Raw genomic sequence first — 120,821 nt, 5'->3', positions numbered from 1 at the left:
AATTCAAAGTATACTAACTACTGCAGTTTATAAAGGCCATAAAATTACACACAATTTGGGGCACAAATCAAAGTGAAACACACTATAAATGACTATAGTGAGAAGAAAACCCCTACAGTAGCAACCTTTCTGAAGAGTAAAGTTCACATAAGGGGAGAATTTTGGTCCTGCCGCTCAGAGCTCCCTTTCCGCCCTTTGGGGGTCCCTGATCAGGCCTTTAGACAAAGCATGGCTTGAACCCAGCAGATACCCGGGACTACATAGTGACTTTAGGTTGGAGCATACAGGAGTGCCTAACAACATCAGACTTCCAATGCCTCTGAACCAGGAATACTAAACAAGGAATTTCCTACCCCAAATAAGAGAGGGTTCCTTTGAGAAGGCAGGAGCGAGTCCTCTGAGTCTCCTGATGGTCCCACAGGGCCCTTACCGGGTTATGTAGTACCAGCTCCTTAAGTGCTTGCACATCCTCATTAAAAGTAGCTGACATCAGAAAAGCCTGGTAAATCCGGGGCAAGTGACTAAAATGAAACAGAGCCCCATCAGACTCCAATTCTAAGGCCTCTAATGGGGGCAGCTGAACTGGCCCCCTCGCTCCAGGCCCTACAGTGCATTCACCACCCCTTCTCCTTACCAGAGAAGACTCTTAAGTTCCTCCTCAAAGCCAAAGGAGAAAAGAAGATCAGCCTCATCGACCACCAGCAGCTCCATGGAGTCTCGAAGCTTCAAGTTGTCTTGCTGCAAGTGGTTTAATATGCGGGATGGGGTCCCCACCACCACATCAGGCTTCTCCATCAGCACAGCTCTATAGACAAGCGATACCTCAGCATGAAGTAGAAGGTAGCAGCTGGGACCTCACCCCAAATCAGCCCTTGTTTCTGCTGCACACAAACCCCATCCCACATCCCAGTGCAGAGTCATTCCCTCACAACCCTGCTGCTCTAACCCACCTCTGAGAGGCTGAGTCTTCAGCGGCGGAGACGTTGGCCACACGGATGTCTCGAGCACAGTAGGCAGCCAGCTGCTGAACCATGGACTGGGCCTGCCTTGCCAGCTCCTTTGTCGGCACAAGGACAAGGGCTCTCACAGACTGCTCTACAGCGGGGCCTGTCTGCAAGACACGGATTAAAGACTTCAGCCAGTCAGTTACGATCATGGCCACTGGATGCTCTTCCCTACCTCTTCCAGGCAATCTGATCATGCACTACGACTTCAACACAACAATCGAGCTGTGTTTTGATCACCCCTTCACTTACTTTACCCACCTCTGAATGTAGATCAGAAGGCCCTTTCCCCAGGCACTGAACTCAAAAAGGATAACTTACTTTACCATTATAAAGTTACTTACAATGTGCCAGTTACTGGTGAACCACCAGTTATTTCTCTGGTGGTCCAGTAGCTAAGACTCTGTGCTCCCAATAGGCTCAGGTTCAATCCCTGGTCAGGGAACTAGGCCCTGCCTGCCACAACTAAGAGTTCACATGGCGCTACTAAGGATTCCCACATGCCGTAAGGAAGAAGGAAGATGCCTCAGCTAGGATCTGGAGCAGCCAGATAGGAGATTAAACTAGTCAATCCTAAAGGAAATCACTCCTGAATGTTCATTGGAAGGACTGATGCTGAAGCTGTAACTCCAATACTTCGGCCACCTGATGTGAAGAACTGACTCACTGGAAAAGACCCTGATGCCAGGAAAGATTGAAGGTGGGAGAATGGGATGACAGAGAATGAGATGGTTGAATGGCATCAACCACATGTCCGACTCCATGGACATGTGTTCGAGTAAGCTCCGGGAGTTGGTGATGGACAGGGAAGCCTGGCTTGCTGTAGTCCATGCGGTCGCAAAGAGTCAGACACGACTGATCGACTGAACTGAACTGAGTACAAAGAATAATGGTTGCAAGGCCTGGACTAGAACCCAAGTAACCTGAATCCCAGCCCAGAGCGTTTACCAGAAAATCATCAGGTTCTCTTAGACCAGCCTTCATGTGTAAGAGATCCAAAGAAAACCCGGTTCTTCGGAAAGACTTGGGTGCGTAAGGGTGGCCAGCACAGCTTTCCAAGAGGGCACAACGCAACTCAAACTCCTGTATCTCCCTTTCTCGGCCTTTGGGGCCCCTCCCCGACTCACCGCCTTCCTGTCGAGCAGCAGCTGTAGCATCGGAATGGCATAAGCAGCGGTCTTCCCGGAACCGGTGCGGGCGCGAGCCAGGAGATCCTTCCCCTCCAGCGCCAGTGGGATGGCCTTTTCCTGGATCAACGTGGGTCGCGACCAGCCCAGATCGGTGACGGCCTAGAAGAGAAAAGGGACGGCTCAGGCGGCGCGCTGCCCTGCCACCGCTCCCATCCACCGTCGGTTGGGCTCCTCAGCCCACCCCGGTACCTGTAGGAGCCGGTGGTCCAAGCCCATGTGTTCGAAGCCCAACGATTCTGGATCCTCCATGCTGCTGCTCTGTGTGACAGCGCGCAGGCGCGACAGGAAGAGCACGACACGGCGCGTGAGCCGGTCAAAGCAGCAGCCAATCAGTTTCAAAGGGGTTGGCCGTGGCTTCCGGTGTTCCGGCTGGGCTCTGCGGCTGCCGCTGCGCTCTCGCTGTGGGGTCTCCGGGGAGAGGCGACGGGCGGGGGAGAGCCCACGGATTCTTGCCCGTCCCCTGACACTACCTCTAAATGGCGTTTTGGGTTAGGGTTACCTGCGGCAGAGGCGGGGCTCCGTGGAGGTGGGTGAGGTCCCTTCCGGACTCGCCTCCGCCCACCGACACCGGCCACGCAATCCTCAAGTTTCTCCATCAGGCTGCATGTTTATGGCTTTACCTTCATCTAGCGCTGGATTTTTAACAACCTCTCCCTAGCAATTATGCCAGTATTAATTGTAGTTATATTGGCAAATACATCAATGTTTAGAATGCTCGTCTGTGTACTACCTAAGAAAAGGGATGCCGCGGGTGGTACCTTACCATGTTTGGGAAATACTGGTGAGTCCTGCGCCCTTTCCTGCCATTATGCATCTGGGGGATCTCTGTCAGGTTTATGTGCAAGCATTAATTGCTCTGCCACCGACTCTGCTTAGGAAAAGTGCACCAGCATATGTGTTCCAGGGTTGTTTGCCTGTAGCAGTAGTGGGAACGTGGGAATCTGAAACGCGGCAATGGCTTTCAGAGTAAAGAGCAAGTGACACTGGGTGTACCAGCATATAATAGAGGCCACTGGGGCTGGGCTAAGGTTTAGGGTCACAGGCAGAACAAGGACAGGCTGTAACAATTGAACAGTCCAAGAATGAAGTTTGGAAGAATGAGTAGCATAAGCAAAGAGGAAGGTAGGTTGCTCTGGGGTTCCCAAAGGTAGCAACCTGTGTTGCCTGCACAGCTTGGTTAAAAATAATAATTCTTAGGTGTTCCCTGCAGGTCTGGTGGTTAGGATTCCAGTCTTTCACTGCTGTGGCCTGGATTCATTTCCTTTTTGGGGACTGAGATTTCCCAAGCAGTAAGACTCAACCAAAAAAAAAAAAGGGGATTTTTGGTCCCTACTTTTATCAGTTTGCTATTCTCCTGTAACAAATCATCATAAATTTGGTGGCTTAACACAGACTTACTATCTTACAGTTCTGTAGGTCATAAGTGTGACAAGGCCTCTCTAAGCTTAAATCAGGAGGTTGGTGGGGCTGCATTCCCTTCTGGAGGTTCTAAAGGAATTATTTTTATGCCTTTCGCAGCTTCACTTGTGGCCCCCTTGGTCTATCTTCAAAGCTGTTATTGGTGGGTTGAGTCCTTGTGTCACATCATTACAACCTTCTTTTGCCTCCCTCTTGCATTCTTCAAGAACCTTTGTTATGACATTGGGCCCTCCCAGATAATCCAGGATAGTCTCCCTATCTTAAAGGCAGATGATAGCAACCTTAATTTCTCTTTGCCATGTTTGGTAACATATTCACAGGTTTCAGAGTACATCTAGTTGGACATTATTGGGAAGTTATTAGTCTGTCTACCATGTGTGTTAGGGGATGCAGGATGTCCATCTCTGTGACTGCATAGACTGTAGCCTGCCAGGCTCCTCTGTCCATGGATTCTCCAGGCAAGAATACTGGCATGGGTTGCCATTCTCCTCTCCAGGGGATCTTCCTGACCCAGGGATTGAACTTGGGTCTCCTGCATTGCTGGCAGATTCTTTACCATCTGAGCCACCAGGGATGCCCATTCTGCCTACCACACCACACCAAACATAGTCAGACTGGACATAAATGTTGCTCAGGAATCTATATGGATGAGTTTCTCAGGTGACCCTATGCCTCTATTCTGATATGGGCCCAGCATGAGATCCAGAAGTCAGGCTCTTGGTGTTATTAGGGTGAGAACTGAGAGCACCACAGGTAAAGTGAGGCTGGAACCAAAACATGGAGATGGGGACTGGGCCAGGGATAATGGGATGAGGAGAAAGACTCCTGTGCCCCCACAGCCTTTTGGTATAAGGATAGAAGGCTATTCGGTAAGAATGTTTTATAACCTAAGAAAGCAAGAACTTCAGAATGGAATCAGGGTAGTATTGGGGAAAAAGGTCCCCAGAATTCCTTGGATGTAGCCCAACTATTAAAAAAAATTTTTCCTAGGCTTTATGGTGTCTCTGAATACCACACATGTGGAAACTCTTCCTTACATCTACCACCGATTAGCCTATCCTCTGGCAATCAAGATTCCAACTGTCCCATCAGTGTAAAGGTGTGATATACTCCCACCTCTGTCTTCACTCCATTCCCTTATCAAAAATTCACAAGAGGAGAAACTGAGTACCTACTGACCCAACAGCATAATTGAGATGCACAGATGGACAGACGATTTCCTATATTCTTACAGCCTAGACACCAGTGTGCTTTGCTAGGTAGATTCCTAGTAACAGCCACAGAGCAGACATGTGTTCCCTTCCTGACATGTCCCATGCTCCTAAAGAGCCTCAAGCCAGAGGTCTACACATGAACTAGTTTCAAGGCCACCTCATTTTCCGTTAATTCTAACATGAAGAATATCATGGTAAATATCCAAATAGTTTTGGATGAGTCATTTATGGCATTTCACCACACTGAACCATTAACATGGTCACCCCAAATTGGAATTTCTTAAATATTTACAAAAATATTAAGTGAAAACGCTAGAAAACTAAATTGCTTATACTTTTATAAGTAAAAATAGATACATATGTAGAATAGTATGGAAGATAAAAACAAGGGAAGAATTTAGTTTTGTATGTCAGATAATGTATTTTAAATAAAACCATGAAATAAAATGTCAAGAATGGGCAACTAATGGTATTAAGTTTTATATGGCAGAAAGGCATGAGGGAAGTATGCTAAGATGTGTTTACACTTATGATTCCAGGGAGCTAAGAAACAGACACTTAACCTCTTCACACTGGATTCCTTGCGGACAGGCCTACGTGGTTGCCCTCTGTGCATGGCTGAGCCACCACCCTGTCTGTTCCCGCACCCTACCTCACAAGCCCATATGCCGAAGTCTACTCCCGGTCAGCTGCAGAAACACCCAGACCAAAAGCTTTTCTTCCATCTCCATTTGTGCCTCCCCTCTGCCCACGGCTTTTTTATTTCATTTCAGACACAGCTACTACAACACGTTTTATTTCACTGGAAAAATCTGTATAAAGAACCAAATCTGGTTCCCGCGAGGAAAACATTTACCACAGCTTAAATAAAAGTTAAGGGAGGGTAAGAGTGTCCTGCCTTGTGTGAGCTGTCACTGCCTCACTCTTGAATTCAGGCCCTGTGTGATGGAAACCACAGGTGTCCTGGAGAATTCTCTGCCTGGCCCTCTGATTAGGCCTTGAGAGCATCTGTGACATCTGCTCTCTGGCCCTGAGAGCTGAAGTCCTGGGAGCTGCCATGGTAGTTAGTTATCAAGGATGTGTGCATAAACAATGCAGAAGGGACTGCACTGGTGTTTTCAGCTAGTCACACAAAGGCAGTAACACTTCAACTAGGAAGGAAAATATATAATTTTATCAAAAAATAGTTCTAATATATAGAAAAACTTTTCAATCCTCTGGGGCCTTTGCCCCTATTTACATTCACAAAGCTGCTGAGTGAACCCAGGACTGACAGCAGAGCAGTGAGGCAGGCCTCCTCGGTGGAGCATTTTGGTCGCCTACTTCGTAAGTAGACCAAGGGAAAGGTTAAAGGAGCAGGAGAGTTTTTCATTTGCTCATTTTATGAGAAAGGGGAATCACTGGAGGCAAAAGAAGCAAGACTTAGTCCTGGGTCAGTTCCAACTCTGCACAAACCCCAAGACGGATCTTTGAAAGCCTGGACCAGTGTCCTGTGTCCTTGAAAACCAGTGTTAACAAGCGGCTGATCTGAATGCTTTGTTGCCATGGAACCAATGTGGCTTTCTTTTTTCACTCTTTTTCCCTCAGAATCCAGGTGGATAAGATATTGGATGGGGAAAGTACCAAATAATTGAGGTGACAGAAAAGGGTCACGTGGTGAGGACACTACACCAGCTTCTTGGCCTCAAAGAAGCTCTTGAGGTGACGCATCTGCCAGATGCCAGTGAGGATGAGGATGACAGTCTGAGCGATGGACCACCACAGGACCCTCTGGTTGGTGCTCTCACTGATCAGACGGAAGCGCTCTTCACGATACTGCATAGGACAATGGACCCAGGATTAAATGTGCAGGAGAGACAGTCTCAGCTGTTGTGAGGTCCTTCCCTCCCATGCCACTGCTCAACTATGGGACCAAGCACCTTTTGAAATACTGCCTGATTCCCCTGGGAGTGCCCCAAGGAGGTAACATGCTGCCCTTCCATGAGCTTCTCTGCTAGGACAGAAATCACACTCTTAAACCATCTCAAGCAAGATCCCAAGACAAGGAAGCAGGCAATGGCTACTGCTAGAGTGTGAACTGTCCTCTCTACACTTTATTCTACAGAGCTTAAAAATGGCTATCTGCACTATATCCTCCATTCCAGTCTTTGAACAGCCTGCTTCCAAAGTAGGGAAAGCCCCAAGAAGAAACTCCAGGAGGTATAATGGGTATAAAGGTCAACTGCCATGGCCAAGTACAGTGACATGCCCTTACCCTTTGGTAATCCTGCTCCTTTTGGATCTGCTCCACCTGATCAAGCAGCTGGCGGGCTCGGAGCTGCAGCTCCGTCAGCTTATCCTTGGCAGCAATCTCAGGGTAGTTGTTGGCATGCTCCCCAACCTGGATGTCTAGGTGCACACGCTAGGAGGAAATAAGGTTGGACCCCAAAGTCAGAGCCATTCTGAGGTTACGATGTCTAAGTGATGCAACCGCTGATGGTCTGTTCCAGGCTATGGAACATACTCTTACTCTTGTCTCTGTGGCAACGTCTATTTCTCACTTGTAACTGTGCCACAGAGAGTTACAAATGATGTGCATTCTTGCTAAGTCGCTTCAGTTATGTCCCACTCTTTGTAACCTGTGGACCGCAGCCAGCTAGGCTTCTCTGTCCATGGGTTCTCCAGGCAAGAACACTGGAGTGGGTTGCCGTGCCCTTCTCCACAGGATCTTCCCGACTCAGGGATGGATCCTGCATCTCTTGGTCTCCTGCATTGGCAGACAGGTTCTTTAATAAATCAAAACTTTGGAACCCAGTGACAGATTCTGAGCTATGGCCAAAAGAAAACCGTTACCAGTCTGCCGCCAGCAAAGAGAGCCATCCTGGTAGAGTTGGAGTGCAGGCAGATCTGATGGTCACCAGGAGTGTGGGAGGTGAAGGTGAAGCGGCCCTCTGAGCCGTACTGCCGCGAGAGCACCACCTGCAACAGAACAGTCAGTGAAAGCACACACCTTTACCCTAACCTCGCCAAGCGCAAGCTCGTGTCTCAGGAGCTCTGCCCACCCCAAGAGCTCGAGTGAAGATCGCCCTACCTTGCCTTCAGGGTCCTTCACCTCCACATGCATGCCCAGGCCGGGGGTCGAGGGCAGGAAGACCTCCTTCTGCTTATCCCACATTTGAGTGCGGTAGTTCCCTGCGGAACAGACAGAGCAGTCACAACCCGCCTAGTCCGTCCGGCTCCCACACTCCGCGGCTCCCGGGACGCCAGGCGGGGGCACTGCTCGCCCGGTCACCGTCCGGCGTCCTCAGAGTGCCACTGCGAGCGGAGAGCCCGACTGCGTCTTAGGGACAACTCAGGGCCCGATCCACCCTCGCCCCGCCTGACCGATGACCATGGTCTCGTCGGGGATTTCTTCGATGAAGCAGCGCTTTTCGGTCTCGCCGATGTGGAAATAAAGCCCCCGCGCGCTTGCCGCGCACAGCGCAAGGAGCAGCAACGCCGGCAACCCCATTGCCCGCCGACGCCCAGCCCAGACACCTGCCACCGCGCGCCCTGTGCCCAGTGCGCATGCGTGCACCTGCGCCCCGCTCCCTGACGGCGCAGAAAGACCAGGCGCAGGACGCGCTTGCGCGATGACGCCCGCTCTGCGTCCGCTCCGCCCCTCCCCGCCCCGCCCGCGTCTTTGGGGCCGAGTTACAGGGCCGAGGGGAGAGTGCGCACACGCAGGACTCCCGGAGACTGGCTGGTCCCTCCCGCTCTCTGGAGGCGCGGTGGGCTCCGTCAACTGCCAAGCGGCCTCTGCTCAGTGCGCATGCGCGCGCTTGCGCCCTGCTCCCAGCAAACGCGGCGTGGCAGAGCAAGAGTACGGAAACGTTGACACCTCCTTCGCCCCTGCTGCTTACCCGTCAGCCGGCGCCGAGGCTTGGGTCCCGTATCCGGAAGATTAGGTCGACGTAGGCTTCCGAACTCGGGGTCTACCGAGGAAAGGAAAGTCGGAGTCCGGGGACCGACAGACCGTTCCCAAGACCCCGACTAGGCGGATACCGGTGTGAGAAATCGTGTAGGAGCCTCAGGCGCATTCGGTGCCGCCTGGAGTAGCGGCCCACCGAGACTTTGGGAGCCATGACCCCGGGGTGGAGGCCCCACCTGGGTGGGGCTCCAAACAGACCTACGGGAAACGGTATTCCAAGCCCTGGGGCGCCAGCAGGTTTAGGTGGTCCAGATTTTAGGAGTTTATCAGTTTTGTTGCTTGAGATGACGGTGTGGCAATGATTATTTTCTGACACTCCTCTGCTAGGGGTATACACCAAAGTGCTCACAGATAGTCACCCGGGGATGCTTTCCAGGAAGAGAAAAGTGGAGATTGGGCTAAAGGTGAGAGATGTGTGGGAGGAGGGACGAATAGAGACGGTCCAGTGGTCACTAGACTGCACCCAAAGGGCGAGGCTTGGAGGCGTCTCCGCCTGTGTTTTCAGCCCTTATTGTTCTCTCTCAACTTCTCCATTGTCTTCTTGCTCATTGTCTTCTAGGTGAAGATTTGGAACATGCAGTCCCTTGGGCTGTGGGTCTGCTTCACTGTTTCACAGTGGTTTAGGGCTCAGTGGAAAGACATGTGAAGCAGAACAAAATCCAGCCTCATGGGTCTGATGGGCCCGTGACAATTGCAAGTGGGGGCCCAGAGCTTGTTCTGCTGCTTCCCATCCTTCCTAAATAGAAACCGTGTAAAAATCATTCTTATCGTGTTTAGTGTTGTGGTGGTTTAGTCACTAAGTCGTGTCCGGCTCTTGCGACCTCATGGACTGTAGCCTGCCAGGCTCTGTCCATGGGATTCTCCAGGCAAAAATACTGGAGTGGGTTGCCATTTCCTTCTCCAGGGGTCTTCCCCACCCAGGAATCTGCATAGTGTTGTATATGTTTTTGTTTATCTCTTCAAAAGTGGGATTGAACCAAGGCAAATACCCTAGTGGCATTAAAGAAGTTTTACAAGGAACCCCTTCCTGAGCAGCAGCAATTGTGCGGTGAGGACGGAAAAGAAGATCTTTTTGGAAGCTGGAAATTTAAATATGAAATCTGATTTTTAAATGTTAGCAAATGGCTCAGCTTTAATGAAATGGACAAGAAGTCACAGTCTGCCCACATTCAGCAGTCGGCTGTGCAGACAACTTGTGATCTCATCCAAATTCAGGAGGGGACAGTCTTGTTTAAGTGACGACCTCTGCAGGTTCCTCCCTTTGCCAAGGTTCTGTGTTCTTCACCTTCTTTTCTTTGAACAAAGTGGTGCAACTTGAGAATGAGTATCTGGGCTAAGAAAATTGAGGAAAAGTCTTGAGGAAAACTTAGAATGAGGCGGTCTATAGGCATGTTTACATCGCCTAATGAGAGCATTCCTCTTGTGGGACAGAGGAAGGCAAAAAAGAAGCCAGAAAGGTCCTTACTGGGTGTGGAACTAGAGCAAAGGAAGGTTGAAAATTTGTCTTAAAATTAAGAGAATTTCCAAACATACAGAATAGTTACAATGAGCTTTCATATACTAGCAACCAGTTTCAACAGCAATCAAAATTTTGCCTTATCTATTTCTTCATTTTTTTCCTGAAGTGTGTTAAAGATTCCCTGGACATAATTTTACCTATAAATATTTCAGTGTATTTCTAGCCAATAAGGACTGTTAAAAAACATTATCACACCCAAAACAAAAATAATTCTTTAATAATTCTCAGTTCAGTTCAGTTCATTTCAGTTCAGTCGCTCAGTCGTGTCTGACTCTCCGCGACCCCATGAATCACAGCATGCCAGGCCTCCCTGTCCATCACCAACTCCCGGAGTACACTCAAACTCATGTCCACAGAATCGGTGACGCCATCCAGCCATCTCATTCTCCGTCGTCCCCTTCTCCCGCCCCCAACCTTTCCCAGCATCAGAGTCTTTTCCAGTGAGTCAACTCGTCGCATGAGGTGGCCAAAGTATTGCAGTTTCAGCTTTAGCATCAGTCCCTCCAATGAACATCCAGGATTCCCCCCACCCCATCTCAATAAACTTTGGATTGTTAAAAAGTTTACTATTTACTACATTCATTGATACATCTTTTAAACCTCTTTTGATACATAGCAGGGCTTCCCTGGTGGCTCAGATGGTAAAGTGCCTGCCTGCAATGCGGGAGACCAAGGTTCGATCCCTGGGTCAGAAAGATCCCCTGGAGAAGGAAATGGCAACCCACACCAGTACTCTTGCCTGGAAAATCCCATGAACTGAGGAGCCTGGTAGGCTACAGTCCATGGGATTGCAGAGTCGGACATGACTGAGCGACTTAACTTTTACTTTCAGTCACACCTTATCTAAGGGGGATAAGGTCCAGGACTTCCAGTGAATGCCTGAAACCAGATAGTGCCAAAATCTCTCTCTTCCTCCCTCCCTTTCTCCCTCCCGTGTGTTTTATTCTATACATACCCATGGTAATGTTTATAAGTTAGGCACAGATGGCTGGATGGCATCCCCGACTCGATGGACATGAGTTTAAGTGAACTCCAGGAGTTGGTGATGGACAGGAAGGCCTGGCGTCCTGTGATTCACCGGGTCGCAAAGAGTCGGTCACGACTGAGTGACTGAACTGAACTGAATGCTACTCCAATTGAAACTCCAATACTTTGGCCACCTCATGCGAAGAATTGACTCACTGGAAAAGATTCTGATGCTAGGAGGGATTGGGGGCAGGAGGAGAAGGACGACAGAGAATGAGATGGCTGGATGGCATCACCGACTCGATGGACATGAGTTTGAGTGAACTCTGGGAGTTGGTGATGGACAGGGAGGCCTGGCATGCTGTGATTCATGGGGTCGCAAAGAGTCGGACACGACTGAGTGACTGAACAGCAAAATAGAACATTATACTGTAATAAGAGTTATGTGAATATGGTATCAGAATGTTTTGTTGTACAAATTTAATGCCTTTTCCATCTTAACTAAGCAGGAATCATGTTGTGGTTGTAACTTTTGCAGTTTGAGGTTCAACAGCAAAACCAGCAAGAATTTTTCTTTCTTTACAATTTCACAGAAGTTTCACCCTTTAACATAGATCTTAACAACTTCAGCATAAGATTTTTTTTTCTTAGTTGAGAATTTTCACCTTTTCACTTAAAGGAAGCACTTTGCAGCTTCTCTGTGGCTTACCTGAATTGCTGACATCACTACTCCTGCACTTTGGGGTCATTGTTAACTAAACCTAAGCACTGTGATAGTGGTGCAGCCAGTCTGATAACTAAGAAGGCCACTATAAACAGGCAGGATACGCCTGGACAGAGATGATTCTTGTCCCAGGCAAGACAGAACAAGATTTACCATACTACTCAGAACAGTGAGCAATTCAAAATTTATGAGCTGTTTATTTCTGGAATTTTCTATTTAATATTTTCAGACTGCTGTGGACCAGAGGAAGCCAAATCTGTGGATAAGCAATTCCCCTTCCCTTTCCATTGTTGATGATGGTGATGCCATCTACTTATTGAAGCAACTTGATCATTTGACCTGTAGAATTTCCCACATTCTGAATTTGGTTGATTGTTTCTTCATGTGACATTTAACATGTTTCTCTGCCCTTGGTATATCCTTCAAACAAATCTAGAGCCAGTGAGGATTTACAGTAAGACAGTATGTTTCAGTGCATTAAACCCATTACCCTTTTTAATGCTCAAATTCTCCAATAAAACATTGTTTTGCTATACGCTTTTGACACAGTTATAGTAGAAGTCTTCAGGGTCTTCCTTGTTTTCCATTTTGTACATTTCCTGCCGTAGACATAAAATCAGCCATTTATCCAAGGAATTCTAAATCACTTTAGCAAAAAATGGTATCTGTATTTCTTTTTTTCGTAAAAAGAACCCTGGAATTTGTCCTAATTGATGGATAATCTTGATATTATTGGGACTTTCCCAGAGGTCCAGTGGTTAAGACTTCGTGTTTCTGCTGTGGGAGGGTTAGAGATCAATCACTAGTCAGGGAACTAAAATCCTGCATGGCACAGTCAAAAAAGATTGCATTCCCCACAGGAAGAAACCTGTCTTAGGTAATCTAATTCCCCTGGTCCCAGACCTTTACCCTGCAAAGGTGAGAAGAAGAAATTCCTGCAAGCCTTGACCTAGGCTAGCTAGCCATTCATTCAACCAGTATCTGCTGAGTAGCCATTTGTACCAGACACTTTTAAACCCTGGGAACACACTGGTGAACGAAACAAAAATCTTTGTCCTTGCAGATTTATTTTTATTATTGTCTATCAATAAAGATAAATGAGTAAATATATAGCATGTCAGATGGAGGAAAGTATCAGGGAGGAAAATAAAGGGAGGTCCCCCAAAGACATGTCAATGTTTGAGTTCCCAGAACCTGTGAATGTCACCTTACTTGGAAAAAGGATCTTGCAAATATAATTAAGGATCTTGATGAGATAATCCTGGATTATTGATGTGGGCCCTAAGTCCGATGACAAGTGTCTTTATGAAAGACAGATTAGGATGACTACTATTAATAAATAATAACAAGGCTTTCCTGGTGGTTCAGTAGTAAAGAATCTGCCTGCCAATGCAGGGAACACAGGTTTGATCCCTAGTCTGGGAAGATCCCACATGGCACAAAGCAACCAAGCCTGTGTGCCACAACCACTGAGCCTGTGTTCTGCAACAAGAGAAGCCATCAAAATGAGAAGCCCGCACACTTCAATGAAGAGTAGCCCCTGCTTGCCACAACTAGAGAAAAGCCCATGAAACAACAAAGACCCAGCATAGCCAAAAACAATTTTTTTAATGTTCACTATTATAGTAACAGAAAATAACAAGTGTTGATAATGTGGAGAAACTGGAACCTTTGTGAACTATTGGTGGAAACATAAAATGGCTAAACCACTGTGGAAAGTTGTATTGAGGCTCCTCAAAAAAAAAAAATTACATGCATGTATGCTCAGTCACTTCAGTCATGTCCAACTGCAACCCTATGGACTGTAGCCCACCAGGCTCTTCTGTCTATGGGATTCTACAGGCAAGAATACTGGAGTGGATTACCATTCCCTCCTCCAGGAGATCGTCCCAACCCAGGGATCAAACCCAAGCCTCCCACATTGCTGGCAGATTGTTCACCACTGAGCTACCGAGGAAGCCCAAAATTACCACATATCCCAGCAATCCCACTTCTGGATAGACCTGTAAAAGAATTGAAACCAGGATTTTTTAAAGACATTTGCACATCTGTATTCATAGCACTATTCACAATACCCAAGAGGTAGAAGCAACTCAAATGTTCATCAGTGGTTGGATAAAGGATAAACAAAATGTGATATATACATACTGTGGAGTAGTATCCAGCCTTAAAAAGGAAATTCTGTAATATGATACACCATGGATGAACCTGGAGAATATTATGCTAAGTGAAATAAGTCAGTCACAAAGGACAAATATATATGACTCCATTTATATGAGGTATCTAGAGTAGTAAATTCAGAGACACAGAATGGTGGTTACAAGTGGGGAGGGGGAGAATGGGGAGTTGCCTATTGGGTAGTTCAGTTCAGTCGCTCAGTTGTGTCCAACTCTTTGTGACCCCATGAACCACAGCACACCAGGCCTCCCTATCCATCACCAACTGCTGGAGTCTACACAAACACATGTCCATTGAGTCCGTGATGCCATCCAACCATCTCATCCTCTGTCGTCCCCTTCTCCTCCGGCCCTCAGTCTTTCCCAGCATCAGGGTCTTCTCATATGAGTCAGCTCTTCACATCAGGTGGCCAAAGTATTGGATCTTAGTTTTATGAATGTTGAGCTTTAAGCCATGTGCAAAAAGATGATGTTGGATTCCTACTGCACATCATAAATAGTTCTTCAACATCAGTCCTTCCAATGAATATTCAGGACTGATTTCCTTTAGGATGGACTGGTTGGATCTCCTTGCAGTCCAAGGGACTCTCAAGAGTCTTCTCCAACACCACACTTCAAAAGCATCAATTCTTTGGCGCCCAGCTTTCTTTCTTTATAGTCCAACTCTCACATCCATACATGACCACTGGAAAAACCATAGCCTTGACTAGACGGACCTTTGTTGGCAAAGTAATGTCTCTACTTTGAAATATGCTGTCTAGGTTGGTCATAACTTTCCTTCCAAGGAGTAAGTGTCTTTTAATTTCATGGCTGCAATCACCATCTGTAGTGATTTTGGAGCCGAGAAAAATAAAGTCAGCCACTGTTTCCACTGTTTCCCTATCTATTTGCCATGATGTGATGGGACCAGATACCATGATCTTAGTTTTCTGAATATTGAGCTTTAAGCCAACTTTTTCACTCTCCTCTTTCACTTTCATCAAGAGGCTCCTTAGTTCTTCACTTTCTGCCATAAGGGTGGTGTCATCTGCATATCTGAGGTTATTGATATTTCTCCCAGTAATCTTGATTCCAGCTTGTGCTTCTTCCAGACCAGCGTTCCTCATGATGTACTCTGCATATAAGTTAAATAAGCAGGGTGACAATATACAGCCTTGACATACTCCTTTTCCCATTTGGAACCAGTCTGTTGTTCCATGTCTAGTTCTAACTGTTGCTTCCTGACCTGCATACAGGTCTCAAGAGGCAGGTCAGGTGGTCTGGTATTCCCAGCTCCTTCAGAATTTTCCACAGTTTATTGTGATCCACACAGTCAAAGGCTTTGGCATAGTTAATAAAGCAGAAATAGATGTTTTTCTGAAACTCTCTTGCTTTTTTGATGATCCAGAGGATGTTGGCAATTTGATCTCTGGTTCCTCTGCCTCTTCTAAAACCAGCTTGAACATCTGGAAGTTCACAGTTCACATATTGCTGAAGCCTGGCTTGGAGAATTTTGAGCATTACTTACTAGCGTGTGAGATGACTGCAATTGGGTGGTAGTTTGAACATTCTTTGGCATTGCCTTTCTTTGGGATTGGAATGAAAACTGACCTTTTCCAGTCTGGTGGCCACTGCTGAATTTTCCAAATTTGCTGACATATTTAGTGCAGCACTTTCACAGCATCATCTTTTAGGATTTGAAATAGCTCAACTGGAATTCCATCACCTCCACTAGCTTTGTTCATAGTGATGCTTCTTAAGGCCCACTTGATTTCACATTCCAGGATGTCTGGCTCTAGGTGAGTGTGAGTGATCACACCATCGTGATTATCTTGGTCATGAAGATCTTTTTTGTACAGTTCTTCTGTGTATTCTTGCTACCTCTTCTTAATATCTTCTGCTTCTGTTAGGTCCATACCATTTCTGTCCTTTATTGTGCCCATCTTGGCATGAAAAGTTCCTTGGTATCTCTAATTTTCTTGAAGAGATCTCTAGTCTTTCCCATTCTATTGTTTTCCTCTATTTCTTTGCATTGATCGCTGAAGAAGGCTTTCTTATCTCTCCTTGCTATTCTTTGGAACTCTGCATTCAAATGGGTATATCTTTCCTTTTCTCCTTTGCTTTTCACTTTGGGTAAAACTCTATTGGGTAGAGTTTCAGATTCGTAAGATGAAGTTCTGGAGATCTGTTTTAAAACCCTGTAAATACCACTCACCTGCACACGTAAAAAAGAGAGAAATACACAGAAAAAGAGGTGCCCATGTGATCAGAGGCAGGCATTGGAGCAATGCAGCCACAAACTTAAGAAATACCTGGAGGCACCAGAAATTAGACGAGACAAGGAATGAAATCCCTTTCAGAGCCTCTGGAGAGAGCACATCCCAGCTGACACTTTGATTTTGGACTTCTGCAATCTCTAAATGTAATAGAATGAATTTCTGGGTTGTTTTTTTTTTTTTTTTTGGCCATTCCATGCAGCACATGGGCATGCCAACCAGGGATCGAAGCTGCACCCTGTACAGTGGAAGCACAGACTCTTAACCACTGGACTGCAAAGGGAAGTTCACATTTCTGTTGTTTTCTATGCACTTTATTTGTGGTAATTTGTTATGGCAGCCCCAGGAAACTTCACACAGGGAGTGAATGTGTGAATGTCTGGTCAGATGTGGGATGGGATACAATAGAGTGGCCAAGGAAAGTTCACTGAGAAGGTGCCATTTGAGAGAGGCCCTCTAGAGGCAAGTTAACATGGATCCCTGAGGAAACAGGAAAGTGCCAATGCTGGTGTGTGTCTTGTGAGTTGAAGGGCAAGGAGGCCAGTATGGCAGGAGGAGAGGCTGTGAGGGGAAAAGTGTGAGGAAATTGAGGTCATAGAGGGGAGTGAGAAGACTAGGTAGGGCTTTTAGACCGTTGTAAGGACCTTGGCAAATAAATGAAATCCCCTTCAGGGACTCTGAGTAAGGAATGACTTGATCTGTTTTAGATTTTTAACTATCCTGTTCAAGCAAAAGATAATCATTGTAAAATATAATCAATGAATAAAAAATATTTTTATAAGTAATGTTTAATTTCAATAAGGTTTTTTACCCATCCTGCAGTTTATAGGAAATTCAGAAGTTAGAAGACATATGAGGAAATAACAAGGTAAATCCAGAATATGGAACAACTGACTCCAACTTTTCAAAAACTAAAGCTAAACAAAAGGCGGGGGCGGGGCGGGGAGTGGGAGAAATGTACTAATTTAAGAAACTAAAGATGCATAATATTAAATAAGACAAGTGAACCATGATTGGGCCTTGATGTGATAGGATGTCGGCTTCCCAGGTGGCGCTAGTGGTATAAAGAACCTGCCTGCCAATGTAGGAGATGTAAGAGATGCGGGTTTGATCCCTGGGTCAGGAAGATCCCCTGGAGGAGGGCATGACAACCCACTCCGGTATTCTTGACTGGAGAATCCCATGGAGACAGACGAGCCTGGCAGGTTACAGTTCATAGGGTCTCAAAGACTTGGACACAACTGAAGCAACTAAGCACAGCACAGCACACCATGTGGTAGAATGTCTACAAAGGCCTTACCCAAACAATCCCTCCTATCCCTATGTGCACATGCTCTTCCCACTGAGGGCTAGCATCTATTTCCTCTCCCGTGGAATCTGGTTCTGGCCCTGTGACTTGCACTGACCCATTCAATACAATGGGAAAAAAGCTGTATGGCTCTGGGACCTGGCCCTTAAAAAGTCTCCTAGCTTCCTTTTTCGCTCTCTGGAATCCAGCTGATAAAAGGTCCAGCCTGAGCCTCCAATTAATAGAATGAGGCCATTCAGTTCCAGAAGAACTGCTCCAGCCAATACAACACGGGACAAAGATGAACTATCAAATAACTGGAAAAAATGAACAGTTTTTATGGACTGATATATAAACATTTCCAGGATACTTTGTTAAAGTTAAAAAAGCAAGGTACAGAAGAGAGTATCTAATATGCTATCTTTAGCATCTGTATTTGCATGAAAAATGCTAGAAGACTATATAACACTATAAGTGGTTATAGGTAACATGACTATTCAGCAAATATACACCAGCACGGTTGTGCCAGTTAAAATATAGAAATACCTCTGTCCTAGTTGGTAAATGGCCACTCTCCAAGCCCCTGAATTCCCTCCACCTCTGCTCTCATCCTGGAATACTTGATTGCTCTGTGATTCAACAAATAGATACCTCTGGCAGAAATGGGGTTTGAGAGGCCAGCAGACTATGACGTGGATAGTAATAGGCGTGAAAGGGAGACTCTGCAAACTAGAACTTTTAATATTGTTCTGATTTCTGAACCAAGTGAATATGTTAGCTATTTAATAAAATATATTTCAAAAACAAAAGTGATGCAACTGCCATTCTCTATCACAGTACCTTGTTTTACAGATTTCAAATTAATTGCTACCTTGCTGGTTTACCATAAAATGTTAGCACTATTACATTTTAGATATTGCCTGTATTGTGTTCACTTACATATTCCCAGCACCTAGAACCAAACTAGTAGAAATATTTGTTGAATGGATGCAGAATGCATATTTTGGTGAAAAAACATACTGAACAAAAGACATTGGCTATAGTGAAGGCAGTGCTCAGATGAAATTTTATAGTTATAAAACTGTGCATTAAACAAGAAGAAAGGGAATTCCCTGGTGGTTCAGTAGTTGAGACTCTGTGCTTCCAATGAAGGGGGCATGAGTTTAATTCCTGGTGAAGATCTTACACGCCATGTGGCAAAAACAAACAAACAATAATCAATAACCTAACTTTATACTTTAATGAACTAAAAAAGAGAAAGAAAAAAGAGCAAACTAAACCCAAAGCTAGCAGAAGAAAGAAAATAATATAGATTAGAGGCAACAGCAGAATTCCCTGGTGGGTCCAGTGGTTAGGGTTCCATGTTTTCACTGGCAAGAGTGTGGGTTCAGCCGCTCAGTCATGTCTGACTCTGAGACTCCATGGACTGCAGCATGCCAGGCCTCCCTGTCCGTCACCAACTCCTGAAGTTTACTTAAACTCATGTCCATTGAATCGGTGATGCCATCCAACCATCTCATCCTCTGTCGTCCCCTTCTCCTCTTGCCTTCAGTCTTTCCCAGCATCAGGGTCTTTTCCAATGAGTCAGTTCTTCACATCAGGTGGCCAAAGTATTGGATCTTAGTTTTAAGAATGTTGAGCTTTAAGCCATGTGCAAAAAGATGACGTTGGATTCCTACTACATATCATATATAGTTCTTCAACATCAGTCCTTCCAATGAATATTCAGGACTGATTTCCTTTAGGATGGACTGGCTGGATCTCCTTGCAGTCTAAGGGACTCTCAAGAGTCTTCTCCAACACCACACTTCAAAAGCGTCAATTCTTCGGTGCTCAGCTTTCTTTATAGTCCAACTCTCACATCCATACATGACCACCATAGCCTTGACTAGACGGACCTTTGTTGGCAAAGTAACGTCTCTGCTTTGAAATATGCTGTCTAGGTTGGTCATAACTTTCCTTCCAAGGAGTAAGCATCTTTTAATTTCATGGCTGCAATCACCATCTGTAGTGATTTTGGAGCCCCAAAAAATAAAGTCTGTCACTGTTTCTACTGTTCCCCATCTATTTGCCATGAAGTGATGGTACCAGATACCATGATCTTAGTTTTCTGAATGTTGAGCTTAGTTTTCTGAATGTTGTACAAAAAGATGATGCTGGATTCCTACTGCACATCATATACAAAAATTAACTCAAAATGCATAGACAACCTAAGTAGAAAAGCTAAAACCATAAAATTCTTAGAAGAAGGATAAATCTTCATGATCTCAGATTTAGCAATGGATTCTTGGCTATGACAGATAATGAACTATGCAACAGTAACAACAAACATGGATAAAATGTACTTCAAAGTTTAAAACTTGTTCATTAAAGAACGTTATAAAGAAAGTAAAAAGACAACCTACAGAATGGGAGAAAATATCTGCAACTCATATTCCTGATAAGGGGTTAATATATAAAGAACTCTTCCAACTCAACAATGAGACAAAAACCCCAATTCAAAAAAGGGCAAACGACTTAAACTCTTCTCCAAAGAAGATATACAAATGGCCAATAAGCACATAAAAAATTTGACATAATTAGTCATTCAGTTCAGTTGCTCAGTCATGTCTGACTCTTTGCGACCCCATCAATCACAGCACGCCAGGCCTCCCTGTCCATCACCAACTCCCCGAGTTCACTGAAACTCATGTCCATCGAGTTGGTGATGCCATCCAGCCATCTCATTCTCTGTCGTCCCCTTCTCCTACTGCCCCCAATCCCTCCCAGCATCAGAGTCTTTTCCATTCGCATGAGGTGGTCAAAGTATTGGAGTTAAAGCTTTAGCATCAGTCCTTCAATGAGCACCCAGGACTGATTTCCTTTAGAATGGACTGGTTGGATCTCTGTGCAGTCCAAGGGACTCTCAAGAGTCTTCTCCAGCACCACAGTTCAAAAGCATAAATTCTTCGGTGATCAGCTTTCTTCACAGTCCCAACTCTCACATCCATACATGACCACTGGAAAAACCATAGCCTTGAATAGATGGACCTTTGTTGGCAAAGTAATGTCTCTGCTTTTTAATATGCTATCTAGGTTGGTCATAACTTTCCTTCCAAGGATTAAGTGTCTTATAGGAAAATACAAAACAAGACAACAATGATATCGCCTCACACATACTAATATGGCTATAATACAATTTTTTAAAGAAATTAAGTACTGAAGGATATGTGAAAGAAGTGAAACCATCATGCACTGCTAGTGGGAATGTAAAATGGTATGGCCCTTGTGGGAAACAATTTAGCACTTGCTCAGAAAGCTGGAGATAGAATTACCATATGACCAACCACTTACGTTCCTAGGAAATACCCAATAAAATTGTAAACAAGTATTTGACAGACACTTGTAAGCCAATGATCATTATAGTGAAACCAAGCTGGACCCTGTGGGACTTTCCAGGGACACACTCCAGTATCCCCGTCTCTTTTTTTATTATTTTAATTTTATTTATTTAATTTTGGCTGTGCTGGGTCTTCATTGTTGTTCAGGCTTTTCTCTAGTTGTGGTAAGCAGGTTTTTCTATAGTTGTGGTACATGGATTTCTCATTGCAGTGGCTTCCTTTGTTAGGAGCATGGGCTCTAGGGCATGCAGGCTTCAGGTAGTTGTAGCGTGAGGGCTCAGTAGTTGTGGCTCACAGGCTCTAGAGCACATGGTTCAGTAGTTGTGGCACATGGGTTTAGTTGCTCCCATGTGCCCATAGGCATGTGGGTTATTAGCTGCACACAGGCATGTGGGATCTTCCTGGACCAGGAATCTAACCCATGTCTTTTGCATTGGCAGGTGGATTCTTCACCACTGAGCCACCAGGGAAGCCCTCCCCTGTCTCTTGTTTGTAGAAAAGCTTTAGCCCCTAGGCTTACCCTAAGCTCCAAAGAGCAAATTTAATCAGAGAAGTGAGAAAAGGCAAAAACAAAGGAAAACAGTCAAGACAAATTAATAATAATTTAGCCATAAAACAAAGTCAAGGACCTTTATAGTTCCTCCTCAAGAGTTGTAGATAGTATTCTGAACCATATCCTTGAGTTGTTTTGCAGATACCAAAAACCCCACTAGGTGGAGGACATTAACTGCATACTGAACCACAGGCACATAAGAGTCCAGGCCAGCTGGAACCAGAAGGCTGATGTTGTTGACTCCTGAAATAGCACCTAGTTACTTCACCACCAACCAATCAGAAGAATGTCCTCCAGGCACCCTGTGACCCTCTCTCCTAATGTTGCCTTTCCAAAACACTCCCCTGGGAGTTCTCTGGCAGTCCAGTGATTAGAACTCTGTACTTTAATTACCGGGGTCATGGGTTCAATCCCTAGTCAGGGAACTAAGATCCTGCAAGCCACATAGTACAGCCAAAAATAAAGAATAAAAATTTAAAAAAGAAACAAAACCTTTCCTGAAAGCCATTGAGGAGTTCTGATCTTTTGAGCACAAGCTGCCTTTTTTCCCTGCTTGGCCTTGCAATAAAAACTGTATTTTCTTTCACCACAACCTGGTGTCAGTAGATTGGTCTTGCTGCCAGTCAGGCAAATAGACCCAAGTTTAGTTCAGTAACAGCAGCACTATTCACAAAAGCAGAAATGTAAAAACAAACCAAAAGTCCATCAACTGATGAATGGATAGACAAGGCGCAGTATATCCATAAAACAGAATATTACTCAGCCATGAAAGGGAAAGAAATTTTGATCCATGCTATAGTATGGATGAACATTGAAAACATGCTAAGTGAAATAAGCAAGACATAAAAGAACAAATACTATCTGCATGAGATACATACAGTACCTCATATGATACTGTATATGAGGTAGACGGAGTCATCAAGTTTATAGAGACAAAGTATAATAGAGGTTACTCAGTGAGAAGGAAGAAGGGAGGGGGGTGAGAAGTTATTGCTAAATGGTTACAGAATTTCTTTTATTATTATTATTTTTTAATTGGAGCATAATTTCTTTACAATGTTGTGTTAGTTTCTGCCATACAATGAAATGAATCAGCTGTATGCATACATATATCCCCTCCCTCTTGGACTTCCCCCCACTCCCCACCCACATCCCACCCATCTAGGCCATATCACAGAGCACCAAGCTGAGCTTCCTGTGAATTTCTCTTTGGAATGGTAAAATAGATATTGGTTATGGTTGCACAACATTGTAAAGTGATTAATGCCACTAAACTGTACTTTAAAAGGACAAATTTTTTCTTATATTTTACCACAATAAAAAGAGAAAGAAAAAAAAAATACTGGTTTGTTCCTTGGTTCCTTCACTTTCTCCTAGTCTGCAAATCCTCAGAAAACTTATCAGCCTAACTTTGTTCTCACAAGCACTTACGTGTGTGTGTGTGTGTGTTCACTCACTCAGTTGTATCCATCTCTTTGCAACCCTTTGGAATGCAGCCCACCAGGCTTCTCTGTCTATGGGATTTTTCAGGCAAGAATACCAAAGTGGGTTACCATTTCCTCCTCCAGCGGATCTTCCTGACCCAGGGATAGATAGAACGGGAGGCTCCTGCATTGCAGGAGCAATAAGCTCATTCTTTACTAATGAGCCGCAGGGAAGCCCCTTATTTCCTACTTAAAAAACAAACAAACAAACAAACAAAAAAACACCTCTACTTTGCCTTTCCCTTTTAGAAATGTGGGCTTCCCTGATGGCTCAGCTGGTAAAGAATTGGCTTGCAATGTGGGAGACTTGGGTTTGATCCCTGGGTTGGGAAGATCCCCTGGAGAAGGGAAAGGCTACCCACTCCAGTATTCTGGCCTGGAGAATTCCATGGATTGTACAGTCCATGGGGTCCCAGAGGGTCAGACATGACTGAGTGACTTTCACTCACTTCACTTAAATTTTGCTACAAGTCTGTATCACACTTGCCAGCAGGTGGCAAATTCTGTCTGAATTTCGGCCCAGATTCAGACACTTATGTCCTCTATGGGGCTTTCAAGGTCAAACCCCTATGACCAGATGTCTGCCCTTTGTCACCCTAGTATCCCCGGCTATGCCACATGACACAGTCCTTGCCTTCAAGTTGTGGGGGATAAACACGGAGGAAGAATTCAAGAGAGTGTGGAACAGCCTTTCCCTACTGTTGGTCATTTGGATGCCACCTTCCCATACTAGTATCTAGTTAATATAGTCTTAAAATGGACATTTTTATTACAAAAGAAAAATTTTAGCATTACAGTAAATCAGAAAACCTATTACTTGCCATGTATCTCAAAGATAACCAGCCACAAATCAGGAAGACCAAGTAACTTCTACGTATATTATTGCCCACCGAAAGTTGTGAGCCTAAGTCTTATCTTGGTAGAAAAGGGAAAGAAGAAAAAGTGGAATTAAAGACACTTTAGCATTAAATGAAGCTTTTCCCTTGCTAATAAAGACTGAAGAACTGAAAGGACTTTCTCAGTATGTGATTGCTTACAACTTACCATATGTCAACAAAACTGAGATTTTTTGTACTCCACATTTTGAAAATAGTGCTGTATCGACGATTGAGGTGTCCTAGTAAAAGTGCTTTTTTCCCCCCTTTCTCAGCAGTAAGTAAAATAACCTCTAAAAGCGGATGACCACTTGGTAGTCGATGAAATGACATAATAAACTATCCATGCACCAAGTGAAGGCTCCCGCGAGCCGTCTATGGGGTCGCACAGAGTCGGACACGACTGAAGCGACTTAGCAGCAGCAACAGCAGTGTCTGGGTTAGGACTTCCTGGTTCTTACTCCGCGGGTAACTGCCTGCGGCGCCTCGAGCGCGCACTGCCGACCAAGGTTTGTTTCTGACATCACATACCAGGTCAGTTCTCCATCAAAGGACTCCTGACAGCCTACTGCAGGTGACAGTACTTAGCAACAAGCAGACCTCCTTTCAGAACTGTCACGCAAGCCGGTCAGGACCGGACGTGCCAAAAGCAAGCCACAACCTCTAAGCTAACACTATTGCCCCAAGCCCGCGCCACAGGAGATGTGGGCGCGACTCTGTGACGTCAAGACTCCGCTCACGAGGTAGGGGCGGCCCCTCTCGTCTCAAGGCGGGGCGGCGTGCTGACGCCACACGCTGAGGCGGGGCCGAGAGTTTGGTGCCCCGGAGTGGGGTGTCGGCGCCTTATTCGGGTGGAGCTGAGCCGGAGGCAGGTAGGCTTGTGCGGCGGCCGGGTCCAGCCGGATTTGGGAGACTCCGCGCCGGTCAGGCAGGTGGCGAGGGTGTTGGCATGGGGCAAGGCCGCCGCTCCCTCGTTGTCGCCGCCACCCCGGTGACAGGGAGTGGAGCTGGCTGGAGCGGGGCTGACTGGGGGAGGTGGGTGGGACGGGGCCTGACAGACGGATGTGGCAGCCAATGGTGCGGGGGGCGCCTCCTGGCGGGCGGAGATTGGCGGGTGCGGGCGTGCGCAGAGGTCGCGCGGGGCGCGGAGCGGCAAGCCATTGGCTGTAATGGGCAGGGGGGTGGGCTGCGCGGCGGATGTGAGGGAACGGGCGCAGCGGCCAGGGTGACCCCCAAGGTCGAGGATGCGTCACGTGGGAGTCGTCAGGCTGTGTCCTCTCCCCGCCTGAACGGCTGGAAGGGTGGCGCGCCCTTGACGAACCGGCTGTGAATTGTGGGCATTCGTTTTTCCCAGAGCGCGAAGACACTGGTCGGCTTCTGTCCGGACTGACCCTTCGCCCCTGGGACGACCCCTTGAGGAACAGATTACTCTGCAGTACCCCTCTGACTTCAGTGCCCTTAGTACTAATCCTTCCTGTGTTCCTTGGGGTGACGCCCTTGAGGAGCGGATTACCCCACAGTATCCTGTGTATTCAGTACCTCCATAGCCATCCTCCCTGCGCTCTTCTGGGGTGAACCCTTGAGTGAATTACCCTCCAGCACTTAGTACCTCCACTGTCCTCAGTACCTTTACTGTACTCAGCACTCATCGTTTCCATTCCCTGATGGGTTACTCTGCTGCATGCGTGCTCAGTGCCCATATACTCAGGATCCCTCCATGCTTAGTACCCACAGTACCCATCCTCCCTGTGAACTCTTTGGGGGCAACACCCTTAATGGGTAGACTAGCTTGCAGTACACTACTGTAGTCAATACGCCTTTTTCTTCCAGGGATACGGTAGTTCATGTTGAGATGAAGCGCGTTTCCTCGAGGAACGCACTAGCGTACCTTTTCCCTTTCGCAAAGCTACCTGATGTCAGTGTAAGTGGTGTACCGAAGCTTAGTCGAAAACTGGTGGCGAGACATTGAGTATCGACAAGAACTTGCTCTCTCTGCCCTTCACCTGTAACAGAGGAGAGATGACTCAGACCTGAGGTGTGAACTCTGTTTTGTCCTGGGATTTCTCTGCTTTGTTTTCCCTGTACTTTGAAGCAGGGACTAGAGGCTGACTCCCAGGTTTACTGCTCTGAGCAACTTTAGGATAAATGGCCTGGAAGTCTTGTTTGCGCTGCGACAAGAGGTGCAACAGTCAAACTGCCGTTTTTTTGTGCAAGACCCTCACGGTTTGAAAATGTATAATACTATTCTAGCTTTGCAAATTAGCTGATTTTAGAAAGTTGAAGAAAGATTAGAGTATCCTGATAAAGTTTTGAAGAGCATTTTCCACATTTCAAGTACTTTTTCTTTCCCTTTAACAGCTTTATTGAGATATAATTCATGTACCATACTGTTCACTCTTTCAAGTATACAATTCACTAGTTTGTAGGGTATTCATAGTATGCAGCCATCACCAAAATTTAGTTCCTTTTAAAGACTAACTTTAATTTCAGAAATACATTAATTTCTGTTGATTTTATTTAAATCTGAACACACACTTTATTAAAAGTGCAATATTTACCATGCTATATGTGTACCTTGCATATATATCTATGTATATCAGATCTGCTTTTAATTAGTCTTACTCCTCACTGCCCCATTTGAGAAAAGTACTGTACTGCCTTCTTTAAAATTTTTATATAGTTTTATTTTGGAATAATTGTACAATTATTGAGAAATTTATTCTTGAATTTTGTAATTTTGAGAAATTGTACATGCAAGTCTATTATATGCAATTATAACAAATAGTACAGAGAGATCCCAGTGTCCCTTTACCCATTTTCTCAAATAACATTTTTACAAAAACTTCAGTACTATATCACAACCAGGTATTGACTTTGATTAACAGTCAAGATAGAGAACCTTTCCATCATGCCAAGGGTCCCTCCTGTTATCTTATGGCTGTACCCACTTTCATCCTGCCTGCAGTTCCTCAGCTTCTGGCAACCACTAATCTGTTTTCCATTTCTATAATTTTGACATGTCAGGAATGTTACACAAGGAGAATCGTACAGTATGTAACCTTTTAGGGTTGGCTGTTTTCACTAAGCGTAATTCTCTGAAAATGCATGCAGGTTGTTGCCTATATCTGTAGTTTTGTTCATTTTTATGCTTTTGATGCTATTGATGTACCAGACTATTGGTGTACCACAGTTGATTTAAGTCTCCAGTCATTGAAGGACATCTGGATGGTTTCCATTCTTTGACTGTTAAGCAGTTATAAACATTTATATACAGGTTTTGGGGGTTTCTTTTTCCTTCAAATTCCTGGTTTAATAAGGACTTTTTTATTTTGAGGAAAAAAAGGTCCCAAACATCAGACTGTTCACAAAAATAACCCACAGTATCAACTTTAGAAAACAAGTCTTAATATTACACCAGTTATTTTTCTAGAGGATGTATTTGACATGTCAACTCTCATTCATAAAAGTACATTATTATGTTTGTGTTGAACAGCCCCACATAGCACTCTTATATGGGGTATGTATGGAGAAGGTAATGGCACCCCACTCCAGTACTCTTGCCTGGAAAATCCCATGGATGGCGGAGCCTGATAGGCTGCAATCCACGGGGTCACTAAGAGTCGGACACGACTGAGCGACTTCACTTTCACTTTCATGCATTGGAGAAGGAAATGGCAACCCACTCCAGTGTTCTTGCCTGGAGAATCCCAGGGACGGGGGAGCCTGGTGGGCTGCCGTCTATGGGGTCACACAGAGTCGGACACGACTGAAGCGACTTAGCAGCAGCAGCATGGGGTATATATACAGGTTTTTATGTGAACAGAAGTTTTCATTTCTCTGAGAAAAATTCCCAGGAGTGTAATCACTAGGTCATAGGGTAGTTTCATGTTTAGTTTTTTCTAAAGTAGACAGACTTTTCTATTACATTCTATTACAGTCTTTTCTTTTACATTCCCACCAGTAATGTGTTTGTGACCCACTTACTCCATATTCTTGGTAGCATTTAATACCATTTAAAAAATTTTAGCCATTGTAATAGATACGTAGTGACTGTGGTTTTAATTTGCATTACCTTGATGGCTAGTGATACTGGAAGTGTTTATTTGCCTCTTTAGTGAAACACCTAATTCATATCTTTTGCCCATTTTGTAATTGGATCATTTGCAGTTTTGAATGTTTCATTTTGCGATTTCTTAAGCATTCTAGTCCTTTGTTGGATATGTGGTTTGCAGATATTTTCTCCTGTCTGTAGCTTGTCTTTTCATCTTCTTAATGGGGTCTTTTGAAGAGCAAAAAGTTTTAATTTTGGTCAAGTCCTGTTTATGAACTTCGCCTTTTCTGGGTTGTGTTTGTAGTAGCAAGTTAAAGACTCTACCTCGCTCTTGTCTCTCTTACGTATTTCTCTATAAGTGTTATAGTTTTGTGTTATACATTTAAATTTATAATCCACTTCAAGTTGATTTCTATATAAGGTGTGAATTCTAGCTTGAGTGATTTCTTTCTTTACTTTTCCTTTTATTCTTTCTTTTTTTTTCTTTTTCCTTCCACTATAGATATCCAACTAGCAGCATTTGTTGAGAAGACTGTTCTTCCTCCATTGAACTGCTTTTACATTTTTGCCAAATATCAGTTGGTTGTGCTTGTGCGGGTCTGTTTTAGAGTTCTCTGTTGTGTTTCATCAGTCTTTTTGTCTGTCTCACCATCAGTACTATACTATATGATTATTGAAGCTACATAATAAATTTTGAAATAAGTAAATTGGTTCTTCCCACTACTATTGTTTCAGCTAAATCTAATTCCTTTGCCTTCACCTATAAATTTTAGAGTAATCTTACCTCTATCTACAGAAATTCTTACTGAGATTTTGATAGGAATTGTGCTAGAGTTGTGTAACAATTTGGAGATAATCTTCCAGTCCATGAACAAGGTATGTCTCTCATTTATTTAGGTTTTTTTATTTTGTTGATTAGTATTTTGTAGATTTTAGCATACAAGCCTTGTACATGTTTTGTTACACTTATACTCTTTCGTTTTTAAAAATTCTTTTTCATGTGTCCATTGATAGTTTATAGAGATACAGTTGGTTTTTATATATCTGTCTTGTATCCTATGATCCTGCAAATTCACTTATTCTATAAATGTTTTTGTAGGTTCCTTAAAGTTTTGTACATAGATAATCGATTATGTGATCTGCAAATAGTAGTAGTTTTATTTCTTACTCTCTGATCTGTATTCCTTTTAGTTCCTTTTTTTGGCTTATTGCACTGGCTACAGCTCTCAGAAGTATGTTGAATAATAGGGATGGAAGTAGACATCCTTACATTGCTCCCAGTTTTAAAAAGATGCAGTAACTCTTTCACCATTAAGTAGTATGTATTAGCCGTAGGCTTTTGTGGAGTCTTAGTATCAAGTTAAAGTTCCCTTTTATTCCTAGTTTTCTGAGAGTTTTTATCATGGTGGTTAAATTTTGTCAAGTGCCTTATCTGCATCTATTGATATGAGCATGCAGTTTTTCTCTTCGAGCCTGTCAGTATGGGAGATTGCATTGTTTTTTGTTTGTTTTGTTTTTGGCATTGCCACGTGTGGATATAAGTTTCCAACCAGGGATTGAACCCATGGCCCCAGCAGTGGAAGTAAAGAGTCCTAACCACTGGAATGCCAGGAAATTTCCTGGAGTCTACTTTCTCAGCAACTTTTAAATTACACATGAAATTTCTTGAATGGCTATTTAAAACTGGATATGTTGTAGTAGCTTGTACTTTTGAGTTTCTTGGTTTCCTTGCTGACCTCGTATCTAGCTTTTCTGTCTCTTGTTGAAGGAGGAGTTGAAGTTTACAACTATAACTTAAATTTGTTTTTTTTCTCCACTCACTTTTATTAGTTTATTCACATATTTTGCAGTTATGTTGTTTGGTACATACATATTTAAGATTGCTATATTTTCTTGGTAGATTAATCTTTTGTCATTAGTATCTCTGGTAATTTTCTTTGTTGTGATGTCTATTTTGCCTGATAGTAGTATTATTATTGGATGACGAAATAAACTCCTGCTTTTGTTTGCTTAATGTTTGTATGATACATAATTTTTCATCCTTTCACTTCCAACCTTCCTGTATTGTTACATTTGAAATTTCTTATATTATCGGATCCTGTTGTTTTATCCATTCTGCCTATCTCTAACTGGTGTATTTAGATCATTTACATTTAGTGTAATAATTGATATGTTAGGAGTTATGTCTGCTATTTTATTCTTTATTTTCTTTTTTGTTCCTCTGCTTTCTTTTTTTTGCCCCCTTGTGGGTTACTCGAACACATTCTTTTTTTTTTTTAACTTGAGCACGTTTTAAAATTCCACTTTTAATTATATGTAGTGTTTTTTAGTATATCTGTGTAGCTTTTTTAGTGGATTTTTAGGTATTGCATTGTATGTACATAATTTATCACAGTCTACTAGTGTCATCATTTTATTGTTTTGAGTGAAATATGGAAACCATATCTCTCTTTACATCACTTTATCCTACTCCACTTAAAATTGTCTTAAGTAATTCCTCTACGGGCTTCCCTGGTGGCTCAGAGGTTAAAGCGTCTGCCTCCAATGAGGGAGACCCGGGTTCGATCCCTGGGTCGGGAAGATCCCCTGGAGAAGGAAACGGTAACCCACTCCAGTATTCTTGCCTGGAGAATCCCATGGACGGAGAAGCCTGGTAGGCTACAGTCCACGGGGTCGCAAAGAGTCGGACACGACTGAGCGACGGAACGAACGGAACGAACGAATTCCTCTACAGACACAGCATTAGAACCACATCAGATGTGTTGTAATTTTTGCTTCATCCATCACACATCATTTACACGATTTGAGAGGAAAGGAAATTATTTTTACCTGTATTTTGTTTTTGTTCTTTCTTCATGATATTACAAGTTTCCCTTTTACCATTTACTTTCTGTTTACAGGATTTCATTTAGTCATTCATTTAAGATAAATCTTCTGCAAGCAAATTTTTTTAGTTTTTCTTCATCTGGGATCTTTATTTCCCCTTTTTCCTGAAGGATATTTTTGCTGGATATAGGACTCTGGATTAGCAGTTATTTTCTTTCGGCACTTGAAAAGTTTTGTGCCACCTTCTCTTAGCCTCCATGGTTTTTGGTGAGAAATAAACTGTTTCAGTTGTTTGTAGTTTTCAAAAGCTTATGATGTATCGTGAAATGTATTTCTTTGGGTTTATTTTGTTGGGGTTCTCTCAGCTTCTTGAATCTGTAAGTTTATGTCTTCTGCTAAATTTGGAAAGTTTTCAGCCATTATTTTTTTTTAATACATTTTCAGCACCTTCCCCTTTCTGCTCCTCCTGAGAGTCTGATGACATTTATATGCAGCATGAGGTCTTTTATTATAGTCCCACATGTCCCTGAGGCGCTGGTTTTTTTCCCCCAGTCTATTTCCTCTTGTTCAGAATGGGAAATTCCTTTTGTTCATGTTTGTTTGTGTTCATTGTTTCTTCTTTCTTTAGTTTAACTTATCAAGTTCTTTATGCTAGTTATTATAATTTTCAGTTCTGAAGTTCCCATTTGGTTCATCTCTGTATCTTCTCTTTCTTTACTGAGGCTATTTTCATTTGTTTCATAGTTGCTTGTAAAAGCATATTGATGCTGGCTCTTCTACAGCTTTGCACACAATTCTGATGTGTGTTGGTGAGCACATCAGACCAGGCTTCTGACACTGCTGGGGGGATAGGAGGTGCTGCCTGGTTATTACTGGGTGGAGGTGGAGGCTCCTCACCTGGCCTCCTTGATATCTGTGGGTAGGGATTCCTTGTCACTGCTGTGTGGGTGTAATTTCTCAGTTAGACCTTTGTGATTCCACCCTGCCTGGGAAGGGAGATTCCACCCTGCCTTGTGCGGCTGGACAGTAAAATCCAGGCTCCCTCCTGGCCTCTACTAATGTTGGGGGGAGGGGGTCATTGTCACTGGTGGGGATGAAAGTCGCTGATCTCTGATACTACCAGGTGGAGTGGGAGCGGGCCACCATGTTTTCTGTGGGGTTGGTTGCAGTAGAGTGGTTATTGTCTAAAGATATTCTGTCCTGCTAGACTGCCCCATTCTCAGTCCTCTGGCCTGAGGGCAGACTTATGTTGCAGCTTTTTTTGAGTCTACAGTAGTTGGTGTTTCTGGGTTGCCAACTTCTTCAGCACCTAGCCTGGAATATATATTAGGCAAAAAGAAAAGAATAACTCAATTCTGAGTCTTCTGGGCCCCAAGGTCCCTTCCCAGTCTGTCTCTCCGCCTTTCAGAGTCATGTTTTTTGTTTTTTTTTTTTAATGAAACATCTCTTATTTTTCACTGCATGTAGTGGGAAGCAGAAGTTCTGTATATACTTTTTAAGTTTTTAATAAATACAACTGTTCTTTTCATAAAATTTTAATGATTTGTACTTTAACCAACACCTTTAAAAAATGCCAACTTACCCATACCATGCCCCACCACAGTTAGGGCACCTCTGGTGACAGTGTCAGTCTGGGGAAGGACAGATCAGTCTTCAGACCTGTGCACTGAAGCTTGTTTAGGGTTCCTGGTTCAGAGGTGGAAGTCCTTCCTGACAGTCTGGTCAGTTACCCACTCCAAGTTTACTTCTGTTTAGGTTTACCTTGAAAACTTCAGCTTTTTTAAGAGATAGCATTAGCTGTGGGGTTGCTTTTCTTGTTTTATGTTTGTTTATTTCGCTGGTTTGTTGGTTTTTTGTTTTTCTGGTAAATTGTCCTTTAGTCATAAAAGTTTTTAAAGTGTGTAAAATTCTTTTGTTTTTGTATCATAGTTACAAAAGACATTGAGAAAGCAGGAGTGATTGTTCCCTTCACTTTATAGCAGAGGAAACTGACCGTAGATTAGGTGACACATTTAAGGCTCATTCTCCTTGTTTGCCCTGCAGGCTCAGCCACCACATTCATCTAATGATGGCAAAATACCTTTGCAGTTTAAGAGTAACCTGCACTACCTCCCTCTCTCAGTTTATGGTTGATGAGGCATCACAGGTGTGTTTAATTCTCCTTAGGTTCTCAGCCAGTAAGAGAGAATTGGTATTTGTGCTCTCTCTGTACCTCATGAAAACAACTCAAACTAGAATAATGGAGTAACAGCCATGGGTGTGTAGCAAGCATTGTTTTCTTGACTTGTCATGAGACTTGAGTCTGAAACGCCCCCCCAAAAAAAGCACCTTTCAAGGTAAGTTGTTATTTTAAAATTGTTCTCAGGCAACATACAGTGGTAACAACCATTTAACTATGCATGTGCTTTTCCCTCAAAGACTCATGTCCTGAGAAACTGTCCAAGCTGTTTTTACCTCTAATTACTCCTCTGCCTAGCCAGCATGACGGTACGTCAGGAGTCAGTTTATCTCCCCATCCTGTGAATGGGGAGGTGACCTTGGGTAAAGTGTGTGCTGCCTGACTGGGGAATGTTTAGGCACAGATAAAGTTCTGTTTTATTTTCCTAAGGGCAGAGCACTTAACCCTTAAAAACAAATTTTGCTTTAGTTTTTGCTTTTTTAATGTTATTTTTCTCAAATGTATAGATTTATATGCTTTCGTCTTGAAATTAATGGTTACAAAGAGTGTCACTTTGTGTACTTCATTGATATTGATAGATTCGTGTTTCTTCTTAGACTTTTTAAAAACAACTTTATCGAGGGGTTTGCCTGGCGGTCCAGCAGTTGGGGCTCCACACTTCTATTGCGTGGAGGTGAAGAGGGTCACAGGTTCAATCCCTGGTCGGGGAACTAGGATCTCCCATGCTGTTCTGTGTAGCCAAAAAAAGAATCAGTGAAGTTTAGGATTGGGCATATTTGTTGACAAAGATAAAAAAAAACAAACAACGTTCAGTTCAGTCCAGTCGCTCAGTCGTGTCCGACTGTTTGTGACCCCATGAATCACAGCATGCCAGGCCTCCCTGTCCATCACCAACTCCCGGAGTTCACTCAAACTCATGTCCATCGAGTCGGTGATGCCATCCAGCCATCTCATTCTCTGTTGTCCCCTTCTCCTCCCGCCCCCAATCCTTCCCAGCATTAGAGTCTTTTCCAGTGATTCAACTCGTCGCATGAGGTGGCCAAAGTATTGGAGCTTTAGCTTTAGCATCAGTCCTTCTAATGAATACCCAGGATTGATCTCCTTTAGAATGGACTGGTTGGATCTCCTTGCAGTCCAAGGGACTCTCAGGAGTCTTCTCCAGCACCACAGTTCAAAAGCATCAATTCTTCTGTGATCAGCCTTCTTCACAGTCCAACTCTCACATCCATACATGACCATTGGAAAAACCATAGCCTTGACTAGACGGACCTTTGTTGGCAAAGTAATGTCTCTGCTTTTTAATATACTATCTAGGTTTTGAGGTATAATTCATATACCATATAATTCACCTATTTAAACTGTACAGTTTAATGTCTTACAGTATTCCAGAAGGTCCTGAAGCATCAGCATAATCTAGCTTTAGAATATTTTCATCTCCCCTTCCCCCAAAAAACCCATACCTGGGCTTCTCTGGTGGCTCAGTGGTAAAAGATCTGCCTGTCAATGCAAAAAGCCCATAGCCATTAGTAGTCCTGTCTGATCCTTACTGCCCCCAACCCTGGGCTTTATGTCTGTATCGATTTGCTTGTTCTGAACATTTCATATACATGAAGTCATACAATATTGTGGTTTTTTTGTGTGAATGACTGTTTTCACTTACTATATTCAAAGGTCATCTATATTGCAGAATGTATTGGTATTTCATTCCTTTTTATTGCTTAGTTCTATTACATAGTATGGCTCTATCACATTCTGAGTTTTTCCACTTTTTGGCTAGTATGAATAATGCTGCAGTGAACATCTGTGTACAAGGGCTTGTGTGGACATATGTTTTTGTTTTTCTTGGTTGTATACCTAGGAGTGGAGTTTCTGAGCCACATGGTAATTCTATGTTTAACTTTTTGAGAAACTGTTTTCTAAAGTGGCTGCACCAGTTTACACTCCCACCTGGATTGTATGAGGTTTCTAATTCTTCGTGTTCTCTCCAACACTTGCTTGTATTGATTATATCCAGTCTAGTGGGCCTGAAGTCCTATTTTGTTGTGATTTTAATTTGCAAATTTTTTTGCCTTACGACTAATGATGGTGGGTATGTTTTAACATTCTTACTGATCGTTTGTGTGTCTTCTTTGGAAAGATGTCTATTTGTATCCACTGGCAGTTTTTTTGATTGGGTTACTTTTCACTGTAGAGTTATATTTACGTTTTTGAGTCATGAGTTCTTTATATTCTGCATGGATGTACCTTATTAGCTGTATAATTTGCATATATTCTTTTTTAGACTGCCTTTTTTGATGGTGTCCTTTGAAGCACTGGGTGCTTCCCTTCTGGCTCAGCTGGTAGAGAATCCGCCTGCAATGCAGGAGACCTGTGTTCGATCCCTGGGTTGGGAATATCCCCTGGAGAAGGAAAAGGCTACCCACTCCACTATTTTGGCCTGGAGAATTCCATGGACTGTATAGTCCATGAGGTCACAAAGAGTTGTACACTACTGAGCAGCTTTCACTTTGAAGCACTGAAGTTTTTATTTTGCTGAAGTCCAATTTGTTGTTGTTGTTTGTACTGTTGGTGTCCTAAGACACATTGTTTGACTCAAGGTTCTGAAGAGTTACTCCATTTTGGAAGTTAGACACCTTCTAAGAGTTTTACAGGGTCAGCTCTTGCATTTAGGTCTTTGATCCATTTTGAGTTAATTTGGTGTACGGTGTAAGACAGGGGTCCAAACTCATTTTTTCACATATGGATCTCCAGTTGCCCTGGTACCGTCTGTTAAAAAGACTGTTCTTTCCCCACCCACTAAGAATATTTGGCACCCCTATCAAATAGAAATATTGTTCTCAACCACAAGTCAGAACAGTTGGGCTTTTTTGACAACCCAAAGCTTTCATGAAAGCGTTTGAATGGTTCAGCATTCCTACCAGAAATGCACTATTCTTAATGTTGACTTTGGAATTGGAAGGATGGAATCTGAACCTTCCAGAATCTGAAATGTATACCTGATGTCTGCTCTGTGGGTCTCTCAGATTGCGGATAGGGAACAGCTGTTCCTGGTCATCCTGGGGTGGAGGCAGGGGGATGTTGAGCTGTCTGCTGAAGGCAAAGTTTTCCTATGACTCATATGAGTCATCTTAAGGGAAGTTTGAAGATTGTTAGTAATTGTACTGGGCAGCACTGAGCTGTTTGTCAGATTTTATGACTTTAGATAACTCGGTAACGTGGTTTGTTTACTGTATCATATTGGAAGGACTGCTTTAGGAAGAAGAGATGAAATGAACAGTTTTGTTCTTGTCAGTGTGGTGCCTGTTAATTGGGTATTGCAGCTACTGAATAATGACTGTTAGTGGGGGTGATGATACTGCTGTGTTCTAGGAGGAAGCTCCAGCTCAGAGTATCAAGCTGCCTAGATAATAATGACATCGGAGAAAGAAGATGAGTGTTGGCCTGAGTTTTTTTTTTAATTAACATGGAAAGCAATGGTAATAGTATTTTTGCCATCAGTGTCTTTGATAGCTTTTTGTCTGCCTTAAACTTAATAGCTGAGAAAATTGGAATAGAGTTGGCAGTAGGGAGATCTACTGAAGTTACTTAAGGTTTTTTTAAAAAAAGGAGTTAACATCCTAAAGATTGCATTTAATTTTTAAGGGGCAAGTTTTTGTTTGTTGTTTAGCTTTTAAATTCTGCTTTTGCTGACCTGTGTTTTCCAAGCAGCCAAGCAGGCCACTGTCCTTTATGCATATCCTGATCATATTTGGGTCAAGGGAAGGGGTTCTTACAAATGGTGTAGAGGATAGTTTATGTAACATTTATTTTTGGGTAATTCTCAGTCTGTCTCAGAGCTTGGATTCCCCTCAGGCAGGAGTGGAGGTGGGGTGTGATTCCCACTTTACAGCCAGGACACTTGCTTTAAGGCCAACCATTTGTTAGACCATCAGTCACCACTTCCCAGGGCAGAGGGCTATGGTGAGCCTCACTTCTGCCCAGTGGCTCCCCTCCCCTTCCCCAGCCTCTCTTGCTATGACTGGAAGAAACCACTGGGCAGCTGGGATTTTTACGGGAAGAGAAGCAGCACAGTGTCCTTGCCCCCTTCCAGAGGCATCTGAATGCTTACACATGATTGGAAGTGGTTCACGACCCTCCTCTGCAGCTGCTTAGTCACTTCATTCATGTCCAACTCTGTGCGACCCTGTGGACTGTAGCCCCGCCAGGCTCCTCTGCCCATGGGGATTCTCCAGGAAGAATACTGGAGTGAGTTCTGTGCCCTCCTCCAGGGGATCTTCCCAACCCAGACAGTCTAAACTCTTTCATGGTCTAGTGGGTACATCAGCTGCTTTTGTAAAGTGGATAGTGTAGTTAGAGTTATATATTAGAATTAGTAAAATTACAACCATCAAACTCAAGGTCCATTGAACCCTGGGGAAAATGTAAACAAACTCAGAAAGGTGACCTATAAAGCAGAAGAGCTGACACCTGCCTCGAGGGAGTTGGTGGGTTCAGAAGAGTCCTAACAGGTCAAGCTACTGACTGTAGAGTGGTGCGAGGTAGGTAGACTCTTCTGTGGTCATTGCTGTCCATGCCTTTGTCTTGCAGAGCCCCCTGCCTCCCTTGTTGGCCCTCTCCTGGCTCCAGTTTTAGGAAACATTACATCCGGACCCTTGGCTGTCCAGCAAGTCCATTCCTCCTGCCGGCCAAGACAGTTCTTGCTCCTCCCCTGTGTTCTTCAAACTTTGTCATCTCTCTCATCTTTCTTCCTACTGATTCTTACATGTAGAATCCCTGCCTTCCCCTCCTCTTCAGAGCGAAGTCCTCCCTATCCATCTGTGCCCTTCCCCAAACTTTCCTGGCTGCTGGAAAGGAGCACTTAGGAGAAGTGAGTTCTCCCAGGGAGTTTTGTTGGTATTTTCTGTGCCTCTCAAGTACTCAGTGCTTTAGCTGTAATTATTTTTAATATATTTTTTCTTCTGCTCAAAGATAAATTATCTGAGGGTGAGCAAAATATTTTCCCAGTGTCTCTGTGTCCTCCAGAATACCAAGAGTCCAGCAGGGCTCGGTAATCTCCGGATAGATTAGGAAGTATTTCTCCTTTTGCAATTAATACTAACCTAATCCTTAATTCATCCTTATTGTCTTTTCATATAGTTGTTTTATACACCGTATAAGCTTACATGTGCTCAGTTGTGTCTTAATTCTTTGAGACCCCCATGGACAGTAGGGATCTACCAGTCTCCTCTGTCCATGGGATTGCCATTTCCTACTCCAGGGGAATCTTCCTGTCTCCGGGATCAAACCTGCATCTCCTACATTGCAGACAGGTTCTTTACTGCCAAGCCATCAGGGAAGCGCCCCTATCATGATAGATCATAGCCCTCAAACTATATCAAAACTTGCAAGTGAAAACCATGATCTCTGCAACTGTGCTCTTGCCTCCCCATATCGAGTGCAGGCCCTGTATGTAGAAGGTTGATCCAATTGACTACTTAATGCTCTGCCATGCTCTCTGAAGCAGAACACGCAGCCACACATGCATTTACAGACTCTTTCTCCTCCAGCCAGAGTCTGAGAGGTTTTTCCCCTAGTAGTCTTGTCTGCTAAAATGAGCTTTCTAACTTCTCTTTCTTTTTTTTGGTGCAGACAGTCGTGAGAGACTTCAGGACAAGAATGTTTCACTTAAGGACTTGTGCTGCTAAGTTGAGGCCATTAACGGCTTCCCAGACTGTGAAGACATTTTCACAAAACAGACCAGCAGCAGCTAGGACGTTTGGGCAGATACGGTGCTATACTGCCCCCGTTGCTGCAGAGCCTTTCCTCAGCGGGACTAGTTCGAACTATGTGGAGGAGATGTACTATGCTTGGTTGGAAAACCCCAAAAGTGTACACAAGGTAAGGCTCAAAGGAGCAGGTGTCTTCATGTTTGGAGTCTTGACTGGTGGTGGCTGGCCGTTCAGGTAAGTGCATGTGTTCTAAGGACCCTCAAGAAGGAAGTTAGGCAGGCGGCCAGAAGCCCCACCGACTCGAGTTCTTTGCATCAGCCCAACTCGACTGTCAGCCCAGGCCCAACAGGAACCACCTTCTCTGGAGGGGCATTTCCCTCTCTCCATGTGCGGCACGCTCAAGGCCTTGCTCCCTGGAACAGCCAACATGTTAAACCCCCATGGAGGTGACAGAGCACTTGCACCACTCCCAGGACATCACCGAGGCTGCTGCAGGACAGCGGAAGTGCACGGAAGGAAGGACCTTCAGGAAGCTCATCCATCCCACTGTCCTCGGAACACCTGATGTGACATCTCATGCGATTTCTCTACAAATGACATTGTAGATCAGCACGTTTATGTCCCTTTCCTGTGTTTAAAAGTAAATTCTGTGAAGGCTTCCTTCTAATTTCTCTGTGTTGACGTATGAGGCTGTTCCTTAGAACCTCTCCCTTCATGTGTTTACTTGATGCAGAGCATGCTTGGTGGCAGAACTTCTTCAGAGCATTTTGGCCAGTGATATTTATGAGTTATGATAACTGTTTCTTGGCTTTCGGGTCAGGCAGTTGGCCCAGTGCAGGCACTGGAGGGTGGGTCCCCAAGCTGCTCAGCTCCTTGTGGCCCATTTGCAGGGTGTGGGAAGATCTGAGGAGACAGTACATGTGAGGTGCTCAGGGTCTACTCAGAGGAAGTGCCCATCAGAGGCTGGCTGCTATCTCTGTTGATCTGGCCTCTTCCTTCCTTGTGCATTTTCGGGACTTGTCTTCAGAAAGCAGCCTGCTTCTGTCAGGCCTTCTAGTATAATCGTTACCCTTTACCGTGAAGTGTTAGTGACATTTAGGATTGGATATGTTTGTGTGACTGCGGGAGCCCCCAGCCCTGTTTTATCAGGAATGCCACCTCTTGGTCTGAACCTCCTTGCCCGGCAAAGGAGGACATCTAGCCAGGTCTTTCCCTTCCCTGTTTTCATGGCAACATGGAAGCTGCATTGCTCCATGAGCAAGGTGAGATCTGGTTTCTTATGGGAGGAGATCTGGGGTGTGTCTCCCAAGACGGTAGACAAGTGGCCTACCCAGAAAGAAATGAAGTGAAGTGAAGTCACTCAGTCGTGTCCGACTCTTTGCAACCCTGTGGACTGTAGCCTACCAGGCTCCTCTGTCCGTGGGATTCTCCAGGCAAGAGTACTGGAGTGGTTTACCATTTCCTTCTCCAGGGATCTTCCCACCCCAGGGATCGAACCCGGGTCTCCCTCATTGAAGGCAGATGCTTTAACCTCTGAGCCACCGGGGAAGCCACCCAGAAAGAAGTGCCCTATAAAACTAATCCTGCCAGGGATGTCAGATATTAGCAGTTTCTGAGGACAGTTGCTGCAAGGTTCTCTTTCAAATAAACTTAGCCCAGAGGTTTTGGAATCAGACTTTCGCCTCATGTCCAGGCTGTCCCTCACCTTCCTTTTCTCAGCTATAACCTCTTTGTAGAACCAAACAAGTTTTCTTAAGTTCTATTTGGCTTAGGGGGGAATAGCACTGGAATGAGCTCTTAAGAGATAATATGGATCTAGGCTTGGGAGTGTCTGTGTATGGATCCCCTGTGTCACGGGAATGGGTTGCAGTGAAGAAGCACACCACTGTGTGGTGTAGAGCTCTGAAAAGTGGAGCTGAAACCATCACAGTGACTGTCACCATTATTAGTATTTGTATTAATATCATTATTGTTATTTAAAAAAATTTTTTTAATGTTTACTCTTTAGAGAAGTTTTAGGTTTACAGCAAAATTGAGGGGTAGGTACAGAGATTTGTCATATACTCCTTGCCCCTATACATGCAGCCTCCCACACCATCAGCATTCCCCACCAGACTTAACGACGTTTGTTATAATTGATGAACCTGTACCGACATGTCATCACCCAAAGCCTATGGTCTGCGTTAGGGTTCACTCTTAGTGGTATGCATTTGTGGTGTTGAACAAATACGTAACGACATGTGTCACCATTATAATATACCATACAGCGTATTTTCACCACCCTAAACATGCTCTTTGCTCCCACTAATTCTTTTTTTTTCCGCTACCAATCCTTGAAAAGTGTTTTTATCACATAGCATCAAGAAAGGTAGCATGCGATGATTGGGAAGCCCCCCCTTGGGGGCTCTCAGGCTGGGTGTAATGGCCACGGAGTCCATCTGTCCTGAGAGAGAGGACAGCACAGTGAGGGGACTGCTGACAAAACTGACGCAGCCTTCTGAGGAGGAATCTAGAATGGGGGCTGGTTCCTTGGGCTCTGCAGGTCAAAGCAAGCACCTCTTTGAGACTCTGCCGGGGTGTGGGTAAGGGATCTCCAAAAAGGACTTTGTAGTTTAATAAGAGAATATGTGCAGTTTGGCATCTTTGGGCCAGATTTTATCTGCTGATTTCTGTTGTCACGTTCTCCAGGGGACTCAGCGTATCCTAGAGGGAGAGGGACAGGGTGGTGTAAATCAGTGGGCATTTACAGTGGCAGTGCCCCTTCTCGGGCTTCCCAGCAAAGTGGACTTGATCACCTCTCCACATTGAATTAGGCCCAGTAACTGATGTGTGCTTACTTTTTGATGGAGACGTTCCAGAGCATTGCTCAGATTTTCAAAGGCATCTATGACACACAAAAGATCTTGGGAATTGTTGACTTTGTTAAAAATGCTTTATTTTGATCTGTGTTAGAAAAAAATAGAGAGATATAAAGAAAATTAGCTTTTAAGATTTGGATTGATCATCTTTCTGATCTCTCGTTTCTGCGTCAGATAGGGGATATCAGGCTCCCTGCCTGAGAGCTGGTTCAAGTTGCTGTGCTCTTCCCTCCATTTGCAGAGGGCTCACGGGGAGCTGCTCGGACTGGCCTTTTTTCAGCAGAAACAAAACATGTTTAGCATCTCTGCCTCTCTGCTCTCCTGTTATTTCTTAAACTTTTTATGACCTTTTCAAACATGTAGTAGGAGTGTCAACTGCAAATTCGCACTTGCTGTCTGCCTTTCCAAAGATCAAATTATGAGCCTCTGCAGCCGCTGACCTTCAACACCGCTTGAAAGGAGTTCAAGAAGGAGGTCAGAAAGCAGGCACTGGAAAAAACTGGCAGGACAGGTCTTCAGGTAGTTAGATTATTTTCCAGGGAAGATTTTGTGAACCCAGTTCTTTCATCTCCTCATATCTAGAAAAGCACTGAATTCCTTCATAGTGACGTCTGCTCCTTGTGACTGGCAGTAACCTTCACAAGATTAGATCAGCCTTCTGCAAAAAATAAGTGCTTGGTTGCATATACATATTCTCCCTTCACCAAAATTACAAATATACTGACCACCCTCCAACCTCCTTGAAGCAGTTTCTCAGAGCTGTATGAAATGCTGACTCCCTGGCTATGGTCCTCATTTTGCTCCAAATAAAATGTAACTCACAACTCTGACATTGTCAGGAGTGTAAAATGACCCCCACGAGGAGACCCAGTGCCCAGCTTCAGTAGCTCTCTACAGTTTGCCAGTCCTTAAAACTCTGTTCCTTCCCTACTTAGTTTTCTGTTTGTTGGTTTGTTTTGTAAAATACTCCCCACTGGTGTTTATTAAGGCAAATCTCAAACCATTATTGTTTCTGTCGTAAATGTACCTGAGTGACTCTTAACAAGGGAATGATTTCTTAACCATACTGAACAAAATTAGCAAGGTAATTCTCCGTATTCCATTTTTGACTTTATAATTTATAGTTTTGTTGTATCCCTGTTTTTAAAGAAGACTTTTGTTTCTAGATGTCTAATTACGAAAGTTATGTTTGTAGTAATCGAGCAGTTCAGGGGTGCAGAGCCCCCGGGCACTCCCTGCGCCTCTGCGCCCAGGTACCTGATCGGCCCTGGATCTGCCTTTGTACTCTTGTCTCCCTATCCTTTGGTGTGGTCCTTTCCTGGACAGCTATCTCTTCCCTATTGTTTTCTCCAGCCCAGCCTCTGCACTTCAGTATTAAACACCTTGTCAAGTGCAGCTCACTACATGACCCTTTTAGGAACCTTCAGCCAGGCTTGGTCTGTCAGCATGCAAAACCTCCACTCATTAAGGTCTTGGCCATGTTGGGGATAAGTCAGATTGTGACGTCTAATTTTTAATTACATCTAAAATACAGAGTCAAAGCCACATTGTCCTTGTTAGTGTTTTAGACAAACAATTGAGAGCTGCTGAACCCTCAGAGGACCCCACCCACAGTCATCATGTGGTGTCAGCCCTGCCTGGGAGGACCCAGGCTCAGGCCCTGTGCCTTCTTCTCCCCGTGGTGCCCTCCCTGCCCCTTCTGATTGGGCCGGCACGTTGTCCTTTGTCCATTAGAGCTTGCTTCCCCTGCCTGGCCTTCTGAGTGACCTCTGCCCACTTCCTGAAAGCCTGTCTTCCTCCTCTGTTGACTGAGTCCATTTCCTCTCCTGCCTTTTGCCAGCCTGCTGCCAAGTGTAATAACAGGTCTCTTGTCTAGCATGGTCACAAGAGGACCTCTGTAGGGACTCGAAGTGCGAATTCCAGATTCTCGGTCCCACCTCTTTGAGCTTAGCCACCCCGCCCTTCAGGCCCACGCTGTTCTCCTGCTTTCTTCCCTGCTTATGAACACAATCCTGTAATTTTCTGTAATTGAACCAGACAAGCAAAGCAGAAACAGATATGCGTCGTCCCCAATATGCGGTGACACCATTCCTTTTCATCCTGCCGCTTAAAACTGCCTTGGCTGCACTTTAAAAACAGCCATGGTGCGCTCTAGTTCTCTGCTGGCCTTGAAGAAGAACATGCACATAGTATGCTTAATGGACTTTCAGTGAGCAAGGCTGTTCAATTGCATTTTGAAGTTCCTCCATATTGAGCTTCCTACATCAGGAGGAATCTCAACCCTGGTGACTTTCTGTGTTAAATCAACTACACCGCTAAGAATATCTTCCCTAACTCCAGTATGGTGTTTTACTCTTAAAGAATTTGTGTTTATGCGATCAAGAAAATAAAATTTGCACCTTTGAAAAGTGTAGGGGTCATGAAGCAGCGCCTTCACTTTACGTGTGTGGCAGTTTGCAGCTCGTGACAGTTTTTTGGAGGACTGAGTTGCTGTCAGGAGGTGTGAGCATTCAGGGCCCTCTAGCTCACAGGCCTGTGACAGTTGTATGAGCAAAGCACAGTTAGAGCACAGGGTAAACCCCACCGGCTTCTGAAGGGAAGCGCCAGTCATACTGAACTTTGAAGGGTAAGGAAGGGGCCTGACCAGGGACAGTGTGCCTGTGCCCAGGAAAGGCACTGCAGAGGGACAGAGGGCTGGGGGGCACTCAGCAGTGGAGAGGGTCCTGCGGGGCTTGGTGCCTAGAGCCAAAGGCAGCACGTGAAAACCAAAAGTTTGAGCTGCGACATGCATTGAGAGGCCCCAGGCGTCAAGCAGAGGAGTGTTTGCTTATTTTGTGAAGCACTGTGGGGGCGTGGACCCCTCGGCGGTTGAAAGAGGGTGAGGGCGTCGGGTGCTGACAGAGCTGAGCCTGTGGCGAGAGGAGGGTGGAGTTGGAATAAAAGCATGCTGCATCTTTGGGAGTGTGACTTTTTAATGATTACCTTTTCATACTGTATGTTAAGCAAAAATAGTGGGTTTTTAAATGTCAGTGATAACTGCAGAGAGGGATCCACAGTGACCACGAGGGGAAGGAGAACACCAGAAGCAAAAATCATCCCTGGGGCTGGGTCTGCCCTTGAGAAGGGAGCTGCGAGCTCCACCCTGGCCACTCTCCCGGCACCTCCTTTCTGAGGAAGGAAGGAAACATTGTTAGAGGGAGGGATCCTTTGGGGCTTTTCCCAGAAAGGAGCTGTGGTGGTTGGTGATCAGCATCAGCTCAGAGCCTCTAGGCCACTGGCTCTCCTGTTCCATCTGTGCCAGGCCTCACTGAGGGTCTGCTAGGCTCTGGGTTCTGCTGTCCGCGAGCAGGTTGTAAGTTTTGGGCCTTCTCTCTAAGTGGTCATGACTCGCAGATACAATTCTCTCTGGGCCCGAGGCTTGGCTTGGCTGGGCTGGGTCCTCCAGGTGGGGTGCCCACTAGGCGCATGGGGGATCAAATGTGCCTGTGGTCCCACATGGCTGCCCTTGGAAGTTGTAATACTGAGTTGACAGAACGCACTGTTGGCTGCAGACAGCTAGGCACAGGGCATGGGCTCTTACTTGCTGAGGAATCCCAAGAAGACTGCTCAGGAGAGTGGTCACAGATGTCCTGCATATAATATTTTCCTGCAGTAAAAATCTGGTTCCTGTGAGTATTCATGAAATAAATAACCCTAAAAGCTAGCAACCCAAAACACTTCACCAGCGAAGTCTTTCTTCTGGTTCCCAGCTCCCGTGCAGCTGTGGTTCAGCCAGCCTGCAGCCCCACAAAGGACCTCCTCAAATCTGGTGTTTGGTGCTAGCTATTCGCCGGGCCCTGCTGTCATCCAGGGACCAGAGCAATCGCCTCACAAGGCCTCAGTGTATCTCTGAGAGGAGAGGGGAGGGGAGGAGAGCCTGCTGGCCTTGGATGCCCCACCCAGAACTTACACACTGTCACTCCCACCCATGGCTGTGGTCAAAACAAATCTCAGGTCAGTCCCCAGGGACACGTCTCCAATGAAGGAGCCTCACGACCACTGCAGGGGGCCTCTGTGTGGACCTGGGAGGACGTGTGGCCACTGTGCAGCTTACCACAGTGCTTTCTATAATGATATGGTGGGGCCACTACCCTTAGTCTGGGGCGGAGACTCAGGAAGCATCATTCCCCTATCAGCAGTTAGGGCTAAGCCAGGATGGCTTTTCTTTGCTAATCCTGTGTGTTTATTGACATTTTACCCTCACAGATACAGCGAAGATAGTAGAACTTGTCTGGAGATGTTCTCTCACCTGTACAACACTGTGGTTTTAAAAGAAAACATGGCGTTGCTCTAATCAAGCACAGTTCACTTGGCTTCTGTGGTTGAGGAATCTGCAAGCAGAGCCCCTGGTTTTAACTATAGAAATAATTCTGTGGTGACAGGTCTGGCAGGCCCAGATCCTGGTTCCTCCCAAGACATGGTGTGGTAGGCAGTGAGCTGGGTTGGGGCATGGCTCTGCCTGTCCTCAGCTGGGGATGGTTTGAACAAGGCCCTGCCTTGGTTGGAGGGGTCTGAAGCCCAGCATTGTGCATGTCTTTCAAGACTGCTTAGCTCTGAAGCACGAACCTTTGGTGAAGGTTCTGTGGCTGTCCACCAAGGGCCTCCTCTTCCCCTCACCCTGGGCACATCGTCTTATCAGGACGTTAGGACAGTCACACGTGGTGTTTTCAGAAAAGGCATGGAGCCCAGCAGTTAGCACAGATGGCGCACACCAGGAGGGTGGGAGACACTGCCCAGTGCAGAGACATGAATCATTCAGCTCCATACAGTAGCTGGGCTGGTGTGCACAGAAAGCTGGGTGCTTAGGAATTAATGTACACTTTCTAAGCTGGAGGAGCCCTGTGTGGGGTGACTGGAGAGACAGACAGCCTCAGAGAGGTGCCCACTCTCTCCAGGGCACTGGGATCCTTGAGGAGCTGTATCTGTTGGCCAGCAAGTCATGGGTGACCGTCTGTGGCTCCAGGAGCCACTCAGTTCAGTTCAGTTGCTCATTCGTGTCCCTAAATCTGTGACCCCATGGACTGCAGCATGTCAAGCTTCCCTGTCCATCACCAACTCCCGGAGCTTACTCAAGCTCATGGCCATCAAGTCAGTGATGCCGTCCAACCATCTCCTCCTCTGTCGTCCCCTTCTCCTTCTGCCTTCAGTCTTTCCCAGCATCAGGGTCTTTTCCAGTGATTCAGGTCTTCGCATCAGGTGGCCAAAGTACTGGAGCCACTGCCTGTCCATTTATTTGGCTGAATTAACCTGAACCCACCAAACCCTTATTTGGCCATACATGAATTTTCCCTGGTCACTTGTTCTCCTGAATCTCATGTTTGTGGCAGTTAAAAAGCATTGTCAGCATCAGAACACAGTGAAACGGTTGTTTGTGACAGTGCTGGGGTCTGACGTCCAGACCTGGCAGTCATTCGTTTATCAGTTGTGACGGCCTTTGAGCCTGGGGATTGGTCCATCCAAGAGGTGACCAGAAGCTCCCACACCCACTGCCCGGGGTGGTTTTACGTCAGGGTCCTTGGCAGAGAGCCCAGCACAGGGTGGTGGTGGCTGTTAGGTGACATCACGTTCCGTACCAGGGTGCCTAATGCAAGTGGGTGAGGTTGTTCCATAGTGAGGGAGGAGACAGCAGGGTGGCAGCAAGAGTGGCATCAGAAGGGGACTTTGAACAAGAAAAAACAGTCTGGTCGGTCCAGAACTCAGAGTCAGAGAACTGAGCAGCTAGAAGAAGCATTAGTAACACTATGGTTAAGCTTTGATCATCAGTTTCTTGAACAAATATGAGTATACCTGCAGGTGCTTTTCTTAAGGCTGTAAAACGCTACACAAATACAGGGCTGTTCTCCTAAGTGGTCTGTGCTCTGTACTTTTATAGGCAAGGAATCAGGCACAGACAGCTAAAGTGACTTGCACCCTCGCCCAGCCTGCAGGGGGCAGGACTGGGGCTTCCAATCCCCCATGAGTGGGCAGGCAGCAGACAGGCCCCCTCTGGTGGACTCAACGTGTGTGTGGCCCTGTGAGGTCACACACTTGCGCTGGCCCACATATCTGACACACATTGGAGGCCTTTGAAGTGCGGGAAAGGGCCCGTGGTAGTGTGTTTGCAACCCCTCCAAAACCAAACCAAACAAGTGTCTATTGTGACCTTCACAGTCAGGAACTTGGCCCTGAGACTCTTGCAATCTGCTGACAATCAACAGGGTAAAGTCTGCTGGCCTCTCTGAACCGCTGACATGCGTGTCCCCTGGTTAGCACTGCCACCCTCACTGAGGTCAGCACCTCGTCTGAGATGAGGACTCTGGACACTCCACGTTCTTAGAGCTGACACCACGTCCACCTCTGTACCTGATACCCCGCCGAGCACAGCATTTAGCATTATACCTAATACCATACCTAGTACCTCTCCAGACAGTGTACCGGGCATCCCATGTAATGCTGCATCTGAAACCGCCCCCAGCACCATTTTTGATACCCCACTGAGCACAGCACCTCGCATCACACCAGCCCTACCAGTGCACCTGACGTTGCATCTGACACCACACCTGCCAGGATGTGAAGGAGCCTGGTCCTGTCTGACCTTAATTCAGCAGGTGTGTTGAGCATCTCCTATGTGCCAGGCACCGGACCAACTTCTTAGACATTAGAGAAGTGTTTGGAGCTTTGAAGAGCTCCCCCTAATAGGGGAGAAGAGGACTGGTGACTTCAGGGGAAACCCAGCAGGCCTGTGTAAGAAGTCTGGGAGGTTTTGTGGAGCAGTATAGGAGGAGTGAGGGCTTTTGAAAACAAACCTTCATGTACTGCAGTTAAATGCCTCTAGTTATCTAAAAGTAAACATAAGAAGTCTGATTTCATTTCAGCCAGAATGTTATCCTTATTTGTGCTTGAAATCTATCATATTTTGGTTTAAGTTGTTTCAGCAACAAGTTGGTGGCTTTAAACCCACTTATGGGAGGTGTGTGGCTGGCCCCACAGCTCCTCTGAGGGCCAGGACTGCTCACCTCCATGGTATCAAGGCTGTGAAGCTCTAGGTGCAGGGGGCACATGAGACCACACAAGCATCCTCTTCTTGAAGCTTTCTCTTCATTTGGGAAGGGCACCCCACTGACCCGTCACTTCAGTCTCGTGGTAACCTGTCTCTTCATTTGGGAAGGGCCTCGCACTAACCCATCACTTCAGCTTCGTGGTCACCTGTCCCTGCAGCAGGTCTGCAGACACTTGGTTCTGGCAGCTGCTTCCAGGGAGAGAGAACTGGCAGCAGGTATGCACACAGGTAAATAAAGTGTCAAGCTGAGGTGTGTACACATGAGGACTGTGATTATCCAAAGGGAAATCCTCTCCAGATAGTGACAGAGCCATGCATCACATCTCGGAGATGAGTATCATGGGCAGCGGGGGTGGGGTGGGGTGGGGTGTGCAGACGGCTGAATGAATGCAGAAGCCAGGTCAGGTGTCGGGGAGGTGGGGCAGAAGGGGCACCTTGGGGAACAGTGCAGCAGGGAGAGGAAGCGTGGCTCAGAGTCCCAGGGCTGGTGAAACCTGCAAGCCAAAAAATGACCTTCACTGTTGCAGCATTGTTGTTTTTTTTAATTGGAGTATAATTGCTTTACAATGTTTCACAGCCTTTTTAAAATCAGCTTTTTTTGAGGTCTGATTTCATTAAACTTTACCTGCTTTAAGTTGCAATGCAAAGGTTTTGCAAACTGTGTGCAGCCAACAATTTTCTGTCACCAAGTGATCAGATCTGGTGAAGGGGGGCTTGCTGGTTGTTGGGGTGGGCTCCTTGACTGGGCAGTCACCTGAGTGCAGGTGCCTGCCCCTCCTGCCTGGAACTCGTGGGGGAGGGCCTGGTCAAGCTGAAGGGGAGCAGAACTGCACACCAGCTGCTGTGTGCGCTGGCGGTGGGGGTGAATTACAGGAAAGGAGGACGCTGCATTCCTGGCATATTCTTTCCCAATGGTTCCCAGCTCTCTGCAATACCGGTATGAACCAGTTTTTTCTGACTGCCTCCAGCTTGAGCAGAATTTCCGTCGTTGTTGTCCTCAGCCAATTGAAAATCACCTGGAGTTTTATCCCAAACACAAAAGAAGGTCAGAGAGAGGAGGCCCGATAACTGCGATTTCCCCTCCCTCCCTGGTCCTGGACTGGAAGGTCCTATAGCCTTTGTCTGCCTGGCCTGTGCCCTCCGGGTGTCAGCCCTGGAAATTCTTTGATTTTTTTGTTTGCTAGCTTTGGCACGGGTAAGCCAGCCTGAGAGATGCTGTTTATCCTTGGGTTGCCCTGCTCTGACTCACTTAACCTGATCAGGATCTCTGCCTGGTGGCCGCTTTGTCAATCCTGCCTGCCTGCACCTTCCCAGGAGGGTGTGCTTGGCATGCCAGGTCCTCAGAGCATCAGTGTGATAACTTGCCCCCCCACCCTATCCTTGCAGCTGCCATCACTGTTCTTGTTAGTCAAAGCTGATTTTTCTGAAGAGAGATGAACTTGTGGTTTTTGCTGTGCCTTTTGGCTCTGGATCTTTTAGCAGCTAGTGCCCCTCAGGATGAGGGGTCAGCGTGCAGCCAGGGGACCCTCTCTATCCAAGGTCTTGTTGTTGGGCAATTGCCACTGCATTTCAGACATGTCTTCATGTATTCTGTGAGGCAGAAGATGGTGTTTAAAGCTTGAAGAAAGTGCTGCTCTCCAGAGGCTCCTTGGTTTCAGGGTCCTGCCCTGCCCTCCAGGGCATGGCCCCACCCCCGCTTAGAGCCCCAGGGTGTGTGTCCACAGCAGGACTTAGTGTGGACACAGGTAAGGGTGGGGACTCCAGTGCCAGAACCAGCTGGGGGCAAAGTAGAAACTAGATCAGGTTTTACAAGGCTGTTGGTTCTTGGCGTGCAAGGCTAGTCTGATTCTTGCCCTATTGCCTGCTATGTCAGCAGGGCTCCTTGTAGTCCAGGCCCTCGGTTACTGGAGGCATGGGTGGGAGCCAGAGAGAGCCTTGGGCCAGAACTGCTCCCAGAATGCGTGGAGCTTGCATGGCCTGCTGTTCAAGCTCCACAAAGTTGGAAATGTTTGGGGGTGTCCAGTATGTCTGCTCCTTAGGCCCTCATAAGGAACTAGGTGGATGCCGAGCTCAGGGCAGCCTTACCTTGCCCTAGGCTGCTGATCCTGAGACATCCTCTCTTTTTCTCTCACAGGAGTGAGTCAGTTGTTTTCTCTGGTAGACATACTGCTTTTACTCCTGTTAGAGAATTCAGAGGGAGAGATTGGTCTTGGGGTTCCATGCCCCAGATGAAGAATGTCCTTTGTTGTCAGGTTGCATGATGTGAGGTTCTCTACAGTCAGTGTTATGGCTGGCGCCACAAGAGAACCCCAGATCTCCCTTCTACCATCAACTGACAAACTAAAAAGTAACCAGAATGGTAAAAACAATAAAACTTTGAATAGTGAGATTTGTTAAAGCATTTTAAAATTGTTACTGAGATAGAATTCACATAAAAAGTATATTGTTCTGGTTTTTCATGTATTTACCATGTTGTATAATCATCTCCCTAATAGTTGGATTTTTTAAAATTAATTTTTCTGAATACAAAATGAATATGTTCTTATTGTAGAATGATATAAATGTTCTGGAGCACTCCCCTCAGAAACACTTTTAGTGAGAGGCTGGGCTGCCCTTTGTGATGTTTCAGGCCGTTGCCCATCCCAAGAGGGTTGTGACTGGCGGTAGCACACAGCAGTCCCTTGGACCGTCCAAGTCATCTGTCTGCATGTCATAAAGAACCTGCCTGAAAAAGCCAGAAGACCTTCAGGACCAATCTCCAGGTTTCTGCCCAGGCACAGACGCATTTGGTACCTGTGCAGGCTCCCAGACAAGCCCATCTGAACAACATCTTGGTTGCACTTACTAGGAAGGGGCACACAAATCTAGTGAAGTTTCTCCTCTCCAGATTTTTCAAGGACTTTCTTCAGAGTTCATTGACAGAAGAATCTTAGAAACTGGAAAAACGCATGGCAGAGAAGAAAGACAGTGTCTTCACGTTTCTAAACTGCTTCTTCTTGTTTAGTCGCCAAATCGTGTCCAACTCTTTGCGACCCCATGGACTGCAGCCCACCAGGCTTCTCCGTTGATGGGATCTTCCAGGCAGGAATATTGGAGTGGGTTGCCATTTCCTTCTCCAGGGTCTCAACTGCTTGAGTTTTACTGTATATTTTTTGCAATGAAGTTATATTAAACCTTAGTTTTTCTGACCTCTACATTTTTTTAAAACCTCACATCTTCGTCTGAGATAAACTATTACAGTCACAGTGTCTGTGCAAATTATAAATTGAATCAGGGAGTTCCCTGGCATTCCAGTAGTTAGGACCCCAAACTTCCACTGCAGGGGGCACAGTTTCAATCCCTGGTTAGGAACTAAGATCCCACAAGCCACACAGCATGGACCAAAAAAATAAAAAGAATCCTACACAAAATAGTCAAAAATAATAGGAAGAGGAGTTAGTTCACATTCAGTTCAGTTCAGTCACATCCGACTCTTTACGACCCCATGAATCACAGCACGCCAGGCCTCCCTGTCCATCACCAATTCCCGGAGTTACTGAAACTCATGTCCATCGAGTCAGTGATGCCATCCAGCCATCTCATTCTCTGTCGTCCCCTTCTCCTCCCGCCCCCAATCCTTCCCAGCATCAGAGTCTTTTCCAGTGAGTCAACTCGTCGCATGAGGTTGCCAAAGTATTGGAGTTTCAGCTTTAGCATCAGTCCTTCCAATGAACACCCAGGATTGATCTCCTTTAGAATGGACTGATTGGATCTCCTTGCAGTCCAAGGGACTCTCAAGAGTCTTCTCCAGCACCACAGTTCAAAAGCATCAGTTCTTCGGCGATCAGCTTTCTTCACAGTCCAACTCTCACATCCATACATGACCACTGGAAAAACCATAGCCTTGACTAGATGGACCTTTGTTGGCAAAGTAATGTCTCTGCTTTTTAATATACACAAAGGAAATTTAAGCCAGTAGTATTATCAGTTACTACCAGTAATATGAACTGCCTACCAGATTGTGTGCTGAATTCCTTTAGTCTTTTAAAAAAAACTATGAAGAATATAGATTGTTTTTCTTTTTGTCCTCATCTTACAGATGAAAAAACTGAGCACATAAACTTAGGTTATTTGCCAAGATCTCAGAGCTCAGAATTAAGCTGAGCTCTTAACTCCCAAGCAGCCTCCTGAAGTACAGAAATGACTGTTTCTCTAGGGGTCAGTGAGGGGACCCTTGAGGCTTCACACATCTGAGCCCTGGACTGCCTCTCACATACAGGCCCTGATTCTGTTCTGTGTTCAGGGAGTGAGCATGAGCAGATAGGCCTGGGCCCTGAAGGCTATGCCAAGCCCCTGGGGTCTAGAAAGCAGCCCTAAATACCTTCTGTCCCCCTCAGGAGGTTCACTGGGGGTTTGAGAATCTGGGGCAGTTGTAGCCCTTCAGGCAGGAAGGCCAAGAGCATTGGTCTGCTAGATAACCAGGAGGGGACAGATGGGGCAGGAAGGCCCCCAGTCACCCCCTCCTGGGCTGCCTGTGTGGAAGCAGTTGGCACACGCAAGTGGGGCAGAGGTGCCTGGCCTTGGGCCTTGGGGGTTTTGATGGGAGGGCACGTGCATCATGGGGTTGAGGGGTGAGGAGGCCCATCAGGAGGGAATGATGAAAGCAGGGACCCAGCCTCTGAGAGACCCACCCTCGGAGTGTAGAAGCAGGCTGTCCAGAGTATGAAGATGTTGACCCAACCAGCCTACTGGTAGGTAGACATAATCAAGACTTACCTGCCAAGAGAGGTTCTCTTTTTGGCTAAAAATGCATCCTAGGTCTTAGGGGAGCAGTGGAGTGATACGTGTATTCCTTCTTTGTCTTCAGTCATGGGACATTTTTTTCCGAAACACCAATGCCGGAGCACCCCCAGGCACCGCCTACCAGAGCCCACTCCCCCTGAGCCCGGGCTCCCTGTCAGCTATGGCCAGAGCGCGGCCCCTAGTGGAGGCCCAGCCCAACGTGGACAAGCTGGTGGAGGATCACCTGGCGGTGCAGTCACTCATCAGGGCTTACCAGGTAAGGTGGGGGTGGGCGGCCATCTGTGACAGCACCCCGCCGACCCAGTGAAGGTGGTCGTTTAACTTTCATCCCCCACCAAACGCTAGGTACTCTCTCCCTGCTCTGGGGTGGAGGGAGGCAAAATTGAAATATGACAAGAGAAAAGGAGCCCAGCCATCTTACCATTTGAGTAGATCCCATGCCATCCATGGCACTTGTCCGTATTTCTTTCCACAAGTTGGCAGGAATGATTTGTGGGCAGGGATGCTCACTCCATGCCCACGTGGCAAGGGAACTGCTGATCCCCAGGAGGGAGCGGTGACCCCGAGGGTGTGCTGCTCCCTCAGGCACTGCCCCTTCTCAGTTGCTAACGCCCAAATACAAAAAGAGAAGGTAAACCTGTAGGGTTTGGGGACAGAAGCAGAGCCCATGGAAGCAGGGAAAGGCAGCTGAGCCTCCAGAGGGGCCATCTCTCCACGAGCATTCCCATTGGAGGGTCGGGCAGAACCAGTGGATCCCTCGGAGCCCAGAAGCCCCTTCCAGGATATCTGCCTGGTATGGAGAAGAGCCTGGGATTCAGATCTTACCATCTGCTCTGTGAGTAGTTCTCAGGAGGAGAAGAGGAACAGTTGGACCCAGAGCAGCCCTTCTGGGAACCCCCAGAATCTGGGCTCCCCTGCTGCCTCTCCTGGCATAGCTGCAACCTGGCAGGGGAGTCCCACTGTGGAGTCCTCATCCCTCCACTGTTCTCTTTCCTGGAAACGGCCACATGGACTGTTCTCCTCTGCCCACCTGGTCAGTTGCCAGAAGTGTCGGGACAGGTAGCACAGAGTGGATCTGTCCTCTTGGGGGAGCCTGGCAAGTCAGGCTTTCTCCCCAGGGCAAGTGAGAATAGATAGCCGTGTGCTCTCAGGTGCTAAAAGAGGCACAGCTGGTGTGTGCCGACCACTGCCTAACTCATTCCGCCTCAGTCATTTCTGCGGTCTTTCAGTGACTTCATAACAGCTATTCCTCTTCCCAAATTGCGCAGAAAACTGTGGATAAAATGTCCAAGACTTAAAGACACAAATTTGGAAGTTGGGAGGGATTTTCTGTCCTTTTGTTTGTAAATGATTCCACTCAGACTGTCCTGACCCCACGGCAGTGCCACCCGCACCTTCCTGAGGGACTTCAGGCTCTTCTAAGCTGAGTGGGTTTTACACTCGAGTCAAAGTCCCAAGCATTTCCCATTTCTGTTTATCTAGGAAGACTGTGTCAGGATCCCAGGAAATGAGTCCTTTTAGATAGGCAGGTTTATCATAACCTGAGAAGTTTATCCCTTTTTTATAGAAGTGCTTTTATGCCCAAAGCCTACATGCTAAGTCACGTCTGACTCTTGGCGACCCAATGGACTGTAACCTTCCAGACTCCTCTGTCCATGGGATTCTCCAGGCAAGAATACTGGAGTGGGTTGTGTGCCCTTCTCCAGGAGATCTTCCCAACCCAGGGATTGAACGTCTCTTATGTCTCCTGCACTGGCAGGCGGGTTGTTTGCCACTAGAGCCACCTGGGAAGACTGTTATGCCCAATAGTGGTTTAAAATAAACTATTCTCAGGCTTACTTTTGGGTTAATTGGTGCTCTCAGGGAAAGGTTTGATCAAATGTAACTTTTAACCCTCTCACAGCCCACAGGACCTGCTTAATGACTGCTTGTATTATTGCTTCCAGGTCAGGGGTCACCACATTGCAAAACTTGATCCTCTCGGAATTAGTTGTGTAAATTTTGATGATGCTCCGGTAACTGTTTCTTCAAACGTGGGTGAGAATGAATCTGTAAATGCTAATTTTAATGTAATTTTACTTTTTTTTTTTTTTTACCCCTTCCCTCTTTTTTTTCTCCTGTCCTTTTGTGTGTGTCCTTCCCTCTCCATCGCTGGCCCATTCGTAGATACGAGGGCACCATGTAGCACAGCTGGACCCCCTGGGAATTTTGGATGCCGATCTGGACTCCTCCGTGCCCGCTGATATTATCTCATCCACAGACAAACTTGGTGAGGGTCTGAGAGCGGCCAGCGCTGCGCTGTTTGGCTCCTCTCTGTGTGTCCCAGCTCGTGGCAGCCAGGACGTCCACAGGCCAAAGGGAAAGACTCTTAAGTTTCCTTTGTTCTGATCACTTGACATTTAAAAGTCATGCAGCCTTAGTGAGTTTTGGGCAAGTTATTTTTAATCTCATCTTTTCAGCCAGATCATATGAGCTCAATTGTCTAAGCCTGAAAATTGGAAAGTGAAATTTGGGGGCAGAAAAGGTTAATGGTACAGAAAAGACATGACCCACCCAGGCAGGCGGGTCCCCAAGATATTCCAGGGACTAGCACATCTGGCTTCGGTTTCCAAATCTCAGGGCAGTGCAGCCTGTGCCCAGATGGGGTCTTGCTCAAAATCATTGTCACATGCCCTGAAGCACAGTGCAGCCTGCCTTTGACAGGGCGAATTCCAGTACAAGGGGTGCATTTGGGGTGTCTAGATTCTCAAATGCCGGTGATCACACTGAGGAAACTTTGGAAGGCATCCCACGTGCAGGGAAGCGCATGTGACACACAGGCGATTGTAGCCACGACCCCCACACCCCCTCTGTCGTGAGCACAGGGGCCGGGCAGGGCTCACACCTGTGGTCGCTTTCAGACGTTAACCTGCTCTAAGTCACCGTGCTGCTAACCTGTGCTACAGAAATGATGATGTGACTAATTTTTAAATGGCCAGGTTGTTTATGAGGAACACTGTGCATGCTAATAAAACTGATGATTACCTACCTGCCTAACGCTGCTCTGGGAGGGGACAGAATTTGCCTCCTCTGAATAATAGTCTCTAACGCCCCCCAGAGGCGGGTCTGGGTTGTTAGTCGAGAGATCAGGCACTAGTCAGGTAATACTGGAGTTCAAATAGCATTGGCCCCAGGATGGCTGTTAGAGGTTTGTCTCTGCTCTGTCTTCATTTCGGAAAAACTCCTAGGGGATACTTTATAACTGTACAAAGGTTTTGGAAGAAAGATTAGATCAACTCTTCTGAATATAAAATAGGGCCAGTCCAGATTGTTGGCAAGATGTGAGTTGAACACAGCTGCTTTATTGAGTGGTGACAGCTTTGTGCACCCCAGTGGTGGGCTTTTCTCTCCGCTGTCCCCCAGAATACTTGGAGCCTCTCTCCTTCTTACCACATAGCCCCCAAAGCACCCAGACCCCATCCAACTGGCACTCACCTGTGCTGAAGCCCATCGGCACCACGAGTCCCCTCCAGGTGCTTGGGCCAGGGCGGACCTCCCACCCCTACTCCACCTGGGAGGCCTGTGAGCCCCCAAGCACTGGTTGCCTGAGGAATAGCTCAAGGTCCTGTGTCCTGGGGCTGTCTCTCCAGAGAAGGACTCTGACTGTGGGGCCTGGCAGGGCATGGGCCACAGAGGCTGGTGTTCCTGTGCACAGTCAAGCATTTAAACAAGAAAGGCATGGGCGGGGGTGGGGGGGTGTCAGACGCCTAATCTCCCCAGTTCTTGTGCCATCCCTGATTGCCAGGTTCTTAATATCTGATCAGACCTTTCCCAGTGGTTCCCAACTCACTGAAACTGCCTGGGGAGCCTAGGGCTCCTGTCTGTCCTGCCTGAGGCTGGTCAGGGTGGGATGCACCATGGCGACAAGCTCTGGCAAGGGTTTCTTGGAAGCCCCCAGGCCGTCCCAGCCCAGGAGTCTGTGAAGCCTGAGAGCCCCCAGCCCTGTTGATGCTGCCCACCTCCTCAGTTCACAGCTCTCATGGGGCAGGCACAGAGGTAGGGCATCTATCGTTCTTTTGGGTCCTTTCTAGGCCATCTTGATCTCCCCTTACAGTCACCTCTGAAACAGTGCCCCAAGTATCAGTGCTTCCGTTAAGGTGCAGCGTCAACATATCGAGGGTGAACCAGCAGGAGGATGTTATAAATCAGAGACACACAGCAGTGGCCCCAGAGCTTCCTGAGCTCATCCTCTGGCTGGGAGCCTGTCAGAAACGTCAAGAGAAAGTTAAGGAGAAGCCCCCTCCTTTGCAGGAGAAAAATGCATTTCATCCTGAGAATTCAAAATAGTGTGATAGAAAAGTCATGGAAATAGTGTAAACCCAGCATGTATTGATATTTGAATCTGTAGGAAAGGAAGTCTTGAATTATCTCACCCTTGATGTGTGTAGGTCTTTATAAAAACAACTGGATCAACAGGAGCACTCTGTTCGGGGACACTGGACAGTCCCTAGAGTGCTTTGCTGCCCATCATCTCATCCGACCCTCAGGCCTGGGCTCAAGCCAGCTTCCTACATGGAAAGCTGGGCTCTGCCAGGACTAGCTCTGTCTTCTCACCTGGAAAGTTGTTGCAGTATTAAATAAACTCCTTAAAATAGTGCCTGGAGCTTACTAAGTTCCATGAAGGTGTGAGCTACTGTGATTATTAACAGTCTTTTGAGATAAAAAACTGCTGATGTCTCTGGAAAAAAAGGATATTTAGAAATAGAACAGTGGAGCATATAACCCAGAGTTGGTGCCATAGTTAGTAGTAAGGACTGGGGTGAAGCCTGAGTGACAACAAAGCAGGCTAGCTCATGCGGCATGGCAAGCGTGGCCCGCATGTTGGTCTGGGTGAGTGAGTGACTGCAGGGGTGTGCTGTGTCACACAGCACTGTCCTCAAGCTCGCATCCCTCTCACGACACTTCCAGCTGTTTTTCCTCTCTCTGGTAGATGCGGCACAATTTCTCCATTCCCTTGTGGGGAAACCAAGGCCCAGGTGGTGACTGCTCCCCATCCATTTGAGAGCACACGGTAGTGTGACTGGGGCAGCACAAGGGTAGAGGAGCAGCTTCCAGCCCTGGCTGAAGGCAGGAAGCCGTTGCCAAGGGCAGTGCTGGCCAGCATGGATATGCAGGGTGAGCGGGGCTGATGTCCCCTCAGAGTTTTTTTAAATAAAGTGGAAAAGGTGAAAAGTTTCTACTGAGTTCTTGCCCAAATACTCACAACCCTTGCAGTGACAGGTGGAGAGAAGAGAGAATTAACAGGTAGCAGGTGGACAGCAGACTCGGCCGCCACGCAGAGCTCCAAGGTGTTCGCAGCCTGTCAGAGTTACCGTCAGACGTGTGCACACAGACTGTACTGTGAATACGGCACAGATACAATCGAGATGGTGGGGTTAGTGATTATTTATTGTGAAAATTTAAAAATGAACGTTAGGACAGTTTGGGTTTTTTTAGGTGTAGGTTATGCTCTAGAATTGTGCGTTGACTTTTAGGAGCAGGAGACCTTTTGCCAGGATGTGTTATGTTAGGGGCTGGGTTCCAGGTCCTCGGAAGTGCATCTTAACCTAAGCCAGGCTGAGTCGACCACACATCCAGTCGAGGAGGGTTGGGAGCTCCAACCTGAGATGTCTGGTCACATGATCCACATTCCTCCCTAGGGAGGTGCTGGAAGTCTCCACGCTGGATCAGGTTTCCTAGCAAGGCCTCTCCTGGTTGACCCTAAGGAAGGATCAAGAGTGTGGCTTTTGACAGGGGTCCGAGTTGTTGCCACCTTAAGTAGAAACCAATCAATTGCAGGCAGCCTGTGCACTCTCACCTCTGGGCCTCCAGTCCTGTGCAGGCATCCAGTCCTTGCTTCGCTGGGGTGGGGAAGGGGCATCAGGAAGTCTTGTCTCTGGGCCAAGCGGGACTGCACTGGGCAGGGTGAGGATGTGGAGAAAGTTCTTGTTAACTCTCACCCTCAATTTGCTTTCTTCTTCCAAGTGCAGCATTTGAGTTAGATTCCAGCTTTAAAATGCCATCGAGTGGTTTCTCTGTGGATTCTATAGTATAACTATTCACAGTGAACAAAAAAAAAAAGATTGAAATGTACTTAAATGTCAAATTGAAACATAATTAAAGGAGAACTCAAAACAAATTCTATAAATAAAATTAAAGAAGGCATGAAACTTCTGTTTACCATTAGTGTTTGCAAATTGTCAATCTTGGGAAATGAACTTGAGTTACATAGTTAAAAGGACAATTCAGAAGTCCAAATTATGGCAACATTTTTGCTACTTTAAGTGGATTAGTTCATCCCCAGCACAGCAGGACATGAAGTCTTCCTACCTTCTGACCTTCCACACTACTCTTTCTCCTTGAATTTTGTCCCCTTGATGGCTTGGAAGAATGAGCTAAAAATAGGGTTGAACTTTAATCTACTTTAGTAATTTCAGAACAGTGGAGAGCAATTTACATAGCATTTATTGGTTGCTGTGTGCAGCCTGTGGTGCCAGCAGACCTCTGAGTGAAGAATTGGGATCTGATTGCTCAAGTGCCTCAGGTGGGCAGGCCAAGCTAAGGTCATGGTGGGCACATGCGCATCTGCCTGCAGGGGTGTCCTCATTCCTGTATGCCCAGGAGCTGGCAGACCAAGACACACCCCGGCCTGGCATCACATCCCTGCTTCTTGCCAACTATGTTTCCCTTGGAAACACCTCAGCCAAATCCCAGCCACTTTGTCTCTCCAGCAGAGTGTCTTGTGCTCATCAAGAAGTAATTTTTAAAAATGTTTCGAAGTGCTCAGGTGCAGGGAATCCCATGTGCTGTCTGTAACAACCAGAATATCTTCTGTTAACACTTTGCTTTGATTTGTGTCTTTTGTTCACATTTTATTTTTAAAATACTCAAGAAGTGCAGATAAAACTACATGTCCAGTACCCAGAATGAACAGTTATAAACTTTCGATCATATTGCCTTTAGATTTCTTTAACAGATACACATTCACAGTTCATTTTGAGGCTGAGGGGAGTCCTATAGGCAGCATTGATGGCTGCTTGGGATGGTCCTCTGTCTTGATTCTGAGGATTAAAAGGAATAAATGAAGAGTCTTCATCCTTGCCTTAAGCAGTGCATCCTTGCTTTTGTGCAGAACTCAGGTGTTCCGTTGTCTTAAGAGCCATTGGCTCTGAGGTCTTCAGTGGTCTTTCACTGTCCTCGAGAGAGAGGAGAGCTTTACCCACCCAGAGCTGGCGTCCCTGCATCCTCTCTGAGTCAGAGTTCTTGCCATCAGCATCCAAGGCTGCATTGGCTGGCCTTCTGCTGCACTGCCAGGGCGGGGAGCAGCCACAGTGCTGGTGACCATGCTCTGACCCCTCGGTCATCAGGCCCATGTACCCAGGAAAGCAGAGTCAGGAAGTGTTTTGTGTGTCCACATCAACATCTTGAGTTTAACCAGTGCAGGCAAGCCCCCAGGTGTGGGCAGGAGTGTGTGCAGCTGGGCAGGCCTGTGGCTCTTGGCCTACGTTCTCAGCAGCCGAGTTCCTCCATCCTGGTTCTGCCTTCTCAAGAAGGGAGTCCAAGGACCCATCTTCCACTCTTTAGAATCCAGAAGGAGCTTGAGCTTTAGGGTCTAGTCTGCCACCTGATGCTCCAGTTCTGAGGAATGGGCCTTAAAAACGAGGCTTCTCCATTTTCTTTTACCCAGTGTTTTCATCTCGAATCAGCCTAGACTGGGTGGATTCAACTTCCCAGGAGAGCTCTGTGTCAGCCACTTGTTCAGGATGGGGACGTGAGGAGGTCTCAGCCACCACCACGCAGTAGCCTCTCCTTGAGATACACCGTATTCCGGCTGTTCATGAACCCTTTCCATGTTTACCGAAGTCACTCTCAGACCATGCCCACCCCCACCGTGTTCTCCTTCAGTGTCTGTCTGTGACCGTGTTTGTGCTACCCGTTACTGCAGTGGTGTAGGGTTTGGGTGTTTGGGTGTCTTTTTTTCAAAACTAACTCTCACCTGTCTTTTTCCCTCTGCGCTCACCCACGCTATCCCACTCTGCCTCTCAGATCTTGCAGTTTTCAAGGAACGACTTCGAATGCTAACAGTAGGAGGTATGAAAATAATGAGCCTTTCACTTTTCTGGAGCTGAGGACTTCATTTGAACAGGACATGCAACTTTCCCCAGCATGCAATTTGGGGAAAGTTGACACAACTCTGTCGAGTGTTTTGAAGTTTGTTCATTATTTTGAGATATGTTTTTCCTATCACGTAGCTGTTACCCAGCAGGTAGAGCTACTTACCCTGTCATTTTTGCTTCTGTCCATTTGTGTTCTGAAGAGCATTTTCACCTTCACATGTGTCTCACCATCGCTTCGCTGAGCTTCCATCTTTAGCGTAGGCTGTCTCCAGCTCCTGCTGTAGCCAGCGGGGTCCTGAGGCCACACTACGTTCTGCATGTTGGCACATCCTTTCCTCCACGTCCTGCGCTGTGCCTTTGACTGGACTCTGGATTCTTTCAGATTCTGCTTCCTGGGCATTTTTGACACAGTTTCTCTTTTGATCTTCCCATGTTTAAAGAGCTGATAAAAAGTTATTTAATGAAGTAAGGAATTCTTAATGACCCTTGGTTCTGGGCGGAGCTCCTTTGAAGAATCCAGAGTGGGGTGCCCAGGGGTCCTCTGCCTGCTGTCACCCACCCTAGTGACCAGTCTTCCTTCCATGCCAGGCGTCACTCAGAAGTTCTCGTTTTCTTCCATCTTACTGACAATATTTGTGAGACTCCAGTTTTAATTAAACTTTTCATTTTGAGATAATCGTAGATTCATATACAGATATGAAAAATAAGAGAGATATTCTCACGTGCCTTTCAGCCAGTTCCCCCACTGGTACCATCTTGTACCTCACACCAGGATGCTGACAGTGACAGCAGTCAAGCCACAAATGTCTGCATCACCTCAGCTGCCCCTTTGTAGCCACACTCACTCTCCTTCCATCCCCTCCCCCCATGTTTGACCCCTGGCAACCACTGTCCTGTTTTCCATTGCTATAATTTTGTCATTTCAAGAATGTTTTACGAATCACAATATGTAACATTTTGGAATTGGTATTTTTCAATCAGCATGATTTTCTAACACTAGTTTTTTCTTATTTGCTGAGTAACATTCCTTGCCATAGGTGTCCCACAGTTGTTTTAACCAATTTCTCATTGAAGGACCTTTGTGTCAATTCTGTTCTTTGGCTAATAGGGTATTTTACAGAGCAAAAGTTTTAAACTCTGAAGTCCAGTGTATCAATGTTTCCTTTTATGGATCGTGCTTTTCATATCAAGTTTAAGAACTCTTTTCTTAGTTCTAGATCCTGAAGATGTTCTCCTTTGTATTTTTCTAAAGGTTTTATAGTTTTGCATTTAGCATTTAAGTCTGTGATCCATTTTGAGTTCATTTCTTGAATGAGATAAGACATTTAGATCAAGGTTGGTTTGTTTTTGGCCTGTGAATGTCAGCTGCTCCAGCACCATTAACTGAAAAGTTTGCCTTTCTTATCATTGACTTGCTTTCACACTTTTGTCAAAAATCAGTTGGACTTATTTGGTAAGTCTGTTTCTGGGTTTTCTGTTCTTTCCCTTAAGAAGTGTCTTTCTCCACAAGTGCCACATCGTCTTAATTACTATAGCTGCTGAACTTTATTTTCCTTTTTTCAGAATTGCCTTGGCTGCTCTTTTAGCATAAGCTTGTCTATGTTTATGAAAAGTCTTACTGACATTTTGATAAGAATTGTGTTAAACCTGTAGATCAATTTTAGAGAGAATTAGCATCTTTACTATGTTGTGTTCCAATCCATGAACATAGTATGTCTTATTTATTTAGATCATCTTTGATTTCTTTCATCAACTTTTTGTGGTTTTCAGCATACAGGTTCTGTACATGTTTTGTTAGATTTACCTGTCAGTATTTCCCTTTTAAAAGAAAATTTTAATGTCCACTTGTTCATTACTAATATTTTGAAATGCTATTGATTGTGTTTATGTAGTACCCTATGACCTTGCCAAGCTCACTTATTCTAGGACTTTTATTTTTTTGGTAGATTCTTTAGGATTTTCTGAATAGACGATCATCTCATTTTTATTTCCTTTTCTTGCCTAATGCCCTGGTTGGATCTTCCAGTACTATGTTGAACAAGAGTCATGGGAATGAATATCCTTGCTTTGTTCCTGATTGGTGGTAGATTATATTGGTTGTTTTTTCAAGTGTTGAACCAAACTCTGCTGGAATAAACCTCAGTTGGTCATAGTATATAATTCTTTTTGCATATTGCTGTATCTGTGTGTACAGACATATACACACACACACATATATATATCTGCATCTATATTCATAAGGGATATTGGTCTCTAATTTTTTTTTCTGTCTTTGTTCTTAGTATCAGGGTAATTCTAACTTCATAAAGTAAGTTGAGAAGTTTTCTTCCTACACTCTTTTCTGAAAGAAATTGTGTAGAATTGGTATTAATTCTTCTTTAAACCTTCAGTAGAATTCCCCAGCAAAACCATCTGGGTTTAGAGTTTTCTTTTTCAGAAGCTTTTTATATTTATGAATTCAATTTCTTTAATAATTACAGAGCCATTCAAATTGTCTGTTTCATACTGGGTGGATAACAGCAGTTTGTGCTGTTCTAAGAATGATCTGTTTATATCTGAGTTGTCAAATGTGTCTCTTGTTCATAGTATTCCCTTAGTATCTTTTTTTGTATCTGGAGGGTCTACAGTGATACCCTGTTTTATTTCTGATATTGGTAATTTGTGTCTTCTCTCTTTGTTAGTCCTGTTACAAGTTTGTCAGTGTTACTGATGTTTCAAAGAACCAATCACCTGTTTCATTGATTTTTCTGTTTTGCTGTTTTCAATTTCCTTGATTTCTGTTCTTATTTCTTTACTTCCGCTTTCTCTGCATTGGTTTTCTTTCTTTTTTTTCTTCTTTCTCTAAATCCTTATGGTAAGACCTTATAGATTAAGACTTTATAGATTACTGATTAAAGAGAAGCCAGTTTCTTGTAGACAAGCATATGTTTTTTTTATTTACTCTGTCAATCTTTGTCATCTAAGTAGTATATTTAGATCATTTATATTTAACTATTGATAAGTTAGGGCTTGTCTGCCATTTTATCCTTCATTTTGTTTGTCCCTTTACATTTCTTTTTTTCTTTTTCCTGACTTCCTCTGGGTTTTTAAACCTGTACTTTAAAATTCCATTTTTATTTGTATAAAGTCTTTTTGATCATATCTCTTTGTGTTTTTAGTGTCTTTTAGCCTTTTTAGTGGTTGTATAGGTATATGATATTTCTTATACATAACTTGTCACAGTTTAATGATGTCATCATTTAACCAGTTCATGTAAAGTGTACTTGCCTCCCTTTATATCCATTCATTCTCTCCACATAATATATAGTTGTCTTAAATATTTCCTCTATATGTGTTCAGAACAGCATCAGATGGTGTTACAAATTTTGCTTCAATCGTCAAACATAATTAAGAAGACCCAGGAGGAGAAGGAAAGTCTGTTTTGTTTACCTGTACTTTTTAGTTCCACATTCTTTCTTCCTTCCTCCTGTCTCATTCCTTCATTTTTATTTATTTATTTTTTTGGCTGTGTCGGGTCTTAGTTACACTTGGAATCTTTAGTTACAGCACATGGGATCTAGTTCCTTGACCAGGATCAAACCCAAGCCCCCCTGCATTGGGAGCACAGTCTTAGCCACTGGACCACTAGGGAAGTCCCCTGTCTCATTCCTTCTGATAATCATTTCCTTTCTGTATACGACTTCTTTTAGCCATTCATTTAGGATGACCGATTCTCTTAGTTTTTTTTTTCATTTGAAAATGTTTTGATTTTTCCTTCATTTCTATAGGATATTATCACTATATATAGGATTCTAAGGAACCAGTTTTTTTTTTTTCAGCTCTTTATATGTGGTGCCACTTTCTTCTGGCTTCCATGACTTCTGTAGAGAAATCCAGTGTCATTTAAGTTGTTTTGCTCTCTAGGCAAAGTGTCACTATATTGTGGGTGCTTTCAAGATTTTTTCTGTCTTTAAATTCAGAGGTTTAATTGTAACATATTTCAACATGGATTTCGTTGGCTTTATTCTGTGAGTTCACTGAGCTTCTTGAGTCTGTGGATTAAGTCTTTTGCCATATTTGAAAAGTTTTCAGCCTCCCTCTGCTTCTTCTTCTTCTGAGATTCATCAACACAACTTTGAAATCTTTTGTCACAGCATCACATGTCCCCAGGACTTTGTTCCCTTTTTTCTTCCTGGTCTGTTTTCTCTGTATTCTTCAGACTGATTCATTTCTATTGTTCTGCCTAATTTAAGTTCACTGATCCTCGGTCCCTTGTTAATGCCATACTGAGTTTTTATTTGGTTTATTATATTTTGCAGTTTCAGAATTTCCCATTTGGTTCTTTGTATGTTCATTTTTTCAAGAGACTTTCTTCACTGAGACTTAATTTTTTTCATGTCTGTCATGTTTTAATTGCTCACTGAAATCATTTGATAATGACTCCTTGAGAAGGAGATAATTCTAATTAGATAATTCTAATTAGATAATTCTAACATCTGTGTCATTTTGGTGTTAGTGCCTGTCGATTATTTTTTCTCGTTCAATCTGATATATTCCTGGTCCTTGTTATAAGTGATTTTTTTAAATACTGAAACCAAGACATTTTGGGTACTACGAGACTTGGGATCTTGTTTAAATGTTTGTTTTAGCAGGGCTCCTCTGAACACTGCTGTGGTAGGGAGGGGTCCAGCTAGTTACTCCCCAGTGGGAATGGATGTTTTGGGCCCCAGAGTCTCTGTTGACTTTGGGGTAGGGGGAAATGGATTAGTGCATTCCCTCCCAGAGGGAATGAAAATTTGGGCTTCCTCTTGGGCCTTCTTTGAAAGCTTTAAGTAGGGTCAGAGGTCAGAGTGCATTGTAGCCTGGCATGGGTGTCAATGGGGCTGCAGTGTGTTATGTATGTTTGGATGGAATAGATCGGTTACAGTCTAGAAGTTTTCTGTTCTGCTAGGCTGCCCTTCTGGTTCTTTAAAGAGAGCAGCTTTTGTTGGGGCTTTTTAAAAATCTACACTGGTAGAAGTTTCCATGTTCTTTGCTTCAGGTCTGGGATATGGGAGCCCAAAAGGAAACCCAAGGGACCTCCTTGGCTGGTTGGCCTTTCACTCCACCCTTTGGAATCGTCTTAGTTTGTTTTGTATGTGATATCTGTGGTTTTTAGTTGCACTTAGTGGGAGAATAGGTAGGAATATGTCTATGCAACCTTCCCAGAAGCCGACATCTATAGATTTAAGTTATCAAATGACTGAGAAACTCAGAAGCAGGGCTAGAAGCTTTGAAGTTCAGTAATGATCCAAGTAAATGAGTCCAAGAATGGTCAGTTCAGGGTGGGGGAAGTGAAGCATCACACAAACGGTGAGGCTGAGGGCTCCACAACAAGCCCACGTTCTTCTCTAGGACACAACAGGTCACCTGGTTAACTCCACAATCAAAGTGTTCCCGACAGAGTATGCTCTCTTTGGATACTCTGGTTCCCTGAGCCCCCACTGCTGAGTGTTTCTACCAGGTGGGAAAAGTGCCCCGCCAAGTAACTCTGGTTTTCCTCCTAAACGCTGAGAGCTGGGCTATGAATGGCCAGGGCCACGCTTTATCAGACCCATATGATGGCCCATCTTCATTCTTCATAGAATAACAGCAGGAAACAGGTGCATAATGTAACCAAGCCACTCAGCCATCACTCCCACCACCCCAAGGTGAAAAGGCCAGGTTGTTTTTGTTTTAATTTTAAAAGGGGGGAGGAGCAATTGAAAAACAGAATTTGCTTTTGGTTTTAAAATTAAAAAAAGGATCCTAGGGCATTAGATGAATCAAGGTAGTCATTCCCAAGAGCATTAGATGAATAAAGCTTGTCATTCCCAAGCCAGCTTGGGAAAGGGAGCTTCATGGCCCACCCATGACCAGTTGAGTCAAGGTCTGGCATTAGAGCCTAGAAATGTGCATTTTTCCAACTCTCCCAGATTCCCCAGAGATTTGAATACACAGCTGTGTTTGTAAGCAACTACTTGAGTCCCTTACTGGGCCCTGTGTGTTACTTACACTTAATTAGGTCAAGAAATGGGAGAATGTCTGATCTTGCACAGTCAGGTGTTGGGAACTGTGGGTACCCAGTTAGAGTCTCATGTCTCATGAAGTCTGGGATTGTGAACTGCAGCTTTCCTCATCCCAGCCAGTGTTCTGGGGGCAGGGTGCCTGATGCAGTGTCCCCGACACTTTTCCTCCGTGTCTCTTCCCCTTTGCTAATCACTGCAGCGTGAGACAAGCGTGTGCTGTAGGAAAGAGCCCCTGCGCCCCGTGTTTGTCACTTGAAATATGCTTTCAGATGGAGAGGCACCATGCTCGTGGTGCTCAGCAGATAGCAGTGATGGTTCGGTGACAGTGATACGGTAAATTCCTTAGCGATTGGCCAGTAAATATGTGTCGTTATTGGACTGGGGAGAGCGAGCGTCAGGTCTGTGAGTGCCAGGTGCTGTTTGGAGGATGGTTCTTTATGTGCAGTTTGGAGTCCTAGAAGGCGCCATCCTTCGTCAGATGGCTGTGGGAGCCTCTGCCCTGCTGCCCGGCGGCTCTCCCTGCAGGCCCCTTGGCGACCGTCCCTCACTTCTCAGTCTCCTAGCTTCCTGTCACTCACCACCAACAAATGTTGTTGCCGTTAAGACATAGGTGACCTGGTTCTAATCCAGTTCCTCATTTCCTACTTGAATTTTCTCCTTAACTATTTTTCATTTGCTTTCTGACTGACTTACCTAATGCCTTTTCAAACCTAAACTGCTTTGTGTCTTTGGGACCTTGAAATACATTTTTTTCTAACTTATGAATAATTGGTGCACTGGACTAATATATGCATAATATGAATTTTATTCTCATTGTCCTATGATGCCAGTAATATACTCAGCTTGGTTTGTTGCTAAAGTTCGTTTCTCTGGCTATAAGATAGTATTTATTTTCACATATAACAGAGGTTTTATGATTTTTCTGTTCTCTTTTCTCTCCTCTGGGGAGTCCCTTCCCCTTTTCCTAAACTGTGGCCCCCGTGTGGTTGTGCCCCTCTCTCCCCTCCACCGCAGGATTCTACGGTCTGGACGAGTCTGACCTGGACAAGGTCTTCCACCTGCCCACCACCACGTTCATTGGAGGGCAGGAGTCGGCGCTTCCTCTGCGGGAGATCATACGACGCCTGGAGGTGAGAAAGCTGGGCTGTTTCCCGAAAGCTCCAGGGAACTTGCAAAAACTTATGGAAGCCTCCAGACTAGGTGGTTTTCTTTCCCTTGATCCTATATATTTTTTTAATGTAAGGGAAGAAACTTTTTTTTTTTTGGCTATTTTATTGATGAAAATCCATGTTTTTGTATTTTTACAATCAGCCATAAAAAAAAAGAAACAGCAGAATTTGCTTCTAAGACTTAAAAAAAAATTTGTCCTAAAGCATTAGGTAAACAAACTGCTGTCTGCAAGCCTGCTTGAATAAGAACACCTGGGGAAAGCCCTGGCCCACCCACAACCAATTGAGTCAGTTCTGGTTTTGGAGCCTGGAAATATGCATTTTTACAAATCTCCTAGAGATTGGGATATATAACTGTGTTTGCAGGCGACTGCTTGAGTCCCCGTTTGTCCTGATCGCAGCATTCGAAAGGGGCAGAGAGCCCTGCGCGGCTCTCATTTCAGTCAGTGCCAGAGCCTAGGAGTTGGGCTCTTGTGGGACAGTTGGACCTGTACTCCAGGGGTCCCAGCCATAGAGCCCCTGTCCCCAGAGGGCCCCACATCCAGGGCTCTTCCAAGAGAGCCTCCCATTCCAACTTGTCTTAGCATGGAATACCTCATTCTCATGGTTTACAGATACTGTGTAAAGTTACCCGACAGTGGTGCATTAGGTATGTTTACACATGATGCGTGCGTACACTAGGCTTCTATGTGACCTGACAGAAGTTAGTGTGCTCTTGGTCCCATGACATAATAGTCAACTTGTAGCTCTTTGAAAATTTAGAACAAGTGCAATTTCTTGTCTTCCTAATGTAGATTTGGAACAAGTGCAATTTCTTGTCTTCCTAACATAGAGAAGCTAAGAATCAACACCTGAAACTCCTTTCCCTTCCCTTCTGGGGACTGAGTCAAGACAAGAAAGACAAAACATGATCCAGGAGCCCAGTAACTATGTGTTCCAGGTTAATAGCTGAATTCATGTTGGTAATGATGGAAACATACTGTTTTTGACCTAATAGTTTCCTTTGAGCTTTTAATTGTTCAGTAATGGAAATATTGCCCCATCAGGTGTAAGTCAGGCATAAGGAGCATGGGCTGGATTCTCCTACCTCAGTGTGTAAAGATGAGGAGGGAGCCCCTTTCCCCCCTCTTCCCTCTGCCTTTCCCTTCCTTCTCCCTCTTGCCCTTCCCTCCCCTCTCCTTCCACCCCTTCCTTTCCTCTCTACTAGGCTTGCAGCTCAAACTTGGGTCCTAAGGAAGACTCATCCATTTTAAGCCCATGGAAGAAGGTTCCAGGTTCATGTTTACAAACTTTGTGTCTGGCCTGTGTTTTCTCAAGTGTGTTTGTGCAGAAATACTTCATCTTCTGCAGTTCAGAAGATCAGGGAGCTGTACAGCTCAGGTGGAAGTGGTGACCCTCCCTGGCTCTGAAGTCAGGGTAGGCAGGCCCTCACACCCCATCCCTGGGCTTCTTGTACATCTAGTTTAGAAGTTCCCAGTTTATCATGTGAAGTATCATCAGGGAAATAGGGTTTGGGGTTAGTGAAAATACCATAAACATCAGGGTCTTTCCCAGCTCCATTTCTTTTCATCTCTTGGCTAGGGTGATAGGAAGAGTGTTGTGGTTGGCCTTTATTTGAGTTCAGGCAAATGTCCCTTTGTTTCATTATCACAGAACTAATGTGCAGAGATGCTCACCCCTGCTCTAGAAGGCAGGAGTAAGAGAGAAGGGACCTGGTGTCAGGTCTGGGCCCACCACTGGGATCCCAGGCACATCTTTGCCCTACACCGTGCCAGCCAGTTTCCATATTAGTTGTGAAAACCAAAGAGGGTCACAGACAGAACCACCAAGCAGAACCCAGCACGCTTGGTCGTCATGGCTGCTACAAAGGCATGTAAGGGCATTTGTGGGCCCTAAAACTTACTGTTGGGAGTTTCCTGGTGGCTTAGTGGTTAGGCTTCAGCACTGTCACTACTGTGGCCACGGTTTGATCCCTGGTTGGAGAACTGAGATACCACAAGCTGTGTGGCATGGCCAAAATATTAATTAAGATTTAATGGCACATCAGGGCATATCTTCTTTAATTCCATTACTGACTGGAGTTTGCTGTTGGCCCCTCATTCTGACCCCAGGACAGCCAGCAGGTGATGAGGGGAGAGAAGTGCTGATCACTTGGCTCAGGAAGGCTGCGTGGGCCCCTCCAGATGGCTCCCCAGCAGGCGCCTCTGTCTGGTCAGTGTCAGGAGAGACGAGAGAGGGCCCCAGTTCAGCCTAGGACCCTGCCAGAGACTGCTCAGCACAGTCCCCATGAAGGGTTCCCAGAGGGCTGCCTCTCTGACACTTGGCTCCCCTGTGCTTTTCCTGTTTTCTCTCCCTCTGATTTCCCAGCATGCGTACTGCCCAGGTCACCTAGGCTTTCAACAGGACGCACAGCCTCCTTCCCAGCTGTGGCATGTGAGTGGTGTCACGAAGTGCCTGCTCTGTTCAGGACCCTTTCTTTTGTATATGTGCAGTCATGCTTCTGCAGAACCTGATATCCCCAAGAGGAGTCAATTGTTAAAAGAAGAATGTAGCATTTGAAAGCCCGCTGCGGTTAAGTGGCCTTTGAGCTATGATATCCAGCAGCAGCACAGGGCCTTTTTTTCCTCACAGTGCTGGGCACAGCCTGACCTTGAGGTCAGATAAGCTGCCTTGCCCAGCAGCTTCCTTGTCCCCAGGCTGGTGATTCTGTCCTCCTGCCATGAAAGGAGTGTACCTTGACCCAGGGGTTCTCACTCTCCCCCCCCCGCCCCGCCCACTAGGTTCCATACTACGTGGAGGAAGCATTTCATGGCCAAGTTTGGAGTGAGAGGAGGTCACGATCTCAGGCCTAGTGCCCCAGGTCACAGCTAGCTCTGCTGCATCTGAAGTGGAGGCCACCTGTTCCTCCCAGCCTTCTGGCTAAGTGGACAGTCAACATACCTGGGTGAACATCCCCTTGATTGTGTGTTTGTGTGTGTGTGCATTAAATATAGATGGCCTACTGCCAGCACATTGGGGTAGAATTCATGTTCATCAATGACCTGGAGCAGTGCCAGTGGATCCGGCAGAAATTCGAGACACCTGGGGTCATGCAGTTCACCAACGAGGAGAAGCGGACCCTACTGGCCCGGCTCGTGCGCTCCACCAGGTACAGGGCTGCTGGCCCCGTCTGTGTGGTGCAGTCTGTTGACGGGGTTGGGTGGGTTTGGGGTGTGGCCACAGCTCTGCGAGAGCAAGGTTGTCCCTGCTGACATGCCTCTTCAGGGTGGCTTAGTTTCTGTCCAGGTTTGAGGAGTTCCTGCAGCGGAAGTGGTCATCTGAGAAGCGCTTTGGTCTGGAAGGCTGCGAGGTCCTGATTCCTGCCCTCAAGACCATCATTGACAAGTCCAGTGAGAACGGAGTAGACTACGTGATCATGGGAATGCCACACAGGTACCTGACCACCCTGTGAGCGTCCAGAGCACAGAGGCAGGACACCGGGCAAGCCTGGTACATAGTAACCCTAATCCCTGCCCCCAGATGACCATCATCACAGCAGCCCCTCACTGGGCAGTCACTGTCACCTTCGAGGCCATAGGTGGTTACAGATAGACCTCTTAGCCTCATGACCATGTTGGGATCGCACGTGAAGGAGGCTAACCTAGACTAGGGAAGGTGGCTGGTGACACGAAGCAGAGACCTCAGCTTGAAGAGGCCGAGGATGGCGCATTCACCGCAGGCTGGCAGCAGTCTCTGTTTTCTGCTTTTCTGCCTCCTACCTCGTCATGGCCTTGGCTGCCAGGCAAGCAGAGGCCAAGTGTCCCCCATCAGCTCTGGTCTCAGCTCCTCAGCTGCAGACTGAGGCACTGCCTGTCCCTCAGGGGAGACAGGGGATAAAACAGCATTGCCTGCTGCCCAGGGCCCAGCTCAGACTCTGCTCACGCCTGTGTGTTCAGGGGGAGACTGAATGTGCTTGCGAACGTCATCAGGAAGGAGCTGGAGCAGATTTTCTGTCAGTTCGACTCAAAGCTGGAGGCAGCTGATGAGGTAAGAGACCTGATTTCTTTTAGAAACTAGTGTAGCTCCAACCCACGCCAGACCCTGGCTTCATTTATTTCTCCAGAAGGACTTATGGGGTCTGAGTTCCTCTGTACCACTCACAAAAAGAGGAAGTGGCCAGTGGCTGACCTCCCAGAGAAAAGAGAGACGAGAGGCCTGGCAGCCCCCACGGTTCTCCCCGCCAGGGGTGGGGATGTGGCCCTCTAGTTGAGGGACCTCCTCCTTGTACCGTGGGTGGAACCATTCTGGAAAAAGCCATTCCATCCTTCTAGGAATGAGAGTTCTGGGTGTAGAAATAACACAGGACAGGGCTGTCACAGAGAGTAAGCGTCTCCCTGCCTAGGTAAAAGCCTTACCGTCTGTGCCGGCAGGGTTCTGGGGATGTGAAGTACCACCTGGGCATGTATCACCGGCGGATCAACCGTGTGACCGACAGGAACATCACCCTGTCGCTGGTGGCGAACCCTTCCCACCTGGAGGCTGCCGATCCCGTGGTGATGGGCAAGACCAAAGCTGAGCAGTTTTACTGCGGGGACACCGAGGGGAAGAAGGTGAGACCACGTGGGCTGGCCGGGAGCAGTCCTGAGGCCAGACAGTCCAGGACAGGCTCACTGCCACAGGCACGCCCCAGACCTCACGTTTCCGGAATTGAACAAAATGTTCTGAGTGGACTTCCAAAGAGTAGCAGTAGTAAACCAGTCCCAGTTACAGATACGCTTCCTCCCAGTTGTGACCACCAGGACTAGGTGGGAAGTAGTTTGCTTTCGTTGTCACCACACCTGTGGAGAAGGTAGTCTTGCAAGATAATCGTAATGGTCAAAGAGGTTTTGTCATTGAACAAGAGGACAAGGTCTTAAGGAAGAGGTGTGGGTGAGCCTAAAGGAGGAATTGTGAAACTGACAGACAGGAGGAGAGATTGCCCAGTCAGTACTGGGGTGGCACCGTTTAGAGATGGAGAACATTTTGAGGTCCAGATGGCCCTAGTACACAGATGGAGAACAGCTCGAGGTCTGGATTGTGCTAGTACAGAGATGGAGAATAGCTCGAGGTCTGGATGGCCCTAGTACCAGCATTTTCCAGATATGTGATGGTGAATGCTTAATGTTGATTAGCCAGCCTGCTGGTACATAGAAATCCTCAATGGATTGTAACTGTTTGTCCTTGTTTGATCTCAAAGTGTAAGTCTGTCTGTTACAAATTATATAGTTCTTACTAATGACAACCTAAAAGCCAATCAGGAAAATCAACTTTTTGTAGTGTCTCTGTGAGCATTCTGGGGCGTGTTTGAAGTCAGCATCACCACTGTGCTCTCAAGCATCTGTTCTTCCTAGAAACAGAGTCACATGTGAGAAAGCTAATAGAACATACACGTTGTGATGTAAAGCTGCAGGTTAACTGGTAAAGAACTTCAGAAGAGGGATACATGGGTGTGGAAGGAAGTGGAATGAAAGGCAGTCGAATCTTCTCGTTGATAGAGCAGATAATTGTCATATTTAATTAAAGAAACAGCAGGACTTCGGTAGATGGGGAAGAAAAGAATGTTCCCTGGAGATGGCGGTGGGTGGGGAGGTGCTATGGGCAGAACAGGGAGAAAGTGGGTGGGAGGCAGCCTGACCGAAGGATGCCCTGGTGAGCCTCAGACTTTTTAGAGGTGGAGCCAATTAGTTTACTAGGTTCTTTAATTCAAGACACTGTAACTCTATTCATACTGTGTTTAGATGCTATGAGGGTAATGGGGTCCCAGCCGGAGGTGGTATTGGGAATAGGAAGTGGTTCCTGCACCACAGAGAAAGAGTATAGCCCATGGGGAGGATGTTGGGACATGAGAGTTACTTCCCTGGGCTTGGGAGCCTGGACGGTGCCACAGAAACTTCAAACAGGCAGAAAGTGGCTTCCTGTGCAGCCCCCGAGGCCACCGGTGACACTGTGGCACGGAGGGATGGGGAGGAGAGCAACATCAGTGACTGGTACCTCCAGCATTTCTGCTGTCCGTGGCTAGGACACCTGCCCAGGCATTTGTGGCCAGGGAGGGGAGCAAGATTGCAGAAAACATTATGTGATATTCACATTCATAAATTATAGACACAGACATTCAGGCATCGCTTGCTCAGAATGTTGGAAATACCCTGAAAAGTAATGAAATAACTAGAGAAAAGCAATGGAGCATATTAACATGCTTCAGATGATCACAGCAGTCAGTCCTGTGAGGCCAGGAAAGGCTGGTTAGCCCCATGTGGTCGCCAGGTGCTTGTCTGAGGGAGTGCCTGGTCCATGGGTGTGCCCTGCCCAGTGTGAATGGCCCATGCCCACAGGCCCCCAGCCTTACCCCGCTCTCTGAGCCCACCCTTGCCCTGCTCAGTGGACGGGTCAGACCCCACCAGTCCTCCACACTTGCCGTCCTCGCTACTCATCCCAAACCTCTAGGCAATTATCTGATTTCTGTTAAACCCAGAATCCAGGAAGCTGGAGTATTTGTTACATAACCTTCAGTGTTTCAGAAAAAGAATATGTAATTTCTATAAATGTGGCCAAGGTTGTTCTGTAACCTGGTGCAAGATTGAGCCTGACCCAGCTTGGCTCAGGGTTGGCCCTTGGGACGTTCATGTGGGAAAACAGCTCCCCAGTGCTGCAGGCAGAAACCTGCTCCTGCCAGGAGTGGGTTAGGAGTGTGATTGCAGCAGCTGATGCATACTGGAGACCACGGGGACGGCAGGTAGCCTGGCGAGTGGCCCAGTGCAGCTTCAGCAGAGGATCGAGAGAGAGCGAGCGGAGAGGGGAGGCCAGCCTGAAGTGCCCAAAGGCAGGAGGCCGAGGCTGTATAGAGGGGGCTCTGCAGAGAGGAAACTTGCATCCTGGTGATCAGGGAGAGGCGCTGTGTCCCCTGGTTGTTTGGGACCTGGCAAAGCTTCCCTTCTCTGAGGAGGTCCCTGTACAGACCCAACACTTGTGTCTATTTCTACCTGTCCTAGAGAGCGCTCCTGCATCCACCATGGCAGGACACATGGGGTCTGCTACAAAAAGAATCTAGATTTTGTCTCTGAAGAGCACATGGACCTTCCCTTCCTAGTGTGAGGAGCAGGGTGACAGGAGCTGAGGACACACAGCAAGAGGGCATCAACAAATAGCGGTGGCAGGGTCATGGGGGCACCACGCCAGCAGGTAATGTACTGAGGACAGTGGGAATGGCGTCTCACGGGGCAGGAGGTGTTTATAAATGTGGAAGGAGGAAGGCACAGAAAAAGGATTGGAATTGGAGGAGTTGTAGTTATACAGTGTATAAATTTAGAAATCTCTGTATGTGAACTTAGTATCCATTTTTTGGCTCTGGGCTGAAAGAGCCTAGAAGTGATGATGTTCTAGTAGTGATGAGCACACAAATAGTCTGAAATGCGGTCCTTCACAGGAGGAACCAGGCTCCCTAGAGAAATGTCCGATTCCAGGGCTGGGCAGGAGGCTGAGAGCTCTTGTACCAGAAAGCAGGGGAGGGCCTCCCCCCACCATGAACCCCAGGGCCTGTTCAGATGGCATGGGGCTCCCACACCAAGTCCAGGATGATGTGAGCATCAAAGTTACTACTGATGTTAATCAGTTACAGCCCATTGAATATAACAGGAATCCGTGAGCACGTATTAATACAAATAAAAGTCGAGGAGAGAACGCTGTTAGGTAACCCGAGCGCATAAAGGGAGGGGTGACACCTGGCAGCATCCAGGAGGTGCCACAGAGGCTGCTGGGTAGGTGGGCGTGTGGTGAGGAGCAGGATGTAAAGGCTCTCCTCACTGTGCTCCTTACCGAGGAGAAATGGTGAGTTTAAAGGGAGAAACCTGGACAACTACCTGTCTGCATTCACATGGGGCAAGCCACCTCGGGTTTCCCAGGTATGGCACACGCCATTCCTGAGCCTGTTCACGAAGGACCGTTGGAGCCCAGGTCCTGTCCAGAATGTGGAGACAGGAGAGACAAAGGGCTGCTCCAGGTCAGAGAAGCCGAAGGGTCGTGGCCCTGAGAGCACGTCTGCAAGGGATCTGGGGAGGATGGGCTCTGGGCCCGCACTGCTTTCCTTATGAGAGGCTCCTGCATGGTGGGCTCGGGGCAGTGGGCGTTGGCTTTGCAGCAGATGGTGGCAGGGTGCGCAGACATGGAGCACATCACCTGGAGCAGCACGGGGGGAGGGTCTGGGAGGGGCTGGGGTCTTTGTGCTTTCCTGCCGTTTTCTTTCCAAGATTGAAATGATCTCAATACATCATTTTGGGGCTTCCCTGGTGGCTCACTGGTAAAGAATCCACTTGCAGTACAGGAGACATGGCTTCCGTCCCTGGGCCAGGAATGTCCCACCTGCCGCAGAGCGTTTAAGCCTGTGTGCCACAACTACTGAGCCTATGCTCCAGAGCCCAGGAGCTGCGACTGCTGAGCCTTTGTGCCGCAGAGTCCATGTTTTGCAACAAGAGAAGCCACCGCAGTGAAAAGCCCGTGCGCCACAACTAGAAAGTAACTCCCACTCTCTGCAACTAAAGAAAAACCCACACAGCAGCAGCGACCCAGCACAGCCAAAAATAAATAAATACTACATCAGTTTTTGAAAAGTGGATCATGACGTACTCTCCCACGTGCCTTGTGGACATGGTGGCCAGGACCACGTCAGATTTGGGTTCTCCTTTGCCTGTCTGTAGGTCATGTCCATCCTTCTGCATGGAGACGCTGCATTTGCTGGCCAGGGCATCGTTTACGAGACCTTCCACCTGAGTGACCTGCCGTCTTACACGACTCATGGCACTGTCCACGTGGTTGTCAACAACCAGGTAACCTGGTTGGCTCCGGGGTCTTTGCAGCAGAGAAGGCTAAGGAGGCCACATCAGCAGTTAGACTTTGTCCTGAGGCTTCTGTGCTCACGTCAGTCTTACTTGGTGGGACATGTTCTTATCATTTAGTACATTTGTTGTTTTCTGATTAATAAACTTGGACAAACAGGGTACTTTCTTTAAAGCAGAGAGACTTTAGTTATGCTGTTTTAAGAGCATGATATTATTTTAGAATATTTTCTACTAGACCCACAAGCATTTTAGATGGCTTTTCTTTCTTAAGAAACTGGGTTTCTACATACACAGTTTTACATCCACTTCTTATTTACCACAGTGTTTTCTCATGTCATTCTATATTCTTAAAATATTAATTTTGATGACAATATACATTAAGGTTGTTTCATAAAACATATCGCTGTGTTGTTAGACTTTTAACTAAGATTCTCATTTTTCACAGTTTTAAATAATGCTTGTTGAATGTTCTTATAAGGAAATATCTCTGCCCAACTCTAAAACATATAACATGGTTATGTCTGTTATTTCCTGTGCTGTGCATAGAGTTCATCTCACCAACTTTTGAACTTTCATATAACAGAGATTTGAATTCCTTTAAGTACTGGTGCTGCGTCAGGTAACAAGCAGAGAAAGGGCACATTCCCTGTCACTATAGAGCTTATAGTTCTGGGTGAGGGGGGCAGGGGGCCTACCAGGTGTTGGGTTAGCCTGCAGGTGTTTCTCTGAGGATTTGACCTTTAGGTGGAAATGAAAGGTCAAGGAGGCAAATGTTAGGGGGCAGCAGAGCAAGTCAGGAAAGGGTCCCCTCTGTCCAAGGGAGGTGATGAGGCTGTCACATCTAAGGTTTAAGGGTTTTTTGGTTTTTTTTGAGAGAAAGGAGCCATCAGCTGCTTCCGCATGGCCCCAAAGAAAAGAGGGTCTTACTCCAGATGTGTTGAGAGGCCCTCGGAGGACTGAAACCAGGAAGTGACGAGACAGTTTGATTTATGAAGATGGTTTGTTGATACATGTGGAATGAGTTAGAGGAAGACAAACAGTGGCAACTGTCCCAGCAAGAAATAGAGAGGAAGAAGGGAAAATTTAAACATGAAAGCAAATGTGGTAGTCAGTACACAGTGAATGCCCAGGAACTTAAAATGTACAATATTAGACACAAACTAGAGGAGGAGCATTAAGGAGGAATGTAACACAATATAACAGCTTCTGCTTATCGAGTGCCTCCTGTGTGCCAGACTCAATTAGTGACTTCACAGCCTCTAACTTAAAGCATGATCCCTGCCTTACCCATGTGGTAGGTGCTATCGTTCCCATTTTACACAGGAGAAAACCGAGCAGAGAGTTGAATAGCTTGCTTGAGAGTTGATATTTGAATTGCTTCTTTTAAAAAACAGTATTAGAAAAACGCCAAAGAAAGAGAAAGGTCTAAAAAACAGTGCATCTCTGAACGGTGTGTTATACAGATGACCACGCACAGACAGTCTTCAGTGCTTGTTGGGTAGGAGCTGAGTTGCCAGCAGCCTGGTCTTCAGTCTGGAAACAGTACAGCAAAGATCATTCAAAGGGATTGGAAGCCCAAGACACAGGGAGGGTTTTTTTTTGTGGTTTTTTTTTTAAGAGAAAACTTTTTCTATACGTAGTCTCCAGAGTCAGATGAATTTCATCCCAGGAGATTTTTTTTTTTTTTAATATATTCTGATGGCTGAATCTGTTTGATAATCTCTTATGGATCCTGGCAAGCAGGAGAGGTGCCAAAGACTTGTAAAATTTTGTTTAGGGGATTTCCCTGGCCATCCAGTAGTTGAGACCCCGTGCTTCCACTCCAGGGGGGCACAAGTTCAGTCCCTGGTCAGGGAACTAAGATCCCGTAAGCCGCACACTTCAGTCAAAATATGTGTGTGTGTGTGTGTATCACTGCTGCACAATTAATGTCTTAAAGAAACTGGAAGAAAGACGTAAATATATAAAGCTGAAATATATAATCATATGGAGGGGCATTGTGTGGATGCCCCACAATGCTGCAGCAAGACTGGAAACCAAAACTTGTACCACTGCATCAGTAGGGAGCTGGTAAGTAATTTATGATAGATCTGTACATGTGTTGCTGCTGCTGCTAAGTCACTTCAGTCGTGTCCGACTCTGTGTGACCCCATAGACAGAAGCCCACCAGGCTCCCCCTTCCCTGGGATTCTCCAGGCAAGAACACTGGAGTGGGTTGCCATTTCCTTCTCCAATGTGTGAAAGTGAAAAGTGAAAGTGAAGTCGCTCAGTCATGTCCGACCCTTAGCGACCCCACGGACTGCAGCCCACCAGGCTCTTCCATCCATGGGATTTTCTAGGCAAGAATACTGGAGTGGCTTGCCATTGCCTTCTCCGATACATGTGTTACAAAGCTTTAATGAATTAATACATATAAATCAATATACATATACATAGAGTGTTTAGAGCCTGGTGGCGCTAGTGGTAATTAACCTGCCTGCCATTGCAGGAGACATAAGAGACACAGGTTCCATCCTTGGGTTGGGAGGATCCCCTGGAGGAGGGCATGGCAACCCACTTCAGTATTCTTGCCTGGAGAATCCCATAGATAGAGGAGCTTGGTGGGCCACAGTCCCTGGGGTTGCAGAGTCAGACATGACTGAAGTGACTTAGCACGCACGCATAAATAAGCACTAATGTAAGTTAACAGCAACCACAGTGTAATAAAGCCATGTGAAAGAATGGATCTATATATACTGTTGAAATCATCTGTAAGATACATTAAATGGGGCGGGGGGAAGTAGAGCAGAATGTGGAGTACAGCTCTATCTATGAGTGTGTGTGTGTGAGAGTGAGTGAGTGTGTCAGTTGGTGCACCTATACCCACCATACGTGCTTAAAGATACAGAAGTCACTAACAGTGGCTGGGGAAGGGTGCCTGGCCCAGCCACTTTGGAGAGCGCTTGGGGGTATTCGGGTATAGAGCTTAGACCCTGTGGCTTAGTTTTCCCTTCCTAGGAGGACTGCAGATAACTCAAGTGTTTGCTGGAGAAAACCGGTGTAGGAATGTGTACAGTAACAGTGTGTTAATCATAAGTTGTAAACAACATCCACAGACAGGAGAATAGATAAAGGAACTGTGGTACCATTTAGTACTTAGATTTCACCAAGCTCTGCTAGGAAAGTAGAGGTCCATGTTTCAGCCTGGATGAACCATGAATATAAATTTGAACAGAAAGCAAGTTGCAAAGAATCTGTACAGCATAAAGAGTATGCTACCATATGTAAGGTACATAGAATGTATATTTCTATAGTTTAAAAGACATGGAAATACTCTTCCAAAATGTTAATGAAAACCAAAAAAAGTAAGGAGCCTTCCAGATTAAGGGAGACCACAGAGAGGTGGTAACTAATGCATAATGAAGTACTGGATTGAGAACTGGGCTGAAGCAGGAAAGACTGGATATCATTAGGACTATTGATGGAATGCGTATCCTGAGGGGTCTTATAACAATATTCTATAATATTAAATGGCCTGAACTGAGAACTGTGCTGTGGCTGGTAAGGCTGTGTCCATGTTTTAAGGACTAGGGACAGTCTTTTGGTCTACAACTTACCTGAAAATGGTTCAGAAAAAATGTGTGTCTGTGTGAGTGCATGTGTGTAACGGAAAGAGCCTGTATAATAAAAGGGGCAAAATGGGAGCCGTTATTGAATCTGAATAAAGAATCTGGGAGTTCTCTGTAGCTTGCAACTTCTTCATGAGCCTGAAATGATACCATTAAGCCTAAGAAGGAGCTTCCCTGGTGACTCAGTGGTAAAGAATCCACCTGCAATGCAGGAGACTCGAGTTACAGCCCTGGGTTTGGAAGATCCCCTGGAGAAGGAAATGACAATCCACTTCTGTTATTCTTGCCTGGAGAATTCCATGGACAGAGGAGCCTAGCAGGCTACAGTCCCTGGGGTTTCAAAGAGTTAGACACGACTTAGCAACTAAACAGCAACAATAAACCTGAGATATCTATATATTACTTATGGACATATGGAATACATATAGCAACATGTGGAGAAGGCAATGGCACCCCACTCCAGTACTCTTGCCTGGAGAGTCCCATGGATGGAGGAGCCTGGTAGGCTGCAGTCCATGGGGTCGCAAAGAGTCGGACACGACTGAACGACTTCAATTTCACTTTTTCCTTTCATGCGTTGGAGAAGGAAATGGCAACCCACTCCAGTGTTCTTGCCTGGAGAATCCCAGGGAAGGGGGAGCCTGGTGGGCTTCCGTCTGTGGGGTCGCACAGAGTCGGACACGACTGAAGCGACTTAGCAGCAGCAGCAGCAGCATAGCAACATGTAGAAACTGTGTCCTCTACTTTCAGGGACATGTAGTAGCATACTTTTTGGATGTTTGAAGTAGTTCATAAAAATAAATTTTAAATGCTGATTATAAAATTGCAAATATATGATTAAGTTTTAATGTATCTATGTGACGAGACCTTTAAATTTTCTTTTCAAAGAAAAAATACTCATGTTAGTGAACAGAGTGCAAAATTATAGAAATAGTAGGATCTGAAATTTTATATTCATATTGGCATGTGTATGCATACAAAGAAAATCATCTAGAAAGGAAAGCATCAAGATATTTACACTGAAACCAGTAGAATATAGATGTTTTAATTTTTCATACTCTCTTCCAAACTCTGTTCAACATGTATGAATTTTGTTAACCAGAATAGGAAAAAAATTTTTTTTAAATAGCCCTTTAGGGACTGTCTCAAGAGTAGGGCACATGCAGCCAAGTGACCTCCAGCAGGTGGCCTTCGGCTCTGCCCTGCCTGCCAGTAGCCCCACCCTCACCCTCAGACTTATCTGCTCTCGCCCCAGCCCTGTCCCCACTGTGCCATTGGCCTGGGGGTAGGCTTGCCCTGGCCCACCCTACTTCTGTCCCGCTAATGCCAAGCCCCCTGGCCAAACTGCCTGTCCCTTGCAGATCGGCTTCACCACAGACCCGCGCATGGCCCGCTCCTCGCCCTACCCCACTGACGTGGCCCGAGTGGTGAATGCTCCTATCTTCCACGTGAACTCGGATGACCCAGAGGCAGTCATGTATGTGTGTAAAGTTGCAGCCGAGTGGAGAAGCACCTTCCACAAGGATGTGGTGGTGGACCTGGTGAGTGACCTTAGCCTGTGCCCTGGAGAGAGGGGTTAGGGTGCCCTAGGGCCAGGGGACACCTCCCTTCCCCTCCCAAGAGCTCCGGTGTCTTTGGTTTGGGTGACCCAACTTGTGCAAGAAGGTAATTAGGGTCCTGTCCCAAGATAGTCCCAGGTCACTCTTGTTTCATACTGGGGGACAGTCAAAGCAATTCTAGTGTGTGAAGGAGAGGGAGATAGGACCCTATTTCTAGAGGAGGTCAACTGAGGTGTCAGCTAGGAGAAATGGGACGGGTCCTCCTAGGTCCTGGGTCCCGCCCGCCGTGAGCCCTGATGCTGGGGTCTCCTGGCCTGCCCAGGTCTGTTACCGGCGCAACGGCCACAACGAGATGGACGAGCCCATGTTCACCCAGCCGCTGATGTACAAGCAGATCCGCAAACAGAAGCCCGTGCTGCAGAAGTATGCAGAGTTGCTGGTGTCGCAGGGCGTGGTCAACCAGCCTGAATACGAGGTGCGTCCCTGGCCCTGTCCCGGTGGGTCTTTCCAGAGCCGAGGAGGGATCGAGAAGACCTGCCACAGGGTCTGCTCATTTCTACAGAGCACTTAGGATCCGAGTGAGAACGTGTGAAATATTTACAACTACAGCATTTCAGCACATAACCTGGAAGGTCCAGGCTACTGAGGAGTTAGTTACATGAGGGAGGCGGGACCTGAGAGGACTTTACCTTGGCCTCTGAGGCCCACAGAGCCCAGTGCAGAGGGGTGAGGGGGTGAGAGGGTGGTGAGGGACCCAGCTGTGAGCTGGTCTCTCTGGCTGGTCAGGAGAGGGAAGGCCCATGCAGGGTGATGGAGAGAGACGAGCAGTGTGGGTCATGAGCAAACAGAGTCAGGAGCCTGTGAATGAGGGTGGTGCTGGGATCAGGGGCAGGTGCCGCGATGGCACTCAGGTTCAGTCCTCCTGGGGCTGTGCTCGGAGCCCGAGAACTGGACCAGTTCATCAGGAAGACTGGAGGGAGGGTGAGTAGGACCCACAGCCTTCAGTGGAGAAGAAGCCACTGGGACGGAAGCACTGTACTAGGCTTCCCACAGATTTCCCAGAGGTGATGCTTATTGAGAGGAGAACCCGGGGGTCTGTGGGGTCTGAGGGACTCTGCACTGGGAAAGTGCTGGTGTGTGCTGGCTGGGTGCCCGGCATGCCCTGTGCAGAGCAGCCCTAATGGCTGCATTGTGCCCAATCCTCTAGGAGGAGATTTCCAAGTATGACAAGATCTGTGAGGAGGCCTTCACCAGGTCCAAGGATGAAAAGATCTTGCACATCAAGCACTGGCTGGACTCCCCCTGGCCTGGTGAGTGAGGCATGCCGCTGGTGAACCCCTTCCACCCATACCCCATGGGTCCCCGAATTGGACCCCCGACTGCCACTCTCAAGGGAAGAAGATCTCGGCCACCTCTCGGCAGCATTTCACATGTCCACAGTTCCTATGTCAGCCTGTCTTTTCTGTCCCAGGCTTCTTCACCCTGGACGGGCAGCCAAGGAGCATGACCTGCCCCTCCACGGGCCTGACGGAGGATATTCTCACACACATTGGGAACGTGGCCAGCTCCGTGCCTGTGGAGGATTTCACCATTCATGGAGGTGAGGGTGCCCCACCCCTGCTCTGCCACCACCCGGGCCTTCGGAAGTAGTACTGACTCCCCTCTGGCCTGAGACTGGTCCCCGCCTGGCTCAGGTTCCTGCCTTGTTCAAGGCCGAGCAAGGGTGGTTGGATGAGGGTAGCCCTGTCGCCTCACCCCTGCCTCGGCATGGTCCTCAGCCAGCAGAGCAGTGGATGAAGGCACGGGATGTCACAGCTTCCCTGGTCTAGATGCCACTCTTCTGGCAACTCTGGAACCTAGAAGCTGGGGCCGCAGGGAACTCTTGTCCTAAGAGGGTGTTCGGGGCAGCTGGTGAACACCGTCTGTCTCTTCAGGGCTGAGCCGGATCCTGAAGACCCGTGGGGAGCTGGTGAAGAACAGGACTGTGGACTGGGCTCTGGCGGAGTACATGGCTTTTGGCTCCCTACTGAAGGAGGGCATCCATATCCGGCTGAGTGGCCAGGATGTGGAGCGGGGCACTTTTAGGTAATGGCCTTAGTGTTCTTGTGGGCCCTTCAGAGTGGAGAAGATGCAAAAGAAGGGCTGTGGTGTTTGTCTTCCAGAAGAAAATCACTGCCAGGAAGCAGTCATTAGATCCCATTGTCTCAGGCCCAGAAGCACCGTATTCCTGCTCTGATTAGATGCTGCTGTTAAGAACCAGGCTCTGTGTCCCCAGCAGTGGCTGTGCATGGGGTCTAGTCTGAGCCACGTGCAGGGCCGGCTTCTGCCTGCTAATCTGTGCTGTTCTGCTGCAGCCATCGCCACCACGTCCTGCACGACCAGAACGTGGACAAGAGAACCTGCATCCCCATGAACCACCTCTGGCCCAACCAGGCCCCCTACACCGTGTGCAACAGCTCACTGTCCGAGTACGGGGTCCTGGGTGAGCTCTGGGGCCCGCAAGGCCTCCTCCCTTTCCTCCCCAGCTGCCCTCTCCCCACTGCTTCCCCAACCACCCCTTCTTCCCTTTGCACCCCCTCCTCCCCACCTCTCCTTCCCTCCCACCAGCTGACTGCTGTCCGGTCTCCTCCCTTCCTCCTGCTCTGCAGGCTTTGAGCTGGGTTTTGCCATGGCCAGTCCTAACGCCCTGGTCCTCTGGGAGGCCCAGTTTGGTGACTTCCATAACACGGCCCAGTGCATCATCGACCAGTTCATCTGCCCGGGACAAGCCAAGTGGGTGCGGCAGAACGGCATCGTGCTGCTGCTGCCCCATGGCATGGAGGGCATGGTGAGCCCCCCACCCCTTCCCTGGCAGCCTGGGACCCTGGTCCCGAGACTGGCACGGTGCAGGCTCTGCTGGTGTTCCCCACCTCCCTTGGAGGCAAGAGGCAGGTCCTAGTCTGTTCTGGATACGAAGTGGGGGTGTGGCTGGGGCCCTCTCAGGTTCAGGCAGTCCCTGTGCTTTCCCTCCCTCCTCCCCCAGGCCCTGTGAGGGGTTTTCTTAACACTCCAGTTTGGAAGCCATGAGGAGCCAGGAGTACTGGGCCCTGTCCTGATGGGAAAACTCCCCCTCCACTCAATAGGCTGGAGGAGAAGGAATTAAACTATCAGCAGGAAAGAGATAACTGGGTGTTTTTCAGACCAGAAATGAGCAAATTGGTTAAGGAAGCGAAGTACTGAATGCAGCTGTCAGAATGGGGGAAGCTCCTGATTTGTAACTTGTGTGTCTGGTTCCAGGGCCCAGAACATTCCTCCGCCAGGCCAGAGAGGTTCCTGCAGATGTGCAATGATGATCCAGACGTCCTGCCGGTAAGGAGCCACCACCTGGGCATCTGTGGGCACCTCTGAAGGTACCACTGCTCTGTCCCTCTCAGGAGTCATAGGTAGGCCCAAGCCTGCTTGTGTCCTGGAAATGAGAGGCCTCTTCAGAGCATAGAAGACAGTACCAGGCTGCTTCCTGCAGCAGAAGCTTTTAGGAGTAGTACTGTCTGTGTTTTGATTCAGGCAAGTTATTTATTGCAGCTTTCAGGATCTTAGTTCCCTGGCCGGGGATTGATCCTGCGCGCTTGAGAGTGACAGCTCAGAGTCCTAACCACTGGACTGCCAGAGAGTTCCCCAAGCAAACATCTTAGAGGAAAGAACTCTGAGGTGATTTTAGTGAAACTTCAAGAGCTGAGAGGAAATTACTGGGAGTCAGTTTCTAAGGAAAATCTGAATTGGTTTTAGCTAGACCTTATGTCTGGAGAAGGCAATGGCAAGCCACTCCAGTACTATTGCCTAGAAAATCCCATGGATGGAGGAGCCTGGTAGGCTGCAGTCCGTGGGGTCGCTAAGGGTCAGACACGACTGAGCGACTTCACTTTCACTTTTCAGTTTCACACATTGGAGAAGGAAATGGCAACCCACTCCAGTGTTCTTGCCTGGAGAATCCCAGGGACGGGGGAGCCTGGTGGGCTTCCGTCTATGGGGTCACACAGAGTTGGACATGACTGAAGTGACTTAGCAGCAGTAGCAGACCTTATGTCTGTCCTAGGCCAGGCAGTAGTTTTCAGAGACAAAGGGATAAATGTGGGACTGAGAATTCCATTCGGAGCTTAGAGCTGGCTGGCTGAGCTCGGGTCAGTGTCCCCTTTGTGTGCTTATCAGAGGGAGCTGAGGTGCCTGAGGCTGGGACCTGGGGCCTTCTGAAGCTGTCTGCCTCAGTGCCTCCCACAGCAGGGTGCTTAGAGCCATTGGGCCTCTGGCCTTTTCTTCTTTGCTCAAGGACCTTAAGGAAGCCAACTTTGACATAAATCAGCTGTATGATTGCAACTGGGTTGTCGTCAACTGCTCCACCCCTGGCAACTTCTTTCACGTGCTACGTCGCCAGATTCTCCTGCCCTTCCGGAAACCGGTCAGTTGGGGGTGTCCCTGCTCAGAGAGGCCTGGCCTGAGGACTCCAGGGCCCCAGCCCAATGGGAGGATGGACTTGTGAGCGGGTGGTTGTGGGTGGTGTGTTGAGCTTGGAGGAGAGGTGAGCCCCCTCAGGGGCCGAAGGAACAGAGGGTCCTCAGGAAGCAGGCTCCTGGGCGTTGAAGGGTGAGTGGGAGTGTGTGTGAAGGGTCCAAGGAGAGAATGCCTCCTACTGCTGCTGGTCACTGTGCAGGGCCAGGCAGGCCCATGGAGCAGGGCAGCCCTGGCCACAGGCAGGGATGCCCAGGAAAGGCTCAGGTGTCTTTCCCAGGTATAGGGTAGTGGTGCCAAGGGTTCTGAGCAGACTAGGGCAGGCCCTAGAGGAGAGGGTGCCTAGCTGAGCAGAGCCCAGCATCTTGGGCAGAGGAAGAGAGCCCAGGGGCAAACAGCATCATCCTGTTTCCTCTTTTTACCTCAGACCTGCGCTCCTCCTGACTATAGAGCCAGGAGGGCAGCAGGAGGGCCTGTTCTGAAGTCAGGCCTGGGCAGCCCCTTGCTCCCCTCCTTCTGGAATACTTAGAACCTGGTCTGTCATGAGCCTGTGCTTATGTGTTTCAGTTAATCATCTTCACCCCAAAGTCCCTGCTGCGGCACCCCGAGGCCAGGTCCAACTTTGATGAGATGCTTCCAGGTAGGCGTGAGGGGGCTGGGCATTTGGAGGGGGTCTTAACTGCTGCTGTGTAGGGGGCTTGTCAGTCTCACTGTGGTCCTTGCCACATTTTTGGTTATTGGGTAAAGACCACTGAACACGACAGCCAGGGTGTCAGAGTTTGTGTGCAGATTGGTCCAACAGCATGTCTTCTCTTGTCCCACCAGGGTCACAGCCTTTGCTGGGTGCATCCCTAGGACTGTCTTAGAGGCAGGGAAATGAGTCCGAGGTTAGAGTTCACCCTGCTGCCCGAGCACTGCTCCTGGGGGCTGACAGCAGCCAGGGACAGAGGAAAGGCACTGGGTGGGTAGGGCCTGCTGTATAACACCCAGCTCAGTGGTGTGAGGTGAGGCCCACAGCATTGCAATTTCACCCGGACAGCAGACAGAGGCGGCTGGCCGCATGCAGCAGCCCTGCACATCCCCACTTGCTGCCAGCCATGGAGTCCCCTTTAGTTTTCTATCACAGTAAATCCTGTCTTTGGTTTTTTTCCCTTTTATTATTATTATGGTGAAATATGCATTATATAAAATTTACCATCTTAGCCACTTTTAAGTGTACAGTTCAGTGGCATTAATAAACACATCCACCGGACTTCCTTGGTAGTCCAGTGGTTAAGATGCCATACTTCCACTGCATGAGGCACGGGTTTGATCCCTGGCTGAAGAAAAGCAACTCCCCCATCACCCCTTCTCTCCCAGCCCCTGGCACCCACCATTCTGCCTTCTGTCTCTATAGATTTGACTCCCCTAGGAGCTGCATATAAGTGGAATTGTATAATATTTGTCTTTGTGTGACTAGCTTATGATATCCTCAGGGCTCATCCATGTTGTAGCATGTTTCAGAATTTCCTTCTTTCTTAAAGCTGAATAGTATTCTATCGTATGTATATGGTATGTACACTTTTTGTTTTTTCATCTGTCAGTGGACACTTGGGTTGCCTCCACATTTTAGCCATTGGGAATAATGCTGCTATGAACATGGGTGTACCAATCTTTGTTCAAGACCTTGCTTTTGAATCCTTTGGATATATACCAAGCAGCAGAATTGCTGGGTCATATGGTAACTCTTGTAGTGTAACGCACTGTTTTCCATAGTGGTTCCCAAGAGTGCACAAGGTTCTAGTTTCTCTGCATGGCTTGCCAGCAGTAGTACTGTTTTCTGTTTCTGTCTTTGTTTGGCAATAGCCACCCTCTGGACCATGAAGTAGTATCTCATTGCAATTTTGATTTTCATTTCCCTAATGATTAGCGATGTTGTGTGTCTTGTCATGTGCTTACTGGCCATCTGTGTGTTGTCTTTGGAGAAAGGTCATACCTTGCCCATTTTTTAGTTGGAGTGCTTATTTTGTTGTTGCGTTGTGAGATTTCTCTCCGTTTACTGGGTGTAGATGCCTCCTCAGATATGTGACTTGAAGTTATTTTCTTCCATCTGTGTTGTCTTCTGATGTACAAAAATTTTTTATTTTCATAAAGTCCACTTTCTCTATTTTTTTCTTACATTGCCTGTGCCTTTGAAATCACATCTAAGAAATCCTCATCAAATTCAGTGTTTAAGTTTTATAATTTCAGCTCTTGGTCTGCCTTTAATCCATTTTGAGTCAGTGTTTCTGTGTGGTGTAAGGGCCTCGCTTCATTTGCATATGGGCATCCAGTTTTCCCAGCACCATTTGTTGAAGAGACTGTCCTTTCTCTATTGGATGTTATTGGTTCTCTTGTCAAAATCATCTGACTGTATATGTGAAGCTTTATTTCTGAACTCCATTCTCTTCCATGGGTCTGTGTATCTATCTTTGTGCTAATACCACGCTCTGATATTGTAGCTTTGTAATAAGTTTTGAAATCGGGAAACATGAGTCCTCCAACTTTGTTTTTTTTTTTTTCAAGATAGTTTTGACTATTTAGGATCCTTTGGGATACCATGAATCTTAGGATGGAGTTTATTTCTGCAAAAAGTGTCCTTGGGATTTTGATAAGGCTTGCATTGAATCTGTAGGTTGCTTTGGTTGTATTAACTTCATGACAGTGTTAAGTCTCCCAGTCCATGAACACAAATGACTTTCCATTTATTGGTATCTTCTTTAATTTCTTTCAGTAATCTTCTGTAGTTTTCAGTGTACAAGTTTTTCATTTTCTTCGTTAAGTTTATTCCTAAGTGATTTTATTTATTTGATGCTGTTTCAAATAGGATTTTCTATCTTTTTTAACTTTTGGATTGTTCCTAGAAATACAACTAAATTCTTGAGTGTTAGTTTTCTATCCTGGAATTTTGCTGAATTCATTTATTAGTTTTAACAAGATTTTGTGTGTGTGTGTGGAATCTTTAGGGGTTTCTACATATAAAACAAGCAGATTTTACTTATTCCTTTCCAATTTAGATACCTTTTATTTCTTTTTCTTGCCTAATTGCCCTGGCTAGAATTCCAGTGTTGAATAGAAGTGGTGAGAACAGACATTCTTGCCTTGTTTGTGATCTTAGAGAAAATGCTTTCAGTCTTTCACCAATGAGTATGATGTTCACAGTGGGTGTCTCATGTCTGGCCTTTTTGTGTGTGAAGGTAGTTTCCTTCTAATCCTAGTGTTTGTGCGTGTAGCATGAATGTGAACATGTCACTTAAGTGAACCCCTCATTTTGAATGCAGCTTTCTGAAGTCAGCCTTGTTCCCAGAGGGATGGGTCAGGCCATGAGTATCTGAATATTTGCTCCAGTTTCCAGTGTGGAAAGTTTTGGTGTCTGTAAACTCAGGAGTCTGAGCAGAGCAGTCATGGAGTGCTCTACTAGCCCTAGCTGTCCCCCAATCTGAGGCAGATTGTTCTGAAGAATGAACCGATGTCACTTGCTCTCCAAGGCTGTTAGGCTACTGTGCCTGTTAGGCTCTCTCAGTGTGGATTAATTCAAGGACATCACAGGCTGGTGGGAGGGACAGTGTCCTAACCCTCAGAAACCGTGTGTTCTGGTGTCAGTCATGGTACAGCCCCACCTCATAGATGGAAGGGCCTAGACACCCTCCGCCAAGTCCTGAGCAAACCCCCTGGCCATGGGGATTCTCTCGTAGGAACCCACTTCCAGCGGGTGATCCCAGAAGATGGCCCTGCAGCACAGAACCCAGGAAACGTCAAGAGACTTCTCTTCTGTACCGGCAAAGTGTACTATGACCTCACCCGAGAGCGCAAAGCGCGGGACATGGTGGAACAGGTGGCCATCACCAGGATCGAGCAGGTGAGGGCATGTGGTTCTCAGACCCATACTGGCGGTCCTGCTGCAGGTGTCCGGGCCCTCAAGCTTTCCCAGAGTTTCTGGTACAGACGTCTTCTAGGGGTCACTGAGCTCCCTGCTGGGGACACCAGCCTCGCCCATCCCTCTGAGCATCTTCTCCTGACAGTAGCTTCTCTCTCTCCCCCCAGCTGTCGCCTTTCCCCTTCGACCTCCTGCTGCAGGAGGTCCAGAAGTACCCCAACGCCGAGCTGGCCTGGTGCCAGGAGGAGCACAAGAACCAAGGCTACTACGACTACGTGAAGCCCAGGCTGCGCACCACCATCAGCCGCGCCAAGCCTGTGTGGTAAGGACGCGGGCAGTTAGCTGCGGCCGGAGAGGGTGATGAGGCCCGGTCCCCTCGGCCGCCCTCACCGCCCACTGTTGCCACCCTTAGGTACGCTGGCCGGGACCCAGCAGCAGCTCCAGCCACCGGTAACAAGAAGACCCACCTCACAGAGCTTCAGCGCCTCCTGGACACAGCCTTCGACCTGGACGCCTTCAAGAACTTCTCGTAGATGCTGCCTGGGCTGCTTGGGCCGCCCTGCACCTCACGACTGCCCCTTGCTTCCAACTAAAGCATCGTGCCTCCGCACTGCCCGCACCTCTGCCCATCCATACCGCACACGCCCCGTGCTCACTTAGGAACCAGGCTGTTTGCCCCCTCCTGTGCTTGGCTGTCCCCCCAAGCCAGATGCCCCCCAGGGCTCTACAACTTCTGTCCAGCTGAGCAGCCTTCATGGAGACACTGGGGAGCGGGAGGAGAGGGAACCCCTGCAGGTGTCCTGGGAGGGACAGATCTGCCCCCACCCCATCCCCCCAGCTCACCCCACAGGACCGGCCTCATGCGACGTGCCCCTATGCCGGCAGTCCTGGTCACCCAGCAAGGGGTTCCTGCACCTGGACAAGGGTGGCCTCCTTCTACCAGGCTGAGCCCCCAACCCCTCACAGGAGCCATCAGTGTCTGAGGGTTTGTGGGGTGGGTGGGCCCTGGCAGGACCCTCACCATGCAGTGGACCAAGGGCACTGCTGCGGGACGGCTGCTGGGAGATGGCCCGAGACTGACCTGGCACAGAGCGGGAGGGTCCACTCTGCAGCGACCACTTCCACCGCTCCAGAGGGTCCCAGCCATGTGCGGGGCCGTGCACACTCCACCACCTGGGGCTGGGTGTGGCCAGGAAGTGCCGCTCAGGGCCGGGGCGCCGGCTGCTCCTCTGGTCCTGCTCTCCCTTCACCTCCAAGCCACCTCCTTTCCTCTTCCCTTCAGCGATGGAGACTCCGAAACATTCTTCTCTCTGCTGTGCCAAAGCTGGTCAGAGGGGGAGAGGAGGGGCAGGAGTGAGGGGCAGTACAAGGCCAAGGGGCCAGCTCCCCTGACCCGTCACAGGGACAAATCTGATTTATTTATTTTGGTTAAAAAAAGTAACAAGAACAACTTTGCATTGCATTTGGCTTGACCCATAAAAACTGAGTTCTCCTTGAGCCTGTGTATGGTGTCATTCTTTCTGCTTCGCCGTCTCCTCCAAGGAAAAGGCTACCCCAGCATCTCTGCCCTGCCTGGGAAGCAGCTCTCCTCCCTGCTGGGTTTGGGTGGACCTCCTCCCTCCCTCCCACCTCCCTGTGGTTGCCAGCAGCGCCAGGTGATTGGCCACCGTCCTCCTCTTCACCTAACCTCTCCATCCTTATTGTTGCAGATTGTGTCTGATGCACCCTTATTTCTGAGTGTGCCCTGCTTCCAGGTCCCCAATCATACTCCACCTAAAAAAGTACTCAGCCATCTGAGCCAGCATTCACTGTGGGCTCGCCCTAGAACACTGTTAGCACCCTCCAGGAGCCCAAGCCACTCGGGAGGGAAGCCATCATACCAGCCGAGCCTTCACAAGGCCCTGCCCCTTTTGACAAGAGCCCCACTGCCTTGAACACACACCACACTGGCCTTGGTTACCTGTAGGGTGGACAGGTCCCAGCACTGAAGGAGGGCTCAGGGAAAGGCCTGGGTGTGGACATGGGGATAACTTCCAGTGTGGGGTCCCCTGACGTTCACCCCATCTTCTGGGCCACACCAGGGTCCCTTGTCCTTGAAGCCTTTTCAGAATGTCTTCATTTGTCCAGGGGTTGCCCAAGGGTCCTCCCGACCTGCCATTGTCTCAGGCAGGTGGCAGGGAGGAAGTGGGAGACAGGACAGCTGTCCCTGTGGGCTTCAAAACCAGCACCCCATCCATCTGATGTGGTCAGCCAGGCAGGTTAGAGCTAAAAGAGACAAATGGCTCAGGAGCCCTTTCTCGGAGAAACCCCCAGTGCTCTGAGGGGGCAGCTGTCCTGTACTCCTGGGAGTTAGGGTCCAGTCCAGAGCACACAGAGCTAAGACACAAGAGGTAGCTGGGCCCTCACGTCTTGCTGCTTCCAGTCTGTTCAGGGGGTTCAGGGGAGCCAAGAGCCCAAGGGGGTCTGGTTACTTCTGGTAGGGGGGCTTCTGAGGGAGCCACCACCATGGGCCCTTCTTTCAGGGCTGGGGCCACAGGAATGGGGGAAGGGATTCAGCAGGTCTCTCCCACTCCCACAGCTCTTCGGGGGTCTGCAGCCCTGCCCACATCCAGGGAGAGCAGACCTGGGGCTCCGGAGAGATGAGACATGATCAGACCACGCTGGGCAGAGACTACTCTGGTCAGCTCTGTTCTGCTTCAGTCATCAGTTGCCTCTTTCCTAAAATCAGAGCAATAGTGGGAAGGAAGGAACCTCACAGTCTAGGAGAGCAGCCTGTGACCTTAGACGGGATTTCGAGGGGACCTGGACCAGTGTGCAGGTGCATGCACAAGTGTGCATATCAGTGTGTGCACATGTGTATGTGTCTGACGTGCCTCTGTGTGTGAGTGTGTATGCATAAGCACGTGTATGCTGAGAGTGTGCCTGGGCCACTTGATGCAGATTCCTGGCCTTTCTGGATATAAAGGCCCATCTCCCACCTGCACCTTTGAAAGTATCAGAAGAGGGTCAGCATGCCTGGCAGGAGGGGCTGTCCCTGGGAGGGGCCCCCAGGACAGGTGGGCCTGAGCCAAGGAGAAGCCGAGGGGTTCGATTCCCAGCCATGTGGGTTAGGTCCCAAGGGGAGGTGAACGGTTTCAGTGGGAGGTGCTGATGGAGCTTTGGAGAACCAGAGAAACAGTGCAGGAGCATCCGAGTTTCCAGTGACTGTCATAATGACAAATCACAGTACCACAAACTGGAGGTGGGGGTGAGGGACCATAGGAACTCACACTAGTCTGGAGGCCAGTGTCTGAAAGCGAGGTCTTCTCAGGGCCGTGCTCCCTCTGCAGGCTCCAAGGCAGGATCTTCCCATGCTTTTCCAGCTTCCCAAGCTGGTGGCCTCATGACTGCTATCTCAGCTCTGTGGTCACATTGCTGTCTGTGTCTCTAAGCTCCCCCAGCCTCTCTCTGATGTTTTCAGGATCCACCTGAAGAATGCAGGATAAACTCCTCTTATAACTCACACCCTTTGCCATATGAGGTGACAGATATTCAAGGGACTAGGATGTGGACATGTTTGGGAGGCTTCCATTTTGCCTACCGTATGGAGCTACATCCAAGGACAAGAAGCAGGTACCACTGTCAGCAGATAAGATAGGGGGTCCCCAGAAAAAAATGAACCAGGCATGCGTTTCTTGGCATAAGAGAGGCCATTTTTTTTAAACCGATTTTCTTTGGCCACACCGGGTCTTAGTATCAGCACACAGATCTTTCAGTCATGGCATGCTAATTCTTAGTTCTAGCATGTGGGATCTAGTTCCCAGACCAGGGATCGAATCCAGGCCCCCTGTATTGGGAGAGTGGAATGTTTGCCTCTGGACCACCAGAGAAATCCCTAAGAGAAGCCATTTTGTGACATAAGCTTGGTCATAGTGCTTGCCCTTGAACATTCCTCAGTAATAATCTAAAGGGGGAAAAAGATTGTTATCAGGCAAGCGAAGTAACAATAGCTAAACAGACTTCCAGTTCTAGTTCTTTGGTAAAGACTGGCCTGAAGCACTTTCCTGAGCTGTTTTGCAGAATTTAAGCCCCTCTCAGGCACTCACGGAGAAGGCAATGGCAAGCCACTCCAGTACTCTTGCCTAGAAAATCCCATGGACGGAGGATCCTGGTAGGCTGCAGTCCATGGGGTCGCTACGAGTCAGACATGACTGAGCGACTTCACTTTCACTTTTCACTTTCACACATTGGAGAAGGGAAATGGCAACCCACTCCAGTGTTCTTGCCTGGAGAATCCCAGGGACGGGGGAGCCTGGTGGGCTGCCGTCTATGGGGTCACACAGAGTAGGACACGACTGAAGCGACTTAGCAGCAGCAGGCACTCAACCATCAGATCAACTGGAACCTGTGGTTCATGATGATGATGATAATGTTAACCTTTTCTGACTCCCATGTGTGTGTGTTAATTGCTCAGTCCTGTCTGACTCTTTGTGACCCCATGGACTGTGTAGCCATGGGATTCTCCAGGCAAGAATACTGGAGTGTACTGCATTCCCTTCTCCAGGGGATCTTTCCACCCAAGGATTGAATGGGCTCTGACCCCCATGCATTCAACCAACTAAAGCCTGGACTCCGTCCACTGCCCAAGCCCTTTTATGGACATGCATGCTGTTGTTCAGTCGCTTAGTGTCCAACTCTTTGCAACCCCACGGACTGCAGCACGCCAGGCTTCCCTGCCTATCACCAACTCCCGGAGCTTACTCAAACTCATATCCATCAAGTTGGTGATGCCATCCAACCATCTCATCCTCTGTCATCCCCTTCTCCACCCGCCTTCAATCTTTCCCAGCATCAGGGTCTTTTCTAGTGAGTTGGCACTTCGCATTAGGTGGCCAAAGCATTGGAGCTTTAACTTCAGCATCAGTCCTTCCAATGAATATTCAGGACTGATTTCCTTTAGGATTGACTGATTTGATCTCCTTGCAGATCAAGGGATTCTCAAGAGACTTCTCGAATACCATAGTTCAAAAGCGTCAAATCCTCAGTGCTCAGCTTTCTTTATGGTCCAACTCTCACATCTATACATGACTACTGGAAAAACCATAGGTTTGACTAGACGGACCTTTTTTGGCAAAGTAATGTCTCTTCTTTTTTATATGCTGTCTAGGTTGGTCATAGATTTTCTTCCAAGTAGCAAGTGTCTTTTAATCTCATGACTGCAGTCACCATCGGCAGTGATTTTGGAGCCCCCCAAAAATAAAGTCTGTCATGATTTCCATTGGTTCCTCATCTATCTGCCATGAAGTGATGCAACCAGATGCCATGATCTTAATTTTTTGAATGTTGAGTTTAAAAGCATCTTTTTCACTCCCCTCTTTCACTTTGATCAAGAGGCTCTTCAGTTCTTCATTTTCTGCCATAAGGGTGGTGTCTTCTGAATATCTGCTGCTGCTTCTGCTAAGTCACTTCAGTCATGTCCGACTCTGTGTGACCCCATAGACGGCAACCCACCAGGCTCCCCTGTCCCTGGGATTCTCCAGGCAAGAACACTGGAGTGGGTTGCCATTTCCTTCTCCAATGTGTGAAAGTGAAAAGTGAAAGTTAATTTGCTCAGTCGTGTCCGACTCGTAGCGACCTCATGGACTGCAGCCTACCAGGCTCCTCCGTCCATGGGATTTTCTAGGCAAGAGTACTGGAGTGGCTTGCCATTGCCTTCTCTGCTGAATATCTGAGATTATTGATATTTCTCCCAGCAGTCTTGATTCCAGCCTGTGCTTCATCCAGCTCAGCATTTCTCAGTATGTACTCTGCATATAAATTAAGTAAGCAGGGTGACAATATACAGCGTTGACATACTCCTTTTCCTATTTGGAACCAGTCCGTTGTTCCATGTCTGCTTCTAACTTCGTGACCTGCATACAGCTTTCTCAGGAGGCAGGTCAGGAGGTCTAGTATTCCCATCTCCTTAAGAATTTTTCAGTTTGTTGTGATCCACACAGTCAAAGGCCTTAGCCTTGTCAGTAAAACAGAAGTAGATATTTTTCTGGAACTCTTGTTTTTTCAATGATCCAACGGATGTTGGCAATTTGATCTCTGCTTCCTCTGCCTTTTCTAAATCCAGCTTGAACATCTCGAAGTTCACGGTTCACGTTGAAGCCTGGCTTGGAGAATTTTGAGCATTACTTTGCTCAAGACCGGGAGCTGATTGTGGCTCAGATCATGAACTCCTTATTGCCAAATTCAGACTTAAATTGAAGAAAGTAGGAAAAAACACTTCCTGTACAATGTTACAAACCTCCATCCATAGTTCTTCAAGCACTCTCTCTATCAGATCTAATCCCTTGAATCTATTTGTCACTTTCACTGTATAATCATAAAGGATTTGATTTAGGTCATACCTGAATGGTCTAGTGGTTTTCCCCTTTCTTCAATTTAAGTCTGAATTTGGCAAATTGCAGGTCAGGAAGCAACAGTCAGAACTGTACATGGAACAACAGACTGGTTCCAAATAGGAAAAGGAGTACATCAAGGCTGTATATTGTCACCTTGCTTATTTAACTTATATGCAGAGTACATCATGAGGAACGCTGGGCTGGAAGAAGCACAGGCTGGAATCAAGATTGCTGGGAGAAATATCAATAACCTCAGATATGCAGATGACACCACCCTTATGGCAGAAAGTGAAGAGGAACTCAAAAGCCTCTTGATGAAAGTGAAAGAGGAGAGTGAAAAGGTTGGCTTGAAGCTCAACATTCAGAAAACAAAGATCATGGCATCTGGTCCCATCACTCCATGGGAAATAGATGGAAAAATAGTGGAAACAGTGTCAGACTTTATTTTGGGGGGCTCCAAAATCACTGCAGATGCTGATTGCAGCCATGAAATTAAAAGACGCTTACTCCTTGGAAGGAAAGTTATGACCAACCTAGATAGCGTATTAAAAAGCAGAGACATTACTTTGCCAACCAAGGTCTGTCTAGTCAAGGCTATGGTTTTTCCCGTGGTCATGTATGGATGTGAGAGTTGGACTGTGAAGAAAGCTGATCGCCGAAGAATTGATGCTTTGAACTATGGTGCTGGAGAAGACTCTTGAGAGTCCCTTGGACTGCAAGGAGATCCAACCAGTCCATCCTAAAGGAGATCAATCCTGGGTGTTCATTGGAAGTACTAATGTTGAAGCTGAAACTCCAATACTTTGGCCACCTCATGTGACGAGTTGACTCACTGGAAAAGACTCTGATGCTGGGAAGGATTGGGGGCGGGAGGAGAAGGGGACGACCGAGAATGAGATGGCTGGATGGCATCACCGACTCGATGGACATGAGTTTGAGTGAACTCTGGGAGTTGGTGATGGACAGGGAGGCCTGGCATGCTGTGATTCATGGGGTCCCAAAGAGTCGGACACGACTGAGCAACTGAACTGAACTTGGCAATAAGGAATTCATGATTTGAGCCAGTCAGCTCCCCATCTTGTTTTTGTTGACTGTACACAGCTTCTCCATCTTTGGCTGCAAAGAATATAATCAATCTGATTTAGCTATTGACCATCTGGTGATGTCCATGTGTAGAGTCTTGTGTTGTTGGAACAGGGTGCTTGCTATGACCAGTGCATTCTGTTGACAAAACTGTTAACCTTTGCCTCACTTCATTTTGTACTTCAAGGTCAAATTTGCCTGTTATTCCAGGTATCTCTTGACTTCCTACTTTTGCATTACAGTCCACTATGATGAAGAGGACACCTTTTCTGGGTGTTGGTTCTAGAAGGTCTTATAGGTCTTGATGGAACCATTCAACTTCAGCTTCTTCACCATTAGTGGTTGGGGCATAGACTTCGTTTACTGTGATATTGAATGGTTTGCCTTGGAAACGAACAGAGATCATTCTGTTGTTTTTGAGATTGCACACAAGTACTTCATTTCAAGCGCTTTTGTTGACTATGATGGCTACTCCATTTCTTCTAAGGGATTCTTGCCCATAGTAGTAGATATAATGGTCATCTGAATTGAATTTGCCCTTTCCTGTCCATTTTAGTTCACTGAATCCTAAAATATTGATGTTCACTCTTGGCACCTCCTGTTTGACCACTTCCAGTTTATTTTGATTCATGGACCTAACATTCCAGGTTCCTATGCAATATTGCTCTTTACAGCATTAGACTTTACTTCCATTGCCAGTCACATCCACAACGGGGTATTGTTTTTGCTTTGGCTCTGTCTCTTCACTCTTTCTGGAGTTATTTCTCCACTCTTCTCCGGTAGCATATTGGGTACCTACCAACCTGGGGAGTTCATCTTTCAGTGTCATATCTTTTTGAATTTTTATACTGTTCATGGGATTCTCAAGGCAAAAATACTGAAGTGGACCCAGACTTGCCTGTGAGTGTCCAGGAGTCTCCAGTGGAGGCGTGGGTCAGCGGTTGCCTGCTGCAGGGTCGGGGGCACAGAGTGCGGCGGTGTGTTCGTGGGACCTTTTGAAGGAGGTCACCGTTATCTTCATTACCTCCACCGTAGTTTGGTCTCAGGTCAAACAACAGGGAGGGAACACAGCCCCGCCCATCGACAGAAAATTTGATTAAAGATTTACCGAGGATGGCCCCACCCATCAGAACAAGACCCAGTTTCCCCCACAGTCAGTCTCTTCCATCAGGAAACTTCCATAAGCCTCTTATCATTATCCTTCAGAGGGCAGAAAAAATGAAAAACACAGTTACAGAAAACTAATCAAACTGATCACATGAACCACAGACTTGTCTAACTCAATGAAACTATGAGCCATGCCGTACAGGGCCACCCAAGACAGGCAGATCATGGTGGAGAGTTCTGACAAAATGTAATCCACTGGAGAAGGGAATGGCAAACCACTTCAGTATTCTTGCCTTGAGAACCCCATGAACAGTATGAAATGGCAAAAAGATAGGACACTGAAAGATGAACTCCCCAGGTCAGTAGGTGACCGATATGCTACTGGAGATCAGTGGAGAAATAACTCCAGAAAGAAAGAAGGGATGGAGCCAAAGCAAAAACAACACCCAGTTGTGGATGTGACTGGTGATAGAAGCAGGGTCTGATGCTGTAAAGAGCAATATTGCATAGGAATCTGGAATGTTAGGTCCATGAATCAAGGCAAATTCGAAGTGGCAGGAGATGGCAGGAGTGAACGTCGACATTCTAGGAATCAGTGAACTAAGAATTGGAATGGAGAAATTTAACTGAGATGACCATTATATCTACTACTGTGGGCAAGAATCCCTTAGAAGAAATGGAGTAGCCATCATAGTCAACAAAAGAGTCCAAAATGCAGTACTTCGATGCAATCTCAAAAATGACAGAATGATCTCTGTTCGCTTCCAAGGCAAACCATTCAATATTACAGTAATCCAAGCCTATGCCCCAACCAGTAACGCTGAAGAGGCCGAAGTTGAACAGTTCTATGAAGACCTACAAGACCTTTTAGAACTAACACCCAAAAAAGATGTCCTTTTCATTATAGGGGACTGGAATGCAAAAGTAGGAAGTCAAGAAACACCTGGAGTAACAGGCAAATTTGGCCTTGGAGCACGGAATGAAGCAGGGCAAAGGCTAATAGAGTTTTGTCAAGAGAACTCACTGGTCATAGCAAATGCCCTCTTCCAACAACACAAGAGAAGATTCTATACATGGACATCACCAGATGGTCAACACTGAAATCAGACTGATTATATTCTTTGCAGCCAAAGATGGAGAAGCTGTATACAGTCAGCAAAAACAAGACGGGGAGCTGACTGTGGCTCAAATCATGAATTCCTTATTGCCAAATTCAGACTTAAATGGAAGAAAGTGGGGAAAACCACTAGACCATTCAGGTATGACCTAAATCATGGCAGTTCCAAGGCACTGTCAAAAGACCAAGGAGTGGGTGGTGGGTGGTGGCCCAGTTCCTGGAAATTCTTACCCTTTTCCCAAAATAGTTGGAATAATCCTCCCACTCATTCAGTTCAGCTCAGTTCAGTTCAGTCGCTCAGTCGTGTCTGACTCTTTGGGACCCCATGAATCACAGCATGCTGCCAGGCCTCCCTGTCCATCACCAACTCCCAGAGTTCACTCAAACTCATGTCCATAGAGTCGGTGATGCCATCCAGCCCTCTCATTCTCTGTCGTCCCCTTCTCCTCCCGCCCCCAATCCTTCCCAGCATCAGAGTCTTTTCCAGTGAGTCAACTCCTCGCATGAGGTGGCCAAAGTATTGGAGTTTCAGCTTCAACATCAGTCCTTCCAATGAACACCCAGGACTGATCTCCTTTAGAATGGACTGGATGGATCTCCTCCCACTCATTAGTATATGAAATTACCCTGCCCATAAAAACTAACCATGCCACATTTTGCAGCAGCACTTGCCCTCCGCAATGGCCCACAAACTCTGTCTAGTGTGCTTTCTCTCTGAATCTGAATAAATCCACTTCTTACCCATCACTTTGTCTCTCACTGGATTCTTTCTGCAATGAGACATCAAGAACCTGAGCTTCATTATTAGGTCCTGAAATAAGGTTCCATAGGTTTTGGCTGGGTTCTAATTCCATGCAGGATTTTGGCTGGGTTCAAGTACTGGCCACGTGGGTTCGAGTCCCAAATGGGTTTTTGCTGGGTTTGAGTCCCAGCACATAGGTTCAAGTCCCACTCTTGAACCTGTGGTTTCAAGGGAACTAGATCCCGCATGCTACAACTAAGAGTTCCTATGCTGCAAGTAAAGATCCTGCATTTCACAACAAAGATGGAAACTCCTTGTGCCTCAGCTGAGACCCAGCACAGTCAAATAAATATTTTTTAAAAAGAAAAGAACTGGGCATGTTTATCTTCCAACAGAAGATTCTCGGAACTTGCCGGCAATTCCCCAAACTCAAGGCCTCCTGGAGGCAGAAGCAGGTCATGTTCCATGGTGCCTGCCTCCATCATGTGGGTCTCTTCTGGGGCCAGCTCTCAGAGAATCTGCCTCTGCTCTTTCACCTATTTCCCAGCATTCCCCATCTTCCAGTTTTCTTTTATTTTTCCTCCTAACCCTCACATTGATGGATAGATTGTTACCTGGTGAGTCATTTCTTTCTTTTTGTCCCTTCTAGTGGGAGCAAGGAGGAGAGGAGTTACTATCATGGTCACTGGGGTGTTCAGAGCCCAGTGCCTGGCATAGCAGGCCACCATATTTGTTCAATGAAGTAATGGTTCTCAAAAGGTAGCCTTGAAAGAAGAAATTTCAGCATTGTTACAAGTTAATTATGAGGCATCCATCAATGGAGGAATGGATAGACAAAATGTGGTATACACACAATGAAATACTGTTCAGCCTTTAAAAGGAGAGAAATTATGCAAGCTGCAATGTGAATGAACCTTCAAGACATTCAGTTCAGTTCAGCTGAGTCGCTCAGTTGTGTCCAACTCTTTGCAACCTCAAGGACTGCAGCACGCCAAGCCTCCCTGTCCATCACCAACTCCCGGAGCTTGCTCAAACTCATGTCCATCGAGTCAGTGATGCCATCCAACCATCTCATCCTCTGCCCTCCCCTCTCCTCCTGCCTTCAATCTTTCCCAGGATCACAGCCTTTTCCATGAGTCAATTCTTCGCACCAGGTGGCCAGAGTATTGGAGCTTCAGCTTCAGCATCAGTCCTTCCAATGAATATTCAGGATTGATTTCCTTCAGGATTGACTGGTTTGATCACCTTGCTGTCCAAGGGATAGGCTACCCACTCCAGTATTCTTGGGCTTCCCTTTTGGCTCAACAGGTAAAGAATCCATCTGCAGTATGGGAGACCTGTGTTCGATCCCTGGGTTGGGAAGATCCCCTGAAGAAGGGAAAGGCTACCCACTACAGTATTCTGGCTTAGAGAGTATGGGGTCACAGTTGGACATGACTGAGTGACTTTCAAGACATCAGTCACAAATGGACAAATACTGTATGATTCCACTTCTATCAGGTCCCTAGAATAGTCAGATTCAGAGACAGAAAGTAGAATGGCGGGTGGGAGGAGGATGGGGAACTATTTTTTGATGAGTACAAAGTACTTTTAGGAGATGAAAAAGCTATGGGTGGTGATGGATATGTGATAGTGGGGAACGTGCTTAACACCACTGTACACTTAAAACTGGTTAGGACGGTAAACTTTGTTACTGTATTTTACTACAATAAAAAAAAAAAAATGTGGGTAATCAGGCGAATGTGGTCTTCCTAAAGGTAGATAATAGTTGAGAACAACTTAAAGACTGATAATAGCGTATGATTATAAGACCTGAGTGGCTTCTTCATTTACGTGAAGAGGAAGAGAAGGCAGTCAAATATATGGATCTAGAATTTGGGATCGGAGAACACAATGGCAACCCACTCCAGTACTCTTGCCTAGAAAATCCCACGGACGGAGGAGCCTGGTAGGCTGCAGTCCACGGGGTCGCTACAAGTCAGACATGACTGAGCGACTTCACTTTCACTTTTCACTTTCACACATTGGAGAAGGAAATGGCAACCCATTCCAGTGTTCTTGCCTGGAGAATCCCAGGGACGGGGGAGCCTGGTGGGCTGCCGTCTATGGGGTCTCACAGAGTCGGACACGACTGAAGCGACTTAGCAGCAGCAGCGTATAAAGATGCCAACCGACCAGAGAGGTGACTAACCATGTTTCAACAGGACGCACTCTAGGAAGATGAGAGAACAGTGAGCAGAATGAGTTGTGTGATTCCGCGTGGTTTTTCCTACAAGACACTTACCAGAAGTGGCCCATTGACACGGGGTCACCTCCGCAGACCCGGCCTCCGCCAAGACTCCGCCCTCTTCCAGGCCCCGCCTCCCGCCCGCCCGGTTCCACCCCTCCTCTTGGATCCGCCCTCTTTCAGGCCCCGCCTCCTCTGCTCCGCCCCGGCAGAGAGCGGAGAGCAAGCGCTGGTGACTCCGCAGACGCTGCGCCTGGAAAGGTGTGGAAGGGGCGGGGAGCGCAGGTCATCCCCATCCCTTCCTCTCTCCCCGCCCCGCTGCTGGCCGGCCAGCCGCCCTGGCTTGCGCAGGCCCGCGGCCACCCGCGCCTGAACGCTGGCTCGGGGCTCCACTGCTTTGGCCTGGGGGCGGGGCCGGCGCGCGGCGTCATGCATATGCATGAGCGACTCGGCGGCTCCATTGTGCCCTCGGAGCGGGCGGCGGCGCGATGGCGCGGGCGGCGGCAGCCCGGGGGCGGCGGGCGGCGCTGAGGGCGGGCTGAGCGCATGGAGCAGCGCGGACCGGGGGCCTCGGCGGCGAGGGGCCGGGCCGGGAGGCGAGGAGGTGAGCGGACCGGGCGGGCAGGTGCGGGCGGCGGGGGCGGCAGGTGCGGCAGGTGCGGGAGGCGGCAGGTGCGGCGTCCCAGGGCCGGGCGCTGCGGAGCCTCTTAGGGGCCCCGGCGGGGCTGGATCCGGCCCTGCCGCCCACCTGCCGCACCTGCGGCGCGTGCGTCGTGGTCCTGGGCCGACTGGTCCTCTGCGCGCCGAGGCCACCCCTCACCTGAGCCTTTGTTGGGGTTGACCGGAATCCGTCCAAGCACCCGAGGTGTCTGGGCAGGAGCCTCACACGGGCCCTCACCCAAACTGGCCGCGCTCCCTCCTTTCTGCGCTGTGGCCTGAAGGCTCACCTTTCGGGCCCCTCCGGGCCGTGCGTGCCGTTGGCAAGCGATGTGAGACCCTCGAAGGTATGCTCTGGGGCTGGCGACCCTAACCTTTCAGCCCCCAGCCGAGATTTTGGTGCAAATACCGTTTTCCCAACAGGACATACTGAAGCTCAGGCGCGAGCGTGTCCTGCCCTCCCTCGCAGGGGTGTCCTACCCTAGCCTCCCCCATCTGCTCCCCTGTCCCCCCCAACCCTGCTCCCCCTACCCTGCTCCTCCGAACCTTCCTTGCCTCCCCGAGACCTGCTTCCCTACATCATGTTCCCCATACCCTCTTCCCGATAGTTGCAGAATATCCATGGTGATGTGTTTAAGTCATTTGTATTATCTCAGAAGATTTCACAGGGAAATACACAGAACATGTGACTCGATCTGTAAGACAGTTGATAGGGCGATCACAGACTCACCCACCAAATCCTGTCACACTAGAACCAGAGGGCTTCCCTTGAAGAAGCTCCATAGAGCTAACAGGATAGGTGAAGGATTCTTAACCTCACCTGGTGAGTACTGGTCTTAGGGACTTGTCACACCCAGAGGGTGGTTCCTGGCTGGAAAGAGAAAGGTGAGATAATGAATGACAGATTCAGAAGGACTGGTAGGATATACCTGGGGAGGACTCCCAATCATGGGATTGATCTCCAGAGGCAGCCAGGCCTCTCCATGGAGTGTCCACTAGCCCTTGGATCCAGGATGGGAGCCGGGGCTGATGATTTAAAGGTGGTCATGTGTCTTCCCCTCTCTTGGTCCTAGAGTGGCCACCACGTACCCATTTTCCACATTGTAAACTGAGGCTCAGGGCAGGGCAGCCCTTTAGCTGTTCTCTGGAATTTCCCACACCTGGGCCATTGAGCAATGCTCCTTCCCTGGCATCTTGGATGAACTCTGAACACTTTAGCCAGTCAGTGTGTGACCTTCCAAGTCAAGGGGCAGGACTTCAGCCACTTGAGCATGTGAGCCCCCACTTTTATGTCCTCCTGGGACACTTGAGCTGTTTGTTAGTTTTCCTTCTCTGAGCCTGTTTGACTCCAGTGTTTCTCTGCTTCGGGCCCATCACCAGGAACTGTGGATTCCCTGTGCTGGAGGAGGCAGCAAGTCCCTGCTCTATGACTGTGTTGGCACTGCCCTCCTGGGGTCTGGTGGGTGGTTGCGAGGCATGCTGCTGCTGGGTGCCTCAGCAAGGAGCATGGCGTGGGGGCAGAAGAGGTTGACCCATGGCAACATCTGCCTTTGGAGACAGTAGTGCAGATACTCTGAGGTCCTGGGGAAGGGGGGTGTGAGGAGTGAGTTGTCTGCAGCTCTTTTACTGGAGGAAAATGTGATCTGACCCCCACCCAGAAAGCCATGTGGCCTTCTAGACTGACATCATGCCAGGGCTTTCTGCCAAGGTCCTGGCTTCCAGTGAGAGTTGATGTACAGGGAAAGCCCCCCGCCAGCAGGAAGCCACCAGAGGCTGGCACTGGCCCTGCACACACCCAGGCTCCTGCTTAACTCTTCCTCTGACGGCCAGGAGGTGGGAGGAGGGTCTGCACTCACACCACATCGCTCTCCCTTTGTCAGGAGCAGAGGGTCCCCCCCAGTCCCCAACCTGGAGAGTTTGGGGCTTGTCAGGGAAGAGAATTGACTTGGTTCAGGAGCTTGGCAGGAAGTCACTGCCCCCGCTCAGTAAGCTCGGGGGCGGGGGGAACTCAAATGTCTGTGGTCTTGTCCACAGCAGAGAAGTCATAGGGGTGGAATTCCCCAGACTCACATGATGTAGGAAGCTGCACTGGGCCCCAGACCAGCAGCCTCCACAGGGGCCCCTGCCCTGCACCTGCCCTGTCCCCCCTCCGCCCCAGCTCTCCGGGGCTTTCAAACTGTGGTACCAGCAGCAGCACCTGCAAACTGACTGGAAATGCAAGTCTTGGGCCTCACTCCCCCCTCTGAACTCAAAGTGGGGCTGAGTTCTGGTGAGCCGCCGTTGGAGAAGCTGCAGTTGTGAACTAATACAGCCTGCCCTGGGACTCTGACCCGGGCCAGGGGACCCTGTCTTCCTCCTGCTCTTCCCTTTGGGAGAGCAAAGTGGGCCTGGCCAATCCAGCCAGCTTTAGTGTGGGAAACGATGGCCCTGGGCATCTCTGTGGGCAGAGAGAGCTGGCGGTGGTTGTACATTAAATAAATTTGTAGTTTGAAAGAATTATAGATTCTTGAGACATTACAGGAAATAACACAGAGAGCTCTGTATCTTTTATTGGTTTTCCCTAGTGGTAACATCTTGTAAAAGTGTAACACAACATCCCAGGAGGGTACAACTCCATCAATACAGTTGATACCGATATTCCATGCCCACCTTCTATATCCCACTCGCTTTGCTTCCCTCCTCCCCACGTTTAACCCCTGGCCGCCACCCATGTGCGCTCCATTTGTGTAATTACGTCATGTCAAGGATGTTATGTAAAGGGAATCATCCAGTGTGTAACCTTTGGGGACTGGTTTTTTCCATGCAGCGTGGTTCTCTGGAGATACCTGCAGGTTGCTGCCTCTATCAGTAGCCCTACCTTTTTATGCCTCCAGGCTCACAGTTGGTTAACTCTTCACCATTGAAGGATATCTGCGTTTCCATTCTTTGGCTATTAGGAATAAAACTGCTATAAATACTCACATACAGATTTTTGTGTGAACCTAAGTTTACACTTCTCTGAGATACACTGTTCAGGAATACAGTTGCTAGGTTGTATAGTGTGCTGCGTGCTTAGTTGCTCAGTCGTGTCTGACTCTTTGCGACCCCTTTGACTGTAGCCCACCAGACTTCTCTGTCCATGGGGATTCTCCAGGCAAGAATACTGGTTGCCATGCCTTCCTCCAGAGGATCTTCCCAACCCAGGGATCAAACCCAAGTCTCCTTCATTGCAGGAGGATTCTTTACTGTCTGAGCTCCCAGGAAAGCCCTGGTTGTCTAGTAGCTGCATGCTTAGTTTTATAAGAAACTACCAAATCATTTTTCAGAGTAGCTGTACCATTTTATATTCCCACCAGCCATGCATGAGAGACCCAATTTCTCCTAGCCAGCATTTGATGGTGTCACTTTTTTTGTTGTTGACTGTGGCATGTGGGATCTTTGCAGCATGTGGGATCTAGTTCCCTGACCAGGGATCCAACCCAGGCCCCCTGCATTGGGAATGCAGTCTTAGCCACTGAACCACCAGGGAAATCCCACTATTTTTTTATTTTAGCCATCATGGTAGGTGTGTAGTGATGCCTTGGTGTGGTTTTAATTTGCATTTCTCTGATGGCCAGTGATGGTGAACATCTTTCCGTGTGTTTATTTGCCATCTGTACATCCTCTTTGGTGAAATGTCTCCATATCTTTTGCTTGTCTTCTAACTTTTTTTTTAACTTTTGTGTTTTGAGAGTTCCTTATATATTCTAGATACTTGTCCTTTGTCAGATATGTGGCTTACAGATATTTCATCCAGTCTGTAACTTGTCTTTTCATCCTTTTTGTGGGGTCTTTCACAGAACAGAAATTTTCAATTTTTCTTTTTATGAATCATGCTTTTGGTATCAAACCTAAGAAAGTTCTTACGATTTTGTGCTATACATTTAAAATCTGTGACTCACTTTGAGTTAATTTCTAAGATGTGAAGTTTAGGGGGGTTTTTTGTTTGTGTTTGTCTTTTGCTTTTGCATGTCCAATAGGTCTGGCACCATTTGTTGAAAATACTGTCTTTCCTTCTTTTTGCACCTTTGTCAAAAACTTTGTCCATTGGGTATGTTTGTGTGGATCTCTATTGAGTTGTCTAGTTTGCTCTATTGACCTCTGAGTCAATCCCCCTGCCAACATCACAGTCTAGAGTAGCCTGCCTATGTTCTAAGTCTTGAAAACCCTCTTTATTGCTCCAGACCCCACTCAGCAGGTCTAGGGGGAGTTTCTATTTGTTGGCAGGCACCCCCCCCAATCCCTCATTGCAGTGTCACCATCCTGGTGGTTGCCCCCACTGGAGACAACCAGACTTCCCTTGCCTGGCTAGGAGATTCTGGCTCCCAGGCCCGAGTCCAGCGACCCCTGAGCCTTCTGAAGCCACCAGCCCTTTGCTTTTTTTGGCCTCTACTTCCTGGTTGTCACATGGTCTGGCACTTGACTCCTCTGGGGAGGAGCATAGGGAAGGGGAGCAGGGTCCGGTGTGAGGTGGACAAGCCCACCAGATGCCTCCTTCCTCTGCTTGTTTAATCCATCACCTCCCCTCCTAGCCCTGGCTCCAATTCTGGGACCTGCTTACCCCAGAGAGGTAAGGGGAGGCCTGGGGCCCAAGTCACAGTCCCCACTGTCTCCTTGACCTGCTCTGGGGTCCTGTGGAGGGACTGTGGAGGAGCCCCCACTCCATGTGCCTTCAGAACTGTGTTTGCAAAGGACGTGATCGTAACCCTGCCTCCCTGGGGCTCCCTGCCTCCCTGGTGCTGCCCTGTCCGTGAGGTCCTGATGGAGTGTGAGCTCTGGGCTTAAGTGAGTCCCAGGGCTGCCCTCTCGCTCCTGAACCAGAGGGAGGCACTGTGAGTTCTGAGGAGACAAGACTGAATTCTGCAAGTTAGCTTCCCCAGGTAGAGTGTGTGTGTGTGTGTGTGTGGCCTTGAAGCCCCTCAGAAGCAGTGGTGCTCTAGGATGGAACCTTGACACAGTCGAGTGGGGCTTCCCTTGAGACCCCCTGAGAACCATGGCCACTGTGGTTAGGCTAAGTGGAGGTGTGTGTAGAAAGTGGCCCTGGCAGTGCCAGCAAGGGCCTCCAGCCTGGTAGGTGAAAGGTTTGCTTGCGGGGGTGTCTGAAGGCGTTGGCAGCCTGGAGGAGAAGCCAACCACTGCCTCGCTGGTTTTCTGAGGTGCTAAGTGGAAGAGAGCTGGCCCCACACAGTGGGGGGAAGCATCTCCCTTTCCAGCATTGGCATACAAGTTTCATGAGTGTCCACTGGCCCCAGCTGCTATGTCTCCATTGGGTCGCCGCCAGCCCTCTGCCCACTGTGCTGTGTGTGCATCCCTGCCTTGTTGCATCATCACCCTGGACGTCAGGCAATCTGTAAGGGGTCAGGTCTGCCCCAGGCAGCCCCCTTGGCCTCAGAACAAGGGAATGGGCACATGTCACCCTTCTGCTGCCCTGGGGTGGGGGGCTGCCAGCCAAGGATGAGCTGCTGACCCCACACCGAGTTCCAGCAGGTGTCCCACACACACACACCCACACCCCAGTCTGGCTGGAGGATAGCTGACCCTGTGACCCTCTGGCATCTGGAGGACCTGCCCACCACGGGGTGGGGCAGTGCCTCCTGGTGGCCCCCTATGTTCTTCTGGCCTTGCCCTCTACCCTGGGACTTGTGTGTGGTTGGAGCAGAGGGGCCGGGGTGGATTCTGGCAGAAGTTGGGTCCTGAATGCTCCCTGGCTTTTATGTGTATCCAGGCCTTCATGTAGGGAGGGGGAATGTGGAAGGTTTTGGTGATCAGAAAGCCTTCTTCCATCTTCCAAAGGTATTCCAGGGGCTCTTAGTGGCAGGGCCTGACCAGCAAGGGCTAATGCTGGCTTCTGGGCTAGATGTAGGGGAGTGGGGTGAGCAGAGGTTTTTCAGGGTCGGCAGTGTAAGGTCGGGCCAATGCTAGGGTGGCCTGACCGCCCCGCCCAACCGCCGAGTGGGCCCCCGGTCCCCTGTCACCCTCTCTACCTTCCATCCGTGATAGCAGAGGCAAGACAGGGCTTGGTTCTCCCAGCTGTGTCTCCACGCACTTCCTTCCCCCTTGTCCCTGCAGCCAGAACAGCTGAGTCTCACGTGAGCACCAGTGAGAGCCGCTTCCTGCCTCCCGCAGACCTGGCCTTCAGGCTGTTCCCAAGCCAATGAACCCCATGAACCCCATGAAACCTGCCCTGCCCCCCGCACCACACAGGTGAGTGGGGGCTCTGGCTGCCTTCTCCTCTCAGGCCTCAGAACATGGGAGGGTGGTGGTCAAATGGGACCCCACTGCCCCCAGCCTTCAGATCCTCCCCAGTGGGGTTCTCGGCACTTGAGGCCTCCTGACTCAGGCTCCCCACCTGTGCCTGTCTGTGCAGTGATGGTCCATTCGCGTATGAGGCGGTGCCTTGGCAACAGAGTGCCACTCAGCCAGCAGGATCGCTGTCTGTGGTCACAACCGTGTGGGGAGTCGGCAACGCAGCACAGAGCCAGGTGAGCCCAGCCCTGGCCCCACCCTGGGAGGCATCAGGGCCCAGCTCAGAGCTTGGAGGCGTGGAGCTAGGGCTTCCTGAGTCTCCCACGTCCTCGGAGACTAGCTCTCCCACGCATGGCATGGGATCCTCTCCTCCTGTCTTCACCTGGCCTGCACACCCGCACCTGTGCACAGCTCCCCACCACCCCTGCCGCCCCTCTGGGCCACCAGCTCTCCTCTGCCCCCACTGCCGCCTCTTCACCTGCCAGGCCTCTTCTTTCCAGCACTTTAGAACCACTGCACGAAGCAGGTTGTTTGCATGGTCTCCGTTAGTGATTCTCGGTTCCTTGTAGGTTTTGGGGAACCCCATGGGCCCTGCAGGGAGCCCCCCCGGCAGCTCCGTGATGCCCGGCATGGCAGGCGGCAGCTCCTCCCTGAGCTCCTCACAGTGCCTCGGACAGCAGGCGTTTGGCGAGGGTGGTGCCAGCAAGGGCTACGTGCCGCAAGGGGTGTATGGCCGCGGGGGCTACCCCGGGGGCCCTGGCTTCACTACTGGGTAAGCAGGACCCTCCTCCCCTGGCAGGTGGGCCAGGAGCCCTGTGAGGGCGATGCTTCTTACTCTGTGGGCACCAAGGAGCTGTGTGATCAGGAGTTATTGTGACTCTGCTGCTCCTGCCAGCTCCTGAGCTAATGATGGGGTATCTGGGAAAGAATGGGGCTCCCCATAGGTGCCATGTGCCCCCCAGGAGAGGCCAGGGAAGTGCCTCTGAGCCGAGCTTTCTGTCTCTTGAAGGTATGTGGGAGGCTCAGGGGGGCCGGGGGGCCTGGGCCTCCCCTCACACGCCGCACGGCCATCCACCGACTTCACTCAAGCAGCGGCGGCTGCTGCAGTGGCCGCAGCCGCCGCCACGGCCACAGCCACAGCCACGGCCACCGTGGCCGCCCTCCAGGAGAAGCAGAGCCAGGAGCTGAGCCAGTACGGAGCGGTGAGGCCCCGCAGCTGCTCCTGTGTGCCCATGTGTGCTGGCCCAGAAGACGGGGGCCTGTCAGGCAGCCAGGGTGGAGGACTTGGGGACATGCAGCCCATGTTCCAGGGCTGATGAAGATGAGACAGGAAGGGAGTGGGGAGCTGAGGGGAGAGGCCCCGGGCTGGGGACAGCCTGCCTGCAAGGGGTGGGCTTGGGGATGACACCCACACTGGTGGGTAAGGTCTGGATGGTTCTTGTCTTCTTTCCCCAGATGGGGGCCGGACAGTCTTTTAACAGCCAGTTCTTGCAGCACGGTGGTCCCAGAGGGCCCAGTGTGCCCAGCAGCATGAACCCAGCCAGCGTGGGAGGGCTGATGGGCCCCTCCAGCTTGAGCCCCATGGGCATGAACCCCACCCGGGCAGCGGGCCTGGCATCCCTCTATGCAGGGCAGCGCCTGCCCCAGCAAGGGTACCCGGGTCCCCCCCAGGCCCAGCCGCTGCCCCGACAGGGTGTCAAGAGAGCCTACTCAGGCGAGGTGAGTAGCCGGGCTTCCCTCCCCATGAGGGCCATCAGAGCCGTTGTATGTGAGAGAACTGGCCATGCCTGATGAGGGACACCATCGTCCCTTTGTGGGAGCTGGCTTCCTTGACACCTCCTCTTCTGGGCATTTTTCTCTTTCCTTCTGCAGGTGTACCCTGGGCAGCAGTACCTGCCAGGAGGCCAGTATACGCCTGGTGCCACCCAGTACGCGCCTGGCCCCGGGCAGCCCCCTGCCCCATCCTCCTACCCCGGGCACAGGCTGCCCCTGCAGCAGGGCACGAGCCCATCCCTGTCCACCGCCAGCCCTGCAGGACCACACTACAAGGTAGGGCCAGCTCCATCCCGGCCTCTGCGACCGCGGCTGGCCCCACGCCCAGCACTGTGGGACACTGACAGACCTTGAGGCAGCCAAGGCCGGCTGGGGAGTGGGCCCTGGAGTGCTCAGGTGACCAGGCAGTCACAAGCTTCACAGGGTTTCTGACCAGTGTAGGGCAGCTCCCAGGACAGGCAATCAGGTTTGAAAGGAGCCTCCCTGCACCGTGAGATATGGTAAAGGCAGTAGCAGGCAAGTGCCAAGCCACTTTAGGGAAAAGTGTCCCCTTTCCCTCTGCTTGCTGCCAAGTAGCCTGGCGAGGGGACAGGCCAGAGGGGTCAGGAAGGGCCTGAGTGATAGAGATGCTGCTGGAGAAGGGCGAGGAGATGTGAGCACCTCTGTCCTTTCAGCCTCTGTGGCTTCCCGGTAAATCCCTCTGATGTGTGGGGTCAGCTCTTTTTCTGTAGTGGTAATTCTGTAAATTATGAAATCTCTGTGTGCTCCCTGTGGATTATTTGGAAAACCCAAGAAGTGTATAAAGAAGAAAAAAGGCCAGCACCCACCCACGCATATGCTGAGTTCCCGTGTCCCCAGCCCTCTCCTAGGGTCAGTTCCAGGCCCTGCTCAGAGGCAGGCGGCAGCCCCAGGCACATGCGGTTTTCTCTCCTGCAGCCTGCAGAACAGTTCAACGGGCAGGGTGCCAGCTTCAACGGGGGCAGCATCAACTACAGCCAGCCTGGCCTGAGTGGGGTATGGCCAGATGGGCAAGCGGGCGGGAGGCTCACGGGGTGGGTGCAGGGAGAGAGGGCACTCAGGCAGGAGGACGTGTGGAGGCCCAACCAAGCGCCCCTGGGGCTGCCCCCTGGCCTGACCGTTCCCAGCAGGTGCTCCAGGAACAACCACCCCCTTACCAGTCCACCTCCACTGTTTGCTCCACCCCACAGCCCGCTCGTTCCATCCCTGGCTACCCCAGCTCCCCACTGCCCGGGAGCCCCACGCCACCTATGACCCCCGGCAGCAGCATCCCCTACATGTCTACCAGCCAGGAGGTCAAGTCTCCCTTCCTGCCTGACCTCAAGCCCAGTGTGAGCAACTTGCACCCATCGCCACCCGGTGAGTGAGGTCTGCTCTCAGGACAGGTGGGCAGGGGGCTCTGGAGAGTCGTGCAGGGAACTTGGGGGGTGAGGGGAGGGCTTCACCTTTATTTTCTGTTAATGGAGCTTTTTGCAAATCTATTCGAGGTGTAGATCATCTCTCTAGAAAAACAGCCATGCACCCAAAGTTATGGGTATGGTTCCAGGGTATGTATGGGCCCCCAGAAGCCTGCTCCTGATATCTGGGAGACCACTGCAGCAGCAGCAGCAGCTGGGGTCTTAAAACCCTGACTTGAGCACTGGGATGGTAGCAGGTAGCCCGTTCACACCTCTTCTGCCTCCTGCTCCCTCTGAAAGCACCAGAAGTGCCACCTTTTTGGGTGGGGAGCGTGTTCTCCGAGAGTCGTGATGCAGGGATCATTGGGCCAGGCAACTGAGGCAGGGAAGAATGGCACGACACCAAGATCCTATTTCCGTTGGAGGTGAAGGCCGAGCCCAGAGTCCTAGGAGAGATGCTGTCCTAAGCCCCAGCCCCATGGAAGGGGAGGAGGGGCCACACTCCCCTCCACCATGGGCCCCACGATGGGGGCAGGGGCAGGCTGCCGGGCCTGTGGCCTGCTCACACCTGCATGGCCTGCTTCCAGGCAGCGGCCCCTGTGACGAGCTGCGGCTGACCTTCCCCGTGCGGGACGGGGTTGTCCTGGAGCCCTTCCGCCTGCAGCACAACCTGGCGGTGAGCAACCATGCCTTCCAGCTCCGAGACTCCGTCTACAAGACCCTGATGCTGAGGTGAGCAGACGCCTGCCCCGCGGCTCATGGGCCCACCCGCTGCCCCCTGGCTCTCAGTGTCCGTCCTCCCCATGCAGGCCTGACCTGGAGCTGCAGTTCAAGTGCTACCACCACGAGGACCGGCAGATGAACACCAACTGGCCGGCCTCAGTGCAGGTCAGCGTCAACGCCACCCCGCTCAGCATCGAGCGCGGCGACAACAAGACCTCCCACAAGCCCCTCTACCTGAAGCACGTGTGCCAGCCAGGCCGCAACACCATCCAGATCACCGTCACCGCCTGCTGCTGCGTGAGTGCCCAAGGCAGGGCAGGGCGGGGCCGTCAACACTGAGGAAGGCGGCACTGGCTCTCCTTCCCATGATGGGCCTTTGAGAAAAGGGTCTCAGTTAAAAATGTCCTGGCAGCTTTCTGGTTAGGTTCAGTAACTAGACCTGATGCTCGTGTAAGCATCAAATGTTAATTATGTAAGAGAAGCAAGCTAAGCTTTCTTCTTTCCTGGAAGAAGCTCACAAAGTCCCGAGTCCCAGCTGACCCTGAATCCTTGTTAAGGAGTCATCTGGGTTCCGGCAGCTCCAGATCCAGCACTAGAAGAGGCACTTAGATGCACAGCTCTGATCAGCTTAGGTGGGAGAGAGCAGAGGCAAGGCAGCCCTAATGCGGCCCTGTGGGCCTGGGATGTTATCTCGTGGACCCAGCATAGGATGCCAGTGGATGCTGTAGGCAGGGTGCACTCAGGGGCCTCTTGAATAATTGTGTTTCAACAGAGAGGCCGTGGTTGAACACTGGTGCAGACACACAGTGAGCTTTACCGATAGGTGTGGTTGTCGCCTCCTGACTCCCCGGGGAGGCATGGCAGTAGCCCGCCTGTGCATTAGCTGTGAGAGGAGGGTGGGCCAGCACAGAGCGTCCCTGGGCCGCACCCCGCTGACCACATCCTCCCGTTGCAGTCCCATCTCTTCGTGCTGCAGCTGGTGCATCGGCCATCTGTCCGCTCAGTGCTGCAGGGCCTCCTCAAGAAGCGCCTCCTGCCTGCTGAGCACTGCATCACCAAGAGTGAGTGGCCCTCACGCTCCTCGGCTCTGCTGGGGCCACTGCCACACCTGGCACGTCCCCAAGTTAGACACGGCTGTCTCCTCTGGGTCGGGGGCTCCATGCAGAGGGTAGCGTCAGTCCCAGAATGGCCCTCAGAGGTACTGAGCTAGCAGTGGCCTAGTCCCGCTTGGCAGCCCTCACTCACGTCCTGCTTTCCCCTGTTGGTGTCAGTAAAGCGGAATTTCAGCAGCGGAACCATTCCGGGCACCCCAGGGCCCAACGGAGAGGATGGGGTGGAGCAGACGGCCATCAAGGTAGCCCTCAAGTGCCCCATCACCTTCCGCAGGATCCAGCTCCCTGCCCGGGGCCACGACTGTCGCCACATACAGGTGGGTGGTCACCACAGTGCTTTGCCAAAGCTTTTGCTGCCGTTTAACTGTTTTTGGCAGATGTGGCCTCTGAGCACCTCAGCTGATGGGTGGCAGGGCAGGCCAGCCAGTGGACAGGAGGCCAGGCTCCCCTGCCCTCTTCCCTCATACTGGGCTTTTGTTTCTTCTAATATTATCCTAAGTATGACAGCCATTTTACTGGGTTCTTGGGGCTTCATTGTATTTTTCTTATTTATTATTTTATTTACTTATTTGGCTGCACTGCATCCTAGTTGTGGCGTGCAGATCTTCAGTCTTTGTTGCGGCCATGTGGGATCTTTCAGTTACTATGGGCAGAATCTTTAGTTGCTGCATGTGAACTCTTAGTTGCAGAATGTGAAATAGAGTTCCCTGACCGGGAATCAAACCCAGGCCCCCTGTATTGGGAGCATGGACCCACCTGGACCACCAGGGAAGTCCTGGGGCTCCGATTCCAAACAGCATCGGGGATGCAGGGCACAGTCTGCTCCCTGCCTTGCCCCCAGGAGCAGCACCTTAGGTTCTTTCTGCAGAAACACTGTGGGTAGACAAGTACCCGCACCCTCCCCCTCACTCCCCACCTTTTGGTTACATAAGCAGTGTACCCATCGCTGTATGTCATGTTTTTCTTCCACACAATGTCCTGGAGGTTGTTCCCTATCAGCACGGTTGGCCAATTCTTGCTTTGGCCACATGTCATTCCCATGAGGGCTCCGTAGGCATCCTGTCTCTTACATGAGGATGGTGCCACGGTGAAAGCCTGGCACATGCACCTTCTCAAACATGCAGTAAATAAGCCCCATGTCCCTGGAACCGCAGGGCTGGCTCGCAGGGCATGGCTAGGTTAACCCCAGCCCCAGTGTGAGTAACCGTCTCCCCTTTCTCTGCAGTGCTTTGACCTGGAGTCCTATTTACAGCTTAACTGTGAGCGAGGGACCTGGAGGTGCCCCGTGTGCAAGTGAGTGTGTCAGAGACGGTCCCTGTGACTCTGGGGGTGGGTGGCACGTCCTCAGGGACTGTTAACAGTCATTTCCTTCCATCAGCACTGAGAAGTGCCTGCCCCAGATGTGGGGCTCACAGTACAGGCCTGGAAGGATGGTGCTGCTCGAGTCAGGGACGTCATGCAGGGTCACTTCACACAGGGGGCAGAGATGTGACGGGGCCCATGCCCCAGGTGAGGTCGGGCCAGCCTTCTGAGCTGTGTCCCCTTGGTTTTCTACAGCAAGACGGCGTTACTGGAGGGCCTGGAGGTGGACCAGTATATGCTGGGCATCCTCATTTACATTCAGAAGTAAGTCTCCTTTCCTACAGCCCCAGAGGGCAGCCCTGGGACAGGTGCAGAGACACCCCGTGCCGACTCAGCATGGAGGAGGCTCGGCTCCAGGCCATGGACAGAATCCATGTCCAACCTGCATGCCACAGGCATGTGGAGCGTGCTGGGCGGTCACAAGCATTTGAGTGGAAGGTCGGCCTAGAAACAGTGCATGGCCAGGAGAGGCGGCAGGGCAGGTGGTAACCAGCCCCGCTGTCCCTGCCCAGCTCTGACTATGAGGAGATCACCATCGACCCCACGTGCAGCTGGAAGCCAGTGCCGGTGAAGCCTGACTTACACGTCAAGGAAGAGCCAGATGGTCCAGTGCTGAAGCGCTGCCGCACTGTGAGCCCTGCCCACATGCTCATGCCCAGCGTGATGGAGATGATCGCCGCCCTGGGCCCGGGTGCCACGCCCTTCACACCCCTGCAGCCCCCCTCAGCCCCTGCCCCTGGTGACTACCCTAGCCAGGGTGAGTACAGGGGACTCGCCCTGGAAAATTAGGGCCGGGGCGATGATCCAGCCACTCCTACCAGTCTGCCGCCTGTGAACGTGTTGCTCTGAGGGCCACAAGCCTGGGGGCCTGGTTGGAGTTGGGGGTACAGATGCCCAGCTGGGTATGGGGGACGGGCAGCGGGGCCTGGGCTACGGCTGTGCCCACCTCCCCAGAGGTTTGGAACAGAGGTCTGTGTTGGCACGCTTCCAGACCAGCCCCATCCAGCCCTGCGGGTGGGCGTGTCTGGGTGTGGTGGGTCCCATTCCTGTCCCCTCACAGCCTCCTGGCAGTGTCATGACCACTTCCCCCAGCATCAACGAGAAGAAATGCCCTTTCCCAAGTAGCAACTTCCATAAAGGCCAGCATCCTCTGGGCGAGCGCAGTGAGTCCCGCCCATGCTGTGGCCCGTCTGCCCTCGTGGCTTGGCCAACATGAGCCCGCTGCCCTCACCTGGACCTGGCTCTCCTCTCTCAGGTTCCAGCTTCCTGGGACCCGGGACCTTCCCCGAATCCTTCCCACCCACCACGCCCAGCACCCCAACCCTGACTGAGTTCACCCCAGGGCCTCCACCTGTCTCCTATCAATCCGACATTCCCAGCAACCTCCTGACGCCAGAGAAGTCCGGCCCCTGCCTCCCAGGCCAGGTCAGTGTCGAGTCGAGGGGCTGTGGAGCTGTCCCCCCAGGGAGCCCTCGAGCTGTTTTACTAGCTTGTTCTCTCCTTCTCAGATGGCACCAGCAGGTCACCTGGACCCAGCCCATAACCCTGGGCCCCCAGGGCTGCACGCCCCTAACCTTGGAGGCCCCCCAGGGCCCCAGCTGCATCATCCAAACCCTCCCCCAGCATCCCGGCCAGCTCTGGGCCCAGTGAACTCGGGGCCTCTCAGCGAGCTGGCCTTCAGTGCTGCCACAGGCATGATGGGGCCCCCAGTGTCTGGGGCAGGGGAGGCCCCGGAACCGGCTCTGGACGTGAGTACTGGGCCCTGTGCTGGGGAGCACTCGGAGCTGGGGCTCGGGGGTGCTTATCTGTTCCCAGGGTCTGTGCACTTCATAGAAGGAAAGACAGTGACTCCTCCGTGACTTCCAGACTCGGGGAGAGCTGGTTGGGTGATGCTAGCATTTTTGTTGAGTGTCAGGTGTCCAGAGTAGCTGTGGGGTGATTGTGTCCAGGCACCTGGTTCTCAGGACCTGCACACCAACGTGGCACATGCAGAGTCCCCGGGAAGACTTGGCTTGTGGCCAGTGACACCGGCCTTAGGGTCTGACTTGACTTGTCTGACTCACAGGTGGTGTGCGAGCCAGAACCAGTGCATAAAAGACAGGTGATTGTCCCTCCATCCTGATAAATGAATACAAAGTTCAACGTGAAAAAATGTGGAAAGCACAGCTCAAAGCAGAAAATTCCACCTTCTGCATTCATGCTGTTCATGTTCAGGACCCCTCATGGGCCGGGGTGTCCCATGTTGTCCTTGGACAGCTTAACACAAGTGATTCCTGGTTGCAGAGCAGTCTTTGGCAGGAAGAGGCCCTGTGAGGAGCAGACCGAGGGGCTCTGGTGCTAGCCTGTGTTGGAGGCTGGCGGGGGGGCACCCCACTTCCCAGCTGGGCCTGGGGACCTGGTTGGGATGCTGCGGCAGGTCTGAGGCCAGAGCTGCTATCAGGTGGTTTGCTTTGTCCCCAGCTGCTTCCAGAACTGACTAACCCCGATGAGCTGCTGTCCTACCTGGGCCCACCCGACCTCCCCACGAACAGCAACGATGACCTGCTTTCTCTCTTCGAGAACAACTGATCCTGTCTGTTGACCACCTGGCTGGCAAGGACATGTCCACCAATGTCTCGCACCCTTCTCTCCAGCCCAGCCCCACCTGACACCAGCGGCCCTCCCCACGTGTACACCTGGAGCTGGGACCCGCCCCTGACACCTGGCTGCTGGAGGCTGCACTGCACTGGCTGGGAGGGGAGCCCTGGGGCAGGGTTCTCACTGGCCTAGTTTGCAGCTGCAGAACTGTTTTTGAGGAGATGCCCAGCCCTGCCCCGATCTGTACCAGCCCATGCTTGTCCAGCCCTGCCTGGTTCATGCATACCCACCACCCTGAACTCCAGCCTCACTCAGGCCCCCCACCCTGCCTGCTCCCACCAACCTGCATCTTGTCCAGCGTTGACCTTTCTGTTTCAATGACCTGTTTGGTCCTAGGCCAGCAAGGAGTAGGTTACTCTGTCCTGGGGCCTGGTGTTGCCCAGCCCGCTATGGCAGGGGCTTCAGGCTGAGGCTGGGGTTGGGGGTCTCCAAAGCACACAGTGTACATAGTGTAGAAACACTAATAGATGTAGGGTGACTGGTCCCTCTGTGCAGCTTGGGTCTCCATGGGTTCCTGCCCTCACCCACGTGCAGGCCGGGAGGGGTGGGGGGGCAGCAGGCTCCCTCCTGCTGGTGGTTGGGCTCAGACTCAGCTCTATGTTCAGATTCTCCAGCAGCCTGTTCCCCCCAAGTTCCCCTTTTCTGTAAGAGTGAAGAATTGGTCCCACAGTGTTTTTTAAATCCACCTCTCCTCCCACATCCACCCTGGGGCCATGCCAGGTGGGGGAGGAGGGGCCACCACACTCTAGGTGCAGGGCCCAGTCGTGTCCCCTGTCTACCTGTCTCTATTAAAGGACTCCCTCGTGGTGGGCCTGGCAAGTCCCTCCTTCCTGCTCCACCTGCTTACCACACATGGGCGGGGCTCCCTGCTCAAGGCAAGGCCCAGCTATTTGCAACCCGTGGTAAATTTCCTTGTCCCTGGAATTTTCCAAGTTGGCTCTGGCTAGAGAGCTATTTGTGAAGTGTCACCAGGGCTGGGAGACACATCTGCCACCACGTCACCATGTGGGCTTGCCTCAGGCGTGAAGC

The 120,821-nt window shown here is 48.4% G+C and overlaps 4 protein-coding genes across 13 annotated transcripts in view; 2 read left to right on the top strand and 2 right to left on the bottom strand.

The window, feature by feature from the left end:
• DDX56 (DEAD-box helicase 56) overlaps positions 1–2,509 on the bottom strand; it is a 13,511-nt gene extending 11,002 nt beyond the window's left edge. The window contains exons 1-5 of the mRNA XM_055421099.2: positions 2,384–2,509; positions 2,132–2,293; positions 951–1,111; positions 635–805; positions 431–521 (exon numbers count right to left, since the gene is read on the bottom strand). Of these exons, the coding sequence (XP_055277074.1) occupies positions 431–521; positions 635–805; positions 951–1,111; positions 2,132–2,293; positions 2,384–2,443 (645 nt within the window). The 5' untranslated portion in view covers positions 2,444–2,509. The remainder of the gene's footprint in view (positions 1–430; positions 522–634; positions 806–950; positions 1,112–2,131; positions 2,294–2,383) is intronic.
• A 3,098-nt stretch (positions 2,510–5,607) lies between these two features.
• On the bottom strand, positions 5,608–8,396 carry TMED4 (transmembrane p24 trafficking protein 4). The gene is made up of 5 exons (XM_055421101.2): positions 8,191–8,396; positions 7,898–7,998; positions 7,660–7,785; positions 7,082–7,228; positions 5,608–6,642 (listed from the first exon to the last, which is right to left on the bottom strand). The coding sequence occupies exons 1-5, from the start codon at positions 8,315–8,317 to the stop codon at positions 6,493–6,495; spliced, it is 651 nt and encodes a 216-aa protein (XP_055277076.1). The 5' UTR covers positions 8,318–8,396; the 3' UTR covers positions 5,608–6,492.
• Positions 8,397–24,766: 16,370 nt separating this feature from the next.
• OGDH (oxoglutarate dehydrogenase) lies at positions 24,767–92,699 on the top strand. 5 transcript variants are annotated; one of them, XM_055421096.2, is made up of 25 exons: positions 24,815–24,869; positions 33,041–33,210; positions 38,682–38,930; positions 53,544–53,735; positions 55,646–55,748; positions 61,544–61,588; positions 68,655–68,770; positions 71,803–71,957; positions 72,095–72,241; positions 72,745–72,835; positions 73,219–73,398; positions 77,518–77,646; positions 82,628–82,807; positions 83,148–83,300; positions 84,033–84,135; positions 84,297–84,425; positions 84,760–84,910; positions 85,180–85,307; positions 85,474–85,652; positions 86,102–86,173; positions 87,129–87,257; positions 87,875–87,947; positions 91,021–91,184; positions 91,370–91,524; positions 91,615–92,699. In XM_055421096.2, exons 3-25 carry the CDS (start codon positions 38,709–38,711, stop codon positions 91,733–91,735), a joined length of 3,117 nt encoding a protein of 1,038 aa, XP_055277071.1. In that variant the 5' UTR covers positions 24,815–24,869; positions 33,041–33,210; positions 38,682–38,708; the 3' UTR covers positions 91,736–92,699. The 5 variants fall into 5 exon arrangements, with proteins under 5 accessions (XP_055277070.1, XP_088690747.1, XP_088690748.1 ...); XM_055421095.2 differs by lacking the exon at positions 33,041–33,210 and having other exon boundaries at positions 24,767–24,869; XM_088834621.1 differs by lacking the exons at positions 33,041–33,210; positions 55,646–55,748 and adding an exon at positions 55,426–55,516 and having other exon boundaries at positions 24,767–24,869.
• An 11,595-nt stretch (positions 92,700–104,294) lies between these two features.
• Positions 104,295–120,605, top strand: ZMIZ2 (zinc finger MIZ-type containing 2). 6 transcript variants are annotated; one of them, XM_055421091.2, is made up of 20 exons: positions 104,295–104,453; positions 110,594–110,728; positions 110,892–111,006; positions 111,340–111,542; positions 111,780–111,972; positions 112,226–112,489; positions 112,643–112,819; positions 113,480–113,557; positions 113,752–113,920; positions 114,546–114,690; positions 114,768–114,978; positions 115,637–115,742; positions 115,953–116,110; positions 117,019–117,086; positions 117,351–117,419; positions 117,668–117,912; positions 118,411–118,580; positions 118,664–118,903; positions 119,221–119,256; positions 119,616–120,605. In XM_055421091.2, exons 2-20 carry the CDS (start codon positions 110,679–110,681, stop codon positions 119,721–119,723), a joined length of 2,805 nt encoding a protein of 934 aa, XP_055277066.2. In that variant the 5' UTR covers positions 104,295–104,453; positions 110,594–110,678; the 3' UTR covers positions 119,724–120,605. The 6 variants fall into 6 exon arrangements, with proteins under 6 accessions (XP_055277066.2, XP_055277063.2, XP_055277068.2 ...); XM_055421088.2 differs by having other exon boundaries at positions 113,402–113,557; XM_055421093.2 differs by lacking the exon at positions 113,480–113,557.
• Positions 120,606–120,821: the final 216 nt, after the last annotated feature.

This window comes from Moschus berezovskii, chromosome 3 (assembly GCF_049115385.1).
Source record: "Moschus berezovskii isolate FMDL1 chromosome 3, NW_MosBer_1.0, whole genome shotgun sequence".
NCBI lineage: Eukaryota > Metazoa > Chordata > Mammalia > Artiodactyla > Moschidae > Moschus > Moschus berezovskii.
The sequence above is the reverse complement of the archived record's forward strand: the minus strand, read 5'-3'. Positions and strand labels throughout refer to the sequence as shown.

Bases quoted from the DNA above. Each gene is read 5' to 3' on its own strand.
- TMED4 (XM_055421101.2), bottom strand. From the start codon at position 8,317: ATGGGGTTGCCGGCGTTGCTGCTCCTTGCGCTGTGCGCGGCAAGCGCG. The intron at 7,999-8,190 runs GTCAGGCGGGGC...TCTGTTCCGCAG, and splicing joins CGACGAGACCATGGTCATCG to GGAACTACCGCACTCAAATG. The intron at 7,229-7,659 runs GTAACGGTTTTC...ATTTCCTCCTAG, and splicing joins TCTTTGCTGGCGGCAGACTG to CGTGTGCACCTAGACATCCA.
- OGDH (XM_055421095.2), top strand. From the start codon at position 38,709: ATGTTTCACTTAAGGACTTGTGCTGCTAAGTTGAGGCCATTAACGGCT. The intron at 55,749-61,543 runs GTGAGGGTCTGA...TCTGCCTCTCAG, and splicing joins CTCATCCACAGACAAACTTG to ATCTTGCAGTTTTCAAGGAA. The intron at 77,647-82,627 runs GTAACCTGGTTG...TGTCCCTTGCAG, and splicing joins ACGTGGTTGTCAACAACCAG to ATCGGCTTCACCACAGACCC.
- ZMIZ2 (XM_055421088.2), top strand. From the start codon at position 110,679: ATGAACCCCATGAACCCCATGAAACCTGCCCTGCCCCCCGCACCACAC. The intron at 112,820-113,401 runs GTAGGGCCAGCT...CCGTGTCCCCAG, and splicing joins CTGCAGGACCACACTACAAG to CCCTCTCCTAGGGTCAGTTC. The intron at 117,913-118,410 runs GTGAGTACAGGG...CTCCTCTCTCAG, and splicing joins TGGTGACTACCCTAGCCAGG to GTTCCAGCTTCCTGGGACCC.